Raw genomic sequence first — 142005 nt, 5'->3', positions numbered from 1 at the left:
TTACAATTACCAATGAAAGAAATTTACTCTTTATTTAAGAGAGCATATCTACAATCTTTTCCCTTTAGCCTAATTTCACCAATGTGAACTTACAATTTTCACTTACAATTTTCATTACCGTAAAGATTTGTACATATGTTAATTTAGTTTATAAATTAACTATGGGAGATTACACTCAAGTTAAATAAAATTGAAACCATAATAGTTTATGCAAGGAATGTTCTCTTTTTCCCTTACAGGAAGCTAAAAACTTCTTTTCTTTAAGTTATGAAAATTATTAATTTAAAAGCATAACTGACTACCAGGTTTTAAAACACATGCATACTGACTTCCAGGTTTCAAAACACATTACACAATTACTTAATTTTTTAAAATCATAACCCAGGAAAGATCTCTCCATAGTTTTTATGGACTTTCCTTTTCTTACTGAAATTTGTTAATAGAGCCACTAATTACCTTATTTTGTTGGAAAGAAATCTTCTGGAAGAAAATAAGGCTCACCAGATTGTGGAGAAGAAAATACTTTATTCTCAATCTTGCAAGAAGGGGCGCAGAGCCAGATATGGCTGGTGCCCCGAACAAAGAAAAATGACACAATTTATACCCCTAAGCCTAGCATGCAAGCTCTTCCTGTTTTTCCATAGATTGGATACTTCAGAAGTTACAGCTTATCTGAGATTTAACTTTCCCACGCAAAAGTTTGATTTAACTGCTTCTTCTATCACATTCCAACCATTTTAGTTTTTACCTGCTCCCCCCTTTTTCAAATAAGGAATAGAATTTAGTGCTGAAATGGCACCGACTTAGTTAGCTCCTTCTTGGGCATCCTTCCACTGCCCATAGGACTGGCCTAAACTGGTCTCCTCCACTGCTGTCCAACCCGGGAGTGGGAGACTGAGGCAGCAGGCCGCCGGGTTACATCAACATTTTTCTTCTGTGAAAATTAACCTAATCTTTGTTTTGTTTTTTTTTTTTCAATTTATGGCTGACAAAGGTTTAAACTGGGAAATTACCAGGCAAACTGATTCTTAATTCCCTAGCCTAGTAGATAGGTTTAATCTGCCACACCTAGTCTTGCCTTAAAAGCTCTTGCAAAGAGGAGGCCCTTTCCCAATTGTTTCCATAATCAGATTTCTATGACTTTTTCATCCTGCTTAGTTCAATTTGGGCTTTAAGAATATTTATAAATATAACTGCATATTTAATTTTTAACAATTTGAGCAAATAGGCAGACATGAATAGTTTGACACAACAACATGACTTTAGTTACTTTAAACTTTTCAAAGACTTTTGAAACTCTTCTTAATTTGCACTATGACCATGCAGTTTACCACAAGAATTTTCTTTCTTACTTAATGGATTGTAATAACCAAAATGTTCTCAATGCCTTAGCACCATTTTGTTTTAGAACTTTATATTTTACCTTGAAATTAGCAGAATTTTGGATAAGCAACAAGATTAGTTTTATATATATTTACTGAGGCTATTTGAAGCCTCAGGGAGACAGACTGCTTTCTCTCATGAATTGCCACTCTTAGGAACACTGACCGTCAAGGCAGGAGACTTCTCCCCCTCCACCCCCCTTTTTGGTTTTGGAGATAATAAAACTCCAGTGGTCATTTAACCTTATTCTATCAGGCAGCAATTTATTTAGTTTACACTTGAATATCATGAGAGAAAGGGTTACTAATACCAGAAGAGGAGACAGTGATGTCCCAGCTCTTCTCAATTATGAAATAACCACAGGCAAAGGCAAAGGGCGAGGTTAGGCCTGAAGCAACCATAAACAAAGGAAAGGTTAGTGTAGAATTTACACTTAAATAATAGTTTCAGGCTAAATTCACCCAGCTATAATCTCAGTTATTGTCTTTCCACTGTTTTACAATATAAATGCATTTATAAATGATTTTAACTCTTAGTTACAGTTTTTATTAATTTTTTAAAACCTATTAATTTTATAACACCTTTAAATACCTTTCATTCAACTTATAACATATTAAATGAACTTAACCATTACTTTAATTTTTCCTTTAAAGTGAAAGAATAAATCTCTTGCAGTTAGTTTGAAATAAAAGGCTACTTTTCAGGATTTGATTTCTAGAACATAAAATGTTCTTTTAAAAGAACTCTTCTTCAAACATTGAGGATATGATGAGGTTAAAGCACAAGAAGCTATTGATAAAAGATTTTCTTTGTATATTGATCTTATTCAATTTTAATCATAAAAATTTCCCTTCCACAAACCTTCTACACTTTCAGTATTCATTCAGGTTCTGTCCCACACTCTACTCTTTCCAATAATCAATCATTTTATCTTAGGACAAAATCATCTTCTGTTTCCTTAACAATAAAAACCCACTCCATATATCCCACATACTAAGTTACCAGGCAAACTTCTTACAACATATAATTGCCATTAATACTAAACAAGTTTGTTAAAATAATGAACTTTTCTTCACTTTAAATACTTAGTAGCATGTAATACCAGAAACAGTTTTTTTGGAAGCAAGTTGGCAGGGGAGATTGGCTGCCGAATAAGTTTGTTATAAAATTGCCTTTTATTATTATTATTATCAATTCAGTTTTGTTAAATAATGACTTTCTGCAATTAGCCACTTAAATACCTTAAACAATGCTTTGTAAAACTTTTATAATTATTTATACCCTTAATACAAAGTTTACCTTCACAGAACACATTCTCTTACTTAAGGTTACTACAATACCTTCTAAGAACCTGAGCAGAATGCAAACGTATTTTGGCTTTGACACCCTAAGGAGGGAACTTTACTGCATTTATTCTGATTCTGCTTTTCACCTCCTTCACTTCCCCCCCTTCCAGGCAGTCGGGTGCACAACAAACAGGAATGCGGCTTATGAATAGAAGGGTGGACTCACTGGAAAGGGGCAAGCCGCTCCCCCCTTTCCAGCTTTCAGCCAAAATGGGCACACAGAACCTACTCAAATTTGGCAACTCTCCCAGGAACCCAGCCGCCCTGACTGGGACATTCCCAACAGACTTGGGTGCTTGGCGCGGACACAGATGGCCTCCAAGCCCCGGCAAAGGGCCAGACCAGAGACAAGACACCAGAACATGCACAAACATCTAGACTCCTCAGCTTTTGCCCCAGAATCATTTCACCCCCTTGCCAATGGCAAGGGAGGGCTCCAGCTCAGCTGTAATTCTACTTCATGTAAGGACACAACTCCAACACTAACATTGAGCTGACACAGACAGAAGCACAAAGGTCACTAATCTGACTCACAAGTTTATATATTTATTTTCACCACGGCTGCCCCCACAGCCATCACAAACCTCAGAACACTTAACATTTGGTATAAAGCAAATTCATTCACAAATTAGCACCATAACAAAAGATTTCAGCTAGACTTTTCCACTGTTTAAACTTTACACCCAGACCAAGCTCCACCAGAAAAGCCGATCCATTTTCCTGTAACCAAGTTTTGTTTTCCTTAATCTAGACCAATTTCCAGGATATTAGGACTCGAACCTATAAATACCCTTCCTATTAAAATCGAGACTCCACTCCTTTAGTGGATATAAGACCAGTACCAGATTCTAACATGCAGTTAGACAAACCCAAAACACCAGGGCTTTTCCCCGGTTTTCCTCCTTTTCCCAAGCCTAGAGAGAACGGCTTCCCCCCAGCCTTCTGGGGCTACTAGGGTTCTCTCGGGAGGTGATCAGCCTCCCCTTCCTAGCAATTAAAGCTAGGGCCTTCCAGACTCTGCTCACCCGGGGAGTCTTACCTTCTTCCCTGTTCGGAGCTCTTTTTCGTTCCCAGAATCTTTCTCTTCAGACCTTCCATTGCCCCTTGATTTTGTCGGGAAGATTCTGGTGGAGCCCACATCTTTTCTGGATTAAATTTAATCCAGGGGCGCCCAGATTTGGGGTTCACCCGAGTCCTCCCGGCTTCCTCGGGGATTTGGAAGGGGCAGCAAAATGCTACCGTCTCTGGCCTTCATTTTTGTCCCTTCGTGGTCGCCATTAATGTTGTGGAATTTAAGAGAAGTTCAATTAATTGAGTATAGAGAGGCCAGGACTCAGGAATGATTTTGAGAAGGAAAAAAATGGTTTATTGACGGCCGGCCGGACTCGGGAGCTTTCTGTTTGAATCCCGAGCCCGGAACAAGATTTTCAAACGTCTTTTATACAGAGAGGAAAGGCCAAATCGTCCCTTTGTTTCAGTTCTCAATAGGCTTCAATTAGCATATATCTCTTCCACATCTTAGGTAAGCTTTTAGCAAGGACTCCAGACATTTTAGATAAGCCTTGGTTTTTGCATTTCCCCTAAATACTTAAAGTTTATAGCCCTTGCTTTGTTAAACATTTCCTGGGACTGGAGCCTGCTGGTCCCTAAGAGCAGGACTGCAGCCTCTTACCGTTTCACACCCACAAGTCAAACAACTTCGTTATCTCTGAAGAGACAAAGAGCCTTCCACCCATAGCCCACATCATTCAGAATACTCTCCTTGTCCTTTGCATTCAAAAGTGTGATCAATATATGACCGGGTGCATTTTTTTATTCATGTTTGTCCAGTTTTGTCTTCCCTGGGTTTCTTAGATGTGCATGTTCATGTATTTTGTTAGGTTTGGGAAGTTTTCTGAAATTATTTCTCTGACTCTTCCTTCTGCAGCTCCCATAAGGCATACATTGGTGTGCTAGATGGTGTCCAAGAAGTATCTTTGGCTATTTTTTGCTTTTAATATTTCTTTTTTCTTTCTTTTCCTCAGCCTGACTCATTAAAGTGTTTTGTCTTCAAGTTTACTGATTCTTTCTTCTGCCAGCTCCAAACTGCTCTTGAAACCCTCCTACGCAATTTTGATTTCAGTTATTGTGGTCTTCCACTCCAGTAGTTCTGTTTGGTTCCTTTAAAAAATGTCTTTCTCTTTACAAAAGTTCTCATATTGCTCATTCATTGTTTTCCTGATATCGTTTAATTCTTTCTCTGTAAATCCTTGGGCATTTTTAAGATGTGTTTTTTTTAAAAGGCTTTTTTGGTATGACCTCATTCTGGTCCTCCTCATTGGTATTTTCTGTATTTCTATCTTCTTCCTTTGGATGAACCATCATTTCTTATTTCTTTGTTTGTCTTGTACTCTTTTGTTGTACACTGTACATTTAAAAATACTAAGGCTGGGATTTATTCCCTGAGTTGTCTGTTTCTTGATTTTGTAACCTGCTGGTGATAAGACAGGTTTTCTTGAGCTTCAGCGCTACTATTAATAAGGAAGTTCTGCCCAAGGCGAATGCACTGTGCCAGGTTTTTCCTGTCTTTCTGGGCCTCTGCTTAGTTGTTTTGGAATCCCCTTGTTTACTGGAGTTTGGTTGTCCCCTGTTTCTCAGAAGACAGAACTCCCTCTCCAGGGTGTTGGATGCTAGCAGGACTTTGTCCCAGACTGTCTGTCTCTATAGTTTTTTACACTCCTTTCATTGTCTCAAGCTGCGTTTATCTGGAGGGCAAATTCTGGGAGGACAATCACCCTGAATAGGTCTTTCCGGAGTCTGTCTTTCCCAGCCAAAAACAGGGCCAGAGATCCCTTAAGGGTTTGCAGATTGTCTCCAAAGTACCCTGGGGAGGGGATCGGGAAGGGCACAAAGAGCTTCTCCAACGGCTCCCCAAAGCTCAGCTTTCCTGCCCTGCCCAGCAAATGCAGCCCTTCCGCTAACTGTGCCCTGCAGCCCTGAGGAAGCACTGCATCTTTAAATCTCCTCTTCCTCCACCCGTGTCCAGGAAGGACTGAAAGAGTGGCTGCCACTGCCTTTGCCCTGGTGGGTTGAGACAATGGCTGCCACCACCTATTTCCAGGTTGGATTGAAATAATAGCTGCCCCCTACCTGGAGCCCCCAGTGATCTGAATTTACGAATCAAAAGCCGTGATCAGTGATTTAAAGTCCCTTTCTGTTACCAGCAAGCTAGCCAGGGACTGGACTCCACAGTGGCCTGCCATGAGAGTGGGGGATGGACCCCAGTAGCTATTGTACAGACAGAGCAATTTACTGTTCTTTACTGTAACTTATCAGCCTCTTCTTTCTGCTCTTCCTGGATGCTGTACAGTATTTTTCTGGCCTCCAGAGTTTCAAATTAGTTGTTTCAGATAATTTCTTTCTGTTTAATAGTTGTTTTGGTAGAAGGACTGAGTCCTGGAGTTCCCTAATCTACCATCTTTCCCAGAAGTCTCCTTCCACCCATTATTTTTTTTAAATAGCTCTATTAAGGTATAATTTATATACAATACACATTTTAAGAGTACAATTTCATGAGTCTTGTTGTATAAATACCCATGTAACCCTCATCTTTATCAATATTTATAACATTTCCTTCACACCAAAACATTTCCTTATTCTTTCTTTTTTCAAAGATTTATTTATTTCTCTCCCCTTCCCACCCTCCCACCCCAGTTGTCTGTTCTCTGTGTCTATTAGCTGTGTGTTCTTCTTTGTCCGCTTCTGTTGTCAGCGGCACAGGAATCTGTGTTTCTTCTTTTTGCGTCATGTTGTTGTGTCAGCTCTCCGTGTGTACAGCGCCATTCTTGGGCAGGCTGCACTTTCTTTTGCGCTGGGTGGCTCTCCTTAGGGGCACATTCCTTGTGCATGGGGCTCCCCTACATGGCAGGGCATGGGCCAGCTCCACATGGGTCAGGGAGGCCCAGGGTTTGAACTGCGGACCTCCCATGTGGTAGATGGATGCCCTCACCACTGGGCCAAGTCCGCTTCCCACGTTTCCTTATTCTACTTTGCAGTCAACCCTTATCCCCACTCCTTGTCCCAGACAACCACTCATCCGATTTCTGTTGCTATACATTTGTTTTGCCTGTTTTTAAACTCCATGTAAATGGAATCATATAGCATGTACTCTTTTCTTTCTGGCTTCTTCCTCTCATCACAATGCTTTTCACTTTTTTAGATTCATCCATGTTGTTCTAACAGTATCAGTGGTCCACTCCCTATTATTACTGAATATTATTCAATTCCTATTAGTGGACTTTTGGGTTGTTTCCAGGTTTGGCCTAGTATGAACATTTGGTTTCAATTCTTTCATGAGCCCATTCTTATTAGGCTTTTTGCCTCTGCCACTCCCTCAAAACTGTTCTTATCAAGCTCATCAATGAACTACATATTTCTAATTCCAGTCATCAATTCTCAGCCCTCATTTTACTTGACCTACCAGCAGTATTTGATGCTGATGATCACTCCCTTGGAATACTTTCTTCACTCGACTTTCCTGACTTTCCTCCTCATCTCAACTTTTAAATGCCTTTTGTTCTGGGATCTCTTTTTTGCCCATCTTCCCTCCCTTACTGATTTAATCTGGTCTTATGAATTTAAATACCTAGATAATGATGACTCCTAAATATATATCACTAGCCATGTATCTTCTACTACAAGCTCCCATACCCAACTGTCTCTACTCTTTACTTGGAAACCTAATAGGCATTTCAAACTTAACACATTCAAACTTAATTTCATATCTGACCCCCCAAGCCCTCTTCCTGCTGTCTTCCTCCATCTCACTTGATGGAAATTCATCTTTCAGTCGCTCAGGCCAGAAACCTTGACGTTATCTTAACCCCATTCTTTCTTACCACACATCCAGGCTGGTCAGCAAATCTTATAGGATCTACCTTCAAAATATACCCAGAACCAAGACACTTCTCATTATCTCCTCTACTCCTCCCTGGTTCAAACCATCATCACCTTTTACCTAGATCATGGTTCTTAAAATGTGGTCCACAGACCTTGCTGATCCCCAAATCCCTCAGCAGATAGTTCACAAGATCAAAACTATTTTTGTAATAATACAAAGACAGTGTTTGCCTTTTCACTGTATTGATACTTTTCACTGATGGTGTGAAAGCAATGGCTGGTAAACCTGCTGGCCCTTTAGTGCAAATCAAGACAGTGGTACCAAATCATACGAGTGGTCATTGTATTCTTCAATACCACATTCTCTCTTAAAAACATATTTGATTAAAAGACTCACAGAGATAGAGTCTGGAAGATAGATTACCAGGAGACAGAAAAGGAGTAGAGAGTGGTGAGCCAATGCTCAATCTGGGTATAACCTATGAGAAGGTGGAAGGGAGTGGTTTGGCAGTGGATGGGGGTGATGGTGGTGCAGGAATGTGAGTGGAGTTGATAGTGCAGAACATGAGGGTGAGCAGGTTGGGGGGGATGGGTTGAACTATCCATGAAACTCAGGGAGGGTGGAGGAAGGAACAGGTGACCTCTGGGGAGGTGGAGGTCTGTGGTTGAATATACACTTGTGGGAATATTCTTTTGGCAAATATGGCAGGGAAGGGTTAGTGGTGCAGCATGTCAGTGGGGTGGGATGTGTGGGAAAGGGTGCAACTGGGGCATGCTTCTACGGTATATGAATTTGTTCATGTTATCTCAGTAGGTGGAAACCCACACAATAAATAACAAAATATTAAACTCCCATCCTGAGAAGTCCTGCTACATTCTCAAATAAAGGGACTAGAATCTCTCAAGTACACAGGCAGTGTCTAATAAAAGAAAGAGGCCGATATGTTAATCCCTCAATTTTAATGCATGTAACTGTGAACCTTATTCTTGAAAAATTGAAACTTACTTGTTACCATAGGTTCTGACAGGAGGGAGAGGAAAGAATAGGTATAACACAGGGTATTGAAATTGTTCTGTATGATTTTGCAATGATGGATACAGGCCATTACACATTTTGTCAAAACCTATAAAATTGTACGGTGCAAAGTGTAAAATCATAATGTAAACTATTAACCATGATTAATAGCAATGCTTCAATATTTGTTCATCAGTGTGACAAATGTACCATACTCAATTAACATGTTATTAATAGGGGAAAATGTGAGAGGGGGAGGAAGTGGGGAATATGGGAATTCCCTATATTTTCCATGTGACTTTTCTGTCATGTAAAGCTTCTTTGAAAAAAAAAAAAAAAAGACACTGGGGGAACACACAGGAGAAATTATAAACATACATAAAAGATAACTGATCTTATGGTGATGAAAGATAATACAACGCCAGAAAAAAATTTTGGCTTTGTTTTTGGGGAGGTTCTAGAATACAGAAAAGTTACAGCTATGGCAGGGGAGGACCACTGGTGCAGGGTGTCAATGACAGGAGGGTGTGTGGGGAAGGGTGCACCTGGGGCTTCCTCTATGGATTATGAATGTGTTCCTGGGGCTATAGGGTGTTATCTCAGTGGGTGGAGACTCGCACAATAACCAACAAAATATTAAATTCCCATCCAGGGGAGTCTTGCTACATTCTCTAGGAGCAGCAAGAACCTCTAGAATACATAGTGAAAGAGGACTGACCAATACACCAGGCCCTCAATAGTAACGCTTGTACTTATGAACCTTATTCTTGTAACATTGAAACTTAGCCTAGTAATATATATTGCCTAAGAGTTACCTCCAGAAAGCCTCCATGTTACTCAAATGTGGCCTCTCTCTAAGCCCAACTCAGCATATAAACTCACTGCTAGCCCCCGCCCCCTGCCGGCATGGTACTTGACCTCTGGCGTCAGGCCGCCCTGGCATTGAGGGATTATTTTACCAAGCGCCAACTAGCGATGTATTTTGAAAAAGACCTTGACCAAAAGGGGAAGTATTAAATACAAAAGAGTTTTTATGGCTAAGATATTTCAAAATGAGTTAGGACTCATCCCAGATATTAATCTTATCCACATCTCAGGAGGATCTCACTGACTGTCACAGTAAATAATACCTCAAGCGGGGGTGCTCCTGTGGGCTCTAGAGACATCTGGACAAAATAGGCAGGGCACACAACCCCAGGATTTGGCACCCCATCAGTGGGCCTTACCTGGGAATATGTATTAACCTATATCCCCAATGTAATAGAGTTAGACTCATTTATAATTTCCCTACACAAGGTTCTTCTGCCCCTTTTGTTTGAACCTATAATTAGCACTATTCCTGTTAAATATATGTCCCAGAGACTTAAATCTTTGGTCTGTTCATATGCTGATTGAGTCCTGAATCTCAGCAGATTTGCAACCATCACCTACTCTCCAGTTTATCAGACTCGCCCAGGACAACTAATAAAAGGATAATGATGGACAAGGCCCATCCCCAAAAAACAGAGTATCTACAAATGCAAGACAGGTTCATCCATATGCCCCATGGGGTCTAAGCCCCCTCTGAACTGGAAGCACAGAGGGCATCACCATCCCAAGAGCCTCAAGATTGAGAGATGAACAAACATAAGGGGGTATGTAACTATGGATCAAAGTAGACTTATTATTATTCTAGTAATGTAAGAATTTGTAACACTGATACAAAGGCAGTGATCACCAGAGGTTCTGAGGGGAGGGAGAGGGAAGAATAGGTGTAACAAGGGGCATTTTGGGGACACTGCAGTTGTTCTGCATGACATTGCAATGCGTGGTACAGGCCATTAAATATTTTGTCAAAACCTATAAAATTGTCCAGTGCAAAGTGTAAACCATAGTATAAACTACAGACCATGGTTAGTAGCAATGCTTCCGTATGTGTTCATCAGTTGTAACAAATGTACCATGTTAATGAAATATAGGGAAAGTGTGAGAAACTGAAGGGGTGGGGTATATGAGAATCCCCTATATTTTCTATGCAAGTTTTCTGTAAACTAAAACTTCTTTAAAAATAAAGTTTAAAATACCTTTGATGAAAAGAAATATTAATTTTATTAAATCGTAACCACTGAGGGATGTACATCCCTGATGAAATGGCTGCCCCCCCAGAATCCCTCGCAGCAGCCCTCAGGTAGCTGTGGTTTGGGCAGAGGGGCTCTCCAAGGTAGGCTTCCCCAAGATCAGTGCCTGAGCACTTGGACTTGCCTCTGCACCTGCTGGTTCCAATTTGTCGGAGTTATTACAGGAAAAGAAGGCACCATCATTCAGAACTTCACCAAAGAGACCACACCAAAACTCCACGAGCACTGTAAAGAGAATGCAGGCGCTGCTGAGAAGTCAGTTACTATCCTCTCTACCTATGATAGCACTTTTGCAGCTTGTAAATCTCTTCTAGAGATTGTACATAAGGAAGCTCAATATATAAAATTCACAGAAGAGATTCCCTTGCAGATTTTAGCCCATAATCACTTTGTAGGCTGACTTACTGGTAGGGAAGGAAGGAACATAAAAAAGATTGAGCAAGACACAGACACTAAAATTACCATATCTCCATTGCAGGAACTGACACTATAATCTGAAACACACTCTTACAGCTAAAGGCAATGTTGAAACATGTGCCAAAGCTGGGAAAGAGACAATGAAAAAATCATGGAGTCTTATTAAAATGATCTTCCTTCTATGAATGTTAGTTTTAATTTGAAGGACATGTCTTTATGTTGATAAACAATTAAAAGATGCTTTTAATTACATTAATTCTGATTTCTCTTTTGGCATTGTCATAAGAAGTTGTTTCTAATTGATTTTTAGCATGATACGAAATACCCTGAGATAGTGGGAGAAAAGGTTTTTGCATTAAGCTTGACTTCCTAGGATTTTAGTAAATTATTTAGTTTATCTAAACCTTTGTTTCCCTATCCATGAGGTAAGGCTGATACCTACCTACAAAAGGTTAATACCTCCCTTACAGTGTTAATTTGAGGGAGTTTAGTGTAGTAGGAAATGGGCTTTAGAAGTATGTGAACTGGCTTTGAATTCCAGCTCCTATTCTCTTGAACAAATGACTTGGTCTCTCCAACCCTCAGATTCCCAATCTCTAAAGTGGGGCTACTATCTATCTTGCATGCTTATTAGGATTATAGGAGTTATAATGCATACAGGAGCTATTGTTGTGTAAAAGATATCTTATGGTGATGAAAGACACAAATTTTTTTTGAATTTTTACGTTTTTAATTTTTTTTTACTTTTTATATTTTATTATTTGTATTCGTTTATTTTTTTGGCTTTGTTTTTGGGAAGGTTTTGGATTGCAGAAGGTGGCAACTGTGGCAGGGGAGGATCACTGGTATGGGGTGTTGGTGATAGGAGGATGTATGGGGAGGGGTGCACCTGGGTATACCTTTATAGAATATGAATATGTTCAAGTGGTCACAGGGTGTTGTCTCAGTGGGTGGAGACCCACATAATAACTAACCGAATATTGAATTACCATCCTGGGAAGTCCTGATACAGTCTCTAATAGAACAGTAAGAATCACTAGAGTACATGGGCAGTGCCTAGCAAAGGAGGACAGACAAATACACAGGCCCTTGACATGGATGGTTGTACTTATGAACCTTGCTCTTATGAAATTGAAACTTAGCTTAGTATTATATATTGCCTAAGAGTTACCTCCTGAAATCCTCACTATTGCTCAGATGTGGCCTCTCTCTAAGCCAAACTCAGTATATAAATGTACTTCCTTCCTCCCACACCATGGTACCTGATTTCTGGGGATTAGCCTCCTGGAACCAAGGGATTATTACCAAGTGCCTACCAGCAATGAATTTGGAAAAAGACCTTGAACGAAAGGGGGAAATACTAAACACGAATGAGTTTTTATGGGTAAGAGATTTCAAATTGAGTCGGGAGGTCATTCCAGAAGTTATGCTTGTGCACATCTCAGCAAGATCTCATCTATTGCTCAGTAAACAGTGCCTCAAGCAGGGGTGCTCCAGTGGGCTCTAGAGATGTCTAGACACTATAGGCAGGGCAGACATTCTCTGGAATTAGGCACCCTGACAGTGGGCCTTACCTTGGAATATATTTTCTCCAATGTAACACAGTTAAACTCATTTATAATTTTCCTATACATGGCTCTTCTGCCCATTTTATTTGAACCTATAATTAACATTCTAATCATTAAATATATGTACAAGAGACCTAAATCTTCAGTCTGTTCTTGTGCCCATTAAGGTCTGAATCTCAGCAGAGTTGCAGCACCCACTCTCCGGTTCATCAGACTTTCCCAGGACAACTAACAAAATGATGATGATGGACAACACCCATCCCAAAAAACAGAGTGTTTACAACTGCAAGCAAGACATCTGCCTCATGGGATCTAAGGCCTAATCAGAAACAGAGTGGGGCATCACCATCCCAAAATCCTCAATATTGAGGAATGAACAAACGTAAGGGGGGAATGCAACTATGGACTAGACTTATTATTCTAGCAATGGAAGAACTCATAACATTGATATAAAAACAATGATCACCAGAGTTTCTGAGGGAAGGAAGAGGGAAGAATAGGTATAACATGGGGCATTTGAATATTGTTCTGAATGACATTGCAATGATGGATACAGGCCATTATACATTTTATCAAACCTATAAAAATGTGTGATTAAAAGCATAAAATATAATGTAAACTATTGACTATGGTTAGTAGCAATACTTACATATGTGTCCATCAATTGTAACAAATATACCACACTAATCAAAGATGTTGTTAATGGGGAAAGGTGTGGGAGGGGGAGGGGATGGAGTATATGGGAATCCCCCTATAGTTTCAATGTATCATTAATGTAATTTAAATCTTCCTTATAAATAAAACAAAAAAATAAAGAATTTTAAAAAGCTACTGTTATGAATACAAGTTTAAAACTTATTTAGTTACTCACATAAACTTAAGAAATACAAGAACTTCAAATGGCAAAAAAAAAAAATCTTAACCATTGAATTCACTCACATTCCCTACCTCCCTCCTTCCTTTATTTCCTCATAGCACGTATTGCCATCTAATACACTATCCATTATACAGATTTATCTTTATTTCCTTTCTTCCTCCACTAGAAGGTAAGCTGTGAGAGGATAGGGATTTTCATCTGCTTCCATAAGTATATACAGGCACATAGTAAGAGCTCAATAAAAAATACCTGTTGAATGAATAAATGAATGCAGCATCTATTGCCCAATAATCTGAACTGGTGGTTTATTGTAATTAGTCAATGATACTAGCGCAGTTTCTCCTTTATAACTACTTTTTTTTCTTACCTATGAATTACTTTATTTTGCCTTGCTGAATTAGGAAGCTTCTTGCATATCACTAGTATATGTTTAAATGGTTCTGTTTTCTCAACCTCAGTGATGTTTTTAAATTTCAGATTCTAAGGTCAACAAATAGTTCTGTGCCCAGAAAAAAACCTTGGTTTTGCATGTGGATGGCTCACGTTTACTTAACATATACACACTTCGATACTTTTAAATTTGTGTGTTGATCCATTTCAAGAAGTAAATAATTTGCTGTTTTAAAGTCAACAGATACTAATTCTCCTGTATGATAATTATGTGAAAATTGCCTTCACAGATACAATTAAAACTTTCTTAAAAGGTCAAAAAATCATTTCTAAAACATTTTTGATATTTTATTTGATCATCAATTAATAGATAAGGAGGGAGCAGATTGAGAACCTGTTTCCCACATGGAGGATCTGTGTTTGGTTCTTGGTGCCTCCTAAAAAACAACAAGTAAAACAAATGAAAAAGAAAACACAACAATTCAGGGGAGCCAGTGCCTCATTGGTTGAGCTCTGGCTTCCCACATATGAGGTCCTGGGTTCAATCCCTAGCCCTTGGTACCTCACACACACACACACACAAAACAAAAAGATAAGGAAATGAGAAAATTATGAATGGCCCCAAAAATCTCTTCTACATTAAACTAATAATATTAATAACTAGAAATATTTTAGTTAATGAGAAATTTCAGCCAGATAAATTTTTAAAACCTTATAGAGTTTATAACAATCATGGCAGGGTTTTTTTTAAAGTGATGTTTACCCTATCTCATCTTAAAGGTTTGGGGAAAAACAAAACCTTTTGTGTAGTTTGTGGAATGTCTTTGGAATGTTTTGTGAGAACAAACAGCACATTTCTCCCCGGGGGAACAGGAGCAGAGACCACATTAACGGGAAGGAAGTTCCAGGCCTTTCTCTCATTAGTGTGTGTGTCTCCAATGAAGCTCCTGCTGGGAGCCCTAATAGAATTTCTCCCCTTGCACCTTCGTTGGCCCTGGCTCCTCGTGCTGTTCGACCGTGTTTGGTTTAATGAGAGAACTCCTGTGATCCAGGGGAAAAAAAGAGGGGGCTGTCTTTTTCTTAAAAAGACAAAGGTGTTGCTTAGGGAAATCAAAATTGTACACTCTGCTTCCCGCCATTTTGTGTGACCATCATTTGATGACAATCCTGAACAGGCTGGGCCAGGAAGATCACAGCAGCCACTTGGTCTCACTCAGCCACAGCTGGGCAGACGCGGCTCACAGAGGTCCATTTGGTCTTAACGTGTGGAAATATACAAGGCATTAGCTGGGAGGCGGCAGGAACGGTGAGGACAGGTGGAAGAGAGGGTAGGAGCGCGAAGGTTTTCTTATGAATTAAGAACTTGAAACAAACTAGTGTCAGCAGAAAAAGCATTAGAAGTGTTATATCTAGAATTTTTAAAGTAACTGATTATGGAAATAAGACTAGTCATAAACTGGGAAGGTTACAAAAGTAGATAATGTCTAAAGTAAATGCATCAAGAAATAGTGATGTAAACATATTATTGAGGGGGAGGCAGTTGTGGCTCAAGTGATAGGGCCTCCACCTACCATATGGGAGGACCCAGGTTCGATTCCTGGGGCCTCCTGGTGATAAAGAAAAGAAAGAGTGCCTGCGCAGCGAGCCGAGTGCTCACGCGGTGAGCTGAGTGCCCGTGTGGCGAGCTGAGTGCCCCTGTGAGTGCCTGCCTGGCAATCCGAGTGCCCATGTGGTGAGCCAAGGGCCCACATGAGTGCCTGTGTGGTGAGCCAGTGCCCACGCAGTGGACCAAATGCCGACGTGGTGAGCCAGTGCCTGCGTGGCGAGCCAGTATGCGCGCAAGTGACTCACGCAGAAAGATGATGATGCAACAAAAGAGAGACAAGGGGAGAGTCAAGGTGAAGTGCAGCAGAGACCAGGAACTGAGATGGCACAACTGACAGGGCACCTCTCTCCACATCAGAGGTCCCCAGGATTGAATTTGGGTGAATCCTAGAGGAGAAAGACAAGTAGACAAAAAGAGAAATAGATACAGAAGATCACACAGAAAATGGACACAGACAGCAAAAACAGCAGGGTGGGGAGGGGAGAGGGGAGGAGGTGGGGAGGTGGGGAGGGGGAGGGGAAAAAAAATCCATTGTCTGTCGGGGAGTGGGTATAGCTCAATGGTTGAATGCCTGCTTCCCATGTATGAGGTCCCAGGTTCAATCCCTGATACCTCTTTAAAAAACACACACACATTATTTAGGGATGGAAAGGTAACCATAAGAAGAATTTAAAACAGAAATTGTTTAACAAATTAAAAGTGGTTAGTTTGGGGGAGTAGGAGTAGGACTGAAGGGGGCTGGGGCAAGGGAGTCTTTTTTATTACTACAATTGCTTCTCTTACACTCTTTGATTTTATGACCAAGGATCTAAATTGCCTGGATAATAAGACATTTTAAATCGAGCCCAAACTAGTGCCGTTCTGACTTATTTGACAGCAAAGTGGGGGCTGAATACAGAGGTGGGGTCTGGGCTATCAGACTCCATGTCCTGATCCATACAGAAACCCCCTGTGATGGGTAGGCCAAGGTGTCAACTCGCCGGGTACTTGTGCCCAGTTGTTTGGTCAAGCAAGCACTGGGCTAATACAAGGACATTTATGGAATTTAGTCATCAGTGAGTTTACCACATAGATAGGTGATTACATCTACATCAACTAGGGAGATTGCTGTCAGCAATGAGTGACATTTTATCCAATCAGTTGATGCCTTAAAAGGGGAAGTGATTTCAGCATTCAGACAGAATTTCCCAGCTCATCTTTGGGCAGTCAACATCTCCCGGAAACTCCTCAGGGACCTTCATTGGACTTTCATCAGAGCCCCTGGTTTGCAGCCTGCCTGCGGAACCTGGACTTGTGCATCCCCACAGTCATGTGAGAGATTTATAAATTCTCTTACTATTTGCAGAGATCTCCTGTTGATTCTGTTTCCCTAGAGAACCTGACACCATCTTTGGCTGCTGGCTTTGTTCACGTATGAATTGTGAGCAAGAGGACTGGGTAGGCTGCAGTGGTCCTGGTGCCTGTTTTCACATGCTTAGCTTTGCTGTGAAGACTTGGACGCAAGGCAGGTAAAAGGTGAAAGACAGATGATTGTAAAGAGCATTTACAAAGTCAATTTCAGAACTGAGTGGTTTCCACATACCTTGCATGCCCCAGAGAAACATTCCTATTCTCCTTGAGTTACTTATAGAGGATTATATACAGTAGGTAGTCCTGAGGGTAGGGGAGCACTTTCTCTGTCTCAGCCCTGTAAAATGGCACACTTTGGGAGAAAAAAAAATCTTTGTTTTGTGCTTGCTGCATCGGCTGCAAGTGGAAGAGAAAGGTAGCTCTTCATAGTTCTTGAGTCTACTCCTTATTCTTTTGTACTGGTGGATTTAACCACTTGTTCCCAAATGCAGGTCTGAAGGCCATTTGCAATAGTATGTCCTGGGGAACTTTATTCAGGTGTAGATCTTTATGTAGGTTCTAAAACAGTTAGTCTTGAGGAGAGCGTTCAGTATCTGGAGTGATTCTGACATGCAGTGCAGGTGTGGGACCCACTGCTTTAGTTCCACCTAGCTCATGTAACCCTTACATCAACCTTTAGAAATAGAAGCCCAAAATTCAAAAACACTAAATTATTTCCCCCAACACACACTTAGAGTGAAATCTGTATTTTAAGTATATGTGTCTACGATGGTGGGCTGGTAAATGTTTAACATCTTCTTCTTCCAAACAGACCTCCCCCCAACTGGAGTGCTTGCCAATTTTTGTGGTAGATAGTTCACCATGGCTAGATTTTGAACTACCAATATGCCTTCGCTGGGAAGAAGTTCTCAGAAGCACACTAATATTTCCACCATAAGATACAAAGGCATAAGTACCTCAAGAGCACAGGTAAGAGTAACGTGTCATAAAATAATTAGGAAGTGGTAAGTTTTAAGTATTTACTATCTTTGTAATAAAATGTATTTAATTGTAAGTTTGTGAAAATTTAACAAATGGCTCTTACAAGTAGACATGAACCAACTCAGTGGGCCCCTGTAAGCTGGACCCAAAAGCTCTCTATGCTAGTGTTCAGCATATGTGGTCTGTGGAATACCAGTTCTCTAAAATCTTTTCTGAAACAGAAATTTTTAAAGGGCATCTATATTTGAGAAATGCTGCATGTTTAATTTCCTTCTTTAAAATCTTACATATAGATTTGTATATTACAGGCCCTAAGAAGCTCTGAGTTAAAGGGATCTGTTATTCCCAAACCATTGTTTCCTTCTTTCATGTAATAGTATTCAATCTCTTACCCATAAAAACTCATTCGTGTTTAATAGTATTCAATATATGCAAAATCAAAATTCCTTAGAATCCACTTTGGGAATTGTTGTGCATTTGGGGAAATGCTTGCAAAGTGATTAAAACTCTGGAACCAGACTACCTGAAAACCCGACTCTGCCATTTTCTAGCTGTGGGTCATTGGGAAATTTACTGAACCTTCCTGTTCCTCAGTTTCCTCAGCTATAAAATAGGAATAATAATACCTATTCCATATGGTTATTGTAAGAATTAAATGAGTTAACATATAGTAAAGTGCTTAGAACAATAGCTGGCACATAAAGAAGTTCTGTTAGAGTATAACTTACTGTTGTTATTGTTATTCTCACAGCATACTCACCCGTCACCCCTGCTGTCAGGTTTCCTACCAGGCTATATGGAAAAAGGCAGAGGGATGGAGAGAAAGAGGCTCTTACATTCCTCCCTGAATTCAAAGCATCTCTAGCCCCACTATAAAGACTTAGGATTTGCTGTTTCCTTCCCAGAACCTGCCAACTGGGACAGTGATCTCCAGCTGTGTATGCATTTAAATGAAAATCCCCTTACCTTTAGATGTCCCATGGCATTGGCTATGGAGGAATTTTCTCTTGCTATCAAGAAAATCGTAATGGTATTTTGCAGGAGGCCTCTTCCTTCTGAGTCAGTCTCCAAGCAGGAATCCTTACTTTTCCCAGACCAGCTACAGGGAATGACCTTCCCCAGTCATCTCCTTTCCATGGCTTTGTCTCACTCAAGTGAAGGGCATGAGTCCTTCCAATGCCTCCTTCTTGACAACTTAGCTAATTACCACCAAAGCACATGGAATTCCACACAAGTTGGATTAAGAAAAGCTAGCGGTGACAACATCCTATTTTGTGAGAATCTTATTTTATTTGAGAAAGAGTGAGTTTAGGTAAAGGACATGAAGAGGTCATTCACAAACAGAAATATAAAGAGCCAACACACATAAAATATTTTTACCTAATAATCAAAGAAAGATATTAAATCAAGATATTTATTCTATCTGGGTGGGGAAATTTTTTTTAAAAAAACTTGATAAGACCTAGTGAAAGAAAATGTAAGGAAAGTAGCATTTTGTGCTGTTATTGGGAATTCACAATCTTTTGGAGAACCTTTTGACAAAACACATTAATATTGAAATACATATGTCCTTTGCCCAGCTATTTGACTTTTGGAAATTTAATACAGGAAGACACATGGACAAGTAAATTGTGTGTTTCATAATAATGAAAAATTGGAAACAAACTAATTATCCATGTAGTAATGGAATTGTTGATCTCAGTTCTTCACCCCAATCTGCACCCACTCTGCCATGATTTCATCACAAGTGAAGTGTATTTCTCCAATCCCCTCAATTTCGGTCTTGGCCATGTGCCTTGCTTTGGCCAATATTATATGGACAGAAGTGACCTTTAGCCTAGACCTTAAGAGACCTCAAGAGCCTCAACGGAGTTGCAACACCTATATTCCAGTTCATTGGACTCACCCAGGACAACTAACAGTAGGTGATGGTGGACAACCCCCATACCAAGGAACCGAGAACGTGTACAACTGCAAAAAAGAGAGTCCTGTCCTTCGGCCACATGGGACTGAAGCCCCCTCTTGATTAGAGGTGGAGTGGGCATCACCATCCCAGAATCCTCAGGATTGTGGAATAAAATATGGACTAGAGTAGACTTCCTGGTATTTTACTATAGACTTATCGTGATTCTAGCAATGGAAGAAATTATATCATTGATGTGGAGACAGTGGCCACTGGAGGTTCTGAGGTCAGGAAGAGGGAAAACAGGTGTAAATGGGGGCTCTCGGGACTTGGGAATTGTCCTGAATGACATTGCAATGACAGATAGAGGCCATTATATATCCTGCCATAACCTACAGAACAGAGTGGGAGAGAGTGTGAACTATAATCCATGATTAGTAGCAGTGCTCCAAAATAGGTTCATCAGTTGCAATGAATGTACCACACTAACAAAAGAAGTTGTTAAGGTGGGGTTAAAGTGGGAAGTGTGGGGAGTGGGGCATATTGGAATCCCCTATATATTTTTTGTTACATTTATATACTCTAAGTATCTTTTTTTAAAAAAATTAAAAATAAAGAAACCGCAGGTGTTTCTACTTTCTCTCTTGTGCTTCTGCCTTCCCTGTGAGATGGACATGCCTCCACAGGCACCTTGGTCCCAAAAGGGAATGAGAGACACATGGAGTGAGCCACCCCCACCAGCCTATAAACAGGGCAGCCATAGCCTGAAGCAGAACTGCTAAGATGAGCCTATCCTAGGTTAGCCACATGCCAGCCAACCTGCAGACATGTGAGCAGGTTTTTAAATATTTTAATTTTTAATATTTTAAAATTTTTAATTAAAAATTTTGATTTGTTTCTTTGAGTTGCTATGTTTAGAGTGTTTTTTAAAAATACAACAGTAGTTAACCAATACAGTCCATCAAGAGCACTTATGTTCATTAATTTATTATACATTATATGCAATACCATACTAAGCATCTACTATAAATGATGATATAATCTATGCTGATAGGGAAAGATGTCTATTTAGTATAGTTAAGTGAAAAAATCAGGTTTTAGAATGCAACTTACCTATGTACAATTACAAACACACGAAGACAAATATAGGTGTATTTGTATGGATGTTTTACAACGGTTATTTCTGGGTGGTGGGAATCAGGAAAAATATTTTCTTTTCTCTGTAGTTTTGTGGATTGTTTGGTTTTACATTTCAAAGAGTATCCATCTTTTTCATAATGAGAAATACAGCAATGACAGTGATTATGATATATACTGAGAAAATAAAAAGGCTATCCTAGAGAGTGAAGGTAGCTCAAGCAATTGATCACCAGCTTACCATGTACAAGGTCCCAGGTTTGATCCCCGTTAACGCCTAAAAACAAACACATGAAAAAATCAACTCTCATTGGGGAGCAGATATAGCTCAGTGGTTAAGCACCTGCTTCCCATGTACAAGGTCCTGGGTTCAATCTCTGTTATCTCTTAAGGGAAGAAAAAAAAGAAAAGAAAAGATGATCCCTCTGGAATAAAAAGAAATACAATTTGAGAGGAAAAGAGGCCCAAATTATAGACAGCCTTGAAAGGTATGTAGAGTTCAGATTTTATAGATAAGAACTAAAAGTAGACATAATAATAGTAACACTGAGCACTCTGGTAAAGTGCAGTATCTCATTTAACTCTCATAGCCACCCAGTGAGGTCATAAGTATAACTGTCCCTATTTTGCAGAAACTGATGCCCAGAGAGGATAAATAATTTGCCATGGATCACACAGCCAGGAAAGGGGGAAACTCGGGTTTGAACCCAGGTCTGTCTGACTCCAGATCCCAGATTCTTCAACATACATACTTGTTTCCATTGTAGAGCTGACATGAGGAGTGATGTGAGGGAGTGACAAAGAGACACCAGACTTGAAATCCAAATACTTGAGCTCCTACAACTTGACCTTGGATGTCCTTGGTGAAGGGTATTATAGCACAGAGGATAGGTCAGGGAGTGGCCAGAATCAGAGGCCAAATCCTACCTCTGTACATAACAGTCCATCTAACTTTGGCTTTAAACTTCCATGGTAATATAGAATAAATACTAAATACATCCTTCATAATTGTGAGGACAAAATGAGAAAATGTACCAAAAGAATCCATTTTCATTCCTGGCACATAATAAGCCACCAAGACATGGTTACCAATATTTTAATATAAGTGAAAGCAGTTTGGAAACTGTAAAATGCTAATCAGATACAAATAGTTAACAATTTGTAATTTTAATGAACACAGTATTTAAGGGAAATTGATCAAGTGGACTCAGAAGAAATTGGAGTCATCTGAAAGTCTGCTCCCTTACCTGGGGTAACCTGATGCAAGAGCCTTGGCTAGTGGCTGGCAGTGGGGAGACATTCCAATGGAAGAATCCACAGAACTGGGTGACTGCCTGGTACGGAGAGATGAATAAATGTGTCAAGTTCAAGAGCTCACCAAGGTTTCAAATCTGGAAAAAGAAACCTTCATTCATGATTCATCAGAAATGTGTTGAAAGTCAGAGAAAAATTCTCTCTGAGGGATGTGTTCATTCATTCATTCCTAAATATTTATTGAATGCTTACTATGTCCCTGGCATTTGCTCAGATTATACTCTGGTTGAGTGGGAGTGGGGGATCACATTGCAATCAAATGATCATGCAAATGAATATAAAATACACCTGTGATAAATGCTGCAAAGGAGCGGTACACGGGGTTATGGAAACATAGAACAGGAAAATGTTTCCTGAGAAATGAATGATTCAGCAGAAATCTAAAGGATGAATAGAAATTTAAACAGAGTTTAGTACCAGGTTGGTACTTTGTAGATGTGTGGATCAGCTTTCTAAGAGGCAATTTATAGTTAGCCATCTAAATCAGCAGTTCTCAGTTGAGTGTGAGTTGAGTCGAATGGAGGGTTTGTTACAACATAGATTTCTTCTGATTCGGTCGGTCTGGGGTGGGCCCGAGAATTTGCATTTCTAACAAGTTCCCAGGAAATGCTGAAGCTGCTCCTCTGGGAACCTTGCTTTGAGAACCACTGCTCTAAATTAGCCCCCACAAAACCTCTTGCCGACTATTAGAACTAAACACAAGTAACTTCTAACAAATGTTTTCCAGGTTGTTCACCACACACACACACACACACAAATCAATTTTGAAAGTCTTTTGGTTGAAATGTTTTTACACCAGGTTTTAATGTTAACATGTTCAACCTCTCTCCTCACTGAAAAAAAATAAAAACAAATAAAAACAAAAAACATTCATCGTAATTGTAGACACGCGCTGCAGTTAGCTCTGAGTGAACAAATGTCAAAGCCCTGTGAACAACTCTAATGGAATCTTTGGAGGAAGCCGGTGTTTGGCCTGAGACTGCAGTGGAATGCAGAGAACTGTGTCAGCACTCAGAGCTGGACCAGGGGCGTGCCAGGGGAAGAGTGTGTTGGTTTGGGATAACCCTGTAATTTACGGCATAGGAATTCTACTCCTTAGAGGCTGACGGCAACAGAGGAAACTGCTAACCATCAACCGCAACTGTATTTTAATGCTTTAAAGAACAAGTTTTAATTATATTGTCCTTCTAAGTAAACCAAAATGGGATAGAGAAGACAAAAACCTCCCCAATGTCAAATCTTCTCTCTACCTTCCTGAGATAATTTATGCTATCAGTTTGGTGTTTGTTTCCAGACCTTCTTCTATGCAGTTTCTATGGGAACAATTGATTAGTGTTTCATGTGATGGTATCATACTCTCTATATTGTTCCACACTTTTTCCCCCCACCCACGGTATCTCTCATGGATTTTTCCATGTCAGTATATAACTTCACATTTTTTATAGATAGGTATTTAAGCTGTTTCCTCCCTACGGCCCCCCCCACCACACACACTTTTTTTTAAAGCAATGATACACAATGCTGGAACAAACATCCTTATCTGTGCTTTCCTGTAGACAGGTGTGAATGGTTCTCTAAGGGGCATACTGAGAAAGAGAATCACTGAGTCTTAGGTATTTTAGCATTTTACATTTCAACAGATATTGCCAAATTGTTCCCCTACCCTCAGCAATAGGATATGAGTGTCACTGCTTCCTGATACATTTGCCAATACTTGGTATTATCAAATATTTAAGTCTTACCAAACTACTGGGTGAAAAAGAAGTATTTCATTTGTGTTCTGTATTCATTTCCTTCATTACTTATAAATTTGAGCATATTTTCACATTCTTATTGTTCATGTATATTTTCTTGGCCGGTAATTGCCTTGTTATAAACTCCTCATTTTTCTTTTGGGTTAACTTCTTCCTGTTGATTTGAAGAGTTCTTTCTTCAAATCCTATGCTTTTATGCACAGTGCAAATATTTTCTCCCAGTTGTTTTTATTATTAGCTCAGCTTATGGTGTCTTTTGTCAGAGAGAAAATTTCAATTTGGAAATAGTCAAATTTATCAACCTTTTCGTCTTAAGGGTTTTGCTTTCTGTGCCTTAAGAGGGCCTTATCTCTACCTTCATATATTTTAGACCCACTAATATGGACTATCTTTAAGATCTAAAAATTATGTGGCCGGAAGTGATCTTCCAGATACTGTAGCCTAATCCTTTCATTTTACAGAGGGGAAACAGGGAGTGTGATGTGTAATGCTAGATACTGCACCCCTCACCCCCACAGCTGAGGGAAAATGCCAAGGAGGAGTACTCTAGATCCTTCCCTGATGCATCTAATGTGACTTTAAAAAGCTAATGCAGGGACCTTTGACTGGGAGAAAGGTCTGTTGAGGTCAGCACTGAGGGCCAGAAGGTCAAAGAGTTTGGGGGAGATGCATGACCTTCCGCTGAGTCAGGCTGTCAGTGCACTCCCTTATGGAATACTGCCCCACTTTCCTCATCTATATCCTAGGGACCAATAATAACGCATACTGCAAAGGGATGTTGTGGGGTTAAATGCAATGATTTATCCCTAAGGACAGAGCACATAGTTTGTGTCTAATAAATATTAACATCATTTATTAGTAGCAGTAATAACTTAATATCACTTTTCTAACTCGCGTTTCCCAGACCTCACCAGCTGGTGGGAGCCTGTTTTGGACATCCCTTGCCCACTCCTCCAAGTCCTTTCAACCCACCTTTTACTCCTGCCACTGTATGGCAACCAGTTCAGCACAAACTTCAGTCAGCTTTGAACAGGTGCACCTGCCAGTGCCTCACTCATGCCACACTTCACACCTCTTGCCTCCTGACACCCTGGGGCAGGGGGAGGGGTCTTGCTGGAAGTACAAGGCAAGTAATATCCTGAGAGTCACCATTGATGAGTGGGGCACCAAAGCCAGGGGAGCAATGCTTCCCACTTCCATTCCTGGGCAGACAGGTCTGAGACACCCTGCATTAGGCTCCTCAGAAGCTCCCACCAATCGAGTGGTGGCCAATCTAACAACACCTCCTTGTATTATTCCCTCCTTCTAAGTTTCATTTCCCTTTGTCCCTCCCTCCTGCTTCTTGGGATCTTATTCCCAAATAAACTACTGCCATGCAGTGCTTTATCTCCAGCTCTGATTCCAGGGTCCTCAGGCTAAGACCTAATGGGTTAGTAGTAGCTCAGTTGTCATCTGTCCTTGTACCCAACACAGGGCCTCAGCCTCAGTCCCCTAAGGGGCTCCTCTTCCCCCAGTATTTCTGGGAACCCTTAGGTCCCATTCACTTGTTTGCATAAGCTTTCCTCACATGCTTTTCTGCTCTGGCACCCTCCCTGAGAGTCACTGCCTGAGAAGCCAGCGTGATGCTGTCTTATTCCCTCCAGTCCTCATGAGCACGCACTCCTCCCCCAGGTACTGTCTTCTCACATTCCCAAACCCGCAGCCCTTGTGGAATTAAGACGGCACTGCCTGTGGAGAACTCCTCGAAAGAGGCCACACTGCAATACCAGAGCATGTGGGAGGAAGCCGTTTCCCCCAATGCCCTGCCTTGTCACCTGGTCCCCTAAACAGACTGCTGATCCCACCTCCTCTCAGTCTCTCAGGGAAACAGCTCCTCCAGCTCTGCCTGTCCTCAACAGGGCTCAGACACGAGACTGTGGAAGCGGGGTGGGAACCAATAGCTAAGCAGACACCTCAGGCTCCTCCCCACCTCTGTCTTTCCCTCTCAACTCCAGCCAAATAACATTCTTCACCCAGATCATCTGTTTATCACACCTATCTTTTACTGCTGTTGCTATCCGCACTACTGAGGGAATCGTTTCCACTGTGGCTGAGACATAACCTGGCAATTGTCATTCACCCTTCAGGACTTGGCTCAGCTGTTACGGCCCCAGTACCTTCCCTGACATTCCTCCTCCAGGCAAGGTGGGGTGTTCCTTTTGATAGTTTGTTAGTACCCTGTGTGGGATTATATTTCCTGTCTTATCATGTTGCAACCTTTTACAGTTCTTATGCTCCCACTAGACTGACAGAATCTTGAGAAGAAACTCCTTGTTTGTCTTTAAATTCTCAGTTTATAGCCTGGCATGTCAGATGCCCTCAGAAGAGGTTTGTCAAATGAGTGAATGAAACAGAAAAACATTGAACCCCTCTGGGATGTGGTGGTATCAAAAATAGATGGATTCAAGCTAGATTGGGTCAAAAGAGGAGGTTTACCCAGAGGCATCTAAATGTGCATTTGTTGAGTGTCTCCACTAAAATATATGCTTCATGAGAACAAAGACTCTCTTCTTCTTGTTTACTTTCATATCCCCACACAAGAACAGAAGTTGGAACGTATAGACCCTCAATCAATATTTATTGAATAAATAAATGAAACACAGGTGTATTTCCATCTGTCTTCTCCTTGGAGACTCTAACTGGCTTAATTTTCTGGATTTCTTCCCCTCCTGGGAAAGAGAAGAACATGGAGCTAGTCTTCCTTCGCCTACACAACTGAACAGTGCACTTTGGATGCATTGTTGGATGCAGAAGTGAGCTTATGACTCAATGTCAAAAAAGCCAGAAGTGTACCCCAGAAAACCAGGAGGAGCAATCATCCAGAGTCTCAATGCTATGGATGGGCCAAGGGGAGGTGAGAGTTAGACCACTGAACAGAAACTGTAGGGCAGAAGGTGGAGGTATTATGACAGATATTTCTTTTGATTTATTGTTTTTGTAAGAAGTGACCCATGTATCCAGAAAAGAATGAAAATAAAAATTACTACAAATCCTGCAACCTTGAGGCAACCACTGTTAAATTGCAGTGAACACTCTCTCAGGCATTTCTCTGTGCCTGTGCACACACTGGGTAGGTTAGGTTCGGGTCAGCTACAAGGGACAGCCAACATAACAATAACATAAGCAGGAGAGAAGCTCGTTTCACTCTCACATGGTTCAGGGCTGATAAGGTCATTTAGCCAGCCTCATTCTATTTTGTTGCTATATTCTATATGGCCTCTGCTTCATGGTCCAAAGAACAGCATATGCCTTCTAGAAAACAGAGAGGAAGGAACACCAACAAAAGAGCTAAAAGAACGCATATAGCCTCTTAAGGAAGCTTCCACATATTATTTTTGCTGATATCCCATTGGCCTGAACTAAATTACATGGCCATAACCAGCTGCAAGGGACACTGGGAAACGTAGTCCTTGTTCTGGCAGCCATGTGCCCAGCTAAAAATATTACTATCAAGAAGGGAGAAAAGGATATGCAGGGGTATTTGTGTCTCTTCCTTAATAGGATCATAGACAGTAGAATAAAGTGATAAAGATTGCAAGTTCTACAGATAATTATGGGTTGTAATCTATCTTAACCACTCACTCCTCAGTTTACTCACTTAAAAATCGGGGATTGTAGCAGCACAAACATTTCATACAATAGTTCTGAGAACTGGATTAACTAATATATGTAAAAAGGTCTAGTAGGGTACTTAACACGTAATAAGCTCTCAATAGAGTTAGCTATTAATCTACTTCTAGTGGGTTTTTTTGGCATTCACCAGTATAGGACTTGTTTCTATGTCACCACCTGTAGATACTTATATTATACTTATAAGTGGCTGCATAGGATTCTATGATGTGGAGAGAACATAAATTATTGATAGCACCATAGGGATTCCTAATTTTTGCCATTATCAACAATCGTTGCATAAACATAATTTTGTACTTGTATGACTATTTCCCTAGGGTAAATTCCTAGATGTGGGATAGCTGGGTCAAATTTAGGGATATTGTATATATAGAGACATATTACCAAACTTGGGCATTAATCACAGCTAGCTTCTAAGGATACTAGAACATTCAGTTTTAACCAACAGTTTTTAAGCACCTACTTTTTGCTGAGCCTATGCTAGTTGCCACAGGGGATCTAGAGATAAATAAGGCATATTCTATAATCAGGGGAGGAACTAATCGATCAGGATTTATGAATATAAAGTTCAGGTTACTATAAGTGCTGATGACCAGAGGCTGATCAAGGTGGGAGACTGGGAAACTTTCCCTGGGGAAATGCTATTTCCAGTGGAACCTAAGGCTCCAAACATGTGGGTGGGGTGGGAAGGGGAGGATTGAAGAAGAAAAGCATGTTCTAGGGGAGGGGATGCATAGGAGAAGTAGGGGGTCACAGCTAAGAGCATACATTTGGTGCCTAAATATCCAAGTCATAGTTTGCCACTGAGAATAGTTTCTATGTGCCTCACCTTCCTCATCTTTATAATGGGAATGGCAGTGGTAATATGTCTTTGGGTTACTGTAAAGATTAACTGAGTAATGCATAGAAATGCTTAGAACAGCTCCTGGCGGACAGAGAGCAGCTGTGTCAGCCAATATTACTATTGTCATCTTCCTTCCTTTGCTCAAAAGTCTTAATCTAAGATTAGAGAGTTCAACAGTCAGCATCAGGGAAGCAGATTTAGCCCAATGGATAGGGCGTCTGCCTACTACATGGGAGGTCCGTGGTTCAAACCGCGGTTCTCCTTGACCCGCGTGGAACTGGCCCATATGCAGTGTTGATGCGTGCAAGGAGTGCCACTGTGCCACACAGGGTGTACCCCATGTAGGGGAGCCCCACGTGCAAGGAGTGTGCCCTATAAGGAGAGCCGCCCAGCGCGAAAGAAAGTGCAGCCTGCCCAAGAATGGTGCCGCACACACGGAGAGCTGACACAACAAAAAGAAACACAGATTCCCCGTGCCGCTGATAAGGATAGAAGTGGTCACAGAAGAACAGACAGTGAATGGACACAGAGAGCAGAAAAATGGGGGGGGGGGGGGGGAGGTGGCAGAGAAGGGGAGAGAAATAAATAAAAACAACAACAACACAAAAACAGCATCAAGTCCCCGTGTTATTTTTCCCAAGGGCCTTTAATTTCTTCCTTCCTTCCTTCCTTCCTTTCCTTCTTTCCTTCCTCCCTCCCTCCCTTTCCTTCCTTCCTCCCTCCTTTCCTTCTTTCTTTCCTTCTTCCTCTCTTTCTTCCTTTCTTTCATTAATTCAAGAGTTATTGAACACCTCCTAGAGAAATGTACAGAAACAAAACAGTCCTAGCCTTCAAGCAGTTAGCTGTCTGGTGGTGGAAGAGACTTTACATTAAAAAATCCTACTCAAAACAAGTCCAGCTACAAACCAATCTGTTCTGTGCAGAGAAGCATAGGGAGATCTGAGACAATGTATTGGGGGACATCCTAACGGGCTCCTCTGAGGATGCAACAAAGAAGCCGAGACTGGAGGATTAGGAGGCTTTAGCCAAGTTAAGGCGGCTGTAGAGAATGGACCAGGCAGACGGAGTCATCTGTGGAAAGCTGAGGTGGGAAATGTTTAGCACCCCAGAGGTAACAAAAAAAGGCCACTGTGGATTGTGTGTAGTGGGAAAAGCTAGGGAGGGGAGAGAGGCACAGGTGAAGTGCAGCTGTGGGCAAGGGGGGTCATACCAGTCTCTAGCCCTCAAAGATGATTGCATGAGTCTCAAGGGCATGGAGACAAGGTTCTATCACTCACACCTTTGTAGCCCCTTCAGGGTCTTCATTCTTGCTAACCAAAAAGTATCTCCCCTTCCAATTCCTCAAAACTTGACTTGGACTTGTCTTCCAAATAATCCTGAGACTCAGAGGAAAAGTCCTCCACACCAGCACTGCTGTCAGGAAGGAATTAGCATTTATGGAACACCTATTATGGGCCAAGGGAAGCTCTGAGCCTGTTACCCATATTAACATCCAACAATCTATGAGGTAGGTAGTATTACCTTCTTTTGAGGGGAGGGGAGGGGAGGGGAAGGGAAGGGAGGGGAGGGGAAGGGAAGGAAAGGAGGGGAAAGGAGGGGAAAGGAGGGGAAAGGAGGGGAAAGGAGGGGAAAGGAGGGGAAAGGAGGGGAAAGGAAAGAAATAGAGACTCAGGGAATAAATAACTTGCCGAAAGATACACAGCTGTCAAATAATGGAGCCAGTCTCAGGGGTAAAATCCTGACCATTTACCCCACGTTGTTCAGCCCACAGAACAGGCATGGCCTGCTTTACTTGGGCATGTTAGAACCTCAGGACTTCACTGTGCAGTGTGATACAGTTTCAGGCAGCAGCAAGTTGAAAATTGCAGAAACCTCTCTTCAAGTGTGGAGTTCATTAAGCTGCAGGGAGCTTTTAATATCTTCACCATTTCAAGCCAGCTCTATGCTCCCTGAATAAAGGAAAGAACTAAACCCTATCTCTAAAAATGTGAATGAAAGTCTTTGCTAACTAAATACTGCAGATAAGCGTCTTTCCCATTCGGCTGCAATTATCTTGGTCCCAAGTCACAATATTGCTAGTGAAATGATTAACAAAATAATGGTAATGATACCGATGGTGAATTAAATGGAAATAAAAGGAGCTCAGTGACTGTTCAATTTCCCACTTGGGGACCACTCTTAAGTTGTGTTCTTCAGCATTCCACTGGGAATTTCCACATGTAAATAAATATGCCCAGTTGAAACAGAAACATAGACTTCTATATGTGGCTAACATTGGGGTCTAAGCTTGGGATTGCTTCCCTGCTGTCCCAGGTAGAGTTCCCAAGGCCAATGTCAGTGAAGTTGGATTCTCCCCACCCAGTGAAAAGTTCCAATGAGTTACGTAAATAGAGACAGACACCTTATGGGACTGACCTCTGCCACAGAATTTGATATTCTACTGCCCTAGCCAAACCAAGTGGAAAATTGGATTTAAAAAAAAAAAAAAAAAAAGAATCAGGACTTCATTGCAACCCAGATGCTTTATGGTGTCTGAGTTCTCACCACCACAAATCAACATAACCCCTCCAAGAGAAATTACCAACAGATGTGACAAGGGATGGACATGACAGCTGGGCTCCTGATCATATCATTGGCAGGTTCCCGTCCTGTCAGAGGCCTTTATTAGGGTCTCAGCCACAGTCATTAAATTTTCTAATAGGACATCTTACAAGGAGAGGGAGAGCCCTGGGTTTAAAACACAGCTCTGCCACTTATTACATTCCTTAAAAAGCTCTCTGAACACCAAATTCCTCCTCTTTAAAATAAGGATATTAATAGTACTTACTTGCAAGGTGGTTTGGAGAATTAGAAAGAGAATGCATGAAAATGCAGCAGAGTGCCTGGCACACAGTAATTGCTCAAGAAACAGGAACTTATTATTAGCTTCAGATGAAAGGCTGATTCCATTCCAGGGTGAACAGACTGACCATACATTGGACTTTTAGACTTTCTGAGTTTTATTTACTTATTCTTTTTTTGAGATACTGGGGACTGGGGACCTGGGAAAGCTGTGGAAAGCCGGTGCTCAACCACTGAGCTACATTGGCTTCCCCGAGTTGGTTTTTTCATTTGCTTGTTGTTGGTTGCTTTTTTTTCAGGAGGCACTGGGAACCAAAGCCCAGACCTCCCATGTGGGAGGTGGGAACTCAACTGCTTGAGCCACATCCATTCCCCTCTGATTTTTAATGACTTGAGACCCTCTTTGATCTTAAAATTTTAAGATTGTACAAAACAAAAGATTGTACAATTTCAGATTTTACAAAACCAAGTTGATTTTTTAAAAAATTACCTATCTGCCACTAACTGGCAGTGTAACTTAGAGTGAATCCCACCTTCACTAGGCCTTAGTTTCTTTGTTGGTTAAAATGAAATGGCCTGAGCTAAAACTATAAGACTCTTAGAAGAAAACTTAACAGTAAACCTTCATGACCTTGGGTTAGGGAATGACTACTGATATACAATACCCAATGCACAAGTGGTAGAGAAGATTGACAAGGTGGACATTATCAAAACGCAAAATGTTTGTGTTTCAGAGGGCACCATCAAGAAAGTGAAAAGATAATTTACAGAATGGGAGAAAATATTTGCAGATCATAGATCTGATAAGTGACTTGAAACCAAATAAATAAAGAATATTTACAACTTTGTAATCAAATGACAAATAATCCAATTTAAAAATGGGGAAAGGATTTGAATAGACATTTCCCCAGAGAATATATACAAATTATCATTAGGCACATGAAAAGATGTTCAGCATCATTAGCCAATAGGGAAATGAAAATCTAAACTATAATAAGATACCACTTCACATCCACCAGAATGACTATAATAAAAAGGACAGACAATAACATGTTGGCAAGATGCAGAGAAACTGTAACTCTCAAACATTGCTGGTGGGAATGTAAAATGATGCAGCTGCTGGGAAAGCAGTCTGGCAGTTCCTCAAAAGGTTAAACACAGAGTTACTATATGACCCAGTAATTCTACTCCTAGGTATTCCCAAGAGAAATGAAAACATATGCCAACACAAACACTTATATATGAATGTTCATAGCAGTATTATTCATAGTAGTGAAAAAGTGGAAACAATCCAAATATCCATCAATTGTAGTATATCCATACAATGGAATATCATGACAATTTAAAAAGGTATGAATTACTGATACATGCTACAACATGGATGGACCTCAAAAACATTATGCTAAATGAAAGAAGCTAGTCACAAAAGACACACTGAATGATTCTTTTCTTTTTACTTAAATGAACTATCTGGAATACATAAATCTATATAGGAAGAATATATATTAGTGTTTGTCTATAGCTGTGGTTGGTGAGGGAGACGCGGGGGATAGGAAAGGACACAAATGGGGAAAAAGTTTCTTTTGGGGTGATTATGGTGATGGTAAATATACTAAAAAGCATTTAACTTTACACTTAAAAAATGAAATGGTCTAGATAATATGATTTTCTTGGATCTGGCCAAATATGACATTTTATGGAATAGAAGTACATGTTGAAACAGGTCTGGGCTATATAGGAAAAGAATGAACCTATTCATGTTAGTACACAAGAAAGGGTGACTTAAGCCTTATGTGCAGTGATAAAATCTCACCACTCTATTACAAAAGTTAGCTAATTCACAAAGTAGATGCTTCATTTGCAAACTGACAGTGAAGATCTTAACAACTGCTTAACTTAACATGAGCCTGATCTTGACTGTCAATAATCCTCACAATTTATGAGGCTTCAGATGGGAAACTGTGGTTTGGAGGGTTATAAAGTTAGGAAATCCAGGGGCCATATGCAAACTCAGACAGCTTGAATCCAAAGGCTGTGTTCACCACCCTCTCTCTGTACTGCATTGCATACTCTATCTACCTGAGCACAAGGGAACGTGTGCACTTTATCAACAATGAGCAAATAGCTGAGTTAAAAATAATTTCATCATTTTTTACTCTATTTCTTAGAAGCAGGGGGTATGATCATTTCATTTTTCAAAGCTTTTCTTGATGTGCAGACAGACACTGCCATTTGCTTGCAAGGCACATACTCCCGGCTTCCCGGGGCTAGATGTGTTCCTCTTATCAAAACCAGACTGACTTTTTTCCTTTTTCTCTTTGTAAATGTCTGTATTTTCCCCGCAGGTTCCTGGAGCTCGGCATTGCTCTCTACCTGGGACGTATGCTACAGAAGCCCTAAAGAAGCCAGATTTCAAAGTACCTGCTAATGTTTTTCATCTTACCTCCAGCCATAATGTTTTGTTTGCAACACAGTAATTGTTCCACAGCCAGTGATTCCTCCACCATAAACACACGAATATGACTCTGGGAATGTAGTGAACAGTAGGAGATGACAAATTGTTCAGGCACAGGCAGGCTGGTTCTGCTGTCAGACACTGCGCTGCTTTGGTGCTGGTCTTTCCACAGCCCTCTTCTTCTTGCCCCATCCTGGAAGCCAAGCCCTTACGCTGCTGGCGAATGGGGGTCAGTCTGGACCCCAACACCACCACCCCCCCAAAAAAATAAAGACTCCACAGAAAGACCCAGATTTCTGCTTAAGGTCTGCTTATAACTGAGGATTGTCTGTCCAGCCTTGATGCTTGCCCTGGGGAGAGGGAGGGTCTGTGCCCAGCCCTGGGCAAGAACTGCCAGTTCCCTGCCTGCACCTGGGCCCCCACCCCTAGGAAAGGGCCCCGTGTGGGGATGCCTGTGGGCTCTTGGGTTTCTCTGTGACTATCGGGCCTCCAGGCAGGCCTCTAGAGTTCTGTGCAGGCCTCTGCAGGGCTTTGGGGCTCCCTGTGGGCACGTTGGCCCCTTGGGGCACTGCATCTGCATGCCTCTCCAGCTAAGCCTTGCTGACACGCTGACCTGCAAGAGGACACTGGGGCCCAGGCCTCTAACCTCCCATGGTGCTAGGAAAGAATCTGGAAGTGCTGCTGAGCCCCCAGTTTGCCCAGAGTCTTGGAAAGGAGGTTGGCTTTGATCTGGGACGGCAGGCAGATGACCTTGGGGGATTTGCACAGGGTAAAGTCAGATTTCCTTTCAAGAGGTCTTCCCCCAGCCTCAGGAGAAGTGCCCCGGGCCTTTCCTCTGCCCCCTTTCTCTTCCTTTCCTCTTCTCTCCCACTTCATATGTACCTGCCCCCACAACCTTCTCTTGCTTTCCCCTCCTGTCTTGTCTTTCTGCCCCTCTCCCCGCTCTTCCTTCCCTCTTTGCTTTTTTCTTTTCTTTCTCTTTCCCTCTCCATCTGCCTCCTTTCTTCCTCAACGCAGCCCCTATATCTCTCGCTGTTTTTTTATCTCCTGGGGTCTGGCTTTCCCCCTTCCCTCTTTTCTCCTTCCTTTGGCCACCTCTCTTCTCTGAGCGGCTCTCTGCCTCCCTTCCCCTTCCACCTCCTTCCACGCCGCGGCTCTTCGGGCCCAGGGGCTCGGGACACCCACCATAACCCACTGAGCCTCGGGGCGTCGGCGGCGAAGCGGCCGGACCTGCCCGGGCTCCGCAGCGCGCGCGGCGCGTGGCGAGGCGGGCGCGGGAGAGCGCGGCCCCGCAGGAGCCCTCGCCCGCCGCCGCCGCTCGGTGCGCCCGCCGCGAGCACCAGCGGTCCGTTCGGAACGACGATTCCTTGGCAGATAACTTGCGCCTGTAAGACCGAATTGCCAGGGTCTGTGTTTAAAAACAAACAAACAAACAACCCCCCCTCCCCCCCCACACACACACAAACAAAAAAGCCCCAAATTTACAGACCAGAGCTGTGTGATAACCTCACCTGGGGTGGCAAAACAGCCCGGAATAGTGCTTCCTGCCGTGCTGTGGGGCGCCATGGCGGCTGCTGAGCCCAAACTTGGGGTTCTCAGCCCACAAACCATTTACAGGCAGTTAGGAGAGGTTCCAGGGCCACTCGTGCCTCCACTGCACAGGAAAGTCCTCTCGTCCTTAATCTGCCAGGCAACCCTGGAAGGGGGACTAGCCTCACGTGCTGTGCAGAGCCAGCTTAAAGAGCAGATCACCTGCTTCCAATTCCTACCATGGAACCAGGTGAAATATAACTGGGAGATCGATTTATTTTCCAGAAAGTAACAAAGGAATACTTTTAAAGCCATTTGAAGTGGGCTGAGTTGCGCGATCTCCCAAACACGCTTCCTTTGAGTAACACCTGGTACGAGATGCCTTCTAAGGAAGGTGACTGGGTGTGTTGGAAGGGAGACGCGTCTGGGGCCAGAGCTGACTGCTCGGCCAAGGCAAGAGAAAAGCTGAGCCTTGCCCATGCGCTCTCCCGTTCTGCCCTTTCCCACAAAGGGCTCCGTTTCTACTCTGAATGATTTTTCAAAGAATCCCGGAAAGGAGAGCCTCTGACTGGTCTGGCAGGATGGCTGTGGCTGTGAGCTGTCAGGCACCCCTTCTCCAGGCCCTCTTTTCTGCTTCTGTAGAAAGTGGGGCTGGGCTACACGCGTCTCTGAAGGGGACGTGCAGGGTCAGTCCGGGAGACTGGGCTGGGATTCCCTCTAAAGCCACGGCTAAGTAATCAAGCGGGAAGGTCCTCCTGCTCATTTCCATGACGGGTTCTCTTGGGTTTGTTTATCCTGCACAGTCTCTCTCGTTCTGGCCTAAGAGAACTGGGGCACAAGCTGATGATCAAAGCAACTGGTGCAAGACAATTGCTTTGATTTGCTGTTTGCTTCAAATCTGGATTACCAGTTGCCTTTCTAATTGAACCTTCTCTGAGCACAGGATTTAAGCACTCATAGGGCACCTTAAAATCGCCAGTCCTTCTCCTGTTTTATTTCTTAACACCCTCTTTACTCTCTGACATGAGCTTCATAAATAACATAAACCATCTGTACACATGATTTTTAAAAATCATTATACTGTCATTGTATTATGTAGAAAAAAAGATAGTAATTTGTTATAAAAGAATATATGTTTCAATATGTAGTTGGCACAACCCAAGTAGAGTCATAATGAGGTAGTCAGAAGCCTGCTCCTATACCTGGAGTTGTGGCCTTGAGCATTCCAAATGCACTTGGACACAAAACTATCACACTGCTGACTCGGATACCATGAGCAAGGAGGATTCTTCACAAATGGTGAACAGCTCCTGATGATAAAAAAATAAAGCAACCCAGCATTTTCACTCCCAGCATATCCCCAAGAGAAATGAAAATGCGTCCACACAAAACCTTGTATAGAAATGCTCACAGTTGGGAAACGGACTTTGGCCCAGTGGTTAGGGCGTCCGTCTACCATATGGGAGGTCCGCGGTTCAAACCCCGGGCCTCCTTGACCCGTGTGGAGCTGGCCATGCGCAGCGCTGATGCACGCAAGGAGTGCCGTGCCACGCAAGGGTGTCCCCCGCGTGGGAGAGCCCCACGCGCAAGGAGTGCGCCCGTGAGGAAAGCCGCCCAGCGTGAAAAGAAAGTGCAGCCTGCCCAGGAATGGCGCCGCCCACACTTCCCGTGCCGCTGACGACAACAGAAGAGGACAAAGAAACAAGATGCAACAAATAGACACCAAGAACAGACAACCAGGGGAGGGGGGGAAATTAAATAAATAAATCTTTAAAAAAAAAAAATGCTCACAGTTAGCATGACTCATAACTGCTGCAATCCAAATGCCCATCACCTAGTGAATGGCTGAACAAAAAGTGGTATACTGCAATGGAATACCACTCAGTAGTAAAAAGAAACTACCGATTCATAGTATAACATGGATCAACCTCAAAAATGCTAAGTGCAAGAAGACAAACTTAAAAGCCTATATATTGCATGGTTCCGTTTAAGTGAGACTTCTAGAAAAGATGGATCTGCAGAGACAGTAAGCAGATCAGTGGTTGCTTGGGGCTGGGGGTTGAGTGGGTATTAACCACAAACAGACACAAAGGAATTTTTTGTGATGGGAATGTCCAGAAAGTGGATTGTGGTGATGGTTGGCCAACTCTGTAAAATTTACTGAAAATCATTGTATACTTAAAAATCAGTGAATTTTGTGGTATGTAAATCATACCTCAATAAGGCTGTTTTTAAAAAATGTACTTTTCCCTTGATTTACATGATAATTCCATTTCTCAAAAATTCTTTGTACCCTGGAACTGTGTGAAAATAAGACTTGTGCATTCGTATTTAAAGCAGAGCTAAGTTCTGGAGTCAGATAATAAACATTTTTTTACCTGCATAGGAGTCCAATAGGACAAGTGATAGTTGTGATGGTTAGGTTATTGCGGCAACTCAACCAGGTAATTGTGCCCAGTTGTTTGGTCAAGCAAGCACTGGGCTAATTATAATACAAGAGCATTTATGGACTTTAGTCACCATTGACTTTCCTGCAGTGGTAAATCATAGATAACTGGTTATAATTACATCAATCAGGGAGATTGCCATCAGCAATGAGTGACGTTTAACCCAATCAGTTGAATCCCTTAAAAGAGGAAGTGATTCCAGCATTGAGAGGGAATTTCCCAGCTTGTCTTTGGACAGCCAGCATCTCCCAGAACTCGTCAAGAATCTTCACTGGACTTTCATTGGAGCTCCTGTTTGCAGCCTGCCTGTGGAACCTGGACTTGTGCATCCCCATGGATGCACAGTACTCATGTGCATGACTAATACCATAGTTGTACAGGGTATGGGGCAATTCTTCACAGAGGGACTGTCCTGTGAATTGTAGGATCACTAATATCCCTGCTCCCTGCCCATTAAATGCCAAAGGCAGCCTCTAATCATTATACCACTGAAAAATACTCCACAGGTTTCTAAGTCACTCTCTAGGACATGATTTCACCTCTTTGAGAATCCCTGATCAAGTCCAACACCTAAATTGATCACATGGGGAAACTGAGGCCAAGTGAGGGGCAGAGACTTGCCCAAGGTCACAGAGTAAGCTAGTGCTTGGTTGGACTTGAACCCAGATGACCTAACTCACTGTTTAGGGTCCGTTGGCATATAGCAAGCCTTTTCTCTTTTGCTTCTCTTTTCTCCCCAACTTCATCATTCTGGTACCTACCATGTAAACAGCTCAATCTCATTCAAACCAGACAAGGACATTGGAAACAGTGTTTCAAGCTTTGGTTCAGACAGATGGATCCTCAGAGAGCAGATGCTCAGTAACTGCTTGATGAATGACCACCAACAGAAGAACAGGGACTGTCTGTCCTGGTTTTATAACCTCTTGGTCAAACCCCAAGCTGGCGAGGGCTATTCTCCTTAATGAGGCTGGAATCTGCAGGTTTTTAAAAGTGGATCTTACAGCCTGAGCTCTCTGGGAGTCCTCACCTCTTATAAAACTAGAATGATCTGGGGCCTGGGCTTCCCCACCATAGCTGGAGGTGATCACAAGGCAAGGTTCCTCTCAGAGGCAACTTGGAAGGTGCCTAAGATGTGGGGCAGTAGAGCGCAATGTCTAAGTACATGGGCTTCGGGATCACAAATCTGAGTTTGAATATCAGTGTTGCCATTAACTAGCTTTATGATCTTCAGCAAGTTGCTTAACTTTCCTATGCCTGATTTTCTCATCTCTACCTGGGATTTAATTCACACAGTGTTGTGAGGAATAAATGTATGGATATCTGTTCATTTCTTCCCCCATTTTAAAGTAGTCATGCCATTTAGCTAGAGCAGATTCTATCCCAGCTCCAGGGATAGGCCATGATTGATCTAACCTATCAAGATAAACCCAGGCCTGTTGCTATGTTGATTGGTCCAAGGATGAGTAGTCACTTAGGCTAAGTCAATCAATACATAGCTTTGTCCTGGTTAGTTCAGGTTGGTACTCTAAGAGTAAAGCTCAGAAATGTTGTTGGATGATAGGGAGAGGAGACATGCTCGCTCTCCCCCCCTCCTTCCCCCACTCCTGGATATGAGTGAGGGATTGTTTGGCTCCACCTGCTGCAAGAAACCATTTTGCATCCATGAATAAATCTAACCTGAGGACAAGTCAACACGTGGAATAAATCATGAAGAAACGAACCCAGAGCCCAGTCAAATGTTACCTGACCCTGGACCTTATCTATCCTTGGACATTTTAAGCAAATTTTTAGTTGGGCTTTATTTTCACTTGGAAAATAAAGAGTACATGTATAGACTCAATAAATGCTCAATAGATGCTAGTAACCTAAACTATTAGGATTATAATCAAGAGGATTATTAATTGAGGTCCAAAAAGGGTTTGACATTTTTAGTTCATGATATGGGAACAAATTTCCCAATGGTATGCATTCATTCAGCAAGTTCATCAAACAAACTAATTCAATAAATAATTATTGAGTTTCTACTTACGTGATAAGCCTGGTGCTTGCACGGTCAGAGTGGTGAGCAAGACAGATATGGTATTGCCCCCTCAGTATTTATCATCTAGAAATTAGCTAAATATTTAAAATTAAGTGGAATAAGTATTAACATGGGGAAATCTGTCAGATATGGCTAAATGTACAGACCTACTGACCTAAAAAGCCTCAATCCCCACCCCTCTGAAAAGTCTCATCCTCATTAAGCTGAAAAGGAGTCCTATATGTTCACAAACATCCACATATTTAAAAGGAAAATCTTGCAAAAGGAGATGCACATGGAAATTGTACATCAGAGTCATATGGTTTTCATCTCCTCCCTCATCTTTATCTACCTTCTCACCTTTATCTACCTTGAAGGCTCCAGCAGAATCTATATAAGAAGCTTCCTGGCTGAGGACCTCACATCACTCTACCCATTTAGTTACTCTGGATCGCCTAGTTCCCAACTTCCCACTTGTCTCTCTTTGCCTTGTTCTTGAGCTATCTTACTTTGCATTTCCCTGGATGATTCCCAATGCCTTTCTCTACCCTACCAATTCACTTTATACCTGCTCATGTTCTCTTTTGCCCACAGGTGAATTATAGGGATTCTGAGAATGTTTGTAAGTACTTGTGCCTAGATTCTTCATGTGTGCCCTAGTTCCTGGTCCCCAGCCTAGACTTCCCTGGTGCTTAAATAAATTCTCACCATTAGCATAATGGGAATAGTGCCTTGTCCTGACTCAAAAAACGACATTGCAAAAAAAGAGAAAAATTCCTGTACTGCTATTCCAGCTTTCCCCAGTCTTGCTTCTCCTTCTATTTTATATATATATACACATATATATATATTTAAAACAAATACATTAATACACGTTTAAGGGGGAAATTCAACAATATAGCATTTCATAAAGTAGAAAATGGAAACCTTCCATCCATCGGTCCCTCTCCTTAGATGCAGCCATGATACCAATTTGATGTGTATTGTCCAACCTAGAGTAGTCATGTGGACTCTAAAGTAAGGACTCCAGTACTCCAACCTCAGTTCTACCAAAGCTGTAGACCTTGAGCAAGCTACCTAACCTCTTTGTGCCTCAATTTACTTGTCTGTAAAGTTAGGATTGTAATAGTGTGTCATCACAGAGCTAATGGGAAGAAGAAACCAGAAACTAGAAAATGCATGTAAAGAACTTAGAATAGTATATGGTTAATTATTAATTATCAACCTCATTTTTATTAACAGCTGTATAGGGTTCCATTGTGTGAGTGACCTTTACTTATAATCCACATGGTAGAAGTTACTGCACAAGACCAGTTTCTACCAAGGGCTATTTTTTTGTTCTTCTAGACATAATGTTCTCAATCCAGGTGCCCTTCCTTTCTCCCAAGTTCTTTCTCCTAGATAGACAGCACCTTGGATAATGAACTCAGGATTCTGTTGTTGTTGTTTGTTTGTTTTTAGGAGGTAACAGGGATTAAACCCAGGACCTCGTATTTGGGAAGCAAATGCGCAACCGCTTGAGCTACATCTGCTCCCCTGAACTCAGTTTTGAGCTGAAGATACCACCTATTAGAATTGGAGCAGGTTTTCTTTCTCTTCTTCAACATACTCAGCTGGCAATACCCTTGCTTCCTACCAGGTTAAAGTAATCACAAAGTACCTTTGTTTGAATGGTCCTCTTTTCTGGAGAAAAAGAAGGAAAAGAAACAACACAGACCAGATGGATCTATATTGAACACACTTTTCTCAGCACTTAATTTCCCTTAGGCAGAGCACTAAAGGCATTTGGAAGCTTTCTGGGAACACTTCCCAGGCAGTGCCTGAAGTTTTAACCATTTAAGAGCCGTTAACTGTAATGAGCCTCACAGGGCACTGCTCTCTACCCACCACTGAGGAGCACAGTCAGAAACTACCTCTTAAAATGCCCTGTAAGTAGCACACCAATCTTCTCTAATCAAAAGCAGATTTCAAGCAATGCTGACAGTGTTTGGCAGAGCCTTGACCTGTAGATGAAGAGGAGAAAAAGGAGAATGCTCCAAAATAGCCCCTTAGAAGCAAATTTCCATCTTCCTCAATTAAGACATCCATGCCTCTGCAGTCCCATTTTGTTAGTGGTGCTATTCAATAGTAATCATGGGTCAAAAGGCAGATCAATAGAAGGTGGAACTCTTAGGCATTGCCTCTTTTTCACCTCTCATATCCAATCAGCCTTCAGGCCAATTCTCCTTCTCTGATGGGTCTTAACATCCATCCCATTCTCTGCAGCTCTACTATCTATGTTCTAGTTCAATTAAACATAGTGGAAATTTTGGAGGCTTTCTTGACACTCAGCCTGGAGTGCAAATTCTGTCAATACTACTTTCTAGTTATGTGACCTCAAGCAATTCACTTAACCTCACCGAGTCTTTGTTGTCTCATTTGTTAAAGGGGAAACTAAAGGCTGATGCAAAGTGTAGCTGTGAAGATTAAACAGGAGCTGTATTACGACTTCCCAGTGCTGCTGACACCTACCAGGTGCTTGATATGTGTCTGTGGGAAGATGAAGAAGTGAATGCGCTTCCAGTTAAATGTGACAGAACATAAACCCCAATAAAATAATAAAGGGATAAAAATAAGTCTAAGCCAACAAGAGCAATATAGCCTTGATCTGTGTGATGTGTAAATGCAAAGCAAATGAAAGAGAAAGCTTCAATACAATACCTCTGTACCAGTTATAACTTGTTGCATGATTAACTATCCCGAAACAGTGGCTTAAAACAAAACACTTTATTATCTCACAATTCTGTGAGTCAGCAGTTTGGACAGGGCTCAGACAAGTGGATCTTCTGTGCTTTCTCACTGGTAGTCAGCAGGTATCTGGGATGACTGGGGGCTGAACAGCCAGAATGTGAGGGAAGTCACTGTGAGCCAGTTCCAATCCTAGCACAACAAAAACAGGTCACAAACAAACGTTCAGATATCAGCATGACATCTAACTGAGTGGCCACACTGTACTCTAGAAGATAGTGGAGCAATGCCTTCAAGATATGAGGGAAAATGATTTCCATACTAGAATAACATACTCAGCTAAACTATAATTGTGAAGATAGGCAAAAGATATATTGAGACATTGAGGATCTGGGGAAAAAAATGTACCTTAGATACATCCTTCCTTAGGAAGCTACCAAATGGCCAAGAAATGGGAAAACATAGAAACCAGAAAAGAGTGTACCAGCTCTTGTCTCATAGCTGAAAACTCTTGCTTCTATACTGCGATGCTGGGGCCAAAACTCTGCAAACCGTATTTCACCTTGGCCAACTGGCTCCCCATTAAGCTCTGCTAATGGGGGGTTCGAGGATGTTAAAGGGAGAATGGAAGAATGGAGAGGGAAGAAGGGGCTTTTTCCTTCCAGTTTGGTTACTGTGGGATTGAGTTTCCTTCATTCTGGCCACAGCAACAGTTAAATCCAGTTTGCATGGGTTCCGTAACACTTGCAGAATCAGCTTCATTGTGTGACTTCTTCAGAGATACCAGCACCAGCTAAGCCCTCCCCTCCTCCCCACAGTCCTCTCATTTGGCATTTCAGCTCTGGTGGTTCCCTTCTTCAAGCTTTTAAATTTTAATTATTCCAACCTCTTTTTCTTTGTCCCCCAGTCCCAGGGTGGTAGCTGCTTCCTGCAGTGGCTACCTTCATTTTACCTTATGGTTCTATTTTTGCCTTTTAGTTACCTAGTTTGTTTTGTTATATATATATAAAGATACTTAGATTACACAAAATGTTACACAAAAAAAATAAGGATTCACATACGCCCCACTCTCTACCTCTCCCACCCTTCCCCACACAAACTTTCATTAGTGTGGTATATTCATTGCAATTGATGAACACATCTGGAGCACTGCCACTAAGCATGGATTATAGTTTACAATGTAGTTTACACTCTCTCCCACTCAATTCTGTAGATTATGGCAAAATATAATGGCCTGTATCTGTCATTGCAATGACATTCAGGACAATTCCAAGTTCTGAAAATGCCCCCATATTACACCTCTTTTTCCCTCTCCCTGCCTTCAGCATCTCCAGTGGCCACTGTCTCCACATCAATGATATAATTTTTTCCATTGCTAGAATCACAATAAGTCTGTGGTAGAACACCAGTAAGTCCACTCTAGTCCATATTTTATTCCCCGATCCTGAGGATTCTGGGATGGTGATGCCCACTCCCCTTCTAATTGATAGGATGCCTCAGTTCCATACAGCTGATGGATGCAACTCTCTTGCTTGCAGTTGTAGACTCTCTTAGTTCCTTTGTATGGTAGTTGTCCATCTCACCTCCTTGTTAGTTGTCCTAGGTGAGTCCCATGAACTAGAGAATAGGTGTTGCAACTCTGCTGAGGCTCAGGGTCCAGCTGGCACATGGGCAGCCCAGAGATTTAAGTCTCTTGCATGTATACCTACTAACTCTAACACCAACTATAGGTTCAAATTGAAGGGACAGAAGAGGCATGTGCATAGAAGTCACAACTGAGTCCAACTCTGTCACACTGGGGAGCACAAACTCCAAAGTAGGGCCCACTGGCAAGGCAGTAGACTCCAGAGCTGTTTGCCATGACCACAGGGTCTGGGTGTCTCCAGAGCCCTCAGGAACTCCACTATTTGGGGTACTATTTACTTTGGCAGTCTATGAGATTCTGCTGAGATGTGCATAAGGTCATACCTCTGGGATGACCTCCCGACTCATTTTGAATTCTCTTAGCCATATGAACTCATTTGTCTGTACCTTTCCCCCTTTTATTCAAGGTCTTTTTCCAGTTGCATTGCTAAATGGTGCTTGGTATTAATCCCTTGGTGCCAGGAAGGCTCATCCCCAAGAGTCATGTCCCACTCTGGGGGGAAGGTAATACATTTGTATGCTGAATTTGGCTTAGAGAGAGGCCACATTTGAGCAACATGGGGGCTCTCAAGTGGTAACTCTTAGGCACCTACAGCACTAGGCTAAGTTGCAATTTCAAGAGCAAAGGCTCATAAGTATAGTCATCAATATCAAGGGCCCATCAATGAACCATACTTCTTCACTAGTCATTGCCCTTGCACTTGGGGGATTGTTGCTGTTTCATTAGAGAATGTGGCAGAGTTCCCCAGTATGGGAATTCAGTATTTCAGTTATTGTGTGAATCTCCACCCACTGTGACAATACCCTATGAACATTTGAATACATTTATATTCCTTATATGTATGCCCAGGTGAACTTCCTCCCATGTATCCCCCATCACTGACACCCCATACCAATGATCCTCCTTTGCCTCAGTTGTAACCCTTCTGTGGCCCAAAACATCTTAAAAAATGAAGCCAAGAATATCGCCAATTAGAATTAATAGGAAAATGAAATCATAACCATAGATTTAAGCATAAGAAATAAAGTTTATAATAATTTAGAAAAACTAAAACTGAAATAAAATTTAAAAATTGGGATATTAAAAAATAATGGAAAATACTTTAAAAATTTTTTGACATTTTGTCTTTCATCACTCTAAGATCTGTTGTCCTGTATGTACAGTGGTACTTTATTCCATTCATTCCCCCAGTGTCCTACTTTTTTTCATTTTGTCTTCAAAGAAGTTTTAGGTCACAGTAAAGTCACATACAGAACACAGGGGACTCCCATTTAGTTACCTAGCTAATACTTCTTTTTTCTGAGTTAACAATTCTTTACATTGAATCCTCTTTGTTAAAATAATGGCATGATCTCTGAAACCTGGTTGATATACAGGGAATCAAATACAGGAAAAAGGGAAAGTGAACTCTAAGGATAATGGTAAAGGGAGATCTCAGGACAACAGCTATGATGCAGACAATGGCAGAATGTTTGATCTGACAGCACCAGTTGATGACTTTCCTGTATCCATGTTCATTGCAAAGTGACTTTGCAGATTCTTCTCTCAAGAAATGGAGTCTGTTTTTGCACCCTTTGATTCTGGGTTGGCCCTGACACTTGTTTGGGCCAGTAGAACATGAAGGAAGTTATAGTGAGCCAGTTCCGATCCTAGCATCAAGAGGCCTTGTATATTTCCTTACTTGCTCTAGGATGGTTACACTGCCATGAAGTGTGGGCTAATCTGCTGGAGAATAAGAGTTCATGAAGCATGCCATCTGATGCTCACCTACTCCCCAGAAGCAGAGCTGCCTGAGCTGCAACTTACTGCAGATGCCTGAGGGAGTCCAGCCAAGATAGGAGGACCATCCGGCTGAGCTCACCCTAAATTGCCAACCTGTGGAATTGTGAGCTAAATAAATGATGATTGTTTTTAACCACTAAAATTTGGGAGATTTGTTATGCAGCAATAGCTAACTGATACTCGACCTAGAGAGCAACCAGCCCAGACTGGAGCAGGAGGATTGAAGGCTCACCAATGTATGTATTCAAGGAAAAAGTGATATTATTAGAAAAGCTAATGTGTTTGAATGTATTGAAAACTTAGAGTCATACCTTGGTACTTGACTGCTTTCAAACTCATCATATTTGGTACTCAATGCACTTTGGCATGAAAATTTTGTCCCAGTACTCATCATTTGTTAGGTTCTTGACACACAAGTTTGAACTTGTTAGGGTTGGTTGCCTCGTGACTCGCTATCCTTTCCAGCTGAAACAAAGGGTCACTCATTATTCACATGGTAGCTCTTGCCCTGTGCACATCCCATTGTAGTCTTATCTTAGCTTCTGTGGTCATTTTGTGTATTTTTGTGTGCTTTTTTTTCTCATCATGGGTCCTAAGAAAATGAGCAGTGATAGCACTGAGCAGAAAAGAAAATTACTTCACACCACTATTGAGAAAAAAAAAAAAGAAATAATAGATAAATATTAGAGTGGTTTTTGCATCACTGATCTTGCTAGGGAATATGGTATGCCAAGAACAAGTTTCCACCATCATTAAGAATAAAAAAGGGATATAAAAAAAGGCTGATGTTGCAAAAGGAGTTAAAACAGTAACAAAGTAGCATTCCCAAACACTGGAGGAAGTTGAAAAGCTGTTGTTACTTTGAGTAAACCAGAAGACTTTAGCTTCACCATCACCATGACTCAGCAAGAGTCTAGGACACCATCATCTCCCACCTGGACCCTGCAACAGCTTCCAACTAATTTTCCTGCCTCTCATCTTTCTGATTCCACTCAAATATCCTACACAAATCTGCCAGAATGATCTTTCTAAAAAAGTTGTCTCAGGTCTCTGCTTTGTCTGAAATCCTTCATAGACGCCACTGGGTCTTTCGGGCAAAGTGTAAATGCCTATGTATGACACAGCATGACCCTTCATGGCCTGGGTTCTCCTCTCTTTCTGACCTCATCTCTCGCCACCTGTGCCAGCTTCGCCTCCAGCCATACTGACCCTCTTTCCACCCCGATGTTTGGTGTGCTCTGGTTTTCTGCCAAGGTTTTGCACATATAATTCCCTTTCCCTCTGCCTAGAACACTATTCTCTGCTCTGGCGACACTGCTGATGGCCTCTCAAACAGAATCCTAGAAATACCTTGGTCACAGAGAAGGTGGGCCCAACCCCTGCTCTAGAGGTAGGCATATGACCCAATTCTGCAACTTCTAGAAATATTTTGCCTTCCTGATAAGAGGAAAGTATGCAAGGAAAACCTCTCAGCCCCAGGCTCCCCAGCTTCCTGCACCAGAAAATGGTTGGAAGAACTGCACCATGCTTTAGACCAGTAGGGGAAAGGCAAGGGATGCCGACTAGAACCCTGATATCCCAGAGCCTCTAGACCAATGCCAGAAACCACTTATCACCACATTTTGTTATGTAGAAAAATAGTCTCCTCTTTGTTTATGCCGCTGTCAGCTAGATTTCCACTTTTTGCAGCTGAAAGCATTTATGCTGGTTATATCTACCCTTCCCAAACGAATTCCTGCTCGTACTTGGGGACTCTACAAAGTCTCCTCCTTAACCACCTGGACCAGGTTAGAGAACTCTGCCCCAGCTCCGTGCCCTACACACCTGGAGCTTCTTTCATTATAGCACAATGGCTAAAAGCACCAGTCCTATAGCCAGACTGCCCAGATTTATAGCTGAGTTCTACCACCCTGGGCAAGTTACTTATCTTCTCTGTGCCTCTGTTTCTTCATCTAGTAAATGGGAATAAGAATATCACCAACTTTATCTAATTGTCACAGAGATTAGTTAATGCAGATAAGTATTTTGCACCTGGCTTCTGATAATCATTCAACTAATGCTCCTTTTATCATAAGCTTCATCATACTTTATTACAATAACTTGATAGTCCATCCTCTTCCTTGACAGATTATAAACCTGATGAAGGCAAAGGCTGTGTGTGCCTTGTTTATTGCTGAATAGTCAGGGATACCTGCCTTGAGATTATGCTCAGTAAATGTACCTATAACATATCTCACACAATGTGGACAGTATACAAAAAGTAAACCAAGTCACACATTAACACTACTGGAAAGGTTTTTTGTTTGCTTGGTTTCTTTTTTTTTCCATGAAGCCAGTGTAGAGAGTTAAAATCAGCAATTTTTTGAGCTCTATGAGGCTATTGCAGGAAAATTCCCATCATTGGCTCAAAGGACAATTACCCATGTTCTCATAAGGCTCCTGGCTGGTGAGCGTCACTCAATCAAGAAAAAAAAATCACCAGCTCAGCCAAAAAGATGTTCAACAGTCAGTATTGGGCCAATTGTCCATAAGCATTTTACCCTGGCCTTGTCCAAACCCGGCCTTCTAAAGATAGATTCTGTACCAAGACGGGATGTGGGAAATAACAATGAATCAAAGCTGAATGATTCCAGAGAAGGCTTTCTCTGGGATACTCCTGTCTCCTTTGATTCACCATGCACTGTCCCTGGGCAGGGTGTCCCACATTCTGGACTCTCAATTCATCCTTATTCCTCAACTCCTGACAAATTGAACGTGTGTGTATGTAAAAGTAGGGAAGGGAAAATCTAGCACATGAATGATGGCATACAAGTATTTTCTTGTGAGTGTGCAATTTTATTACCTCTTGTCTGAAACGAAAGACCAGGGAAAATGCTCCCTGGGTCTTCAGAAAGCTTCTACTATCGATCTGCATGTAATTTACTTTCTATTCTCTTTCTTTTCCCTTCACCTTGAGTAATTATAATATCTTTCTTAGCAGAATATGGTGACTTTTTCTTCCCTAAACATTTTTTCTCATCACACATGGAGCTGAGGGAAAGAAGAAGTGAAAGAAAAAATGAAAAAAGGTGCATTTTAGTGAGATGTAGAAGGATGAAAATTTGAATTTATTTAATATTCCCACCTATTACCTTTTAGATTTGAAGAAGGGCATAGGAATTTAATCCTTCAGATATAGCAGGACTGAAGCCACATCAGTGATTTTTCTTTGAAAATACTTTTTTTAACTGTTGGTAGCCTGTGAGTCAATCAGCACCAAAGGGGCCCAGGCACAAAACCAAATGGCTGTAATAGAATTTATTTATTTTTTATTTTTTTTTAAAGATTTATTTATTTATTTAATTTCCCCCCCTCCCCTGGTTGTCTGTTCTTGGTGTCTATTTGCTGCGTCTTGTTTCTTTGTCCGCTTCTGTTGTCATCAGCCGCACGGGAAGTGTGGGCGGCGCCATTCCTGGGCAGGCTGCTCTTTCTTTTCAAGCTGGGCGGCTTTCCTCACGGGTGCACTCCTTGCACGTGAGGCTCCCCCACGCGGGGGACACCCTTGCGTGGCACGGCACTCCTTGCGCGCATCAGCACTGCGCTTGGGCCAGCTCCACACGGGTGAAGGAGGCCCGGGGTTTGAACCACGGACCTCCCATATGGTAGACGGACGCCCTAACCACTGGGCCAAAGTCCGTTTCCCTGTAATAGAATTTAAACCACCTTTGTAAGAGGGTCTTAGCTCTCTTACAAAGCAGAGAGAAATAATAATAGTTACAATATCAGCAACAGCTCACGTTTATCAAGGATTCTACTAAATACATACATTGCTTTAACTTCATTCATTCCTAACAAATCCGTGAATTTTTCTATTATTCTTTTCTATTATTCTGTTATTACCGATTAAAAAAAAAAAAAAGGAAACTAAAGCTTAGAGAAGTTAAAGATAACTTACCTGAGGTCCTGGAGCTAGAAGTGGGGGTGCTGAGACTGCAAACCAGGTCTGACTCTAAAGCCCAGGTTCTCAACCGCCAGGGGCGCCCACAGAGCAGGTGCAGCCAGCACGGACGGCCCCTGGAGAGGTCATCAGGGGCCATCTCAAAACTGCCTGCAGTTTTCTCAGGGTTTCTCCCTTCCAAGAGCTCATGATTTGAGAAACCTGATTTTGATCAAAGAGACAACCTCAAACAATATATGCAGAGGCTGCAGACTACAGTTGGCACATGTGTTCTGCTTCCTCCAGCTGTCTTTATGAAGGCAATGGAACAAAGCGGGTCTTACGTTTCTCAGCACCTGTTTTGGTGATGGGGCACATGTTTATTTTACCCGTCTGCCCCTGTAGTCATTTCAGTGTGCAATTCCTGGTCAGAGCTAGAAGGAGATTCTAGAGATCATTTAGTATGACACTTTCATTTCATAGTTTTTCTTCATTGGTTTGTTGATGTTATATTATTATTTCCTTGTACATTTTGTGTCTGAGTGTCTATCAGTTGCTTTCCTGAAGTTATGCTTCAGTAACAATCGCCCAACCTTAGCAGCTTACCACAACAAAGTGTCGCTTCTTGACTAGATTTTGTGTCCTTTGTGGACTGGCTGTCACTGTACTATGCCCCCTTCCTCTTGCGAATGCAGGGCAAAGGGGTGGCCCCTGTCTGGCACAGGCTGGTCTCAAAGCAGAGGCATGAGAGATGGCAGAACCATTTGATGCCTTTAAAACACATCACTTCCACTTATATTTTATTGGACAAAGCAAGTCACATGGTAAAGCTTGATGTCAGTGGTGTGTGAAGCATATCCTCCATAGGAGGGGAAGCTCTAGGGAGGGGAATCTAATAGTTTGAACAATTAAAACAATCTTCTGAATCTATTTACTTTCTTTTTTTTTTTTTAGGAGGTACCGGGATTGAACCCGGGACCTCGTACATGAGAAGCAGACGCTCAACCACTTGAGCTATATCTGCTCCCCACCCTACCTGTTTTTTTTTTTAAACATAATTGTTTTTCCTGATAATCTAAGTAATACATAGTCCTTATAAAAACTTCAGAAGTCAGAAAAATCAAAGAAATTAAACAAAATTCAGCTTTCTCTTACCTTCATGGGCACCCATTGTTTATATTCAAATATTCTAGTCTATTTCAGTTTGTCAAAGAGCTGCTGGTGCAAAGTACCTGAAATCTGTTGCTTTTATAATGGGGATTTATTTGGGGTAAATGCTTACAATTCCAAGGCTGTGTAAAGTCCAGCTCAAGGCACCATAAGAGGTGCTTTCTCTTCCAAGTCAACTGCCAGGTGTTGAAGAAGATGGCGCGATCTCTGCCTGGTTTCCTTTGCCCTGTCAGGCTCAGCTGCTCCGCCCTCTTCCCTTTTGCAGCTGCAAGCTGGCCTAGGGCTTTCTCTTTCCCAGCTTCCTATACCAGTCTCGGCTGCTCTGCTCTGGTCCCAGGTCAGCTGTAAACTACCAGGCTTAAGCAATCCTCTCTAACATAGCAGGATCAAGCATGGCAGTTCCCTTTTTCCTCTGCCTGTCCCTGTGAGTCCATTTACAGTAGCCTCAGCAAGGAGGGGTGGGGAATCAACCTAAGTCACACTTCACTTGCCTCGTCCTATAAAAAGCCCTCCAGCAATCTTAACAGGTAATCTAATAAAAGGACCCTCAACTGAATTGAACACAATCAAAGGGTATCACACCCAGAAGAATAGATTAGTTTATAAACAAAATCATTCTCTTTTTGGAATTCATAAAATAATCTCAAACTGCTGCATAGTCCTTTCTTTAAGCATGTTTTTCTTTTCAAATAACTAAACAGTACATGTTCTTTGCTTAATACTGAATCTTAGGTATTTTCCCACTTTATAATACTTCATTCTATGGCTCTACTCCTTAAATTACTTGATTTCTCTTTAATTTTTTCTAGTTTTTATTATTTTTAAATGGTGTGTAGCAGTTTGATATAGTTATGAATTTCAAAAATAGATATTGGACCATGTTTGTAAACTGGTCTGTACCTGGGCAAGATTAAATTATGATTAGGGTTTTGATTGGGCCATGTCAGTATAGCATTGAGTTCCCTCCCCTTGGTGGGTGGGGACTCACAGAAAAAAGACATGACAAAGGACAGAGTTGAAGCTTTTTGATGCTGGAGTTTTGATGCTGGAGTCTTGGGGTGGAGCGCAGGAAGAGAACACACAGGAGAAGAACACAGAGGAATAGAGACAGCTCCTTAGACATGGCAGAAACCCTGGGGAGAGAGACAGAGCCATTTGCCTGATAGCCCTGAAGCTGGCCTTATGGAGAGAAGCAAAGCCTAGAGAGCCGCATAGTCTACAGCTGACCTTACGGAGAAAACAGGAGCTGAGCCCAAAGAGAAATGAACCCCAGGAAAAGAGGAACCCAGGAAGCCTGAACCCTGGCAGATATAGGCAGCCATCTTGCTGCAACACGTGGCAAAAAACTTTGGTGAAAGGAGTAACTTACACTTTATGGCCTAGTTACTGTAAGCTTCTATGACAAATAAATACCCTTTATAGCAATCAACCTGTTTCTGGTATTTTACATCAGCACCCCTTTGGCTGACTAATACATGGTGCATCTGCGAAGCAGATGTGGCTCAATCAATTGGACTCCCATCTACCATATGGGAGATCCAGAGTTCGATTCTCAGGGCCTCCTGGTGAAGGCAAGCTGGCCCATGTGGCAAGCTGGCCCACTCAGGAGTGCTAGCCCACGTGGTAAGCTGGTCTGAGTGGAGAGCTGGGGCAGCAAGATGATGCAACAAAAAGAGACACTGAGAAGAGACAATAAGAGATGCAGCAGATCAGGGAGCTGAGTTGGTGCAAGAGATTGGGCACCTCTCTCCCCCTCCAGAAGGTCTGGCATCAGTTCCTGGTACCACCTAAAGAGAAGACAAGCAGACACAGAAGAACACACAGTGAATGGAACAGAGAGCAGACAATGGGGGGGGGGGTGTAAAAAATAAATCTTTAAAAAAATAAATTTTGCATCCCAGAGGAAGCAGATGTACCTCAAGCAGCTGGGCTCCTGCCTACCACATGGGAGGTCCTAGGTTCAGTTCCTGAAGAAGACCAAAAGGACAGCGAGCTGATGCAGTGGGCTAACTCAGTGAGCTGACACAAAAAGATGATGCAGCCAAGAGACACAGTGAGGAAACACAATGAGAGATACAACAAAACAGGGAGCAGAAGTGGCTCAAGCGATTAGGTGCCTCCCTCCCACATGGGTGGCCCTGGGTTTGGTTCCCAGTGCCTCGTAAAAAGAAGACAAGAAGACAGTAGTGCAAACAACAAGGAGGGGGGGATAAATAAATAAATCTTTTAAGATGATGCATCCTTGTACGTAAAGTTGTATTCACATTTTGGAGTATCCTATTTGTTAGGAAAAAACACCAGATTAACCCTTTCACTTTTTAGATGAGAAACCTATTTTCCAAAAAGAAGTGTTCTGAAATATAATACTAATGATCAAAATGCAGACTAATACCAAAATAGAATTGGAAAGGAACTATTAGGATATTTAAATATGCCACCCTCTGCCTGGGATCTGCAAGACAGATTGACACCGAGTGTCAAACATCAAATTGGGAGATTCCCTTTGTTCCTATCCTTCCAAGCTCATGTGACCCTCCAGGTTCCTTAGACACTTGTCACTCCCTAACTCAAAAGAATTCCATGGAACCCCATTGCCCACCAGATCTAAGCCAGGCTTCTAAAGTGGTCAAAAAATACCCTTCCTGGTGTGGCACCACTCATGTTTCTAGTAAGTTAGAATGTAACAGCATAGGCTTGAGAAGGAGCTACTGACAATGCCAGAATTTTAAGGAGGACTAGAGTAATAAATGTCATGGAGGCTACTAATAGGACATTTGCTGGTCACTGGGCAGGGATGGTACTGCAAATTGGCCAGACAATGCTTTGGCTTCACTCTGAGAGGCCCTGATGAGCCACACCAAAGCTGAGGGTCTGTGGAAAGGCTCAGCCAATGGCTTGTATTCTCCAGGACCTGCTACTGTCCCCATGGGTCTCCATTTTTCTCAAAAACATGTTCTAAATTGTGGACCTATGAAACTATTCTATGACCTTCTAGGATTCAGGGCTCTCAACTGCCAGATAATGAGGCCATCATTCCCTACCTTTACTAGAGTCTTGGGAGCTGACTTAGTGCTTCTTATCCATCTTTTCTTCATTCGCTCCTCATCAAAATCATGTTAGCCACACAAGGATTATGAACCCCTTATTCCAGATGATGAAACTGACACAAAGAGGGGTTACAGAAATATTCTGAATAATAAAAACTGGATCTGGCCTAATTCTTTCTCTACCAGCATGAGAATGAAGCATCATTTCATCCCACCCAAAGGTTTAATAGTGTGTGAAAATGGTGCATTTTGCTTCCAAGGTTATTATATCTGAGAATTCATGTGGTACTGGGGCTGGAAGGGTAGGGATAGTAAAGGAACTGGTGGGGGATAGAATGGGATGCTATTAAGAGGGTGCTGTGTAAGAATACGCTATGTGCTCACATTATCTCATTTAACTTTTCTGAAACTAATACTATCAGCTCCATTTTGCAGATTAGTAAACAGAGGTACAAAGAAGTTAAGTAACTTGAATGAGGTTCCTGAGTTACTAGGTGGAAAAACTGGTATACGCCTGATTTAAGATACTAAGTACTTAATCCCTCTGCCATACTGCTTTGCCAGAGGACCCAGAAGTATTTGGACCATGCCTCGGTCTAGTTTCCTGGGAGCATTAAGTTATTATTAATTGGGATTCTGGGAAGCAGATGTGGCTCAAGAAATAGGGCCTCTGCCTACCATATGGGAGGACCTGGGTTCGACCCCTGAGGCCTCCTGGTGAAAAAGAAGAGAAATCATGCCTGCACAGTGAGCCAGTGCCCACATGGAGAGCTGAGTGCCTGCACAGCAAGCCGAGAGCCCGTGTAGTGAGCCAGTGCCCACGCTCGTGAGTCATGCAGCAAGATGGTGAAGTAACAACAGAGAGACGAGGGGGAGAGTCAAGGTGAAGCGCAGCAGAGACCAGGAACTGAGGTGGTGCAATTGACAGGGAACCTCTCTCCACATCAGAGGTCCCCAGGATTGAATCCCAGTGAATCCTAGAGGAGAAAGATGAGAAGACAAAAAGAGAAACAGAAACAGAAGATCACACAGTGAATGGACACAGACAGCAAAAACAGCAGGGTGGGGGGAGGGGAGGGGGTGGGAAAAAAAAGAATTAATTGGCATTCTGACACCAAATTTTCATGTCGAACTCTAGTAAGCCAGGCTGTGCCTGGAAGGACTCCTTTTTCCTCAGCTGCAGAGGCCTTGGCCTGCTGTGTTATTTCCCAGTGCCCAAACATTAATCTTCAGTCTCTTCAGTGGAATTTCTTGGCTCTAGCTCCCCAGACCGGAGAAGAGAACATGCATTTAGTGGTTTTATTAAGCCACCAAACTCTACTCCTAGTGAAAGTGGCCCTGTGAGCAATCTGGAATCTGAATCATCTAGATCTACATCCTTCTTCTGTGGGTTGTAGTAAAACAAAATGGAGTGGACAAGTTTTCCATTTAATAGACCTCAGTGCTTAGAAAACAGGCTGTTAAAGAATCACAGGACCCCTGTGTGGTTGCTTGGAGTTAAGTATCCCAGAAAAACTTGTTCTTAATCTTAATCCATTCCTGTGGGTCTGAGCCCATTGTAAATAAGACCTTTTGATAAGGATATTTCAGGTGTGGCCCGACTGAATAGGGATGGGTCTTAATCTTATTCCTGGAGTCCTGATAGGGAAAACTTCAAAGAGAGAAGCAACAGGGAGCAGCCAGAAGCTGGAAATCAGTGGAACCTGGAGCCTGGAAAAGAAAGAAGACACTGCCATGTGACAGAGAAGCCAAGGACCAAGGATCCCGTGCAGCCAGCCCCAAAATGCGCAGTCTTCAGGGAGAAATTATACCTTGATGATGCCTCAGTTCTGGGCTTCTCCTACCTCAAAACCATGAGCCAACAAATTCCTTTTGTTTACGCCAACACACTGTGGTATATGTTTCAGCAGCTAGGAAACTCAAACATCCTGTCTCGGTCTTCCTTATCTGCCTTTTCCACTGTAACCATAGTTGCTCCATTGGCATCTGTGGTTGCTGGCTACTGAGCCACCATTTCCCTTCTACAGGTTAAAAAACAAACAAACAAAAGAACAACAAAAAAAATACCACCCAAATTTTCCCTTGGGAGACCACTGCTCTACCTTCTCTGCCTGATAGTTTGGTTGGGATTGGCCCCATCTCTTTTCCCTATGCCAGACCTGGACAATCAATGTATCCCATCCATGACCACAGTGATTGGTTCAGATATGGACCTAGATCCAATGTTGGTAAAGTGAGACCTAGTTCAGGAGTATTTTCTAGATTTACCAAGAGGAACAAGATCTCTCTCTGCTCACATTAGTCAGTTTCTGTTTTACAACAAAAGGAATCTTTTCTATATAATAGCCCCTGTCCCCAACACAATTCCTGCCTGTTTCCCCACTGGACTTTAAATGACTTGGAGTAGTGATGGTATCAAATTCACCTCTACTTGCCCAGGCCCTGCATGACTTCAGCATACAAGTATTTCAACATTTTTTGAAGGAATGAGCTGGAGGCCTCACAAAAGACCTTGCCTTTCTTTCACTGTAAGCCTTCTCTGCTCTGGAAAAGAGCTGAAGAGAAAAAGGTGTCCTATGGACCACATTCTTGTCATCTTTGATGCAGTTCAACCTCACCCTGCTCTTTTTTACAGATGAAGAAATTGACAAATAATTGATAACATGTACGGGTGCTTCCTGGGTGCCAGGCCGTGTGCTAAGCACTTCACATTTACCTTATTTAATTCTAATGGCAGCTCTTTGAGGCATTAATGGTGTTTTCTCCATTTTACAGATGAGTAAAATTCAAAGTGAAAAATAAAACACAAAGACTTGACCATGATCCACAAGACCCTACATGAGCCGCCCCATGCCTCTCTGATCATAATTCCTATTCCTTGCTCCTTCCTTCCAACGGCTCCCAAGACTCTGGCCCCACGTTGATCCTGGAGCACACCCGGCACGATCCCACCTTAGGTCCTTTGCCTTGCTGTCCTTCCTGCTTGGACTAGTCTTTTAAGAGACAAGACTTTAATAAAAAGTTACCTTCTCAGAAAGGCCCTCCCTTAGACGTCCCATCTAAAATGTTCAACACCTGACATCATTTTATATGCTCCATTCCTGCTTTGCTTTTTTTCCTTGTTAATATTTTTCATTATCTAACATGTTACTCTGCTTATTTATCTTCTTTATTGCTGTTTCCTGCTCTAGAATGTAAGATCCATGATGGGAGGACTTTTTGTCTGTTTGGTTACTGCTCTATTACCAGTGCCTAGATCCATGTATGAATGAATGAGGAAACTGAAGCTTCGGGAAACGAAGTAACTTGTCCTCAAGGTCAGTGAGATAGTACTGGGTAAATGTGAGGTGGAAGCCCAGGGGTGTCTGATTCCAGGGACTTGCTCGTACCACCTGTCTTGGTCAGCCAAAGGGGTGCTGATGCAAAATACCAAAAATCTGCTGGCTTTTATAATGGGTATTTATTCGGGGTAGGAGCTTAGAGATACCAGGCCATAAAGCATAAGTTACTTCCCTCACCAAAGTCTATTTGGAGCAAGATGGCTGCTGACGTCTGTGAGGGTTCAGGCTTCCTGGGTTCCTACATTCCTGGGGCTTGCTTTTCTCTGGGTTCCAGGTTCCTTCCTTCCTGGTGCTGGCTTCTCTTTCCTCTGGGTGCTGACTTCCTGGGTCTTCAGCATGAAACTCTAACATCAGAAATCCCCAACTCTGTTCTTTGCCATGCCTTTTATCTGTGAGTCCTCGCCCACCAAGGGGTGGAGACTCAACGCCCTAATCATAACTCAATCATGTCCAGGTACAGATCAGATTACAAGCATAATCCAATATTTCTTTTTGGAATTCATCAATTATATCAAACTGCTATACCACCCTCAATACTTGCTCACCTATTCTCATGTCTGGAGTGTGGGGTCTTTTAACAGAACATTTACTCTGTTCCTCGTGATATTCTTCACACCCAGGTTTACCCTGAACCTTAATCTGTGCCTGGTCTCTCAGCATCTCCTGCTGCCTCAAACCCTCACCTGAACTGAATCTCCAAGCTCTGACCCCAGACCTTTTCTTTTTTTTTTTTTTTTTTTCAAATTCTACTCAATTTATTCATTTTTTAAAAAATATTACATTAAAAAATTATGAGGTCCCCATTCACCCGCCCCCACCCCACCAATCCCCCCACAGTAACACTCTCCCCCATCATCATGACACATCCATTGCATCTGGTGAGTACTTCTCTGGGCATCGCTGCATCCCATGGACTGTGGTCCACACCATAGCCCACACTCTCCCACGTTCCATCCAGTGGGCCATGGGAGGACATAGAATGTCCGGCAATTATCTCTGGAGCACCACCCAGGACAACTCCAAGTCCTGAAAATGCCTCCACATCTCATCTCTTCCTCCCATTCCCCGCACCCAGCAGCCACCGTGGCCATTTTTCCACATCAATGCCACATTTTCTCGATTATTAACCATAATAGTTCATGAATAGAATATCATTAAGTCCATTCTGATCCTTACTGTATTCCTCCTTCCTGTGGACCTTGGCTTGGTTGTGTCCATTCCACATCTATGTCAAGAGGGGGCTTAGATTCCACATGGATACTGGATGCAATCCTCCTGCTTTCAGTTGTAGGCACTCTAGGCTCCATGGTGTGGTGGTTGACATTCTTCAACTCCATGTTACCTGAATGGGGTAAGTCCAATAAATCAGAGTGTAGGAGCTGAAGCCCAGACCTTTTCTTGACTCTGATCATTATGGAGGCTGAAAGCACACACCCTTGATCCCATCTCCGGAATCCTGGGAACTGATTTCAGTTCGTTATTCCTCACATGATTCCAATGGGCTACAGCAAAGTTTTGGAGGGAATGTATCTCAAGCCTTTGCATTTTTCTCAGACCCACACCAAAACTTCCTGTATCAGAACTGGGAGAGTACTGACGCTCAGGTAGGGGAAAGGACATGTCCAAGGTCACTAGCCCATCAGGCAGAAGATGGGCTCAGAAGCAGGTCTCGGATGAGTAGGTCAGGGTTCCATTGTTTGTTCTACTACTCATTTCTGTCTCTTGCTTACAGGGGTAAAGGGAACACAGGGTGCAGTGGAGGAGAGGGCAGGAGAAAGGCTAGACTTGAATGGAGGAATCCCAAGACAAACAGGTGTAAGGACACAAAGAAAAGTGTCTCTGTCTGCGAAGCTTTCCCAGACCAAAGGACAAGAAAAGAGGCCAGCGTAGAGAGACAGACGTGGCTGAGCCAGGGCTTTTAGACTGACACAGAAAAAAATAAAAAAAACATCAGGAAGCCAAGGGGATGATGAGGAAAGGATTTTTAATCAATAAGAACAAAAGTCCCTGTACCTTTTTGGCGCACTCTGTAAACCCAGGGAACCTCGGGGGTGGCAGTCTCGTGGTCTAGAGGGAAGGCTCTGTAGCCAGACCACCTGGAACGCCACCCTGGTCCGTCTCTCACCAGCTCTGTGATCTTGTGCAGGTTGCTTCACCCCTGTGCCCCTTTTTTCTACCCGTAAAGTGAGCATAACAGCACCTGTGAGCTGGGGGCCCAGAGGGTCCCAGACGTTTAAACCTAAGGAAATTTGCCCTGCTGGATTTTGAAATTGCTTAGGACCAGCAACTCCTTTCTCCTTTCCATTTTTTTCTGTTTGGAAAGGAAATGTCTACCACTGTTATCTCTGCCTGTCCCACCGCTGTATTTTGGAAACAGACAACTTGTTTTCTTATTTTACAGGTCCATAGATGGAGAAGAATTTTGCCCCAGGGTGGATCATACCTATGCCTGAGTTAAATGATGAGATTTGGGACTTTTGAGATAATTATATTTCGATAATATTTTAGACTTGAATTGATGCTATAATGGGTTGAAACTTTTGGAAATGTTGGGATGAGGTGAATGTACTTTGTATATGGGATGGACAAGAATCTTTGAGGGCCAGAGAGTGGACAGTCAGACTGAAATCATAGCTGCAATCCCCCCACCACTACTAAAAGATATCCCTATGATAATCCATGGAATCTGTGAATGTTATCTTATATGGCAAAAAAAGGGGGGGGGGGATTGTAGATATGATTAAATTAAGGATTTTGAGATGGGATATTATTTTGGATTTTCCAGGTGGGCTTAAATGCAGTCACATGTATCCTTACAAGAGAATGGCAGAGAAAGGTTTGTCACACACAGAGGAGATGGCAATGTGAAGATGGAATGAAGCAGCCACAAATCAAGGAATGTTGCAGCCACCCAAAACTGAAGAAACAGGGAACAGATTCTCCCCAAGAGCCTCAGAAAGTAGCACAGCTCTGCTGACACCTTGATTTTATGAGTGATACTGACTTGGGACTTACAGCCTCCAGGACTATGAAAAAAATAAATTTCTATGGTCTCAAGCTACCAAGTTTGAAGTAATTTTTTACAACAGCATCCTACCTGCTGGTACCAAAATCTGTATTGGTGTGTATGTGCTCATGTGTAGTGGGGTGGGAGCAAATGTTTCCATATCTTTTATCTGAGCTCAAAACTATCCAGTACAAGCATAGGTGAAGATTAAACCTCCTTCAAGATGAAAGTCCAGAAGGTAGGCCTGTAGACAGCAGTGGGTGAATTGTTTGGGGAGGGGTTTCCAGGCCCTTGGATTCTCTTTTTAAAAGGCAGGTGCCAGCTTTGCTTAAGCAGCGTTCAATCACGCTTTGAAGTAGATGGTGTGCTTGAAGGCAGTGCATGTGGTAGAAGAGGTACACGCTGTGGAATGATAGAAATCTGCCTGGGCCTCTGGTTCTGCCACTAGTTAGCTGTGGTAAGAGATTGACTCAGGTTCTCCACAAAGACATGTGCAAGTCCTAACCCTAGGTCCTGTGAACCCATTTGTAAACTGGAGCTTTAAAGATGTTAGTAGTTAAGTTGTGGCCAAACTGAATGAGGGTGGGCCTTAATTCTTCATGGCTGAAGACGTAATAAACAGAGGAAATTCAGATGCAGAAGTTAGTAGAGTACGAGACAGAGAGCGCCATGTGATGGAGGCGGAGAACAAGCCACTACCAGAATGCTACAGATTGTGAGAGAAAGCGTAGCCTGGTGATACCTTGATTTTGGACTTCTAGCCTTCAAAACTGTGAGACAAATTCCTGTTTATTGTTAAGCCAACTAGTGTGAGGTATTTGTCACAGCAGCCCTGGCAAACTAAGATAGTTGTGTTGCTTCAGGTAACTCTCTCTCTCTCTGTGACTATTTCTGGGTCTGAAAAATCTCAACTGCCTTGGGGCTATCGATATAAAGTGCCAAACTCAGCATCTGTGTCCTAGCAGACATGCAAATACCCATTCTCATTACGGGTGTGGTATGACTAATGGACACATACTCAGCTCTGCCTCTGGAAGCCTCACTTGACAGCAGCACAGCACAGCGTAATACTGGCGGTGACTCCGGCTCAGCCTTCAATCTGAGAGAGATACTGCTTGCCTCATGTAAATGACCTTGGCAGGCCAGGCTGACAAGAAATGGCTCTCCAGAAAAATGGCTCATTGGTCTTCCAGTTGATCAGAGTAGCAAGGAGTCCTTTGGTCAACTGTATGGGCAATGCCTCAATTTGACAAATAATTCTTGTTCTCGCCTGGGGCAGTTCAGTCTGATGTTGTATGGAAGAACTTCTGTGTTAGGATAGAGAGACCCCAAATGGCAACAGCTTAAACTAGATGAGTTTCTTTTTCTTTCATCTCATTAGTGAAGAGATAACATGTGCTGGGTTTGTAGACAGTCCTGTCATTCTTAACATGGGGCTCTTACTTGCAGGTGCAAAGTGGTGCCTGCAGCTCCCACCATCTCCCAGCAGATAGGAATGGGAAGAGATAAATGCTTAACAGGAAGGGGGAACATGCACTCAGGCTTTTTAAGGGCACAATCCTAAAGAGTATAAATCATTTTTGCTCATATCCCATTGGCCAGAACTTAGTTACAAGGGTTCACCTGGCTGCAAGGAAGGCTTGAATATATCATCTTTTACTGGATTGCAATGTGCCCTGCTAAATTCACTTATTATGAAAGAAGAAGATAAACAGTGCAGAACACAATTAGCAGACTGCCACATCCAGCTCATGGGATCTTTTCTCATTCTGGGTCTATCAATAGCCCTATACTTAGGTAAATTACCTTTCTTGATTATGGCCTTCTTGAAGAAGCTTCTTCCTCCTACCCCCATAAAACATGAACACCCATAAGATCCAAAACAGACCTGTAGGCCTCGAGTTCATGAGCTGTGTAATGTAGAGATTCAAGTTCCTATGATGGCATGGTATTTTACAAGTTACCTCTTCTCTCCCTTCCATTATCTTATTTGATCTTCATCTCAGCTTGAAGAGTTAGACACAGTAGGAGTTATAATCTCCATTTTACAAATGCAGAAACTGAGTCACAGAGAAACTAGTAATTTACCCAAAATCACACAGCTAGTAAGTGCTACACTCAGAACTTCAGATACCCGATGTTGGGCTATTTCTATTTAGAGCCAGGGAAAATGACCTGAAATTGCAACTCAATTCAATTGGAACAAATACATTCATTCTTACTAGCAATTCTAGGGAAGTGGTGATTGAAAGTAGTTTTAAGAAAAGGAAAATTTATCTTTCTCAGGCATCATCTCATATCTGTCTTCTGACCCTCCAGGGCCCAGGAAACTAAAGTTGTCTTCCGACAATGCAAAGGTCTCCACTGTTGGGGCCTCCACCAAGGTCACATAATTAGTATTGAGAGTTAAAACCCAACCCCTGAACTCTGTGACTCTAAACTCGTGTTCTTTTTACTAAATGACACAGATTTGTCTGTTGCCTGAAATTCTACCCTAAAACTTTTATCTCTGGGTATAGGTATTATTGGGAACTTCAGATACACACATTTCTAACTACTTTTTGTCAAAGTCACTTAGTATTTGAAAAAGTGGTACAAAATATATTGACTGATGCATTTCATATATTTTTAGAGTAAAGTATTCACTATATATTGAAATGTTCACTAAATATTAAGTTTTTAAAAGTGCAGGTATAAAGTGTTTGGATAGTATGATCCCAGTTTTGAAGGAAAAAAGTCTAAGTAGATATAATCTAAAAGTACATTTACCAAAATATTCAGTGATAATTATCCTATAATAGGATTAAAGTTTAGCAGTGACTATCTTTATTGTTGTTGTTGTTGTTGTCTGGTCATCATTGCTCTTGCACTTACACTGATAACTATAATTTACCACCTCATCCTTTCTTTGGGAAATTGCTTCCTCTCCTCCATGTGATTTTGATGGGGCTTCCATTCACAGAATGCTGCCCTATCATGCCTAAGATATGGACTTGAGGTCAAGCTTGGGCCAATCAAGATTTTGTGTGGTTGGTCTAAGGAGTGAGCAAAGAACTAGAGTAAAGGGGAGTGGATGTAGCTCAAGTGGTTGAGTGCCTGCTTCCCATATACAACATGGTCCCGAATTCAATCCTTGGTACCCCTTACAAAACAAAAACAATAAAGTTGAGTATAGAAGCTGCTCTTGATGCCACAACCTCCATCACTGTAGCCCACTTCTGAGTTTATCTGCAGTTGTGTTGGATAATTTCTGGCATGTACATAGCTTCCCACCTCAAGCACCCACGTCTATTTCTCTGAGAGCTTTTTCCAATGTTATGGAAACTTGTTCAGCCCAAGTAATGAACACCCATAAATGCTGGGGATTTAACAGCTTCAGGGACCTTCCTCAGCCAATAAGGGGTGGAAGCCTGTGAACAAAGACCTAGTTTCCCTGTTCCCTGGTGGGAGAATTCTGACGTGTGTTGCACATAGTAACTCAGAGGGATCCCAGTGGGTCTGAGCTCCTATTGCCCACAGTGGTAACTCCTCATTAATGTACTCTTTATTGTCTCTCCTCCCTTCCTTGCTGCACTTTCCTTGCTCCCTGATTGGTGCTTCCTGGGAGCATGTCTCAAATAATCTGCCTGCACTGAAGGCCATGTCTTTGGATCTAGTCTATTGGAGTCCTTTCCCAGAACTTCCCAAACTGGAGATAGAAATGCAGCTTCTCTTTCCTCTTGGACTATAACCTACAGGCTTGATTATAGATTGAGAGACTGAAAACATGTGACAGACCAACAGAGGCAGGACTTAGAGAGGACCCTGATGCTGTGGGCAGCCCTGGATCAGGTCCACATTGAGGTCAGCTCCATCTTGACCTACCCCTTACTTGTTACTCTGAGCATCAGCTAGTTTTGAGTTGGGTTTCTGTTGCTTGCAATCAAAAGAATCCTGATAGGGAAGCAGATTTGACTCAACTGATACAGCATCCACCTACCACATGGGAGGTTCAGGGTTCAAACCCAGGGCCTCCTGACCCATAGGGTGAGCTGGCCCACGTGCAGTGCTGACATGCGCAAGGAGTGCCCAGTCATGCAGGGGTGTCCCCTGTGTAGGGAAGCCCCACATGCAAGGAGTGTGCCCTACAAGGGAGCCGCCCCGTGTAGAAAAAAAAAAAAGCACGGCCTGCCCAAGAGTGGCACTGCACACATGGAGAGCTGATGCAGCAAGATGATGCAACAAAAAGAGCCACAGATTCCTGGTGCCACTGACAAGAATGCAAGTGGACACAGAAGAACATACAGCAAATGGACACAGAGAACAGATAATGGGAGGGGAAGGGAGAGAAATAAACAAAAAATAAATAAAATCTAAAAAAAAAAAAGAATCCTGATGGGGGAATAGATGTGGCTCAATCAATTGGGCATCTGCCTATCACATGGGAGGTACTAGGTTCTATCCCAGTGCCTCTTAAAGAAGAGCAGACGCTGCACCTGCCACAACCCGCCGCAATGAGCTAGACACCGCACTCGCCCAAACAAGCTAGATGCTACAAGCCAGCAGACACCACAGCCCGCGGGGAGAAGATGTGGCTCAGGCTGTTGGGCACTTGACTCCCATGAGGGAGATCCCAGGTTCCCGGTGCCACTTGGAGAAGACAAGCAGACACAGCGAGCCAAACAACCAGGAGAGGGATGAGGGAACCATGGGGGGCAGAGCAGGGAGAGAGAAGGATATATAAAAATAAATAAATCTTTTTTAAAAAGCCCTGATTGGATGATGTATATTTTTGTCTTTTTGCTTCATTTTTCTATAATGTAATACAAAAATATTTTAAAGGCAAAAATGACAGAATGAAGCACTAAGGGGGAAGAAAATCATCGGAAACGCCTTTGACAGTGTCACCTTGAATAGTCTGTGTTGGGACACAGTCCACCTTTTTTTGTTAGAATCAGTGAAACCAGGCCTTCAAGAAACAATGGAATCATTGAGCCATGCGTACTGAGAGGCAAACGACATTCTGCAAATGCTCCCACAGTGGTGAGTAACAGAGGATCTTTTCTTTGTTGGTTCCACAAATCATGTAGACTCTTCAAATGGTTTGGATGTAGCTTCTCATTTGGCCCCAAAGCTGTGCCCAAGTTAATGACTTGGAAAAACATGTCATCATCCGTATAATCTGCCAAAGCCAGAGAGAGCTTGGAATCAGACGTTTCAACTGCAGAGGAAGCGTTCGCAAATCCTGCACATCTCCACAATGTTTGCATTATTTCTCACAACTGTTTAATTAAATCCTCTGTAAACAGATGGGCTTATTTGCTTGGTCCTAATAGTTGTAAAATTTGGATATTATGCATACTGACAATTACAAATATTTGTATTCATCAAGTAATATTTGTTCCATAAAAAATTCCTTTCTGCTAAAGAGAAAGCTGATTTAGTCTTTATGGAAACATACTATGGCCTTTTGTTCCCATGGTTTTGTTTTGTTTTTTTTTAATAGCCAGAGGTATTCACAGATTGCTGGGCAGGATTGGGAGGAGGAATGGGAACAAACTACAGAGTACTGTCACCCTCTGCTCAGAGCTTTGAGGCATCTTCTACTGCTTCAGTTCTGTTTGGAGCCAGACGTCTAAAAAAATGGTCCAGAAAAGAGAGATCCAATTCTCAAAAATGTGTTTTTCCTTTACGAGAAGGTGACTCCATGTTTAGGAACCTATACGAAGATCCAAATTAGAGAAGTGAGTGAAGATATGGATAAGTAGATAGATGATAGATAGATAGAATGCAGTACTATTTATTAAAAGTGTTGGTAACAATCCAAATGTACAATAACTGGCTATTAGTTAAATTGTAATGCATCCATACTGTGAAAATCTGTGCAGCAATTAAAAATGATGTAGATTTCATGGCAACAGGACAGGGCCATATCAACAATATATTATAAATGTGAAAAGGCAGATTACACAAGTCTGTGAACAGCATGATTTCGATTTTATAAAAAGAAAAACTGTCTCTCTATACATAGGAAAGTCTAGAAAGCCAAACACCAAAATGTTAATAGAATAAATTTGGGGTGGTGGAATATGTATTTTTAAGTTTTTCTTCGGGCTTTTCCAAATTCTGCAATAAACATGTATTATTTTTATGATCAGGAAAAAAAAAAGCAAAAAACAAAAACTAATAATTCAAAAATGGTTTACAGAAGACAGTAAAGTAACTTAAATAAAAGGTCGAGTGGCTATTTTATGATTTTAAGTAGCTCGTTCAAAAACACGAAGTGCCTACTGCATGTCAGGTACAAGTTGGAAATAGAGGCTTTAAAAAAGTCATGCTTTTCTACCTTTGAAATTTTCACATGTAAAACAGCACTTTTCAGTAGAGTTGTCTGCACTGATGCACAAGTACTCTACAATAAAAGAGGCTACCAAGCACTAAAAATGTAGTTGGTATGATTGAGAAATGAAATTTTACATTTTTTTGTTTTCTTTTTCATTTTGTTTTTCTTTTAAAGTTACATTCAAAAAATATAAGAGGTTCCCATATACCCCCCCACCCCAGCTCACCCCACTGCTTCCACATCAACAATCCCCACCACCACCGTGGCACACTCGTTGCACTTGGTGAACACACCCCAGAGCACCACCACACCACATGGATAACAGTGCACATTTAATTTAACTTAATTTAAATTTAAGCAGTCACATGTAGCTAGTGCTAGTGGCTACTGTATTGAAGAGTGCAGAGCTCTAGAAGAGAAGACACATGGAAATAAATAATTACCATGCACTAGAGAAGCCCAGGGAATAAAGATATTAACGGTGGTTTATATCACCACAGCTAGAACAATTTAACAAGTTCAAACAATTTAACATTGATATAAAACTATATTCTGATTTTTTCATATGTCCCAATAATGTCCTGTTGAGTCTTTTCTCTTCCCTTGTTAGATCCCATCCAGGATGACCTATTACATTTAATTGTCATTGTCTCTTCAGTTGCCAAAGTATAGGGGTCTCCCTGATCCTTTCAACTCTGAAGTCTAGTCTGGGAGCAAGGAAATCCCTTGTTTATGAGCATAGAATGTCCCTTCTTTCCTAGGAAACTGTCTCTTCACAATCTCAGGCACTGCACTGCATGTCCTACAGCCCGTTACCCCTTACCCCAGGCAGCATGATGTGATGACCTTCCCAAACACTCTACAGGTCAGCTCGGTGAGCTGTCTTCTACAAGCAAGGTAAGTTCTGGGAGGGCGAGCCCTCCAGGTCACCCCAGACAGACTGGTTCAGATATGCATGCTCCCAGCATGTGTACGAGGGCCAGTCTGTTCCCTCTTGACCCAGGACCCAGAGTCTGCATCGGTTGATTCCATGTTGAGCTGCTGAGGGGTAGGGCAGGAAGGAGCCAGCCAGGGTACTGCAAGATCTTATAACTTTTAGGAAGCCTTTTTCTTGATTCGGAGCTGCCCTGTTATTCCACTCCTCTGTTTTCTGGAGGCCAGAGCAAAGATATTTCTGGGAGTTCTTGCTGGTTATTCAAAGCTTTGTTTCTCCAAGATGTGAGATGGTAGACTGAGCAGGACAATTCCAGTCTGTGGTTTGATATGGTCTTATCCTATATTGGATACTGATTACTAGAACGAATAGTCCCAAAGCGTCAATGGCCTCTTAGATTCAATTTACAAGGGAATCATCCAGTGACAAAAATCACAAGATCCTAAAATTTATCTATGCTGCCCAGTCAAAGGGTCTTTTTTAAAAGATTTATTTAGGGAAATGGACTTGGCCCAGTGGTTAGGGCATCCGTCTACCACATGGGAGGTCAGCGGTTCAAACCCTGGGCCTCCTTGACCCGTGTGGAGCTGGCCCATGTTCAGTGCTGATGCGCGAAAGGAGTGCTGCCCCACGCAGGGGTGTCCCCCACATAGGGGAGCCCCACACTCAAGGAGTGCGCCCCATAAGGAGAGCTGCCCAGTGTGAAAGAAAGTGCAGCCTGCCCAGGAATGGTGCCGCCCACACTTGTTTGTTTGTTTGTTTATTTCTCTCCCCTCCCCCCCCCCCCCCAGTTTTCTGCTCTCTGTGTCCATTCGTTGTGTGGTCTTCCGTGACCGCTTCTATCCTTATCAGCAGTACCAGGAAACTGTGTTTCTTTTTGTTGCCTCATCTTGCTGTGTCAGCTCTCCATGTGTGCAGAGCCATTCTTGGGCAGGCTGCACTTTAGCACTGTGCATGGGCCAGCTCCACACAGGTCAAGGAGGCCCAGGGTTTGAACCACGGACCTCCCATGTCATAGGCGGACACCCTATCCATTGGGCCAAGTCCGCTTCCCTCAAAGGGTCTTTTTTTTTTTTAAAGATTTATTTATTTATTTATTTAATTCCCCTCTTCCCCGGTTGTCTGTTCTCTGTGTCTATTTGCTGCATCGTTTCTTTGTCCGCTTCTGTTGTCGTCAGTGGCACGGGAAGTGTGGGTGGCGCCATTCTTGGGCAGGCTGCACTTTCTTTCGCGCTGGGCGGCTCTCCTTACGGGGCGCACTCCTTGCGCGTGGGGCTCCCCTACGCAGGGGACACCCCTGCGTGGCAGGGTGCTCCTTGCGCTCATCAGCACTGTGCATGGGCCAGCTCCACACGGGTCAAGGAGGCCCGGGGTTTGAACCGCAGACCTCCCATGTGGTAGACAGACGCCCTATCCACTGGGCCAAGTCCGTTTCCCTCAAAGGGTCTTAAATTGTCAAATTCCCACTTCCTAGACCTTTGTCCTCACCATTGCACATTTCTGGACTGTCTTCACATTTGGCTCAATAACCTTAGTTATCTCCATCAGCCTTCTGTGCAAAGAGGTTTCCAAACATCTGTTCTGCTCTACTTGTGGAGATTCCTGCTAGGTTTGCATGATGTTGAACTAAAAAATATCTCCCCACTAACTAGGACAAGTAAGAGAAGGCCAGAAGAAAAGGGAACATTTAAGAAAGAGAACCTTCTTTACCAATGCTGCAAAATATAAATTCTTATGTACCCAGGTGTTAGAAATCTCCTACTTGCAATAATAAATATATGTGAAATCTGACCCTCTCTTACAAGGCTAGTATGTCCCATTTTTGTTTTGGGGACTTTGACTGGGTAGATAAACAGAGACAATTTACCCCTTTAATATTTCCCAGAAATGCATCAATGTCATTATGAAAAAATTAGAAATCAGAAACTTTCAGTTTAGGTAAATCTAGCTTAAATTATTTTATAGTTTACTGTATATTACACATATGGGGTGGGGGCCTAGGATCACATTTCTCATGACTATGTCCTCTGAAGGTCTTAATTAGGCCGTGGTTCTACCCCAACAGAGCTAGGAGATAGACATGCCCAGACGGAAAATTACCAAATATTAGTTAACTCAGGTCTTTAATTAACTGATTTCATTTTTATGAGCTCTACTCCTCAAGGAAAGATAGAAACATAGATGTAGATTTAGCACTTACTAATGAAAGTAGTCTGTTTCATGAATATTCTTATTAATTAAGGTGTTAGATATTAGTGCAAAATTTTTTCTTTAGATTTTTTTCTTTATACACATATTTTTACATAAATTTATAAGTATGAGTATCTCAACCATTTTTAAAAGGAACAATTATTTCCCCTACCCCTTTTCCTTTTTATGGGAGTGGGACTGGCTCATTCTCCCTCTTTATTCTAAACTCCATTCACATCAATGCCAACACTGCTCACTGGTAATCCTAGTTACTAAATAATTTGTATCCGTCTAGATTTTTTTTTCAAAAACACACACACGCACAAACAAGGTTTTAGTCATTGTTTATTTTGCAAAAATGAGATCACATTATATACACTTTAATGAGTATGGCATTTCTCACGTAATACCTCGTAACAATCTCTCAAAACCAACTGAATGGCCCTAATGCATTCTTTTTAATAGCTGGAAAGGATTCCATGCTGTAGATAACTGTTGGCTTATTATGAATTTCCCTTTTTCCTGGACTTTCAATTCATCAACAATTGTAATATTCTTACACTGTGGCTTTATTTCTTTGATTAAATTCCTAAGAGCAAGATCACAGGATAGCGTTGTATTTTTAATGAGATGTTGCGAGACATATCTTCAATTTGCCAAGTGATTGTGAGCACTGCTTTTCCTTGCTGGGCCTGTTTTTTTCACTGGTGAAGTGGGGATGTGGAACTGCAAATGACCTTGAACAACGCTTTTAGCTTGTTCTAAAATTTTCTGCTTCTGTGCTGGTGTCTACTGCCCTGCATTTTGCTGCAGTGAAGTGAGAATCATCACCCCGGCTGACTCAGAAACATGAGTCCTGAGTGTCGGAGTCGAGATTTTGGACCTACATTTTGAACACTGACTAGTTACTTAGCTGAAACGCTATGGCGAGAAAAGCTAACCTCGATTAATTTGTATCTCCCTGACACCCAGCTGAACTGCAGAGTGAGGCCGATTAGAAAGCTTCCAACCTTTTGCTGGTGATGGTGAAATGTACCTTAATCTAAACTAAAGGTGCCTCAGGACACATTCATAGCAGCTTCTGTGTTTGAGCACTTTTGCAGGACACTAATAATTTCCTTTTAATGAAGGTATATTCTTTATCATTGGGTAACCAAACTACTGACCTGAGAAGGGAACATGTTGCACAATGATTATCTACATTGTAAAGCTTTTCTATTCAATGTATGTCTATCCACATTAAGCTTTTTGGACCAGGGAGAGAGAACTGTTTTATTGGCTAACTCTGAAGGGCTTTAAACAAATGATTCATCCAGACTAAACAATAACAGCAATCGTTTATTGAAAGCATGGCATGTAGCACTTCGCGTAGGTGATCTTGTTTAATCCTCTAACAGCTCTGAGATAAGTTAATATTCTTATAATCCTTATTTGACAGATTGGGGATTTCTTCCAAGGTCACAGAGCTAAGAGGTGGTGCAGTATGTCTGCAGAACCCACACAAAAAAACACCGCAATGGAACTGGTCAGCAGTGGGCAAGTGGGACAAAACTACTGGGTTTCTTGACAGTAGGCAGTGTCACCTGAACCCACAGAGTTCTTGCACAACATTTACATACGTTTTAGGTTTTTATGCTCCCATGGCAAATTCTCCTGAACGCAGACACAAGCTCCCACACTTTATCTCATGTGGTGGGGTGGACAGGAGTCAGCACGGATCTGGGCTCAAATCCTCACTCCGTCTGCGGACTTTGGGTAAATTTCTATGCCTTTCTGTCAAATGGGGCCCTCAGCTCGTTTCCTCAGGTTGCCTGTGAGGACCAGAGGAAGCTGGTACCCGAAGGGCCCAACTAAAAACACCAGGGCAGGCGTCTGAGAATTCCCATTTCCTTTCCCTCCCTGCTCCTTCTCCGATGCGACTGAGGGCATCCAGAGCCTCTCCTGCTTGGGTTCCAGCTTGCCCTCCCCTCCGCCCGTGTCTTGGCACAAGCACGGGCGTCAGGGCCGCCACAGGCCGGCTTCTTTTTCAATAGGCTACCCCTGCCTATTGGGGGCGGGGGCACACGGGTTTTCAAAAATAGCCATTTATTTGCTTATCTGCGAGAAGGTAGCCACGGGGCGGGGGCAGAGTGACCGGGGACAAAATCAATTACTGTTTTTCATCTTTGACAAAGTAATTAAGGCCGTAGTCACCGGCTAATTCCGACCCAATGGCTGCTGCGGTGATGGATGCGGATTTACTGCCTGCTTGGCGGTGGCGCGCGGGCCCGGTTATCACTCCAACCAGACGGCCGAGAAGGGCGGTGGCAGGGGCCCGAGTCCGCAGGAGATACGCCTGGTTTTCTTTCTTTCTGTCTCGTTTTTCTTTTTCCCTCTTTCGATGTTGTTTTATTTTGAAAGCCGCGGCTCCAAGCTCAGCGCTTCACTGGCTCTGACAACACGCGAACGAACCGCGAACCGCCTCGGGGCCTGGCGCGGTCTGCTGCCCCCTCCCCACTCCTTCCCGCGCTCGCCCCTCATCTCTCCCCCATTCCCCCCGCACCGGCCTGAGGGAGACCCAGCTAGCCCTCTTGCTGCAGCTCCTCCTCCTCCTCTCCACTCAGACCCACTTTCTAGAGTCTTGCGAGGAGAGGCGGGGGGAGAAGGGGAGCCGGAGCAGGGCCTCTCTCCCCCTCCCTCCGCAGCCCTGCCTGCGCGTCACTCGCCCCTGCCGGCCTGACGCGCAGCGGGCCCGACGCGGGAACCCGAGTGCGCACTTGGTTGGGGAGGGCCGCGGGACAAAAGGTCAGGCCCGGCGGCCCAGGGAGACACCGAGCGTCACTCAGGCCCGGGACCGCAGCGGGGGCGGCGAGAAGGCCCACAGAACCCCGCCTCCGCTGCCCAGCTCTTCCCCCTCCCGCCCGGGCTAGGGATGTCGGTGCGTCCGGGACGGTCTCTGCGCCCAGCGGACGCTCGGGACGCGCGCTGCCCTCGGCGGGGGCGGCTCGAATGCAAATTTGTGAAACTGGCGGGAGTCTTTTGAAGTCGTGAGTCGTGACTGGAGGAAGTACGCCCAGGGCCCGCTGGAGAAGGCCCGCAGACGGAGGCTGCCAGCGCTGCCTTCCATGGCCCTCGTACCCCGGACTGACTCCTTCTTGGGAAGTGGGGTTTGTTTCGGAAGGAGCGCCGGGCAGGCTCCCTCCCTCCCGCCCCCGGCCCGCGAGTCCGGGGCGCCTTTCCCCCATCTCCCTGCGAGATTCTCGCCCAGCCAGAACCACTGGAAACCCCTCCGGCCCTGACTTTCCGCCCTCACAGGTTCCCCTCTGCCGACCTCAGGAAGAGCGCGACGAGTCGGGGCGAGGTTCCCGTGGAAGGTTAAGAGCGCAAACTCTTCAGAGCTCCAAAGCGGCTTTTGAGTCTTAGTTTCCCCAGTTTTTAAAATTGGGTATTTTCTCAAAGGCAGTTGTCAAGAGTAAATGAGATCATTCATGGGAAACGCTTGCACAATGGTTCAATATTGAGAGCTCAGTAATTGTTAGCTCAAAATTACAATAAAAAGCGGTCTGAAACCCGCAAGGCTCTCAAGAAAGGCCTCCGCAGGGAACCTATCCTGCCCCCAGGACAGCGCAGACTGCGGGCCCCAGCCGGCTGCTCTCGGAGGGGCCCGGGGCTAGTACGCCAGTGAGCAGAGGCATCAGAGCGCGCTCGGGCAGATCGGGAGGAGACGCGAGGGGCCTCCGCAGTGCCCCGGGAGCCTGCCACAATCTGCCGCCGCAGCCTCTGCCTGCGGCCTTCGCTGCATTGTCCTCCCGCCGCCGGAGAACGGCCCAGCGGAGTGCGACCGCGCCGACCCCAAGGCAGTGGGCCAGGCTGCAGGCAGCAGGGAAGGGACAAAGTGCTTATCGTAGCTCTCCATGCCCGCGGTCAGAGGTTCCCGGAGCCGGGGCAGCCAAGGAAGGAGAGAGGGAGAGTGTTCTGCTGCGAATCCCCCTGTTGTCTAAACACTACGCCTTCTCTATAAAGGTGTTTCCCCTTTCTTACGGTTATAGCCTAGACATTGCTTTATACTAACAGGAAAGTCTATCTTTTCATTCCTGCGGCCACCTATCCCAACCCCCAGAGTACAGCAGAATGTCTGAGTGGCTTCCCAGGTCGTCAGTCCAGCCCCTGGTTGCTGGCAGTCGTGATTTGGAAGGTCTCTAAGATTCTGCGCTTCCAAATTATGCCTGATTCGGGTGGATTTTTATTGAATGGGCAATGAAGAAAAAAATGGGTTTCCTTTGACATTGAAAGTGACCTGAGAACCAGGTCAGTGTTGGAAATAAGTCCCTTTTATTTTTCGAAAGCATTTTCAGAGGTGCCTAAAAATATGAAAAGGCATAATTTCACTCGGAAATTTTTCCTGATTGTGTTAACAAAGATAAAACAGGAATGCAAATACGATGTTTAAATTTTTAAGCAAAACCTTACGATCTTCCCAAGACCGATTTTTCTGGGAAAAGGAGTGTGGATAAGTCTGCACATAAACGTATGTGGGGCTGCTCTCTTGTAAAGGCAGGACGACCATGCCTGCACCGGCCATCGCAGAGTCACGACTCTATGTGCAGACTTTAGATTGCTTTCGGGGTTATATTGCAAAATCCCCTGCCCGCAGATTTGGGAATGCAGCAACGGGACCTAGTGGAAGAGAAAAACAGAGAAAAGACAGTGATTTAAGTCCCCCGCGTCCACTTCAACAACCCAATCCGCTCTGTTGACGGCTGCGCTTCGCCTTGGGTGCAGTGGGACGTGTCCCTCCAATGTTCCCCGTAATTAGGAGGAGACAAACTTCTGTCATCCCCTCCTGCCTGCATCGGTTTAGTAATCAGACCCACATGAGTCACGCTAAACACGCATCCCCCTCCTTCCCGAGTGACAACGGGCCAGCGCATTCTCGGCTGTTGTCCCTTTAAAACTGGAATCCAAGGGGGTAATGATTTATCAAACTTGTATTATCAAGAAAATGTCAAACGAAGGGCACCTTGCTTTGCACTGACGCAAACCCAGCCTTTTCCAAGGAGATATAGAAAGCGTCTCTCCTGCCGGAGCCAAACCCAGTCTTGTCAAACAGCTGTTTTCACTCCTTACCGGTTCAATCCGTTGCCTAAGTCAGACATGGTGAGTGTTTGCTTTTGTTGGTTTAGGAGAGTGGGTTAAGGGGGTGGAAAGGGTAGATTCGTTTTGGATACTTCTTTTCTAAATGCTCTGTATATTTTGGAAAAGGGAGGAGGAGGATAATTCTCGAAGCTGTAGGTATTTGTACTTGTGAGCATCACCTGAGCTCAGAAAGAGATTGGCGAGGTTGTTGGAGCTGCGATTTCGGGCACTGTCCTCGGTACTGAAAATCCAGATGCCAATACAGAGGCGAGTCGCTCTGGGTCTTAGAGGCTGTTGAAACAGGAAGGCTGGCAGGAGCCAGGTCCTTAGATTTGATACAAACTACGGAGGTCTGATGAGTGCATTGTGAAGGGGGGGGGGGGCGGTTAGACGAGAGGCAAGAGGCTGAGTTAACGGTAATATGGTTATTCTTATTGTATAATAATTATTGGTGCTAAGGTTTAGTAAGCCCTGAAAGATAATACAAGGGGAGAAGGACAAGGAAAAACTACCACTAGAAATTCATTTGAAACTCAGTTGGAAGAAAGCAAATGAAAATTAGTCATGAGTTTTGTTCCCCAAGCAAGTGTAGAGGTGTGAAGTGTATTAGACTCTTGTGAATAGTCATGCCTGCAAAAAACTTTATGTGTTCTTTTACATTTCTGGGAATTTGGTCGTGAATGTAGATTCTGTAAGATAGCAAACGCGGCTTTTCAGTCTGGTTATTATCATTGAAGTTATTGCTGTTATTACTGTTATTTTGGTCGTGATCCTTATCCCTGTCTTTGCTACCTGGCAGGCAGGGGTAGATTTGGGAGCACTCCTATTTGCACAAACGATTTGGCCTCAAGCACTTGCAGGTGCCAGGGCATCAGCTTTGTGGCCGCAGCTTGTCTATTGCTTATAAAAGAAAAAAAAAAAGGCAATGTGCATTGTTGAATGACAAAGGAAATGGGGCGGAAAATTAAAGAATCTTTCTACAATGGTGATGGGGACGCAGGCACTCTTCAGCCGTGATGTGAAATCCAAAGAGGGAGGGAAGCTCATGGCTGTAGGGCTATTTCCACCCTCCTCTTTTCCCCCTCCAAAAAACATTTCTGCCTCACAGTTCACCCACCATCAAGGAAGGGAATATTAGCTTCTTTATGTCATCTGGTTATTGACGAGAAAAGCAAATTGAGAAATACCGGTTGCAGTCTTTCGTTGGCGAAGGTCAAATAAATCCAGATTTCAATTTGCTTCCCTCAGTGTTTGGACCTGAGATGGGAACGTCTCCATGTATAGGTAAAGGTTTTTAAAAGCTACTGAGACTTTATTTTTTGCACGAACTTGACGTTGTGTTTGCAGGACTGCGGTGCTCCTAAGGAAATGAATAAACAACCAGCCAACAACCTGGAGGTGGTATCGGCGCCGGGTCACCTCAATGGCCAGTGTGAGCCCAGGACGAGCCCGGAGCTGGAGCATCCAGCGGCTACCGACGTGCCACCGCCGCGTGTACCCAGGTCTGCTTCCACCGGCGCCCAAACTTTCCTGTCCCCCGACGCGCGAGCCTGCGAGACCGAGCGGCCAGGAGTGGGGGCTTGCAAACTCAGTAGTCCGCGAGTGCCGGCAGCTTCGGTGGCTCTCCGGGACTTGAGCGAGGCGCACGGCGCTCAGGCAGCAACTGAGGCTGGGGACGCCGGGACCCGCAACGCACTGCACTGTAAGATTTCGGCCCTACGTGGCCCAGAGGGGGATGCTAACGTGAGTGTGGGCAAGGGCACCCTGGAGCGGAACAATACTCCAGCCGTGGGCTGGGCGAACATGAGCCAGAGCACCGTGGTGCTGGGCACGGATGGAATCGCATCCGTGCTCCCGGGCAGCGTGGCCACCGCTGCCGCCGAGGTAAGCAGGGTGCGTGCGAGGCGAGCCGGGCCGCGGCGGGTGCACGTGTGCTGATGGGGAGGTGGGTTGGCAGCGCCAGGCGGTGGATGCTTGGGGCTTCGGAAGCTCGCAGTACGCTGGGGTGGCCAGTTCAGGGTGCGCTGATGGTGCGAAGGCAGCTGTGACCCTGCCAGAGGGGGTCAGGAGCTCATGAACTGCCGGCTACTTTGCCCTTTCCGAGCCTGGGTGTAGACCCATGAGGTCGCTGAGACACAAACTCCTACACCTTTTTGCAGGCACAACTTCCTTCCTGCCAATGATTGGGTCTTTTATTTATTTATTTTTAATTAATTGATTTTTTAAAAGAAGACGGGGAAAATCCCTGGAGGATTAAGTTTACAGTCCTTTAGTACTTTGCATTGCAAGTTACCATTTATCACAGGAGAACTCATTTGATGTGAGGTGGGTTAACCCTGAGGCTAGTGACGCTGAAGCTTCAGGATCCATCATTTGCCCAGGACCTTCCAAAGCCCCAAGACCTAATCTTGTCATCATAGTTTTTATTTTATTTTATTTTTAACGAGGACCTCCCTCAATTGTATAAGGCTCAGACCCCACAAACCTGGATCCATCCTTTGCTGCTCAACTAGAGGCATGAAAAACCGGTAGAGCAAATCTCTATCCTGGGACCAGCAACTATGGCTGGGAGCCTCCTTTCCCATAGAGGCCTTTGTCTTCTTTCATTTCCCTTCAGTCTTCCTGCCCCTAAACCCCCTTCTTGAATCTCCTCTTTCTTGTCCTTGTTTTATCACTCCAGTTCCACCACCACCACCCATTGCCTGCTTCTCTGCTGTTTCCTCTCCTGTCCTGTCCTGTCCTGGGCTCAGGGGATAGATATGTGTCCAGAACATCCACCTGTGTAGGATCCAGAGTTCATATGACCCTTTTGTCCTGGTCACTCTACTGTTTGCAAACACACACACACTTGTGCACCTTCACACTTATCCTCAGGCCCCAATGGCAGGAGCTCAGCTGTTAGAACTGAACACAAACCTAAGCTTTTTCACTTGCTCTTGCTTTTGGGGTACACTTCTGGAGCGTTTGTCTGTGTTAACTGCCTCTGACAGCATATACCCAACACTGTGGTCCCAAGTAGAGGCAGAAAATTTGTTTCATGTGCCTTGCTTAACCTGCGCACTGCGGCAAAAGGAACTGGAACACTCACCCTTCCCAGCCCTGGAAAGATTGGAAGTCAGGTGGTAGAAGGTGTGTGTGGGGGGAGGGGGGCCGGGGACAGTGTAGGGAGGATGTTAAAAATAAGAGAGGCTTTCTCTGACCTCTGGGTCCCTGAAGGTAGTGATCAAGCCCTGCACTTACCTATTTTCAACCCTGCCCATCTTTCTGATTCCTGCCTGTCTGACCCCACCTCTGCCCTCCTTTTCCCTTCCCAAGGCATCTTCCTCTCCTGACCCCTACTTTATTCTCCATGGCCTGTAAAACAGTGTGGAACATACCGGGTTGCTGGCAAAGGTGGTTGAGGGTGGTGAGGAGGTGGAGGCTGTGTGGTGGTCCAAGTCCCTGGAAGCTTTGTGCAGTGTCCAGTGTCCTGAAAAGTTTGAAAGTTCATTGAGGTGGCCTCACCCAGAGGCATTCCAGAACCCAGTACTTCTCCCAAGAAAACATGCTAGAGTGAGCTTGGAGAAGAGAGCCCCAAAGATTCATTGACTGCTAGAGCTGGAAGGTGCCCCAGTGGGCAGTTATTCTAAGCCTCTCATTTTAAAGATAGGGACATAGAGACTTAGAAAGAGCAAGTGGTTTGTCTGAGATTACCCAGCTAATTAGTAGCAGATTTTAGACCAGAAACTGAGGATTTAGATGTCCTATTCCTTACCATATCTACCCTTCGCATCCCCCTTCTTTTCTTCACCCAAAAAATCTCCCTTCTGCTCTTCTCCCTTCCCCCAATGCTAAATGGTACCCCTCCTCCCAAATTAGCTGACCAGGCAAGTTCTTCCTGTAAGGCTTTGTATGAGGAATTGAGGAAGTAGCTCTGACTGGCTTCAGACATTGCAGCTTTCTTTCTGGCCTTGGCACAGACTCTGTAGTAAAAAAGGGTTGAGGGAGGGGTGTGGTGCGGGTTGTTGCGGGAGAGGGGTTGTTTAGGGACCTGCTTGCTGGGGACTCTAGGCATGATATTGGGGGCCTGCTTGCCAAATGAACTCATGGTGAGGGGTTGGGGATGGAGGGGCCTGCTTGCAATCAAACTACAGGTTCAAGGTTTGGGGAGAGCTGCTTGCTGGTATACCTTGACTGCAGGATTTGGGAAAGAGGGACTCAGGGGTCTTTTTAAGATGAATGGTCAGATCAGAATTGGGGGCCTGCTTGCTAAAAGACCCTCAGTGCAGGGTTAAGGGGTAAGGGCCCTGCTTGTAGATGCATCCTCTGTTCAGAATTGGGGTTCTGCTTGCCAATGCATCCTCGGTTGAAAAGTGGGGGCCTGCTTGCTGGAAGGACCCTCAGCAGGGGGGAGGGGCAGAATGGGGCCTGCTTGCTGTCGCCCCGGGCTGTTATCCGACCATGTGCTTTTCCGCCCCCAGGAGGACGAGCAAGGGGATGAGAATAAGGCCCGAGGGAACTGGTCCAGCAAACTGGACTTCATCCTGTCCATGGTGGGGTACGCAGTGGGGCTGGGCAATGTCTGGAGGTTTCCCTACCTGGCCTTCCAGAACGGGGGAGGTATGGCTTTTCCGCTCTTTCCGCCTGCGGCGCGGCGGGGCGGGCACTTGAGGGTTGGGTGGGACCCGGAACCCTGGGGCGGGGCCGGGAGGGGAGGCTCAGGGCAGCCTCCTCACACTCCAGCCCCCATCCCGGGCAGGCGTCAGCGCCCAGCCAGGGAGCACAAATCCCGGAGGCTTCTCCCTGGACATGGGGCACGGGGAAGGACGGGGTTCCGTGTTCCCCCACTGGCCCAGTTTGGGGGGTTGGGTCCTGATCGAAGCGCTCAAGAAGTTGCGACACGTAGTCTGTAAACGGCGGTATTCCGCGCACCTAAACGACCTTCGCGCCAGTAGTGGTGCAGTCCTAGAGCCCTGGATTGAGGACGTTTTAAAATTACAACCTGGAAATCCGAGCCTCCTAGGAGACTTTGGGATTGGCGCTTCGGTAGAGCTGAACCTCGACGTAGCAAGCCCGGAGGCGCGAGAGAGAAGGGCTGGGGCGTGTCCTCGGAGGTCTCCGGCCTGAATAGAAACCTTTTAGAAGCACTCCAAGCATACTTTCTTGGGCGCAAGCAGGGCATATTTTGCTTTTCGCCAAGTCATTTAGCAAAAACAGTTTTCGTTTCATGTGTCCCGAGTGGAAGTAGCTGCTTTTGAAGGAAAACCGTTCCAGAGATGGGAACGACACCAACTAGGAATGCACCAGCCGCCTGGCCGCTAGGATCCATTGTACGTCTTCTGTACCCACCAGGAAGGACCAGGCACATTCAGAGCCCCCGACGCTGGCCTCCCGACCTTGGTGCGCCGGGGGCTGCAGCTCACACGCTCCCTGGCTGACTAGCGCCTTCTAGAAACAGGAATGTGCACCCAGGGCTCCGGCCACAACTTGTCCACTGGACCTTAGCCCCATGAGGTCATGTGGCTTAGGGTGGTTGTTGTTTGTTTGTTGTTTTGTTTTGGTGTGTCTGCTTTGTTCCTCTTGTTCTGCTTCAGGAGGGATTTGGTATACAGCGACTAGCAGGCGCTGCACAGGCAGACCTCCCCTTCACCACAGACGATTTAAAGGGGGAAGTGTGACTGGTTTTTCCAAACCCAAGTTAGGATGCATTGACAGGTGCCCGGAGCAGAGTGTTTGCAGTCAGGGGAGTCCTGTAAACAGAAGAACACGTTCTGGCCACACGAATATAGGCTCCTCAGCTGGGGTTTCCGCAGGAAGCCCCCAGGGCAGGGCGGGTGCGGGAAGCGGCGGCACGCGCTTTGATAAGGCCTTGCGCAGGGAGAGCGCCTCTGCACCCACCCGGGATCCCCGGAGTGGGGGATTCCTGGGGTGGGGATGGGGAGGGAGTTCCAGCCAAGGGCACTTGGCCCCAGAAAATGCCCGCTATTGACTCGACAGGGATCTGCAAAGTGTGGAGCCGAGGGCGCCTCCCAGGCGGCTCTGGGCCGGCGCGGAGCCAGGCTGGGTGTGAGGGAGAGGCAGGCTTTTCCGCACTGCGGCTAAGACACCCGCAGCCTTGAGCGCGGGCTGCGGAGCTCGCCTTCCCTGAACGAGAAGGGTTACACAATCCACGTCTTTCTCAAAAACCCATAGGGAAAGGATAATGTGGGCTCTGAGATTTTATCCCCCTTCCGGTGCTGGGGCTGCTGCTAGGCCTTGCCATTTGGAGAACCCCGAGCAGGAAAGGCCCCCATCCGTCCGTGTCCCACCCCCCCACCCCCCCGCCCCCAGCTAGGCTGGAAGGTGTGAGAAGGGTGAGCAGAAAGGGCGCGCTAGAATTAGGCAGGATTTTTTCCACGAGCACGGAGCTCTGGGCTCTGGCACGGAGCTCTGGGCTCTGGCATCTCTAGTTCCCGAATAAGCTCTCGTCAATTAACAGTGCTTCCTGGTCAGTATCTTTTCAAAGTTCATTGCTATTCCCACAAACCCCTTCCGAGCAACCCCAAGGAACACTCGAAGGGAAAGACCCCCAGAGAATCTTTGGCAGGGCTGCGGAGGCCTACCACACAGCACTTTGCAGGCTGGCCTCTGGGGAACACAGAAATGAAAGCTAAACAGACGTTGACTTTGGGTTCACAAACTAGACAAGACACCCAAAGAAATATCATTAAGCAATCAGTGCCTGCAGAAAGATGCCAGTAAGTACTGTGGGGAAGACAGAGGATGGGGACTTGTTGGAAGAAGCAGAATTGACCTTGAAGGGTGGGAGGGATTTCTCATACGGGGTAGGAAGTGTGGAGTGTGTGTTGAGAGGACATCTGTCTGGCAGCGCAGACCCAACCCTGTTTGGCAGGAGGCCTCAGGTAACTCAGGTTACTGTGGAGGAGGTTTTAGCAGATTTGAAGTCACTGGTAGGTCTGGTAGTGCATCAAAGGCATGAGTTTCTTGACCCCTGAAAGGGGATAATTCTGGGGATTTGAAGTACTATAATAAGAAAAAGAAAAGACTTAAAACAACCCTCTGCCGTATAACTAACTCCTAGGCAGCTGTGGGGACCTGAGACAGGGAGTGGGTTTTAGAGGAGGGCTCTTAGGGGTCTGGGGGTGCCAGAATAGCAAGAGTTTCCTCAGGAAAGGAGCCAACTGTCTCCCTTAGTTTACTGAAAAGAAACCCAGCCCCTCCCCCGGAGCCTTGTGCCCCAGGGTTCAGTGGCCAGAACCCTGCCTGCCCCCTGCCAGGGCTCTCACTTCCCACTTTCTCTTCCCAAGGTGCTTTCCTCATCCCCTACCTGATGATGCTGGCTCTGGCTGGGCTGCCCATCTTCTTCCTGGAGGTGTCCCTGGGCCAGTTTGCCAGCCAGGGCCCGGTGTCTGTGTGGAAGGCCATCCCAGCTCTACAAGGTGAGCCCACCTCGCTTCCCAGCCTTCCCAAGCCCTCACCCTGCCCTCTCTGGCACCACGGGGGTCAGCCCCAGGCAGGGAGACCTGATGATTTCTTTCTTGTTTTGACCAACTCCACCTCCCGGGCCCAGGAACTGCCCAGGATCACCCCTTGACTGTTAGGTTCTTGATGGAATGCTCCAGTGGCCCCAGTAGAGATAGTTCACTCTACTGTTAGCACATCCATTGGTAAAAGAAGTCAAGGCCTAGGTCCCCACCCTGTGCTCACCTGTAAGAATTCTGTAGGATTCAGGCTGGAATGAACCCCTGGAATTTTTGCTTCCACAGGCTGTGGCATCGCAATGCTGATCATCTCTGTCCTAATAGCCATATACTACAATGTGATTATTTGCTACACACTTTTCTACCTGTTTGCCTCCTTTGTGTCTGTGCTGCCCTGGGGCTCCTGCAACAACCCTTGGAACACGCCAGAATGCAAAGATAAAACCAAACTTTTATTAGGTAAGTTTGGATATACTTGCTTTAGGTGTGCGGGTTCTGAAGTATTCACTCATACATTTGGCAAAGATTAATTGCTCTCATATTATGCATGCCAGACCCTGTGCTAGTGCTGGGGGCCCAGAGGCTAAAACAACCAAGTGTACTTAGTTTAAGGAACTCATGGCCTAGAGCAGAAGTTATCAAACTTTAGTTTACTCAGGAATATATTGTCAAAAATTCAGATTCACAGGCCCACCAGATAGTCTAATTTATCAGATCTGAGCAGGGCCTGGGAATTTGCATTTTAACAAGGCCATCTGGAATCTTAGTCCTGCTGGTGTGTTTCTCAGACCAGCAGCATCACTTTGCTGAGAAATGTGGAGGCCACACCCAGCCTTTCTGAATGGGAATTTGCATTTTAACATGATGTTTTGGTGATCTTTTTTTTCATAATTAATTTTTTTATTTTTAAAGAAGCTTTAGATTTCATAAATGTTACATAAAAATTATAAGGAATTCTCATATGCCCTATTCCTCGCCCCTCCACACTCTCCCATATTAACAACATCCTGTGAGCCAGTGTGGCTCAGTGGTTGAGCATTGGCTTCCCACATACGAGATCTGGGGTTCAATCCCTGGCCCTAGTACCTTAAAAAAAAAAAGTAATAACATCCTTCATTAGTGAGGTACATTTGTTACAATTGATGAACACATATTGAAGCATTGCTACTAACCATGGGCTACATTTTACATTATACTTTATACTTTGTCCCTCACAATTCTGTAAGTTATGACAAAATATACGATGGCCTGTATCTGTCACTGCAATGTGAGGCAGGACAACTCCAATGTCCAAAATATGCCCGCATATTACACCTGTTCTTCCTGCTCTCATCCCTCAGAACTTCTGGTGGCCACTGCCTTTACGTCAATGATAAAGTGTTCTTCCATTGCTAGAATAATAATAGTCTATAATAGAATAATAATAAGTCTACTTTAGTCCTTTGTTCATTCCCCAATCTTGAGGATTTGGAGATGGTGATGCCCACTCTGTTTCTAATTGAGAGGTGGCTTAGGCCCTATGGGACAGATGGATGGAGTTGTCTTGTTTGCAGTTGCAGACACTCTCTGTTCCTTGGGATGGGCATTGTCCACCATCATGTCCTTGTTCATTGTCCTGGGTGAGTCCAATGAACAGGAGAATAGGTGTTGCAACTCTGCTGAAGTTCAGGGCTCAAGGGGCACATGCACGAACAAAAGATTTAAGTCTCTGAGACATATATTTATTAAGTATAGTGGTAATTATGGGTTCAAATAAAAGGGACAGAAGGGCCAGGTGTAGAGAATCTATAAATGAGCCTAACTCTGTTACATCGGGGAGCATAAATTCCAAAGTAAGGCCCCTGACAAGGTGCTGAATTCCTGAGCTGTCTGCCCTGCTTATAGTTTCTGGATGTCTCTAGAGTCCCTCAGGAATCCTCCTCTTTGAGGCACTGTTTACTGTGGCAGACAATGAGAATCCTACTGAGACTTGCATTAGTGTAACCTCTGGAATGACCTCCCAACTCACTTTGAAATCTCTTAGCCATAAAAACTCATTTGTATCTACCATTTCCCCCTTTTGGTCAAGGTCTTTTTCCAGATGCGTAGTGATTCTTCTATGCACGGTCCAATTTGTAAAGCAGTTCTCTGGGTCCTAGAGTCTAGGAGATGCCTGCATGTGATCTGGGACCACACTTCACCAAACACTGCTCAGTGCAGGAGGTAAATATGGAAGCTGACAACCTCTGGTAGAAATATACATAATGTGCTACCTAGAAAAGGGCAAGTCAGCTCTGCCTGAGAAGACAGAGAGCATTCCTGGAAGAATGTCTCAGAACTTACATTGATTGGGACTGGAGCACTTAAGGGAAACTGTCCGCTTCTTGGGTCAGGGGATTGAGCGTGAACGTGAGAGGGAGTAGGGCAGGTGTGTTACTTTTCTGGTCTGTAAGACATCTCTGCCACTGCCTGTGTGTCTGGATCAAGTAACTTCTCTCCTGATCTTGGTTTTCCTCATCCGGAAAATGGAAATATAATCATACTTTTTTATCCTACCTGCCTCATGGTATTGTTATATGGAGGAAATGAAATGAAGGATATGATGGCAGATGAAAATGTATAAAACCCAACAAACAGAAGGTTCTTGTATTCATCACCTTTGAAGGTCATTTTTTCCCCCACTTTTTTTCATTTTTAAAAAGACATTTCACTTACATAAATGTCACAGAGAATATATAGGGGATTTCCATATGCCCTGCTCCCCACACATCCCACATTTTCCTATATTAGCAACATCTTTCATCTGTGTGGGACATTCATTGCAATTGATAAATCCATTTTGGAGCATTACCACTAATCATGGGTTATAGTTTACATTGTAGTTACATAATCTACTCTGTAGATTATGGCTGGATATATAGTGGCCTGTATGTGGTCATTTGTGTAGGGACCTATAAGCAAGCAGTTTCTTCTCCCATGTAGCTCTTTTACTCCCCTTACACTGGGTTGGTGCTGAGGTTAGCATCCTGTGATCTCTGTATGGTTGGTCCTTAGTGTTGGCCCCTAAAGCCAGCTCTTTCCCTTGCAGTCTGCAAGTTGCAGAGCTATGGTATTATTTAACCTTATGCATGTGTTCGGAGGAAAAATGAATTCTTCTTCCTACACTCCCAGAGAGATGCACATACCTAGAGTCAGCAATTCCTAGGGGAGTACTTTTTCGTACACATGCACGTACCTACACACCATGCCTCTTCTCCACCTAGAAAGGCTTTGAATTAGACTGAAGGAGAGCTAAAACTTGAGACACTTGCCCATTAAATTTAAACTCCTGGAGAGTTCAGGAATGGGGAGACAGCGATCTGTGTTTGTTCCCAGGTATTTGGCTAACTAGAGGTATGGCCAAGAAGTGCCTCTCTGGACCTCAGTTTCCTCATCTTTAGAATCTCCATGTTGATGATTTCTTAAGAGCAGTGTCCTCAGCCCTGACTGCTGCACGTTAGAATCACCTGGGAAATTAACAAATCGAAACTTTGCCAAGTGCCCTCTCCAGACCAATTAAATCAATCTCTGGGGATAGAGCCTAAGGCATCTATAATTTTTAAAGTTACCTAGATGCAAACAAGGGTGAGAACAACTGGGCTGGAATTTGCCCACACGCTAATTTTAGTTTCCATTAACCTTAAGTTCTTGGGATAGAGTGCCCATCTTTTTCTTACAATCCGTCCTGGGTTCAACAGCCAGCTTTTGCAGAGCTGATGGCAGGAAGAATCCCAGTCAGTAGCTGTTTGTAGATTCACAACCAATAATAAACTGCTGGAATGTCTTCCTAAAAGGAGTTTCCATGTTAGGTAAAGTACATTTTCCAGGGTGTGGGTCTGGAATGGAGAAATATCTCAAGGCTGCAGGTAATCCTGGACCTCTAATTGTTCTTGCCAGATTGTGCCTGGGGGGAAGGCCACTTTTCAAGGGGTGCTGGCTGGAGGGAGCTGTTGCCTTGATTTAGGCTCCACTGGACACTTGGTTAGGGACTACTTGGACCATGGTGATCTGTGCCCCTGCAGCACATCCTCCAGGAGGGATGGTGATTCAGAAATGCCCTCTTCACTTGCTAACGATACCCACTAATATTTGTGCAGCACCTTGATACTTACTAATAACTAGCATAACTTGTGGCATGCCAAACACCATGCTAAACTATTTTATATGTATTACCAATGTTAAGATGCACAACATGCCTACATATAGTTCTGTTATTATTTGCATTTTACAGGTGAGAAAACTAAGGCTTAAGATCAGAGAGTTAGCTGTGTGGGATTTGAACCCAAGTTTGTCTTTCTCCCAAGGTCATGGTATTCACCGCCGTGGTGATTGCATCCTAATGTACAAAGCAGCTTTATAAACAACACCTCCTTGATTTCTAATACCAGCCCTGTCAGTTTCAAGGGGAAGGTGACTTGATCACTATTTTGCAGGGGAAAAAATGGATTTTAGGCCTCAGAAGCATGCCTTATCCCTTGTAAGGTAGAACCAGCCCAGGAATTGTGTTTCATGACCCGCATCCCCACTCCCCACCTCCACCCGTCCTCATCCTCTGCTCTGTCCAAGGTTCCTAAAGTGCGCTTGGTCCAGCCAGAGCTATTCCATCACTCCCGGCAGAGTGTTGGCAGCCCGGGTGCTCCCTAAATGATGTTTTTCGTTGAGGTTCTATAGGCAAAAAAGGAAGCTGATCTGAACAACAGTTTGATTTATTAATTCCACTTTTGGGAATCTATTTTGAGGGGAAATGAGATGTGGGTAAGGATTATACAATATTGTTCATTGCAGTCATCTTTACAATATTGGAAAAACACTGGAAATGTGTGGCAAAAACCCAAATAATGATTGAATAATTCTATGGTTCAAATAAATTATGGTGCATGCGTAGGTTGAAGTATTTTATATCCACTACAATGAATATTCATAAAACATGGGAAAGTCTTCATCTTATATTAAATATAAAAGCAGGATACCAATTTATAATATAATGTTATCTTTATGAACAACATGTTATGATTAGAAAATATATAGGAAGATAATACACAAAATATTAACAGTGGTGAATTTGGGGCCATTCTTTTCTATGTTTTCTATCATGGACATGTATTTATTTTACAGTCAGGGAAAAAGCAGGAACCTTTATACACACATACATGTATATATATTGTTTATGTTTTGTTTTGTTTTTTAAAGCAAGTTGAGCATGTTGACTCGGCCAGGCATGTGGCATGTAGGTGGGGACACAAGAGACAGAAAGACCCAGTCTCTGGCCTCGTGGAGTTTCCAGTTTGACTCACAATAACCCAGCAAACTTGAAAGGTAGAGCAAAGACATTGCACTCTTAAGCTCCTAGTGAAACAGTACCAACCATAAAAATTATGTGAGCACCTAGCAGAGAGAGACAATGGGCATTTTCCACTCCAATTATCTTTTGAAATTGTATGAGCAGGCTGGGCAAGTCTTATCTCATTCTTAGCTAGAGCTAAAAAATTTTTTTTCTTTTTTGTTTGAGAATGAGGTGTCAATCTCCATTTTTTCTTTGTGCTGTCCCTCCATCTGTCTTTATGTTATCTGCACATGAGCCTGCTCCGTTACTGAGGCCTGGCTCACTTAGGGGCCTTCGGGATCTTGGGGTAACAGGAAAGATCACGGTGGCCTGATTTGCAGATATTCAGGGGGCTTTATAGGTCCATTGTTGTGCTGGACATGTTGGGACTCCAGACCATGGATGTTTCCAGGCTCTCTCCCAAATGAGCATTGTGAGCAAGGCTTGTTGAGGAAAGGGAAAAACTCCTTCCCCTAATGCAGTGTTTCAGAAACGACCTTCCAGGTTCAGCCCACCCCTTACAACTGCCTAAACCACCCATATCTTATGACAGCCAGGCAAAAGACTATTGCCAGGAAAGAAGGGACATATCGCCTGCCATTGTGCTCTTCAGTCACAGCAGGGAGATGTTTGCCCGGTGACCTTCTCAGTGTTCTAGTAACATCGACCTGAAAGTTCTGTGCTAATGGAGATACCCACGCACCGTAGCGGCTGCAGCCCCTAGAGAAAAGCCCGTGGGAGGGGTTGAGTTTGCCACGGATTTCTAAGGTGCAGGCTGTAAGAGAGACTGTCTTTAGGGTAACTGAGCCCTCCAGGTGTCCGTGATGGAGAGCGGCTAATCTGTGCTGCCAAGTGAGACCAGCGACTGTTTTATGAGGAGCTAGCTGGGGCCACTTAAAATGGAAACAACATAAATACCATTTCTATTTCTGGGCTGGCTTAATTTTCATTAGAACTTTAATTAAATGATCCTTTTTCTCCCTGGTCTTTCATGTGCTTTCACTTATTAATAATTGCCTGAAAAGAGAATCCCATTCCGGCGGCTTCCAATTTAGCACGATCATTATCGCTGTTCTTTGTTCAGGGTTGCTCGCCCGCAGAGCTCTCTGACGAGAGAAGGCCCCTCATTCCTTCCTTTGCAGACCTGCGGCGTTGCGCGCTGGGAAGCATGCGTCTGCCACCCAGTGGTGGGAAGGGATATTGCAGGAGGCTCCAGGCTGCAAGGAGCCAGCGGGCGAGCCCTACTGCAGAGCTGCAAGAACGTGATCTTGTACTGCGGCGAGCAGTGATCCAGAGACATCCAGAGACGCTCTCTAGGGAAGCAGCCCGCGTGGTTCACAGTGACAGCTTTGGAAGCAAGCGCTTTGGCATTTGCCCACGTGGTTGTGATCTCTTCAGTCTTCAGGGATGGATGTGCTTTTTAAGCAGGAGGGCAAGGAATAACTCCTGCGCTTATTTACAGAAAAGGGATATGGATGGGGCTTTAATTGTTTTCACTCAAGTCCCTGCTGGGGAGAAACAAATGCTGCCTTAGTAAATATTTGATAGTTATTAGATCGGAATCTCCCTGAAACTCTCTCTCTGCTTAGACTAAAGAAGATAATACTGGGTAGGAAGACTAATGCAGTGGTTTTCAACAGAGTGATTTTTCAAGGAGCATTTGGCAATGTGTAGAGACATCTTTGGTCGCCACAGCTGGGGGTCTGTAGGTGGATGCTTCTGGCATCTGGTGGGTAGAGACAATAGATGCTGCTAAATATTCTACAATGCATCGGACAGATCTCCAGAACAAAGAATTAGTTGTCCCAAAATGCCAAGTAGGACAGCTGTTGAAAAATCCTGGTCTAAAGAACTAATCAGAGGGAAGGGAGTCTTTAGATTGTTGTTTTAATCTTTACCCAATATTTTGGGATATTCTAGGAGATGTGTGGAAGGCAGTAAGTACTTTATGGCTGGCAAGGGGAGATGATGTTGAGAACTGGAGATGCTCTCCCCATAAGAAGTGTAACAATGATGATTGAATTATAGCTAAAATTTATTAAGTATCAACGGTGTGCCAGGCATTGAGTGAAATTTTTTCATTCATGACTTCACTTAATTTGGTCCTAAAAATCACCCTTTGAACTAGAAACGACTATTATTAGAAAACAGAGTGTTGGGTAGATAAAGGAAGTCATCCAAGCTCTCAGGGCTAGTTGAACTCCTGAACCCATAGTCTTACCCACTGTGCTATTCCACAAGGACATAAATTGGGAGATCACATGCTGGATCTGGGCTGCCGATGTTTTTTGTTTGGTCTGCAGTGTTTAAGAGAAATTTGAACTCATTGCCAATATTTAAGAATAGAGAGGAGGCGGTGGACTTGGCCCAGTGGTTAGGGCATCCATCTACCACATGGGAGGTGTGCGGTTCAAACCTGGGGCCTCCTTGACCCGGGTCCACGCGCAGTGCTGATGCGCGCAAGGAGTGCCCGGCCGTGTAGGGGAGCCCCATGCGCAAGGAGTGCGCCCTGTAAGGAGAGCCACCCAGCGCGAAAGAAAGTGCAGCCTGCCCAGGAATGGCACTGCATACACGGAGAGCTGACGCAACAAAAAGAAACACAGATTCCTGAGCCACTGACAACAACAGAAGCGGACAAAGAAGACACAGCAAATAGACACAGAGAACAGACAACTGGGGTGGGGGGTGGGAGGGGAGAGAAATAAATAAATAAATAAGTCTTAAAAAAAAAAAGAATAGAGAGATTTCATGTAACTATTCAGATCTTTCTGTATCTTTTGACCATTTGGAAAGGCATGGCATTGTTGGCAGGAGTAGCCTCTTGTTTGCCACAGTATCCACCACTCCTTATTACCTCCATTTTATGCTTTTCTCTTTGTGTCACCAGGCTGAACTCTGTAGGTATTTGAGTTTGTGATCCTTTCTCTTCTGTGAAGTTGTTAAGGGCATGAGCTCATGAAAGTGCAACTGCTTTTTGCATCCCAGACCTGATATGTGACTGTGGCAAGCAGTTTCTTTGTCTGTAATATAGAGATAATAACAGTACTTATCCAATAGGGTGGTTGTGAGGCTTAAATTAATTAATTCATATAAAGCACTTAAAATAGTGCTGGGGGACATGCCAAGCACCATGTAAGTGTTATTTATTATTATGAGTATTATTCTCTCCTTTATAAAATAGTGTCCTTTGGGATTAGTACTGGTGGACTCTATTTAAAATATTTATCAGTTGTTCAATTGGTATTTAAAAGCTGTCAAAGGAGCTTTGTAAAATGATCAGAAAACCTTCAACATCTTCCTGTTTAAAATCAGGATAATAATATGTACCTTGTAGTGTTTTATGAGGATTTCACGAGATAATTGTTAAGCGTCCGCTACAGTGCCTGCCAACTAAGACTCACATGGTGAAGTCCCTCTCCCCATCCCCGCATAGCTGAGGCTTTCTCAGCCTTGGCACTATTGACATTTTGGGCTGGATATTCTTTGTTGTCAGGGACTGCACTTGCAGTCCAGGATGTTGAGCAGCATCTCTGGCCCCTAGATACAGCAACCAGATCCCTTTCTCTGGACGTGACAATCAAAAATGTCTCCAGGCACTGTCAAATGTGCCTTTGAGGTGGAGGGGGGGCGGTGCAAAATCGTCCTCGGTTGAGAACCACTGTGTTCGTCCATGGTTGCTTCCTCTACTAAGCCAAGTGAACATAGAAAGCATGTGGAGCACGTATCTCTGCAGAACTTACTGCGTGTTGGCCGTGGTGCCAGGCAGCGGCTCTGGGCAATCTTATCAGTAAGCCTTCTGTGGCTTCAAGAGGTTTGCTGATCTCTGATTTAATTCATTTCTGCAAGTCATTTGCTGTCTGTAATGATAAAGAGTACAACTCCGGAGTCATAGGATCTGGGCTTGAATCCAGATTCTCTTTCCCATTAGGTATATGGCTTCAGTAGAATTCCTTAACCCCTCCAGCCCCCAGTGGTTCTAACCGGGGCAGTTTTGCTCCCCAGGGGACATTTGGCAATGTGTTGTGGGCAGTGTGGGTACTAGGGGGTGCCGTGATGAATCAAACATAAATTCTGTGGGCCATCTACATGTACATCTCAAATAATACTTTCCCAAAGTTACTCTCCAATATTTGCCAACCATTTTGCCGTTTTAGAAAACTCCTGGAGAGTGTGTATTTTCTATGCAGATTTCACAGTATTTACATTCCATTCTCTCCTAAACAGATTCCTGTGTCATCAGTGACCATCCCAAAATACAGATCAAGAACTCGACTTTCTGCATGACTGCCTACCCCAACCTGACCTTGGTTAACTTCACCAGCCAGGCCAACAAGACGTTTGTTAGTGGGAGTGAAGAGTATTTCAAGTAAGACGGATAATATATATGCAAACCTTTCTGAGATACCAGTGAATTAATGGACATTCAATTTGCAGTCCAGAGATGTGTTTGGCTTGAGGGATGTGTTGCCTCCACCTCTACCCTCCCTACTAAAGAGAGCAGTCAGGAAGATTTCATTCTTTTCCCTGGTTTGGCTTCTGATCGCATGTCATTGTGCCTCAGGGGCCTGGAGAGCAGAGCTGGCTGAGTGGTGGTTGATGGGAACAGAATTGAGGCTGCTGTAAATCATGATGTTGATGACAAAAATGTTGCAAAACCTTGATCCAGTGGGATCTAATCAGAACTCTCAGGGCAGAGAGGCTAAAAGTAAGAAAACAAGTCCATATCAAAGATTTAGTTTAAAGAAAAAGTACTCTTTTTTTCACTGCAGCTTACCATAGTTTTGTATTTTTTGTGTCTGTTTTGCTGGATGTTGAGAATTGAAGTTCAGAGATGTTAGAAAATCTTTAGTCATCGTAGAAAGATTTAGTGAAGTTCAAGAAATTATTTTGTAATGGAGGTAAATGTAGACAGAGTTCAACCGAGGTAAATAAAGGAAGTTCTCTAGTTAAGCATTAGGTCAGGGATGGCAACCTGAAATATGCTGGGGCTCTGGCAGGGAAGGTAAATGAGCAAAGCACAGAGGAGTAAGACAGTGGAGTGATGGATCCTGCGGCAAACGGGTGAGGACGCCTGTCCTGTGTAAGGAAGGCTGCTGGCGCTCAGCTCCCGCTCATCACTACCTGGTGAAAATGTGGGCCCAGGGCTGCCAGAGTTTCCGTTTTATGAGAGAAGTTGGAAATTACATCGGGACTTTTATGTCATATCTCCCATTTTAAATGTTAGCAAACTAATTTGATCTAACACTGGGGGCCAAATAAAATGCATATATGAGTTGGTTACCAGTTTGTGGCCTTGACTTAGAGTGCAAGAAACTGTCTCTAATACCCCCAGCCCCATGTTTCACCCAATTGCAATTAATTCCTATTTCAATTTTTCTCTCCTGCAGGGACTCAAAGGAAACATGGTTGTCCCTTGCAGAACAGAAGGAGGGAGGGCTAGGATAATGAATAAATGACCCATTTTTCAGGGTAATGACTGTAGAGTTGGGAGGGGGGAGGCCTTGAATGCAAGTTAAGCACAGAGAAACAGCCTGATCCTCTCATCAAAGGCAATGCGGTTATGTGCCGTAGGGTGAGCATATTGTGAAATGACTTAGGAGTCTGCTTTTGGTGGTCTTCACTAATCCTCTGGGACTGGTCTTAGCTCTAAGAGAACATGTCCTCAAGGAGCTTCTTGGGACTCATCCAAGGGCCCTTATGACAGCATGGAGCAGTGAGAAGGTCAGTGCCCTGAGGGGCTGCTCACTGTGTGGTTTACTAAATTGGGGGGTGAGGGCAGGAAAGTCCTTTTCACTGCGTGGGAAAGATGGTCCCCAAGGTCATTCCTACCCAACTCTGGAGTCCAGGTTGCTCTAGGGTTTGAGAGTGAGAGGCTCTGACGCCACAGGGCTGAGCTCTCCCCAGTCCGAAAAGCTACTTGTGTGCTGCAAAGCAGCTGCTCCAGGGGGCTTGCCAGCTGGCTACGGACGAGCAGTCCCAGCTCTACCAGGAGTGATGCTGGGCCTTCAGACCCCTCCGCAGGACAGAAATTTCTCAGCGGTTGTTTCTACGGTCCTGGAGTGTCTGGGTTCTAGTTGGCCTTTTGTTCAGGTTCACAGGGTGATTAGAGTCACAGGAAAATTCCAGACGTACAGACACAGCTGTTGTGTTCGGGATGGGTGTGTGCCTAGACTGCTGGGCAGCTGAAGGGGTCGTCTGACTCTGTAAGCAGCACTCCCTGCCCTGAGGCTGCCTCTGGTCCTCAGGTGTGAGGCCAGCCCCTCGCCCTCCAGCGGGCTCCAGCCTGCCTGCTGGGGCAGTGGCCAGGGAGGTCCTCACTTCAGCACTTAGACAAGTTGCCCGCGGCTACTGCGGATGACCAGGCGCCACCTTGTGTTTGCAGCTGGTTATCTTATCTTCGAACCCGTTCTCGAATCAGCCCTGATTTTACATTTTTGCCAATCTGGATCTCAGACCATGCCCAATGCAACTTGAATTAAAATGCAGAGCAGCGTTTTTGGTCATTTAGCATAAGCACTGTCCACTACGTGATAACTTTTTAAACTTAAAATTATACAAATAATATCTGAACACAGTCTCATAAAAGAGCAGAATAATACAGAAAAAAATATGGAACCCCCCTTTAAGAACACAACCATGTCAGGCTGAGAGGCTGCACAGGGACCTCCAGCGCTGTTGGATTTGTTGTCCTTGTGGGGTGCTTCCAGATGGCGGTGGAGCTGACATAAGTTTGGAATTGAGGCCCTGCTATAGGCAAAAACCTTGGCGTGTGTAATTAAGGGCAGGGTAAATCCAGGTGGCCTCTCTGCAGACAGCTGTAGGTGACGACAGCTCAGATCAGCTAATTCCTCACCCCGTGAGCTGATGGGTCCCTGAGGTTGGGTGGAGGGTTTGCTGGGGTTTTGCTCAAGGCTCCTGGCTGTGTTGGGAGATTAAAACCAGCAGGCTGTCACCTCCCTCTCTCCTTTCCGCCCTCTTCTTTCCAACTCCTAGGTACTTTGTGCTGAAGATTTCTGCAGGGATTGAATATCCTGGCGAGATCAGGTGGCCACTAGCCTTCTGTCTCTTCCTGGCTTGGGTAATCGTGTATGCATCCCTGGCCAAAGGAATCAAGACCTCAGGGAAAGTAAGAACTTTTTTCTCTCTAAGAGAAAGTGGGAGCAGGCACAAGAGCCCTGGGAAGGGAGGCAGGGGACGTGGGCGCTAATTCTTACTCTGCCTCTGAGAGGCTGTGGGGCCTTGGGCAAGTTACTTCACTCCTGTCTGGAGAAAGAGGATTATTTTCCCATTCTTGCAGGGCTGTTTTAAGGATTAAATGAGACTAATGAATCCAGGGTTCCTGACGTCAGGGGTTCCTGTGTTAGTTTCCTCCCTTGCCTAAAGGAGCGGTCCTCTTTTATGGCAGCTGGGCCTCTCTGATAGGGTCCAGCAACTCTCCCTGAACTCTAGAATTAGTATGGCTGGCTCTTTGCCTCTTGGTCTGGCTGCCAGGTCAGTTATTGCCTCTGCCAAGAAGCTAAAAAAAGGATTGTGTAAAAAATGAAGCGGATTCCTTCTCCTGGCTCCCAGCTGCCGTGGGTTCTCGGCCTGTTATGTCCTGCTTCCCGCCCCCTGCACAGCACCGGCCACTCCAGGTGTCCCTGACCAGCCCCACTGCTACTTAATCACCCCAAGAGCTCTTTGCAGTTCTCAGGATGAAAACTAAGTGTCTTTATGGCAGAAGGAGGATGGAATGATGGACTCCGGCGCTGTAGGTGGTAGAGTTGCGATTTTGGTCCAGTTGTTCCAACCAGAGCTTACTGTTGTTACATTATGCCCAAACAATTGCAGAGGCTTCAGGCCCGGTGAGGTCTCTGGTCTCATGGTCCCTGCCACCTTTCACCTTCCAGGCATGTTTTGCATCTCCCACCAGGCACCCACCCCTGGCACCCATTAACCACGTAGACCAATTTGTCTTCTGCTGGGGTACCTGGACAGCCTTTTGGTAATGACTCTTTTCTGTGCCCTCCTATGTAAGATTCAAACAGTGGATTCTGTCAGGTTTGTCAGTGTCGCCTGAGGCAAATGGTGCACCTTAAATCACATAATGTGGGGAGAATGCAGCCAGCTGGAGAGACCAGACAGGAATGTGGAGGCTGGGGCTCTAGTCTTGGTGACTTCTGATGGCATTTGCTGTGTAGGGAGCTATCCACTTGGGCCATGGAACTTGGCAGAGTTTCTAATTTGTTCTCAGCTCTGATCTGTTTTTTTTTTTTGCCAATAAAGGAAAAGAAAGTGCCCTTTATCTTAGCACTTATCTTTATCTTACCAGAAGTCCACAGTTTCCTCCTTGCTAAAGATAAGGCAATTGGGACTTCTAAGGCCCTGTAACTCTAACAATCTTTCTGAATGTTTGCCAGGTAAATTGTGTGGCCACTTTTGCTCTCTGACTTCACTTTCCTGTTCTGCAAAATGAGAGCTGGGATTGGGTGACCTCCTGACTCTGACTACTACCAGACTGGATAGATTATTTTTCTAGGGCAGCAGGAAGATGGGGAAAAGTTAATGTGACCCATACAATGTGCCAGGAATGTCCTGAGGTTTTCTGGACTCCATGCCCGCTGGGGCTTGAAGCTGAGCTTGGCATGGGAATTCTGTGGTCTCCAAAGGGCCCAGCCAAGCAATTGCTCAGCAAGAGTAGCCAAGCATTTGCTCAACCAAAACCTCATTGACTGGAATACCATTTATGGCCAGAGATAGAGACAGTGACCTCAAACATGATCTAAGTGGGTGAGAACCTAGGCTGGTTGGTGACATGAGGAAGGAAGGCTGATGGCTCTAGCTTCAGATCTGAGTTCAAATGTTGACTTCCTCACTTTTCAGTTGTGTAACTTTACTTGGGCTTTTAAACCTCAGTTTCCTCATCTGTAAATTGGGGATAATAGTACATACCACAGAGGATTGTTTTAAAGATTAAATGAGATAATTCATGCAAAATACCTGGTATGTGGTCAATTCTTAATTAACATTAGCTCTTTTTGTTTTTATTATTATAAAGACTGATGTCTTGAGTGGAATGGGATTTTGTCACTCTTACATTTCACAAGCAGTGGCTTTGGTGAGGAAATGGAAAGAGGAGGAAGTTTTGAACGCTCTCGGTGAGCCAGACACTCTGCTACCTGCTTTGCATGAATTAGTTCATTCATTGTTCACTATAGCCCTGCAAGGGTGCCATCTAAGAAATAAGGAAGTTGAATCCCTTCAAAGTAGAATAAATTACCTGAGGTCACACAGCTTTTAATTGGCAGTGGTGGAATTCCAACCTAGGTCTGCCTGGCTTAGAAGCCTAGAGACTCTTTCCACTACCCCACATTCTCTCCCAAGGAAGGGATGCTAGGAGTAGATGGGAAATGCAGAATCATGGGGTCATCATGTGCTGATTTGGAATTTAGTCCCTTATATTAGATTTTATGGCCCTTCCAGAATAGGAATTTTTAAGCAGTTCTGGTCAGGAAAGTTTTTCTTTCAGATCTGCCAGCTTATTTCTCTGCTTCATTGAGAAAGATTTCCAACCAGGGATCATTGATCAATTCTTGAAAAATAAGGAATAATGCCAGAAATAATGAGTCACAATTTATTATCCTGCCCTGGGCCCTGCAGACATTAATCATGGAGCATTATTTGGGAGCCAAGGTGAATGCACAGCTGAAGCTGCTTATTAGGACAGAGTCCTTTGTGATTGAAGTTCCATGAACACTGTCGTTGTCCTCCTTTTGCAGCAAGATAAGCTGGCTTCCTCCAGTTTAGGCTACAAGGAGACAAGAATGGCCGATTGCTTTCTCTGGGGCTGAGCCCTTTGGGCAGCTAGAATTCCAGAGGCAGAGGCGTCCAGCAGGCAGCCTCAAGGGCAAACGCAGCCCAACTGACCTCAGGGAATGCTCTGCCTGAGAGTTAAGGCGAAAAAAGCTAAAGCTAGCCTAATTAGCTAGCATAGGCTGGTGGAGCCTACCACCTGTTCAGGGCTCCTGTTGTGAGGAGGATGCCAGGAGGTGTCAGGTCAGCAGGCTCAGATCAACTAGTCATTGTCACTCCTGCCAAGTGTAATTCATTACTGCTCAAGTTTAAATCCTCCGACAGTACATCTGAAAACAGGTGCATTCTGAAACCCCCCTGACATGAGGGGGAACTAGCTGTGCATAAAGCCTCCACATACACCTGACTTACATTTGAGGCATTGGCAGGACTTATAAAGCCAGACTGGCACCATCTACAAAGTGAATACAGCACCCCACCTGCACAGCAGGGCTAGGACCCAGGTAAGGCCAGCAAGGTGCCCAAGGAGCAACATTTAAGGTGGCACTTACTTTCAGGCCATGCAAGGGTAAGGTTGGCACCTGAAGAGTGAGTGCCTCCTTAAATTTTGTGCTTGAGTTCTCTCTCTTGCCTGCCCTAGTCCTGGCCTTGCTGACACCTTTCTGAGCATGTGACCTGTAGCACTACCTAAGTGGAAAGAGCTTAGGTTCAGGGGTTAGAAAGTGGCTCAGTGGAGCTTAACCACTTACGAGTTACTTAACCTGAGCCTCAGTATCCTTCTCTGCACAATGGGACTAATAATACTTAATCCATGGTGGCAGCTCCAGAAATGGGCATGGCTCAGCTCCTTAGACTGGTTCCTCCTTGCCTCCTCTTTTTTCTTCTCTTCCTATCAAGCCAGGTGGTCTGGGCAGTGGAAAGGATACTCCTTAGTTGTCCCTCCCTCTACTGTCCCCCACTGTCTTGGTGGGACGGGGAAGTTGGCCTGGTCAGGCAGCACCCTGCACTTGCATTATCTCCTCTCCCCACCCATCCAATGACTGGGATGCCAGCCTGGGCTGGGGTGCTTCCCCCTGGGATGTCCAGTACCGCCGGGCTCTATAACATCATGTGTGGAGGGGAAAGAGAGAAGCAGATCTGGCAGGAGAATAGGAGGGAGCTGGCGGCTGCCCCTCCGTACCCCTCAGTCCCGAGCAATGCAGATTCTTCAGGGCAAGGAGGGGAGGAGAGACCTTGGCCGGGTCTCCTGCGGGGCAGGAAAGACGCAAACCCTGTATGTTGGCGGTGGCCACGGAGAGGGGAGGAGGCCAGCCCATCCTTCTGCCTGGGTCTGCAGCCAGAAAAAGAGCCTTAGCCGGGTAATGGGGTTGAGGAAGAAGTAATCCCTGATCTCTCCGTGACCCGCAGCCTTCTCCATTTCAGCGGACAGCAACTCCACCCTTTCCGTTGTTGAGGCCAAAACTTTTGGAGTTATCCTTCCCTCCTCTCTTTCTCTCAAACTCCACATTAAAGCTGTCAGGAAATTTTGTTGGCTTTCCTCCAAAATATACCTGGCTTGACCGTTTTTCACCACCTCTACTGAGCCATCACCCTCCTCTGCCTGGATGGCTCCCATAGTTGCCTAACACCGTCCCTGCTTCAGCCTTGCTAAAGAGCAACCAGGGATCCTGTTAAAATGTTAGATCATCCTCTGACCAGGCCCCCACAACAGCTCCCCATTTCCCGCAAAGTAAAGACCCAAAGTCCTTATAATGGCCCACAAGGCCCCACGTGATCTACCCTAGCACTGCTACCCCCACCTCTTGACTTCCTCTCCTGCCCGTGCCCTGCTCTTTGGCTGCACCACACACTCCCTTCATAGGGCCTTTCTTCCAGTTGTCCCTGCTGTGGCGCGCTCTTCTCCAAGATATCCAATGGGCTGACTCTCATTTCCTTCAAAGTTTTGCTCAAATACCAAGTTCTCAATGAGGTGTTCCCTGGGTACCATCTTTTTTTTTTTTTTCCTTCAGTTTATTAATGTGATTTTTTTTTATTGACTTTGTAATAATATTACATTAAAAATATATATGTGAGGTCCCATTCAACCCCACCCCCCCATCCCCCCTCTCCCCCCCCCCAACAACACTCGTTCCCATCATCATGACACATCCATTGGATTTGGTAAGTACATCTTTGGGCACCTCTGCACCTCATAGACAATGGTCCACATCATGGCCCATACTCTCCTCCATTCCATCCTGGGTACCATCTTAATATGCCCCACTTCCCAGCCATCTTTCCCAGGACTCCCTACCCCCTTACTCTACTCTACTTTTCTTTTCCCAGTGTACTTATCCTTGCAATATGTTCTATTTTTCTAATATGCACTAAATAATACTGGTTATGTTATTGTTGACTATCTGTCTTCCCAGCTAGAATGTAAGCTATTCAAAAGTATGGGGTCTTTGTTTTGTTCACTGATGTCTTTCAAATGCCTAAAACCATGCCTGGCATGAATTAGGCACTATAAATATATGTGTGCCTATGACATATAGGTGCATATTCATGAGAATACATGAAGTGACTATAAGAGTTATACGAGCCCTCTCCTAATCGCTGGCCTAGCCATAACCTTGCCCCAACTCCAACTTCCCAAGTCTTCATCTCTAAAATCTCTCCTCTCACTGCCAGGCTGGAGGCCCCTTGCCAGGCCCTGGAGGCTGTGCAGCTCCAGCCTCCAGGTTGCAGGGTCGCCAGCTCCCTCCCACAGGGACAGATGTCCCAGGTGCCCCAGGATGGGAGACTGCAGGTGGAAATGAGGCAGCCCTGAGCCAACAGTGTTCACTCTGCTGTGTGTGTCTGCTGCATGGTGGGCTGGGATGGGACTTCACCTTCTCTTTCCAAGTGTCTTTGGGATGCAATACACTTGTGAGCTGAGGGTTCAGTGTTATTAAATTTAGGACTGGTGAGTCCCAGACAGGACTGTGAAGTGGACGTGTCTGTTCCCAGTGCCCCCTAGCCTGTACCACTTTGTATGGATTGTCCCCCTGTACCTTTCCTGCAGCCCCATGAGGAATATACTGTTGTTACTCTCGCTTTGTAGATATGGACACTGAGATTCAGAGGGTGTCACTTCCTAAGGTGACACTGCTGGTAAGTGATGGAGTCAAGATTCAAACTCAGGCCTGTGTGAGAGTAGAGCCTGAACTCCCACAGTCTGCTCTTCTTCCCATCTGTCAAATCCTGATCCCAAACCCTTCCTGCACCCTTAGGCATGATTGTCAGCAAAGTACCTTCCACTCATCCCTATCCAGCGAGTCCCCAAGTTCTGCCAATGTTACTTCCCAAATGCTTCGTGACTCGGGGCCCTTCCTCTCGTCCAGAATCCAGGAGGATCCTTTGGCTGGCATTCAAGGCCTTCTGTGATGTGGTCTCCACCTGTCTTCCACCAGTCACCTCCAGCCTCTCTTAGCCTTGACTTTCTGCTATCCTAACAGTGAGGGATGTGTGCCTTGCCCCCCTCACACACCTCACACAGGAATCATTGTCTTGAATCTTTTAGTAAACTCCCAGCTTGGGCACAATGCCAGTGTCCTGTGTGTAATGTTATCTTAGCACTAGCCCGTTATTCAAACATTGTGTCTGGGTCTTTTAGATCATGAGTCCCTTTGTCTCTACCCACCTAATGCCTAGCACCACAGCCAGGTCATAGCAGAGCCTCAACAGGTGCTCGTTGGACTTATCTACATCTGGTGATTATCTGCTTCAAACCGGGCACTATGCTAGGTGCTATACATACATTAGCTCATTCGATCCTCATGGTTGTTTGTAAAAAAAGGTGCTTTTATCATCAGTTTACAGATGCAGAAACTGAGGTTCAGGGGGCTTAGTAGCTTGTCCAAGGTCACACAGTACTAAGTGTCAGAGATGTGATTTCATTTGAACCTAAATGTGTGTAATTCTAAGATCACAGTCTTTTTACCTTACCAGGTTGCCTCACTTACAGTGTCTGTATAAACAGGAATGGAAGGGTTAAGCTAAAAAGGTTAATCTCTAACGGTGGAATTTTGGACCTCGACCAGGAAGTAGGGGTAAGAGATAGGCAGGGGAGGAAATGGTGGCCTCCATTCCCCAGTGCTTCAGACAGTTGCCCGCTCAGTGGCTGAAATCTCCCCTTAGCCTTCTCCGCTGCACGCTGATTCATCCCTCAATCTTGGGATCCCCCAGACTCTCTCTGACTCATTTTTGGTTCCAGTGCCCTCCCTGTCCACAGCCCTTGCAGACTTTGGGGGAAATCATCCTGATGCCCTCAGAGTCAAGAACTGGGCTCAGGTAACAGATGATGCTTGTGCTCTACTTCTGCTTGGACACAGTCTCTGCTCGTTCTCATTCCAGTCCATCTGTTGGATACTTTTTCTAGGTGGTGTACTTCACAGCCACATTCCCGTATGTCGTGCTCGTGATCCTCCTCATCCGAGGAGTTACCCTGCCTGGAGCTGGAGCTGGGATTTGGTACTTCATCACACCTAAGTGGGAGAAACTCACGGATGCCACGGTGGGCTGATTATTTCACTTACAGGTGGCGGGGGGGCCCTGGGGCAACGGCACCAGGTGGGTCATGCTCTGCGGTGCCTTTGGGCAAAGGGGTCAGACTGCCTCCTTCAGGGACTCTCATGGGAGTGGATGGTGGCTTTTCGGTTTTACAATGTCCTGACCATCTTGGTGTGTTACCCGCTCAGGAAATCTTTAATGAGAATTGGTCAGCTGGGGTTTTTCAGATTCCCAGAATAGCTGTCCTAGATCCATGGCTGAGGTGGAGGCTGAGATGAAGAATGAAATCCCCTTAATAGATTTGGGCCACCTCACACCACTTATCTGTTACTAAGTATATGCATCAGAAGTAGAGTTTTGCAGACTGGAAAATAACAGCACCTCAGCAAACCACAAGCAATTAAAGGGCTCAGGTACATTTGAATACTGATAGTCTTTCTTCCTCTCCATCCTCAGTGAATAGCTTCTATATAGTTGCTAGAGCTCCAGCCATCTTATCAGAATTCCAGGTAGCAGGATGGCATGGGAGTGGGGATAGAAAAAGGTACCTTTCCTCTCTTTTAAAGACGAGATGCCCAGAAGTCCCACATAACACTTTATTTTCACTTCCTTGGCCAGAAACTTAATCATAATGATCCTCTCTTAGCTGCCCTTCCTCTAAAGGTTGGGACATGAGCATTTAGTTTGACGTATGGTTTAAATAAACCCACAGCTTTGTTACTAAGGAGATATGGGAGATGTTGGGGTAGGCCCAGACTTTGCCAGCACACACTTGAACTTTCTCTTTGCATAGTTTAAGCACAATTTTAAAACAGGATTTAATTTATAAAAACAATGGGAGGTCTATCATATAAATCTATAGCTCAAACTCTTGGGAGGCCTTCTGGAGTTTTATGAGGATAATCAAGTTTTTGTGAGGAATCACCTAACAGAACCAAGCAGTATTGCCAACCAAGTTCAAGAGGGATGTGAAACTATAAAGTCTACTTGGTTGTGGCACAGAAGTTGCTTTACTAATATCAGGGATAAAGACTTTCAGATTTTCAGGAGCGGTTCTTTGCATCTATAGAATTTCAATTTAAAAGGGTTTTAATTTTGTACCCATGAATACTGTTTACTATTGTAAATGGGTTTTTGAGAGTATATTGAGGTAACCTTCTGTTTAGTGTTACATGGTAAGAAATTGAAGTGTGAAATGTGAGTGCAGTTTATTGATTCCTCTTCTTTGATCAGAATGGAATTAAAATCTCCCAGGTAATTTACTGCCTTTTTGACTTCTGGTGCAAATGATGTATGTTTCTCATTTACACTGGTGCCCAAAGTCATCTCATCCCCAAACGCCTTTCCTCTGGGGAGACGATGTGGCATTGGGCATTGGCTGTGAGGCCCCTCCTCCCCTCCCGCAGGGCCAGGCGCCTTCAGTAACCTGGAATCTTCTCCTCTTCTGCCTCCTAGGTGTGGAAAGATGCTGCCACTCAGATTTTCTTCTCTTTATCTGCTGCATGGGGTGGCCTGATCACTCTCTCTTCTTATAACAAATTCCACAACAACTGCTACAGGTATGTGGAGCCATGTCCAAGTCTGTGACGTAGCTGGGGATGGAAGAGGGTCCTGGGACAGAGCAACGGACTAAGCACTGGACACCCGAGGCCACGTCCCTACACTTCACCTGAGGTCTCACCAAGGAGAACCTCCTGCTGAGCCCTAGCTGCTGGCTTCTGGGGTTCCAGACCGCAGTTTAAACTGCTGACTGTGACATGTGGTAGGGCTGAGCGACTCTTTATAATATGGACTCGAGCCACTCTGGAGGTTTCTCTGTAGCCATTTGTGTCCTGCGATAGTCATTTGTGAAGTGCCTAGTCCAAAGATCCAGTTTCATGGTAGTCATTTATGAAGTGTGGTCATTTAGTCTCTCAATAAATATTTTTCTAGAGACCCTTATAGGCAGCCTGGTACAGTGGAAGGAGCACTTCGGAGTCAGACAGTCTTGCATTTGAATTATGATGTTGCCATTTACAAAAACCCCAAGACATGGGCAAGATCCTATCTTTCCATTTCTTCTCTATGAAATGTGTCTTATAATATATTGTTGAGGATGATGTATACAAACTGACAATGCACACAAAGTTCTCAGAGTAATACTCGGCACATAGTAGGTGCTCAATAAATGATAGATGCCATTATTGTTATGAGGTGTTTTGTGAACCAAGAGAGAGACAGACAGATTCAAAATATGCCTCTGCCCTCAGATAGCTTTCAGTCTAGAGGTTCAAGGTCGCTGGTGTGGATTTCAGATTCCGAGTATCAGTCAAACCAATAGAACACAATGGGCTTATCAAATACATGTTTACTTGATTTTAAGAAAGGACAGGGAACAGGGAGGACAGCCTCATGCATAGCAACATGGCGTCATGGAGGCATCAGGCCTCCATCCGGTAAAGGATGATGAGAGCTGACGTGAGTGCTTGTCACAACGGAACTGGGAATGTCCTTTGGCTTAAACACCTCTGACCACCTGCCACCTGGCGGGAGGTGGTGCAGCTCCCATTCTTTAGGTCAGCTGCAGCGCATAGGTTACAGGCAAGCGTAATAACCAGGAATGGCGCGCCCCAGGACATGCCTGGAACAATGATCAGTTCATGGCAATCACCGAAAGACCCTCACTTGTCTCCAGTGAATATATCCATTCTCTTGATATTATACGAAAGAACTTTGCTGAAGAGTCAATCTTTCCTCGAGTATCTCTGACACTGGAGAAGAAGATTGCAGTAAAGCTGTGTGCTGGGATGGCTGGGACAGTCGCACCGATGGTTTACAGCAGGTGCAGAGGTGGAGGGAGTGTATCCCAGGTTGGCAGAAACAGCCGGAGGTGGGAATAAGTGGGGAGGAGCGTGCTGGGGTGTGCGGAGGGAGCAGGATGTGGGAGTGGAGTGGAAGCGGAAGCACCTGTGACTAGGAGATGGGCGCCCGAGTTGGCTGAGCACGCTGGAGAGAACCTCGGGTACCAGAATGAGGCGCTGGACTCCTTAGGTCTCAGCTGCTCATTAGCCGGTGACCCGAGTGAGAATCGGCTGAACACCCTCCACGGAGAAGCAGGGCTCTGGGCTTTATTAGGAAATGAGGTCGTGAGGCAAGGTGGAAAGAACCCAGGGCTGAGGGGCGGGAATCCTGATTCCAATTCGAAATCACCTTTCACTAGCCATTACCTTCCCCTCTTCTGGGTCTGTTTCCTTATCTGTAAGCTCAGGGGTGGGGCCCAGGAGATAGTTTACTGAACACTTACTTGGGCCGGGCTCTGCACTGTGCAGGCCTCATCTCCTTCTGCCCTCGTTACAACCTCTGAGGGCGGTGGGGTCATTGTCACCATTTACTCTGATGAAAGGAAGTGACTTGCTTAACACACCACGCGTTAACTGGTAGGAGAACCCGGATTTGCAGGCAGCCCCTGTGCAGCTCTGTGCAGCTGTGACCTCTCCTTTGAGTCTGCGGATGGCTGGACCAGGCAGGCTGGGAACCCCTGGCCCTCTTGCCTGCAAAGGGCTCTGAGAAGGCAGAGCTGTTCGCCTTCTGTGCGCCCCAGCGTCAGGCTGCCTTCCTACCTTGGCGGCACAGTCCCACCACCTTCTCTTCCTTCACACACTGTTTCTGTCCTGGGATCCCCTCCCTGCCTTTCCAAAGGCCCCATCCCCTCAGTACTGCTCTGCTGGACAGGCTTGTTTCTGTCACTGAAATGACAGGAGACCCAGTTCTACAGCTTGTGGAGCCAAAGCTCCGACTCAGAGGCTCTGGAACAGAGCCCTAGGGGAGAGATTTGTGAGTTTCTTGGCACTTTTTAAATCCATGCAAGGGAGTCTGTGGTCAGGTCTGGTTGTTCCTTTCCTTGTGAGGAAGGGAAACTAAGGCCCAGTCTACAGTGGATACTTCTTTAGAACTGGCTGGCTGACGCCTCCCGGATATGCTTACCTGCACATGTGCATACATGTGTGCACACGAGCACACAGGCGCACTCTTCTTGTTCTTCCCCTTGTCCCTTCCCACTCACAAAGCAAACCTAATAGTAAACTCTGGTCTTTTCCCTCCAGGGACACCCTAATTGTAACTTGCACCAACAGTGCCACGAGCATCTTTGCTGGCTTCGTCATCTTCTCGGTGATCGGCTTCATGGCCAACGAACGCAAAGTCAACATTGAGAATGTGGCTGACCAAGGTAAGAGCAAGTGTCACCCTGCCACAGCCAGGTAGGTTCCAGCTCACCCCATGAGCTTCTGACTTGTGCTGTGCTGGGTGGTTGGCCTTCTGGAACAGTGTGGAGGGCAGGGGAGCCCAGCTTCCCCTTTGCAGAGGGACCATGGCAGCCTCGAGTAGAAAGCTTGCTGCTGGGCTACAGCTGGTCCACCCCTCACCAGGGATTGCTTTAAAAGTCTCCTTTCCTTGGCCTTCCCATTCTCCTTTTAATTCTTCTCTAGCCTGAGTAAATGTGGTCTATACCTGTTAGGCAGAGGATTCTTTAGGCAAGCCAATGGCCCTCGGGCTGATATAGGCACAGCCTGCTCAGATGGCATCTGTGTTAGTTTCCACAAACTGGGCAGCTTCAGGCAATAGAAATGTGCTCTCTCTCAGCTCGGGAGGCTGCAAGTCCATGATCAGGTGTTTCTTCTGAGTGCTGCAGAGGGAACTGCCAGCCTCTCTCCTAGCTTCTGGCACTGCTCCTCGTTCCATGGTTCCAATGGCTCGAAACTCTGCCCATCTCTTCATAGCGGCCGTCACCCTGTGTCTGTGTCTGTGTGTCCAAATGTTCCTCTTTTTCTGTGGACACCAGTCATATTGGATGAGCACTGTATTAGTCAGTCAAAGGGGTGCTGATGCAAAATATCAGAAACTGGTTGGTTATTATAAAAGGTATTTATTTGGGGTAGGAGCTTACAGATACCAGGCCATAAAGCACAAGTTACTTCCCTCACCAAGGTCTATTTGGAGCAAGATGGCTGCTGACGTCTGTGAGGGTTCAGGCTTCCTGGGTTCCTACATTCCTTGGCTTGCTTTTCTCTGGGTTCAAGGTTCCTTCCTTCCTGGTGCTGGCTTCTCTTTCCTCTGGGTACTGACTTCCCGGGTCTTCAGCATGAAACTCTAACATCAGAAATCCCCAACTCTGTTCTTCGCCATGCCTTTTATCTGTGAGTCCTCACCCACCAAGGGGTGGAGACTCAACGCCCTAATCATAACTCAGTCATGCCTAGGTACAGATCAGATTACAAGCATAATCCAATATTTCTTTTTGGAATTCATCAGTTATATCAAACTGTTACAAGCACCCACCCTAATCCAGGGTGGCCTCATCTTAATTTACACCTGCAAAGACCCTGTTTCCAAATCAGGTCACATTCTGAGGTTTTGGGTGCACATGAATTTTAGGGGACACTCTTCACCCCCCATACAGCATCCCTTGCCGAGGGCTCTGTAGAAACTTAATACTTGAGCGTAACAAGAGCATCGACTTCAGAGCCCCCTTTGCCTTACAAAACACTTCCTGACTGTTAGGGCAGTGTGTTTTCAGGGCCTTCTGTTTAGTTAGGAAAGCAGACCCGCAATTTTTCCCCCAGTGGGTGGAAAGGTTGAATGATGACGGGGAGGGGGAGGGACATGGGATACATGTTTACTCTCTTCCCAAAGTGATCCCGTTATTAATGGCTAACATTTGTATAGTACTTTTGGGTTTACAGAGAGCTTTTGTTTTTAGCTCATTTAATCCATTTTTTTTCCAGCACAGTATTTTGCATAGAGAATTGTTGAATGTTTTTATTTAACTCTTTATATTTCTACCCAGCCTTATGTTATAAAGGATTTGGGTGTTTAATAGGTTTCAGTGATTGAGGGACTTAATTGTGGCTATTGCCTATCATTATGATCTTGTTCTCCAGTCAAACATTTACGGGCTGCCTCTGTGTGTCGGGACCATGCCAGGTGCTGCGGGCGCCTCAGTGTGGAGCCCTAGCTGATCCTGTGAGAGGCCTCTCTATGCAGATCTCTTTCTTCAAGGAGCTCACTGCGATTTTTAGGTAGTGGCTCAGATCCCAGCATGTGAGAGAAGTAAGCCCTAGAAATGTCATCCCTTTGGTGGGCTGCCTGATCTCTGCTGGCTCCCCAAGGATAATTAATTACTGCCTCAGTGCACTGATGATGTGGTTGGGGTGGGTGCCTCAAAGAGTTAAGGAGCCGGCTTGTTCCAGGGACGCCATCAAGCCTCCCTGGAGAAAGCGTTCCATCCCCAGGGGGCGTTTGGTTCTGCGTAGTGCACGCACAAGGTCCTGGGCGGTGTTGGTGCCCCTCTCGGTTGAGAATTCTCAAGCTTCCTGGGAAGGGGGCGAGGAAGGAAGGGACACCCGGGAAGAGTTTGTCTTCCAGGGTATGTGTGCCACCCCTGGCTGTCCTGTAGCCTCATTTCCTCTCAGCAGAGTAGCTGTAGCTGGTAGGTTCTGCCCCACTTTCTGGCAGATTTTTGTGACATTGCTGAGCTCATTGTGAACCAGTGGCTGAGCTGCCAGACAGCGATCCCTGAGATTTGGGTCATGTTAATTGACTGTCCTGGGCTTCTTCCTGTCCCAGGAAAGGGATTAGGAAGAACATGTTGCTAAAACTCAAATAGGATTTTGTTTTTTTTATTCATAAAATAGCAGCCTATGTTTTCCTCTAAAATGTCCCCCTTCCAGTATTTTTTCACTATCTCTTGTAACAGGTTCTAACATGTTTTCTTCACTTCTTTATTTTTATTATTATTTTTAGGAAGTACCAGGGATTGGACCTGGGACCTTGTATATGGGAAGCAGGTGCTTAACCAATGAACTACTTCCTCTCCCCTAATGTGTTTGTTTGTTTTTTGGTTTTGGGATACTGGGGGTCAGGGACTGATCTTGGACCTTGTATGTGGGAAGCCAGCATTCAACCACTGAACCACATTGGCTTCCCTGGAGTTGGTTTTATCTTCTGTTTTGCTCGTTGTTTGTGTTTTTTTAGGAGACACTGGGAACCAAATGCAGGACCTCCCATGTGGGAGGCGGGCACTTAACCCTTTGAGCCACATCCACTCACCACGTGTTGTTTTGATACTTGATGGTTTCTAGTTGTCTCCAGTACAGGTCTCCAGTACAGTCATGGGGACAGTGGCCCATAAGGCCCTCTCTCAATATCTTGGGGAAGCAATCCCTCCTCACCTGTATCTGCATACATTCTTCTGTGTGATTTACAAAGAGGCTCTACGGAGTAGAGGACAGAGATTCGGGGTCAGACCTGGGCTCAGATCCCAGCCCCACTCCTTCCTAGCTGGACAACCTTGACATGGAGACATTTAGCAGATTTTTGCTGACCCAACATTAGGAACTAAGTTACTAAGACCTATGTCTTGAGCCAGAAACAGGTTATCTTTAATGACCGAATACTGTTCCATTTAGTTGGCTACTGCCTCCCAAGGGAGGCATTTCTGTCAAAATTACCACCCCGAATCTCTGCCATAGCAGGAGTTTTGGGGACCATGGGTGGGACTGGTGGTGGGACCCAGCTGTCCTCTGCTTTTGTGATGGGGAAGGAGGCACATTCTTCTCAGGGACCCAACCCAGAAAAGCAACTTCTAGGGAAGTCAGCCTTTCAGAGCCACCTCCCAACCATTTGTGTCGCTGACCTGTGGGGCAGTGACATGCTCAGAATCCAACCTGGAGGCCTACAAAGGTGCTCACCCAGCAGCAGGAGGAGCAGAGCAGACGAACACAATGTGTACATTGAGAGTTCCCTGGTGGAGGTGTGCCTCTCAGTTAACCAGACCACACAGGAAGTGCTGCCTCGATTCCTTTGCCCTCTCATAGTCCTGAGACCCTGCTCATCAACACGAACTGTCCCACAGAACCATCTGTCTGTCATTCCCCTAGATCCAGCCCGCACCTGAAGATGCAGGAGCTCAGGCGGTATCCCCTCGGAGAACGCATGTCTTGGTTATGGGTATCATAGCAGTCAGCCTCTCTTTGACCGGAGCCCCTTGTATCCTTTGTGGCTCTTTATGGATGAGGGAGGCTCTTACTGCAGTATCTCTAGAGGTGCTGCCCACGTTGCTGACATGCTGAGTCCCCTTGGCTGCCCTCTCACAGGAAGAATAGTCATGGCCTGTGTTTCCTGAGTTCTTACTATGCCCAGGCATTGTTCTGAGCCCTTTGCTCTTCTGGACACATTTAATCCCCACAGCAGCCCTACGGGGGTAGGAAGTCTTGTCAGCTCTACTTTATGGATGAGGAAACTGCAGTCAGAGAGAAGAGGTGACTGACCTAAGGCCACACAGCGAGGAAGAGGCACGGCCTGTTGTTCCAGAGTGGAGCAGAGCCTGCTCGCCAACCACTGGGCGGCACTGCCTCCCAGGGGAGGGAAGAGACAGGTTCAGGCCTTGATCAGGCAGCTCTAGAGACCCCCTGGGAAAAACTCGGCTTTGGCTCAGGCAAGCCATGTTTTGGGGGAAAAGAAATCTGAACTCTTCAAAGCAATATAAAAACGTATTTCTAGAATCCAACAATATTATTCACAAAAAGACAAACCTCAGCAAACGGAGCTTGCCACAGTGGGGCTTGAGGATTATGCCTTCGCCTGGGTCCTTTAGGGAAGCAGCTGAAATGGAACCAGGTCTAATTGTTTGAAATCATTTCTCCCCCAAAAAAGGCAGTAAGACCCAAAGCGCAGAATCCTAGAAACGCAGGCAGCCGAGGGCCTGGCGGTGGCCGTTAGAGGCCTTCTTGTGTGCTGTATGGGCTGACTACTGTTGCCAGAGCGCTGAACTGGCTGCCTCATGTTCAGCACCCAAGACCGACTGCGAACCGTGATTTGATACAGACTTTTCTTTTATGGTTCACATAGGGAGCCTTCAGAGGCTGGCTCTATAGTCAATTCAATAAATGCGTAAAGCCAGGGTATCTTAGGCATTCTAGGCTTTACTTTTTAAGTACCCCAAGGCCCTTGGCAACAATAGGAACTAACGACCTGGTAAATTCATGGTTTTCAACAGTGCTGTTGTGTTTGAGTTCTAAAACCTCCAGGTGCCGTGATTTCTGGTTTCCAGACGTGCTCCAGCTGTGAATTGCTCCTGTGCACACGTTCTCTCATCTCTGCCCATTATCACCCCGTTTTCTTTAGCACTCACGAGGAAATTGACGAGCGCAGCATCTTTAGCCGTCTTTGGTTATGGTTTTCTTCCCAGTAGGTCAGAACTGCTGGCGGGCCTCTGTCGGAGCAGAGAAAACTGCAGCTCAGGCACTCCCGCCAAAGACCACATGTGCTGCTCAGAGGTCTCCGTCCACTCTGAGGGCCGAGGGGGTGGGAAGCGCTGGGCACAGTGTTTGACTCGTGCATTCTCATTTGTTTCTCATAACCACTTGGGGAGGTACTGGTGTCACCTCCGTTTTACAGATAGCAAACTTGAGGCTTACAGAAATGAAATACCTTGTCTAGTCTTGCACAGCCAGCAAGTCATGGGTTTGGACCCAGATCTGACCCTTGGAGCTCCTCCAGCACGCTTCACCACCACTCACCCTGGCTAATTACCAGGACGGAAGCAGCCTGACCTTACCAGGCGCAGCATTCAGGGCTGGGTCTGCCTTGTAGGGCAAGATCCTAGAAGTGTCAGGTAGACTCGGGTTTGACCTGAGTGGCTTCTCCTGGGGCAGTGGAGGGGAGGAAGGGTAGCTCCCGAGGGAACGGATGTCACTCTGGGCATATTCCATCCTCTAGAGCAGAGTTCCTTGACCTCAGCACTGCTGACGTTTGGGCCTGATAATTCCTTGTTGTGGGGGCCCCTGTGCGTTGTAGGGTATTTAACAGCATCCCTGGCCTGTACCTACTAGATGCCAGTAACTCTCCTCACCCCAGTTGTGACAACCAAAGGTGTCCCCAGATACTGGCAAATATTCCCCAAATCACCACTGGTGGAGGAGCTCTACCCTAGAGGGTTAACTACTGGGTAACTCCTCTAAGTCATCCGATACGAAGATGGGGCTTCTTGTGTTATTAGCCTGGCCTTGGAGCTAGGTAGAGTTGGCTGTGAGTCTCTGCTTTGTCACTATTTTTGAGCCTTTCCTCTGAGTTCGCCTAGGTGTGCATTCTAGTTGTGTATTCCCTTCAAGAATATGAAAATCTACTTTGGGACACAGATGAAGATGAGTGAAAAAAAAAGACCAACAGTGGGAAGCAGCATACAATAAGAATGACTCAGGAGCTCAGTGGAGAGAGGTCTAGCAGGCTTCCGGGAAGAGGGGGCCCAGAGCCGGGCTGCCTGCTACCATCTCTGTTTCCTTATTTCCAGGGCCAGGCATTGCCTTTGTGGTTTACCCGGAAGCCTTAACCAGGCTGCCCCTCTCTCCATTCTGGGCCATCATCTTTTTCCTGATGCTCCTCACTCTTGGACTTGACACGATGGTGAGCCCCTTCACAGATCCACCCCCACCCCAGGCCCCTTCTGAAGACCACTTCTCCTGGTCCTGGGTCCTGGGTCCAGCCTGGGGCGGAGGGATGGGGTTAGGGGCACCTCGCCGTTTCCCCGAGTGACGTGGGGATGGTGAGTTAGCTGCCCAGGGCTCAGATGACCGGGGAGCCCCCTCCTCTCTGTACTTGTGGACATACGGGTGACTCATGGGATGGCGCCAGGGAGCTGTCCTCTCTCCCTCTTTCAGGTCTCCATGCCAAGTTTTCACCTGTGAACTTCCTGCCTTGGTGCTATTTTGCCCAGCAAATTCCATGGGGCAGGATAAGGGAGAATATGAAGTCAATTACAGGGAAATAGCTGCGGGGCTGAGACTACTACAAATCTTGCTGACAAGCTCTCAGATTTCAGTAGATGGGTGCAAACAGGGTTTTTCCACAAGTAGAAGACCAAATGAGAGGCAAACTGGAGGAGATGAATTTCCATCTCATGAATACAAAGTGAAGCTTAAAATGCCCCGATGGATGACTGGAAAGCACAGTTTCTAAAACTCGCATCCTTTGGGATCTATCAAGGGAATGGAGCCCTTTAAGCCAAATCTGATACAAACACAGCTGTCCCTGGGCAGGAGGGTACAGGGTCTTCTGGAGCCTTCTGGGCTGGGTGGTTAGTCTCAGAGGCCCCTCTCCCGGCATCATTCCAGTTTGCCACCATCGAGACCATAGTGACCTCCATCTCCGACGAGTTCCCCAAGTATCTGCGTACACACAAGCCGGTCTTTACTCTGGGCTGCTGCATTTGTTTCTTCATCATGGGCTTTCCGATGATCACTCAGGTAAGCTGCCTGCTGGGCACAGGCTCGGGGTGGGGGTGGGTGGATGAGCCCTGTGTCTATCTATCCTTGTATCCTTAGCTCTCAGACTCAAAACCGTAGCCAAACCACCACCATTTCCATGTTGAAGGCACCAGGTTGTCAGGGCCTCTGAGCTCAGAGGGAAATATGTCACCTTGGCACCTATCTAATTGAGATGTAGCTTCCTGAGCCAACAAGGCAGGTGTGTCCTACTGTAGTCGTCAGTCAAAGGGGTGCTGATGTAAGGTACTGGAAATCTGCTGGCTTTTATGAAGGGTAGTTATTTGGGGTAGACGCTTACAGTCACAAGGCCATAAAGCATAAATTACTCCGCTCACCAAAGTCTCCTGCCTCATGTTGGAGCAAGACGGCTGCCGGTCTCTGTGAGGGTTCAGGCCTCCTCCTCCTCCTACTCCGTGGTCCCAGCTCCTTTCCATCTCACTTGTAGGCTGGCATAAGGCTTGTTTCTTTCCACGGGGCTTGATTCTTTCTGGGCTCAGCTGCTCTGTTCTCTCCACAAGGTCAGCTGCAGACGATCAGATTCTCCTCCCGGGGCCTCTGCTGTGTCTATGGAGCCATCTCTATTCCTCTGTGTTCTTCTCCTGTGTGTTTATTAATACTTCCCGGGGCTCCAGCTCAAAACTCAAAACTCTCTCCTCTGCTGTGTTGTTTTCTCTTTGAGTCTCCTCCTCCCATAGTGGGCCACATTTTACTGACGTGGCCAAATCAAAGCCCTAATTTTAATTTAGTCAAGTAAATGTGAAACCGCTGAACTTAATACAATCAAAGGGGAACACAACCAGAAGAACAGACCAGTTTACAAACATAATCCAATATTTACTTTTGGAATTCATGAACAATGCCAAACTGCTACACCTACTTTTAAAAAGTGGAATATATGAAAATCCAAGTTTACTGACCAGATAAATTTCCATTTGACTGCTTTTCATATGCAAGGGTCTACAGCCAACCTGTAGTTCCAGTTCTGAGGGTCTTGGTAATAGAAGTCTTGCTCACTCGATATGTATATTGCTCTTGCTGTCTCTGTGACCTTGAACAAGTCACCACTCTGGGTCTTAATTTCTTTGTCTGTAAAATGATGGATTGGAATTCGATAGTTTCTAAGCCTCATCCACTATTTAAGATTTAGAGAGTGGGGTAGAGATGCATGGGGAAGAATGAGGACTGCCCAGAGATACTTAAAGGTCAGATGAAGGTCACACAAATGCAAATGTGTGAACGGAAGTGACCATCTATTGTTTAGAGCCGAAATGAAGCAGTCTGGTTGCTTTCAGGTGTTGACCGTTGCCTTCTAAGAATGAAATTTTAGAGCACTTTTCTGTGCTTGTTCTGTTGATTAACTTGGAGTCTTTCTAGAGACTTCCCCGTTAACTCCACAAGGTCTCTGCTTCGTAGACTGGAGCCAGTTTCCGTAACTGCTGCTGAAGCGGGGGTGGAGGTGGGGTGTCCTTGGACTCCTGTTTGCCCCTTATTCTCCTCTGGACTGAAAGGGTGGGTAGTTATAAGTGGAGAGAGAGAGAGCCCAGTTCCAGTGCCTGTTTGAATGTTGGTTGTTTCTCTTTCCTTCCAGGGTGGAATTTACATGTTTCAGCTTGTGGATACATATGCTGCCTCTTATGCCCTTGTCATCATTGCCATTTTTGAGCTCGTGGGGATCTCCTATGTGTATGGTAAGGGAATCATCATGCCTGCTGCTGAGGTAGAATTTTAGCCCAAAATGTGTTCATGGCAGATTGCTTTTCCATAGTTAGTAAGAAAATGAAAGGATTTAATTGCAGTTATTTTGGAAACTTAGAGAGAGCTGCATCTTTATTTCCAAGCTTGCCCCAGGACCTTTGTAATCCCAGTTGAACAGGGAGGTATAAGGTGACTAATGGTGAAATGCAGAAACCCTTGCATCCTGAAACCCAGGACCAGTACCTGCCTTTGTGATTTGGTCTGGCATGTGAACAGTTAATACCTGTGGCCACTGGCCAGAGAAGGAGGAGGAAGCGGGCTACCTGCAGATGAGAAATTATTTTTTGGTCTCGACAGCTGCAGTCCCATGTCACTTGAAGTGAGTGGTAGCTTCACGGCTGGCCTCTGGATACTACAGTGAGAACAGAGACCACTCGGGTCACAGATTCTTAGGAATCTTTCTTAGCATCATCGGAACCTCGATGCAACATCTCAGTCCCAGCTTTTCACAGGAGTGACTTCTACTTCCCTTACACTTTAGCCTTTCCTACCTCCACCATAGCAACCTGCATCCCTTAATCAGTGAGCCTGCAGGTGTCACCTTTCCCCTTCAGGCAGAGGTGCCTGTGCTTGGGGATGCCATGGGCCATCTTCCCGGCCCCCTGTCTGCACCGCCAGCCAGCACAAGGAAGCACTGTCTGATTCAAGGCATCGATGGCTTCTTTGTGCGGGAGCCTGCTCAGAACCCTTTCTAACATAGATAAAGCCTCCCTAGAAAATATCAGGAAGGTAAAAATTCCACTTCAGACCACCAGTTCTTCAAAACCAAAAGAGAGAGCAACACACCGTAAGCTGAGAAGGAAATGCAAGGTATCACTTGGAGTGCAGGATGCAGTGATGCTCAAATGCACTCCCTAGAGCCCAGAGGAAGAGGATTCCAGGCCAGAGGGGTCTGCAGAGCCCTGCCCTTTAGGATGGGCGTCCAGGAAAGCTCACTCTAGCGTCTTGCTTTCCTGAAAAACTCCTTAAAATTGGGGTGGGGGAGGGCAATTAAGATGTAAAAACAAAACTGCCTGTGTAAAACTTGGGTTCCCCAGGAACAGGAAGATATTGTAGGTGTTTTTCAGTACTGGTGGAAGGGGAATTTGTCTCGGGCTAGAAATCACATCTCTGCTGCAGGAACAGTTTGGTTTCTGCTAAGGAAGTGGACAGGTCTGCCAGCCGTCTTGGTGGGATCAGAGACCAAACTGCCAGCCCTTTTGGCTGAGAAGGCAGCCCACACCCCGCAGTGATGCTGTGATTGAAAGCCTGCTGTCAGAGTTAGGGGGAGACTCCAAAGCACCTCCTCCTTGAGCAGAGAGTGGTGGAAACCCAGTGAAATCTGCCACTGTGAGTCTTAACTTTCTGCCCAGATGCCAGAGCCCTTGCCGTGGAGAAGCAAGGAAAGGCCTCAGGTGTCTTCTTTTGGAAACTCTACCCCTCATGGGTCCCATGTAAGCCAAGGTTGCCAGATGTTCTGTTGGCTAAGTGGAGAAAGCACTTCATTTGCAGCACTGCCCCAAGAGGATTGCAGGTAGAAATCCCATTTACCTCTACTGTAATCTGTATCCGAACTGATAATTGTCACAAAAGGCACATTTGCACAATTATTTCCTGTAAAACAGGGCTGTTCAGTGTGGTTTCTAAAAGCATCATTAAAATAGAATCTTTATAACATTTCTATTTTTAGAAGCAAAATACCCTTTCCCCTTGCCCCCGCCATATAAATCTGGCAGCAGATTTCTTGGTTCTGAAGTAAAAATAAATGTTGAGTGCTTCAGTCCCTGAGCTATGTTAATTTTCCTGGGATCACCTGGAAAATCCCCTGGTCTCTAAGTGCTGGCCCAGCCTCCAGAATCAGGCTGACTATGCTGAGCTCGCTCGGGTTAACTTGACTTCGGCAATGCCGTGTTATTCTCATATTACAATGTGGGAGTAAACTGATTTGGACTTTTTAAGAAATATATCTCAGGAAGAATTATTTGAAGTAAGCTAACATAATTGTTAGAGATGAAAGGAAAAGGCTGCAAAAACATATAAATTACACCCCAGAGGACAGTGTGTTCTTCACTGAGGTGATAAAGACCAAAACGAGTGCAATGCTAGTTTAAGGAAGTGAAAAATGAACCTGTTGAGAAAGAAAACGAACCTGCCTGTTTTGGTGCATTTCTTTCCTGAGTACAGGGTTGAAAAAAAACAAAGCAAAATATAGAGGTTTGTGTCTCCTTCTTGCTTTGAATAATCTCTAGACTCTAGATTCTAGAGAACGTCATTGAAAGGTTTGAAATACGATGGGTGAAGTTGTGAAGTTGTATCATAATAGCTCGTAATAGCCGATTCAAGTTCTGAAGTCAACGTTTCTGGAAGGTCTACAATAGGGTTTGAGGTATTCAGTTTTACAAGTGGAATTCTGGATTTGGTGTAGGAGCTATCCCTTTAACAAACTTTTATCTAAGTGGAGTCACTTTGCATTTTACTGGGAGCCAATGACTCCTTAGACTCCACAAAGACTTTCTACCTGCAGACTGCTGGGCCCCACACAGTGCATTTCCCCCAGATCCCCACGTGGTCAACTGTCAGTCAGTTGTTTTACTCGCCCCTAGCCCAGGCTGTCCCCCTCCGTACCTTGTGACAGATGTTAGATCCATATTGGACAGTAGCTTTTATGAGATGTAATATATCTGGTTTTAGTTCTGGCCTACTCTGTTGGCTGAACTCACCAAGGTTTTCAGTACAAAATAAACTAACCAATTTTTTAAAAATCCACCAAAGATCCCCCCAAACTCTACAAAGTCCAATTTTTCCTCCATGGTTCTCTTTCCTACACTCTGTTTTCCCTTTTGCCCATGGCTGAGTTGTCCTCTGCACCTCCCCTTTCCGGGTGCAGGGACCCTCCGGCCACCCATGTCCACTGGCTGGGACTCAGTAAACAGAAGGAATACGAGGACTTCAGTCCACTAGTAACTCACATAGTGGAGACGTTTTTATTAAGTGCTTGGTGTGTGCCCTGAGTACTCCTAGGAAAGGGGAGAAGAGACGGGTAGTTTCCTCATTAGCTACTCAGAAAGAGCAAAGTCACTCAAAACACTGAGAAGAAAGCCAGTGCGGCCCTGACGGGTGAGCACTTTTGGTGCTCAGAGATAAAAGAGGACCAGAGAAGTTGGGGACACCTGAGAAGGTGGTATCTGAGAGATAAAATAATGTAAAAGAAAAAAAGAAGACTCCGACTTAGTGAGTGTTCAGCTGAGTTTACTGCCAACCCAGGTGGGGGGAACCTGAGCCAATGGCTCTGAGGGATGGGGCCTGCAGATCCCCTGTGGAAGAATAGCTCAGGGACTTAAAGTTTATAGCAGTGGGGACTTGCTTGTACATAGGTACACACAGGACTGGCTACATAATTCGTGGGACCTGGGGAAAAGTGAAAATGTGGGATCCCGTATGAAAAGATTATTAATAATTTCTAGAGCATTAAAACCTTCTAAGGGGAAGTGGACTTGGCCCAACAGATAGGGCATCTGCCTACCACATGGGAGGTCCGCAGTTCAAACCCCGGGCCTCCATGACCTGTATGGAGCTGGCCCATGTGCAGTGCTGATGTGTGCAAGGAGTGCCATGCCACGCAGGGGTGTTCCCCATGTAGGGGAGCCCCATGCGCAAGGAGTGTGCCCCGTAAGGAGAGCTGCCCAGGGAGAAAGAAAGTGCAGCCTGCCCAAGAATGGCACCGTACACACGGAGAGCTGACACAGCAAGATGACGCAACAAAAAGAAACACAGATTCCCGGTGCCGCTGATAAGGATCGAAGTGGTCACAGAAGAACACACAGTGAATGGATACAGAGAGTAGATAATGGGGCGGGGAGTGGGGTGGGGGTGGGGTGGTGGTGTGTGTGTGTGTATGTGGGGAATAAATAAATCTTAAAAAAAAAAAACCAAAAAACAAAAAACCTTCTAAGACTGGAGCCCTGGGCAGTTACCAAGATTACAGGCCCTGAACCAGATCAAGGCCAAGGTTACAGTTTATAAAGAAAAAAGCCGTGAAGTTGCCCAGGAGAAAGCCATTGATCAATTGAAGCAAAGTCCTTGGCTTTGCAGTTCTGGATTGATTTGCTGTATGGAGCTCATTGCCGGCTGATTTCTGAGCCCCAAATCCATTTGTTGAGTCTAGAATACGTGTCACAAGTTTGCCACCAGGCTGGTCTCTAAGTGCTGGCTGAAAACTCTGACTAGTTTTTGAGAAGCAGTCGCTTGGGTCCTTCTGGGGCCTGTCTGCTTGCTGCCAGCCTCAAGGTCATGCAGGAGACAAGTCTCCAGGCATATGCTGATGGCTCCATGAACAATTTCTTTATCATGAGTTAGACCTTGAAGGCCAGGGGGCCAGTGAAAAGGACAGAGCAGGAAGAGGAAGCCATAGAGACAAAGGTCTAAGATGACAATAACTCAGTTAGGGACTCAGGTTGGAAGTTCAGGTGTGAGCCAGGGCACAGTAGGGGCTGAGGCTGGATGGGAGCTGGAGCAGGGCAAGTGGTGTAGGGACTGGGGAGCCTGACTTAAGAGCATGCACAGGGCAGGAGCGAGCTGGTTGCCCCTCCCAGCTGCTGCCCCTGACCTGCATCTGCAGGGCCATTCTGCAAGTTAGCAGAACAGGTAGAGCAATTCCAGGACCCACAGCTGTGTGAACCAGAAGCCCTCCAGTTGTGAAGCTCAGGGAGGGCGATGATCTGCCAGGGTTAGAGCTGCCCCTAGCACCCATGCCTTCTCACTCTTAGTCCTGGGACTGCCCCCTTTAGCATCAAGCTGCCTCTTCCTGAAGACTACACATCCAACATCCATCCCTTCCTACAGCCCTGGGTCCAGCTCTTTGTGCCCTCCAGGGAAGCTTGAGTACTTTTATGCCCCACTTCCCACTTAATAGGAGAGTATCTATATGTCTTCCTCAGGTCTACTCAGGTCTAACCTTGAATCCTATTGACTCCATCGGTTCAATTTCCCCAGTTTCCCCATAAAGCCACATACTGCCATCTCTTGGGCTTGGTTTTATGGACAGGAATATTCTGGCATAAGGGGATTGAGTAAGATAACAAATTTCTTGAATCATCACTTCCTTTCTATTTTTATTTTGAGTACGGCTTTCACTGTGTATTTTTGCAGGCCTCAGCTTTCCTTGTTTTTCTTTGGTTCTCTGGCCTCACTGAAGCAGAGAGGACCTCATTTGAGCTCACTCATTTGACAGTGTTTGGTAATACTAAGGGAAACAAACAAACAAACAAAAACCCCAAAGATCATCAAATCAACGGCTGGAAGCATGCACTTTCTGCCTACAGATACAAGGAAGCAACCCGGAACCTCTGTATCATAGGCTGACCTGCAAGTCATCTGGTCCAATTCTCCCAATGAACAGCAAAGGCTCAGAGATGATGAGTGCCTTGCCTAAGGTCACACAGCAAGTGAGAGGCAGAACTGGGCTACAATTCTTGGATCCCAACTCCTGGTCCAGTGTTCTTTCCTGTACCACATTTGTTGTTGACCACCATCAGATTTACCTTAAAGTTGAGCAGGAAGCTCACCTGTAATCTTGGGAACGTTTGGAGTGAGCTGAGAGAAGTTGTCCCCGACGCTGTCCCCCACACAGGCTGCACCATGGCAAACCTGAGGCTTGGCTGTCATACGCGATGGCTGTTGTCAGGGGGACGTGGAGATGAACAGTCATGAGGGCTGGTTGAAGTTCTGGGTCTGGGCTTCGCATGGAGCAGAAACTGAGGGTCCTGGGACGTCTCAGAGTCCATTATTTTGGGGGTGGTAGCTGGAGTGGGTTTTCGGGGGGCAAATTTTAAAGTTGAAGCACAGCCTATGTACAAGAAAGACCACGTATCCTGAGTCAAAAGCTTGATGATGCTCACCTCCGTGTCACCAGCCTTCAGGTGAAGACAGAGAACGTGGTCAGCACCTTTCCTTTGCTCTCTGGAAAGAAGATCGCAATGTCCCCCTTCTTCCTCAGCAGGAGCTTGCCTCCTCGTCAAACATCTTTCCTTTCTCACTTCCGTGTAGCAGATATCTGGCCTTTAGGAGACAGGGCCCAGGAAGGATAAGCCTGGACTGAGGCAGCAGGGGTGGGGCACGGCTCAGCGAGAGGGGATGGAACTTACGGAGGTGACGGCAGGGGTAGGAGGTGGCAAGGTGAGGGCTGGAAGAGGAACTAAAGTCACCCGTTCCTCGTAAGGCTAAGGGCAAATGGCCCCCAAACCCAAGGAGGCCAAGAGGGTCAGAGAACGAAGCGGCAAGCGACCAAAGTCTGTAAAGTCGGCCCAGGGGTGTGCAGGCTCCTGTTCCTGGTGGGAGGAGGCGGGTGGGCCTTTCTCTGAAGACCTATAGTGTACCCACTTTTCACATAAATGACCCAGAGGATGGAGAAACAGTGAACATTCAAGCGGAGACTGCTCGGCCACCGGTCAGAGCCCTGCCTTCTGCGATCCCACGGTTCTGAGGAAGCCCTGCTTCTGGCAAACTTGGGAAAGAAGGCAACAAAACCGCCCATTTCTAAAAATTCCCTTAATAGCTTTTCTTTTCAAGGAGAGGGTTAAAAACCTTCCTCAGTCAAGAGTGCGGGGGGATGATGGTTTATGTATGGCCATTAGAATAAGTATTTCCTCTGCTTTTTACTTTAGTTAAGTTGATTGGTGATCAAGAAGACAGCAATCCTTTGAGTTCCAATGAAGTAGACAATGGCCACTGGGATTTATGTGGAGTATCATCCTACGTAGAATGAAGATAAATTGACTCACTTGAACAGTGTTCTTGGGAGAGTGGAGGGCAGAAACCAATGTACATGACTCTTGCGCTAAATCCCAAGACTTTCATAATATGCTCTGCTTATTGCCACAGTCTTACTTCATTTTGCCAGAGTTGGATCTAAGCATGTGGGGCCACCCAGGAAACGGCAGTACATGTGACTATGCCAGACTGTGGCAGTGCTAAGATGCCCGGGCTGGGCTGGAACTGAACTTTTTAGATGTCATTGTGGAATGACATTTTGGAACCTCACTGCAGAGAGTATTTAATTAATCGATTTAATGTGTTCAATTTGCCCTAATCTTCCCAGCAGTGAGTCATTTGTTTGATGGTTCCCTGCATAATAGGGGTCATGTTGATTCCAGGCTGGGACCATCCCTAGACACTGGTGCCTGAGTGAGGGCACTCACCCCTCATCCCTAGCTCACCTCCTGCCACTGCACCTCACGTTCTGTCTCTATTTGTCTATTTGCAGGCTTGCAAAGATTCTGTGAAGATATAGAGATGATGATTGGATTCCAGCCAAACATTTTCTGGAAAGTCTGCTGGGCATTTGTAACCCCAACCATTTTAACTGTAAGAATTACTTGCTTTATCATGCAGATAATCCCTTGCGTGTGTATGGGGTGCTTTATGTTTGAGCAAAGTGTGTGCTTTTGTATGAGCCTGGGAAGTTGATTGAGATGGGTTTTATACTTGTTTTTCAGAAAAGGAAACCTAGACACAGAAAGGTGAAGCAATTTGCCTAAAGGTGCTTAATGTCTCAGGGGCAGGTTGGGATTCATGCCCAGGGGTCTGGAGCGCCCCCACAGGCATAGCCCGTTAGGTCAGGGTTGCCTCAGGTCCCGATACCTGAGACAATCACAGCTAACCCTTACCATGTGCTAACCATGTTCCAGGCTCTGTTCAGAGCGATTTATATGTATTGCCTTAATTCTCCCTCACAGCAGCTCTGTGAGGTTGGCATTGTAATTATTTCCATTTTACAGATGAGGAAACTGAAGCCCAGAGGTTATGAAACTTGCCCAGCATTGCACACCTATTGATTAGCACAGCCTGAATTCAAACCCAAGCATTCTGGCTCCAGAGCTTGAGCTCTTAGCCATTGCTCAACTCAGCCGCTTTACGACTAACATGGCACTAATTACTTTTTATTGTTAATTTTATTACTTTTGAAGACTGTTTTGTCATTCTCAGGTGTGATGATGATATTTTGAGACCATCAGACATTCATTTAGGAAAGGTCAGAGCCCTGCATGCGTCAGTAAATCGGCACTTAGATTCATATCCTGTCACCTGTGTGGTAGGTTGCTAGCTTTGCCCCATTCCACTCTCCAACCAGAGTAGTTGCTGAAAATCTCATCTCTCCCCCTCCTCACTGGCTTGTGATGCCATTTCAGCAAAGCTGCAGAATGTTGACTGTAGTACCTGATAGGCCCAGTAGGTGGCACTAGAAACCAGCTTACGACCCTCATTTTACTACAAGGCACGCTCTACTTTCTCTAAAGGGACAGGGCAGGCTGAAAGTAACGTAAAGAAAAATATTTTTTCCTTTCTTTCACTGTCACAGAAGTGAACGTTAATCAAAACACTTCAATTTCTGAAAAGCTAGAAGCTTAGATGGAAAAATCATTCCGTGTTTATCTGCTTCTACACTGACATGGGCAACATTGGTATGACGCCTGCATTTTAGAGACCATAATTTGTATGAAAAGTCCTACCCACTTTGGGGCACGCGAGCTGAAAAACACTAAAATAGGTTTTCAGTCTCTTGGATTCAGAACTGAATGTGCATATGAGTAACTCGGATTTACCTAATCGATGGGAAGAAAACATGGGCCAAGCACCTTCTGGCGACAGACCTCCCGCTCTGGTCCCCCGTCTCTGCTGAGCTTCGCCATTTTCCCAAATTGCTACTACACATATTCTTGGCTGAAATAAAAACTAGCATCTGTTCTAGATTCTACCTTCCTTTTCCTCCAATCCTAAAAAAGTTTAAGCTTCAGAGAATTTTATTACATTCTGCAGAAACATATCAAATAATAGTCAGCAGCACTGTATTTGCTGATGTCTATTATGCATCAGACGCTTGATGAACATTGTCTCTGGAGCTTATGACCACCGTGCCTGGTAGGTTAGATAGGTTCTTACCCCATTTTACAGATGAGAGCACTGAGGCTCAGAGTGGTTAAGGAACTGACCCAAGGCCACAAAGCTTGCAGGTAACAGAGCCGAGAATCAAATCCAGGCTGTCAAGGCTTTGAACCCATGCTCTGATACATTTTTAGAAACCATGTGCTTTCATCCCCAAGTGGCTCTTGGATAGTTTTGGATTCAAATTGTCCTAATCTTTTTTAAGAGTACAGTATCAGGGGAGAGGAATTCTAAGGGCTTACTGTGTTTTTTGAAAATTTACCCGATTATGCTGTGCTTTACCTAGTTTAGATTATGAAATTCATACCAGAAACCTGTGAAGGGTCACAGGAAATATCCTGAACCAGATTCCCCTTCTGTGTTGTTTGGGACCTAGGGCCCATTAGCAATGGTCAATTCCATTGTGATCATCAACCACCAAGTCTCTCTCCAGGCCCTTCTTGACTGCTATCAGTAAAAGGCCAAGGTGGATATGACTCAGTGGCTAAATTAATGCCTCTCATGGCCAGGTCCATCCAAGGAGCAGAGTTTTATCAAAGCTGCTTGGTTGAGGGAAATTTATGGCGAAGAACACATTTATAAAGATTATTTTGATGTGATATTTGTACAACTGGAAACGAGAGCCGAAAGACCAAGCCTAACACTTTTCTTTTGCCATTTGCCCTCTGTAAAATGGATATTTGTGGTATGCTGGAATAGGCTAACATTATGACTTAAACTACTTTGATGCCCCTGAAATAAAATTGATCATTTTTATATGTGACTGTGTGGATTTATGAAGCTATAAATATTCTCCATGCAATTACCATATACATAGTCAGATCACGTTGCTGAGTTATGCACAAACATAAGCAGATGCATTGCTATTTATATACTAAATGAAATGGAGCAACTTACTATAATTACATTAGGCCATACTGCCAATAGACTGGTTAATAAAGCTTATAACTCTAGGGGCAAACGTTTAAAAAGGGGCCTAGAGTCGATATCTCTTTCCAGAGGAGCATTTGTTTTCCAGCGTGGTCTTCAGACTCATGTTGCTTACAGTCGATATATTGAATTATTGGTGCATTGAAATAACCACTTAGCCCAGCAGCCTGGGCTTTGCAGTAATAATTAGATGACTTACATTGGTACAGTGCTTCATGCTTTGCCAAAATACTTCCTTATATTATCTTTCCTGACATAATTCCCTCCAATCATTTTTAAACAGTTATTTTACTGCTTCGGCTAGGACGAGAGAGGTGGGTGGTGGGAAGGGATTTAATAGGCAAATTGTTCTAGGCCAATGCTGCCCTAGGCAGGATGAATGCCAGGAGCCACACACGTTGTTCAGGGAAGTAGCCCCAGAGGCATGCCTCGAGCAGTTAGAACCCCTCTTCTGTCTTTTTAGATGCTGTTTTCAGCATACCTTGTCCCTTGGTCTCCTCGGTTGCTCTAACCAGGTCTTTGGAGGGCTTCTCTCTGCTGCGGCCAGCTGAAGTGTGCAGTGAGAGGAGATAATGGGCAGGAAATAAATCGTGACTTGCCTTAAAATCGAGGGGCTACTCTTGAGTAAATACCAGCCTGTTTGTTCCCAGAAAACTCCTGTGCTGCATATACCACGTGACGTACATCCATTTTTACAGTAGAGAAGCTGAGACATAAAAGTCCTCAGCTAATTAGTGGCAGAACTGAGATGAGCCTGCTGGGCCCTGATGATGCCCGTTCACCTTGAGTCAGTTCAGAAGGGACTGTACATCCGCTATCTCTGCACCGTGGCTTATTTTAAGACCAAGCTTCCGCCTTAGTCACTGCTTGGGGAGCACTCTGAGTCTTACTCAGCCAGCTTCAGAGGCAGCTCCCGGATGTGGGCCGTTCTCCATTCAAGGAGGAAGAAAGTTGATTGCATTTATTATTAAAAATGAAAAACGTATATGCTTAATGGGTTTCCTTCTTATAACAAAATCTTGATTACCCATTGTGGAACGTACAGACAAACCTGCCACCATCCTTCCTTCCTGCCTCTTCCCGTCAGTCACCTCGGTGTATATCCTTTAAATGTGTCTGCTCAGCCCATGACTCTCTCTATGTGACCGCATTGTTCACTTCCTAGGAGAGGCAAATACAGGGTCAGCATCTGACCAAGCACGTGTGATCTTCACCTCCCTGCGTTTAAGTTTCATCATTTGGAACACGAACTAATAATCCCTCCCTTTCAGGTTTGTTAGGAGTATAAAATGAGATAATGGATACGAAAGCAGCTGGGGGCTCAGTTCATGCCTGTTGGATAAATGACTAATTTACAACACTGCCCTAACCCACGTGTTTCTCTTTTCTTCTCAGTTTATCCTTTGCTTCAGCTTTTACCAGTGGGAACCAATGACCTACGGCTCTTACCGCTACCCCAACTGGTCCATGGTGCTCGGGTGGCTAATGCTCGCCTGTTCTGTTATCTGGATCCCAATTATGTTTGTGATAAAAATGCATCTGGCCCCTGGCAGATTTATTGAGGTAATTCTATCAGCTTCTTTCCCCTGCCATCTCCTCCTAAGGGAGAGCCCCCCAAAGCTCCGTGCATTGAAAAACAAGAGATTCAGTAACCCTGCTCAAGGGGGAGACTCAGTGATTAACTGGTTACAGTTGCCACCGTTTCTATTAAACCCATTTTTATTATATATTATTCCTCTAATGGAAGGATCCACCAATCCTCAGGCCGGGCTGTTATTATGCTATTCCTCAGTGTAGTGACAGCTCTGGGGAATAAATGATCTGAGTGTCTCCTCTTTCCCTGGAGCTTCCTCCTCCTCTCCCCTCATCCGCAATTTAAATCCTGTATTTGATTTTTAACTACACATCAGATTTCCTCTTTTCTGGTGGTCCTCTTTGTCTGAGCCTCCTCTTTCCCAAGCAGCTATTTCTTTCTGGGGTCACAGCTAAATTTAAAATAATTACCTCTTCCTGTTGTGATAGCTGAGGGGTCTAAGCTGATTAGAATGTCACCATCCCTGTAGAATGCAGTGAGAGAGCCAGGGAATGGCTGGTACGGGGCGACATCTTTCTTTGTCAACAAATCCCTTGCTGGACCCATTTCCAATTTCTAATGCCAAAAGTCCCCACCCATATTAGACAATGGATGGGAAGGGTATTCCTGCTTGTTGAGCCACCGGTAAAGGAGGGTCAGGCTTTTGAAACTCAGGAGAAATAACTTGCTTCCATGTGTTAGGAATCCATCAGCCCAGGCTCAGTCTTGGAGATCCAGGAGTCTGGCATTTTTTGACTAGACCAGTGCTGCTTAGAATTTGGTCCAGGGACCAGTAACATCAGCATCACCTGGGAGCGTGTTGAAAATGCATATTTTTGGTTCCTTTCCTGGATCCACTGAACCAGAACTCTGGGAAGAGGGTCTCTGACAGTTGTGGTTTAACAACCCCCCCCACCCCCTCCCTGGTGATTCTGATGCACATCAAGCTTGAATGTACTGGACTAGATCAATATAAAGAACACTTGCCTGCAGAGGGCAGAGAAGAACACCTCTACATGTCCTGCTCTTGGCCAGGCAGATGAAGAAAAGAAAGAGACTTCTAGAGAATCTTACTGAGGCTCAGGAGAGGAAAAGAAACTTGGGAATAAGGTACTCGAGTAATACTTAATACAGAGGTCCACATGAAGGGGTGGTGGCCTTTTTTCATGGGGACTAAAGATGGAGGACAGAGGTGGAGAAAGAGAAGTAGAGGAATCTTCTTACTAAGACAGTGAGGTGAATTACTGGGGCCCCCTTGATCCTGGGGGTGATACAGTCACCCCCAGATGAACCTCCTACCAACTGACCCAGAAATCTCTTTCCCTTTGAACAGAAGCTGGATTAGCCTCTGCTACTTTATCTTAGGCTGAAATTCTCTAAACTGTTGAGTCTGTTATATAAATTTATTATGGTTGATTTGGGACACAAAGGTTGCAAACTGATGATTAACGGGAGATTAAACTAACAGCTATAAGAACCAGCTTTGCTTTAATAGGTAATAAACAGATAATTATTCCCTCTTATGTAGTCAGAAATACATTTTCTTTCCTTTTTCAAGAAAATGTTCCCATCAAATTATGTTTTCTATAAAAAGTTCAGTTGACAGATTAGAGACATTCCTATTATTTTTAGCTTGCCTGCAAGAATCCACACTGTTGAACCAAGTCAGAACCATATATTTTTGTCAACAGATAATTAAAATCTTTGCTCACTTTTAGCAATGTATCTTTGGGTATTTTTTTTGGGGGGGGCATTTATGAACTTCTGGGAAATATGCTAAACAAAATCCAATTATTTTGATGTAGCAACCCACTGCTGAGACTACAGAACAGAAGCAATTGAGCATATGTCCTTTGTAGACTGTGTTTGGCAGTGGAGGGGGAAGCTCCCTGATTCTTTTCTTTTGGAGGCAAAAAAAACCAAACAGTAAAATTAAAATCTGGGCTCTTTATCCTCTACTAATCTTGTGCAAGGCAAACACTGAGCAATAGTATATTGTAATATTGCTTGCAGGGTGATGTAAATAATTTCAAGTGAACCAAACTAAGTCTCCTCCTTAATGTCCCTGGCCTAGTTAGTTAATGGGGCTGATCTCCTAACTGCCTCTCTCGGGGGAGAGCTCTTGGCTCAACCAGGGGCTCTGGCAGATATAGCTATCAGCAGTTTGGGGATGGGTGGGTGGCGCCTGGGGGAGGAAGATGCATTACTTCTGTGACTCTGTGTCTTTGGCTTCTTTGCAGAGACTGAAGTTGGTGTGCTCACCGCAACCTGATTGGGGCCCATTCTTAGCTCAACACCGTGGGGAGCGTTACAAGAACATGATTGACCCCTTGGGAACCTCTTCCCTGGGACTCAAACTGCCAGTGAAGGATTTGGAACTGGGTACCCAGTGCTAGTCTGATGGCATAGGATGATCCAGACATGACCCTGTTTTTCCTTTTGCCTCCCTGGAACCTTTTCCTCAGCTTTCTTCCCATTTTTCTTTTTCTCTCTTCTTACATCTGGGTTCACATCCATGCATGAGAGAGGTTACATAGAAAAATAGGACGTAGTACCGCATGTTGTAGTGAGGAGCTAGACAGACCACTTGACGCGCTCTTTGGCCGCATCCATGGCATCTGTTTCTGGTAGGGTTGGTTCCCAGAGCTTGCACTATACCTGGCTTTGGGCATATCACCTGGGTGAGATCTTCCCAGGGAGGTCACAAATACGTATGCGTAGTGTGGTTCTCTGTGTTTGTCCTTGGGTGGTGCCAGTAGGGCATGTAGAGAATGGCAGAATTATGGGTCACAAGACTGTGAATTTGGACTCGTCAGCATTGTAGAGCTAAGCTGAACAGTGCAGTGATTTTGTTCAGAAACAGAGCGTTCAGGACAGGGCAGTGGTCAGCAGTGGTCAGAAAATGTTTTGGATAAGACGAGGCTGATAGATTCAGATACTACTGAGGTGGCTAAGTCCACATTTCCATTCACACTTGGAGACCTGTTTCCTTCATTTGGACCAATTGTCTCAAGTGTTTGAGACAAATACCAAGGATGCAGGCGCTTCACCTTGCACACTGCAGGTCTAAGTGAAAAGTCGCTTCTCTTCGCTCAGTTGTCATTGTGTCTGTGTGAGAATGACCGTGCTTATGAGTTCTTTTGGTCATTTTCCTGCCTCTGCACGGAAGCCATCATATAATTTGTGCCTAATTTTGTACATTCCTGGTAGAGCTCCATTCTGGTTTCTGTATGACATTTAGCATCATGGTTCAATGTCATGCTCCTGAGTTTCTTCTCTTATAAATGTCTTTCTATAAGCTATAGATACCTTGTCTTTCAATCTCTGGAAAACAAGACTTACCCTGGTTCTGCCTATATCTTATGTAGACAGGACACCAACTCTTAAAAGATAACTTTTCACTTTTTACTCTTAACTTTTTCATTCACAGTAAATGCCAACTGTGGTCATAGAGAAATCAAACAAATGGAGAGTTTAATAGAAAGCAACCATAATTTCACTGCACCGGTAGTATATTTTAGGTCACTGTATTTACAGAATTACTGATAAATGCAGCTTAGGTAAGTAGTGAGTGAACCAATTAAGACTCTAGCTTTTAAGAATACTTTTAGCCAATTCAATTTTAAGAGTCCCCTACTCACAGCACTCATTGTGACTGCATTCTAATGAGAGCAAATCACATATCTGCAGAGATTGATGAAGCTGTAACCTTTATTATCTTCCTGTATCCTGAACATGCATATATGAAATTTTAAAAATGTGATATGTGTTCAAGTAGTATGTGCTCATAGTGGTGTTTTCTGTCCTTATAAATAACTTATGAATCACTGTAGAGATGGTGAGTTTAGAATAGTGTAGTCTGGATTTTTTTTCCTTACAGTAATAATATTTAAACCTAAAATTATTTCCTTTAGAGGAGACCATATCAATAATTTTCTTGCTTGTTTGTCTTCCTATTACAGGGTCTCAGGCAAAGTTTTCAGTTTAAACCTGACATGACATTTTTATCCTGTTCAACAGCAATGAAACACAACAATAGACCTTATTATACCATTTTAAAAAATGACTTCATTGGTTAAAAAAAAGTCTCATCATCTCTTTACTGAGTTCTCCCTTTTCTATGGCAAATATTGTTGCCATTTGCCAACAGTGATGTGAACTTCCAGCTTTCAAGAATAGCCTGTGAAGTTTTAGAAAAGGAAGCAAATATGGGTTTTGAACTTTAGATTCTCATGTCTTTTGTGGACATATATGTTTTTTCTTCCTCTTCCTTGTTCTTATTTTCTCCTTGTCTCTCCCAAAGCTGGAATTTTCTGAGATTGAACCCTGAGCTTTCCCCAGAGAATTAGCTTTAGAAAACTGAGTTGTGGGCTCATCTGTCCCAGCATTTCCTGTAGTGACCTGACTGCCATCAACACTGGTTTCCCCAAGAAACCCGTATTATGAGAAGCCCCCGTTACTGTAGCAGGTGTCACATTGTGGTCCCAAAAATCAGCCTCTCCAATTGATACCTTGTAGGATGAGAAAGGCTGGGAGGATAACTTAGGCCTGGACATTATCTGCAGCCTTTCCAATTTGAAGGTTGAAGAAAAGAACTCGAATCAATGAGCATTCTCTTGTCAGATGGATATGTTTGTGTCAGGATGAATAATTTTTGGTGTTCATACCTTGCTTCATGGCTAAAATTTGAGTCGGGTGCTGGACACCAACCCAGTTTCTGCTAATTATTGTGGTTGTGATTAAAAGAAGGGAAAATAACCCATGGGTGCTGCCAGGTTTGTTTTGTACAAACTGAAAGCTAACTTAATTGTGGGAATGGAAACCTCCTCACTATCTAGTGTGTTTTACAGTTGGGGGCAGTTACAGTTGTGTTAATTAGAATTTGTCCAGTTAAGACCCAGTAACTGCTCACTGAGCAGCTGGCTTATTTTATTTGTACTTTTCCTTACAGTTTCTGTGTTTTATTTACAAGTTGTTTAAACGGTCATGCTCGGGTGAAAAGTTCTGAATTTTTGGGGAAACTATTAGTTACCTTGTTAATTTAGTTTCTCCATTTCTATAGCCATGTGCAACTTTCAGGTTTTTCCTGGCAGGGATGTGTTCAGTGTCTGAACTGTTTCTAGTCATTTCTACCCATGCTGCCCCTCCTGTGGACTTAGCTGAGGATGCTAATAGCTGAGATGCACAAGACTGGATGGATGGGTGTTTCCATGCTATTAAAATAAATGCACAGAGACAAGTGAAGAAAAATGAATGAATAAAAATAAAATGAACAGCATTGTCATAACTGCCACCTGAGAGTTTCCCTTCAAATGAAAGAGAAAACCAACTTGCTGAGGCTAGACTTTTACTGGTTCATTGTGCAGAATGGTGGGGAATTTCCCACTTGTGAGTTTATTTCAATAATATGAACAAATTCCAGAAACCTATTCAGAGAAAAGCCATATGTGAAAAGCAGTAACCCTGTAATATCCTTAAAGGAGAAAAAAAATGTATATTTCTTAACCATTGGTGTTGTGGCTTCTTATGCAAATGTTTGTCTTGCTAATTACTAACTTTTAATTTCTTTAGGGCTGTGTTTGTAGTGAACAAATGTTTCAAATTCTGGTCTTTTTGTTTGTTTCCTTTTTCTTTTTATTTGTTTATTGCATGAAATCTGTGGTCATTGTACAATCTTGCTGACCTCAACTTCCTTGAGATTTCCAATGTGTTTTTAAGATGTAAGAAATGTAATCTAGTTGTCATTCAGTGAGGAATAGTAGCACTTTAAAAATAAGACTTTAACGCCATGCCCTTTGAATGGATGAGACTTGGGCTGTCACTATGCTAAAGTTTCACTGGAGTTGAGCTTTCCTTGAATTTCTTGCTCTGTTATGTACCTGTGCCTCAGTGCTTCCTGTCTCACCTTCACTCGTCACCCTGGCATTCCCTTGGCCCAAATTAAGATTTTTCTTCCTTTGTGTTCCCTTGGCCATGGGCCATTTTTGTCTTCCCAGAGACTTGAGTAATAACTGTCGCTCAATGTATGTGTGATGGCAAGACCATACTGCTGCTTTTGCCCCTGGATTTGGGTTGGCAGCACGCTTCTTGGAGGCAGATGACCCGAGTAAGGGCACGCTGTGCAGACAAAAGGCCAAGACCAACGAAAGAACATTTCCTGTCTCACACTGGGCATCATCCAGGAAACTTCCCGGCTGGTGATTTAGTGTTGATACTAATTTCCCTGCAAAGTGACCCTAGGGCTTGTGCTGTGGAAGCCTCCTATCTTTCCCAGGTATATTTAAATTGTTCAGAAAGGTCAAGTATTTTTGAAATGTGTGGCCTCTTCTCCGGTCGCCTCTGAGCAGCAGCCTGCAGCCAAAGAGAAAGTGCTTTGCACGTTGGATAGTTATCATAAACCTCTTAAAAGCAAGCCGTGGTTTGATTTGCCTGCCATGGATTAAATATATTTTCAGGAAACCATTTGCCTTTATAGGTGTATTTTATTGTTAGGATGATATTTAGTGATTGTCTAGGAGCTGTTTGGTCTGCCTTTTTTTTTTTTTTTGTCTTTTTTTGCACTTTATTATGGACCTATCATGAGATAGGCTAATTCTTAAGTTGCATACTTGGCTAATGTCATATATGCAGGCATCTTATGTGGATACTGTTGCCTATGAATAAAGATATGTTTCCTAACCAGGTCCTTATATTTTTTCATTAATTGTATGTGAAGAAAATATATTATGTTACAAATGATGCATCATATATATATCTTATAGAGTACGTATTATATACAGTGCATTATTCATTTAAGAAGTCATTATCTTGAGGCCCTACCTCAAATTTTGTATTTATGTATACAAATGCAATTTATTGTATTATATATTTGCGTATTATATACACATATAAATTAGAATTTATCCTAATAATGTATGAGTTCACAAAAGCCTAAATAAATGTCCGTGTTTAAAACATGATGTTAAGGTATCGTTTCTGTTACAAACCCATTGCCCACCATTTTCTTTCTTAACAAGCAGCTTTCAGGTATCCACAGGATCGAGCCATTTTATTGTTAGAAACCCGGAACAGCAATAGAAAACTGCCCTCCTTGGAAACTGAGATACTGTACTGCTGCAGAAGCAAGTATCAATTACGTTGTTATATTCTTAACCATCAGAATGCACTATTGTTTCCTGAATTATTAATTACCCCTTGGAGAGGAGAGGGAGAGGAAGAGAGAGATTGGATCTGAACAGAGGAACTGGGCAAGTTAAATCCTTGGGTGTGTATAAATGATCATTTTGCCAATTAGGTATTTAACTTTATTTCAATTCAGCAAACATTTATGCAGCTAGAACCTAAGCAAAAAACGGAATCAAACAGCCCCAGATCTCGAGGAACTCAGAGCCTATTAGAAATACTACCCGTATACATACATACATACATGCCATTCCTCTCCTTTTAAATGGGTGGAGACCCCAAGTTCCTTGTCAAAAGATGGGGCCCTGAACTCCTGTGTTATGAGTAGACTAGTCTCTCCTGTCTTGTCATTTCATCCCGGAAACTTGACTCCATCCTGTTCAACTCACATAGCACACTCCATCTTCAGCTTCAGTGCTGGAAGGCTGTAAGGATGACCCCGACTACCTCAACTGGGAAAAGGAATCTTCGTACAAGCTGGTGCTGAAATCTATGTGTCAAAGGCACACATCCCTCCTGTGGTCAAGCTTCAGCCTGGGAAGGATCTATGGTAATGAGATTTGTGCCCACAATTGGCACTGGCCATAAAACTGCACTTCAGTAGGTGCACAGTGCAGCAATTACTAAACTAAGTCCAGTATCTTCCCAGCAATGATGCTCTGGGAGGGGGCAGATGACCCTCCCAGGGATCAGAGCTTGGTGCTAGTTCATCACCCTTGATCTCCTTTCTGAGATTCCTTTGCTCAGTTGTATTTTTTTTGGCTTTTTATGCTTGGAAAATTCTCAAGCATACATAAAAGTAGAGAGAATAGAACCCCCTACTCAGTGAACTGGACTGTAGACATCACTCAGCTTCCACAGTTATCAGCTCATGTCTGAGCTTGCTTCATTGATCCCTCTCCCTGCCCTGGAGATTTGATATTTTGGAATATTTTAAAGCAAATCCCAGGTTCCATGGAATTTCACTTGCTAATGCTCTGTTGTGTTTTTAGAACCCTTTTAAATAGTGTTTCTCCAAATGCGGACAAGGACAAAAACATGGGAAGCTTACAGTTCATACACCCGTAGCAGGACCAATCTGCACTGCCTTGTGAGAAAGAGGTGGTACAAGGATCTGTCTAGAAGGAGCTAATGTGGCATCTCCTCTGACAACTAGCCTCCTCCATCTGATCTTTATCTTCTTGCCATCACTTGTTCTGCAACTGTTCTTCCCCCTGCATGTTCCTGCTATTGTCTTTTCCAGCTTACTCCCGCTCCCTTTGATTATTTTCTGCCTATATCCACGCTTCCTTCCCCCTTTTCCTCCAGATATCACTCCTGGAACCAGAGATTCAGGACCTCATGGTGGCATGGGACCTCCAAAGTCATTTTTATTCCAATGTGTCTATCCATGGACCCCTCTACAACAATCTGTTTTGTGGGCCCTGGATTTACAGAGCAGATGCATGTAGGATGAGTAGGCGCTGACTAAAAGATTCGGCATGGGGGTCTTTACAATAGAAAACTCCTCTTGAGCCTTTAAAATGGTTCAAATTTACAAAAGTGGATTTAGTTCTCTGCAACGTACTACTGTGCAGAATAGGCGATGTGCAGTTTAAGCCACTCCTTTCTTGCCTTTTAGTTTAATACAGGGAACTTTTTCAGACACTTGTAGGATTTAGAGAAAATAATGACTGGAATACAGTGTAGGTCAACATTGAAACAGAATCACATTTTTCATCATTCATTGACTTATTTCCACACTAATCTCAGCGTCTTAATTATTTATATGTTCCTAGGACCTAATAGTTTGTGGCGCGTGGTAGATATTCAATAAATGAATTTTTGAATTAAACAATCAAATACTGAGTATTGACTCTATACAAGGAACATAACTCAGTGTTAGAATGGGCAGGAAAAACATGAGTAAGATAGATTTCTCCCTCCAGGCCACTCAGAAAGAGTGGGGATTTAAGACATGTACACACATTGCCATGAGGACAAGACCATTTTGCAAGCTGCAGAAGAAGAAATTCTTTCTGGTTCAGTGATGGGCAGGACTTTATGAGACAGGGTCCTTGGTACAAGGGGAGGGTTTTGGTTATGAGGAGGGTAGTGGGTTGGACTTTCCAGGTAGATAAAATCAAGTAAGTGATGGCCTGGGCCTAAGACAGACCATTTTCAGAGAGAATGATGGACTCACCTGGAAGGTATAGTATATCCTGGTGAGAAGTGAGAACTAAAGCTGAAAATGTAGTTTAAGACGTGACAGTTGAGGACGTACAGTACCAACATAAAGAGTTCAGACTTTTATTTGACAGACCACAAAGAACCACGGAAGTTTACCGAATCATGGAGCGGTATATCCTGGCAGAGACAATGATGCAGGAGAAAGAACACTGTTCTAGATTCAAGTGCCAGCTTTGTCCCTTATTAATGCAACCTTGGGGCTCTCATTTGCCAAAATTGAAATTAATTATGCCCATGTCACAGAGTTGCTATGAGGATTAAATTAAAATTTGTAGGTGAAACTGTTTTCTAAACGGTACCATCCCACACCAATGTTGGTATTTATTGTTAGAGTCAGATGTGTGTTTGGAAGTGTAATCCAGTCATAGCGTTAAGGATGAAATACAGTAGAGACAGAGAGATAAGGCAAGAATACTTGTCTAACTGTGTAAGAAACCAAACTTTTCAAACCATTTGGAGGGAACTCCAAGATGCTAGGTCACAAATTTAGAAATATAGCAATCCTTTGACAGGGAATTGTCTTTCTGCCCTAAGTGATGGGGACCAAGAGGGCTGATATTTGAGCACCAGCCGGAGATGACACCAAGCACTAGTAAGAGATATGGCAGTGAGGATGGAGCAAGGTCCTGGAGACTCTTGCCCTGCCAGGTGCTATCACATTAGTGTCATGAAAAAGTATGGGAATCCAGAGGAAGTATGGGGGCAGGTGGGGTGTTGGGTTGGAGTCTCAAGACCACCTGGATACTTAATTTCCCCCTATAACTTATTTCCTCCTGCTTTCTCTCATTCAGGAAATGAGGGCTAAGGGGTTCTGTGGATATCTGTGAGGGATAGTTATTTGCACTATCTGCCTCCAGGCTGCCTGCCATTTCCATCATGAGGCACACACTGATTGTGTTTGAGAGAGATAAAGGTAGAGAGGCTTGGGTTCCACTCCTAGGCTGCATAGACTTGAACATTCCTGGCTGAGGGCTTTGAAACAGTTCATATTAAAAAGAAATCACTCTGTCCCATCTACTCAGAAGTGAAGGGTTCTGCTAAGCCCAGGTCCATGACAATTTTGATGCACCCTCCCTTTCTTTTCTTGACTTCTTGTGAGTGCTTCATAATTCTATGCTCACTGTGTCTTGAGTTGAGGCTGAGGACCCCAGTGAATTGCAATAGGTCAGTTTTGGTGTTATGCAAAGTTGGTGCAAAGAGAGGTGAAGACTGATAACCACCTCTGAATTTCTGTTCTCCCCTTCATTACCAGCATCTCTGATTTTAGCCAGGCATATCACCACCCAGCCTAAAGGTGATATATCCCAGTTCCCTTGCAGCTGGGTATGGTAGATTGACTCCGGGCCATACTTCTTTATTTAATTTTATTTTTAAAAAGCTTTAGATTATGTAAATGTTACACTGAAAATATAGGGTATTCCCATATACCCCACCCTGCCCCATACTTTTCCCCATTAACAATATCTTTCATTATTGTGGTACATTTGTTACAATTGATGAACGTATATGGAAGCACTGCTACTAACCATGGTGTAGCAGTTTATATGGTTTATGAATTCCAAAAATAGATATTAGATTATGTTTGTAAACTGGTCTGTACCTGGGCATGATTAAATGATGATTAGGGCTTTGATTGGGTCTCATCAGTAGGGTGGGGACCCACAGATAAAAGACATGGAAAAGGACAGAGTTGGAGGGTTTTGATGTTGGAGTTTTGAAGCAGGAGTTTTTATTTTTTTTATTTTTTATTTTTTATTTTTTTCCATTGGCTGTTTCTAATTCAGTCTTTTTTTTTAAAAATTTTTAAATTGATTTTGTAAAAATATTACATTACAAAAAAAATATGAGGACCCCTTCAACCCCACCACCCCCACCCCACCACTCCCCCCCCCAGCAACACTCATTCCCATCATCATGACACATCCATTGCATTTGGTAAGTACGTCTCTGGGCACCTCTGCACCTCATGGTCAATGGTCCACATCATGGCCCATACTCTCCCCCATTCCATCCAGTGGGCCCTGTGAGGATTTATAATGTCCGGTGATTGCCCCTGAAACACCATCCAGGGCAGCTCCAAGTCCCTAAGACACCTCCACATATCATCTCTTCCTGCCATTCCCCATACCCATTAGCCACCATGTCTACTTTTCCCACTCCAATGCCACCTTTTCTCTGTGGACATTGGATTGGTTGTGTCCATTGCACCTCTATGTCAAGAGGAGGCTCAGATTCCTCATGGATACTGGATGCAATCCTCTCGCTTTCAGTTGTAGGCACTCTAGGCTCCGTGGTGTGGTGGTTGTCCTTCTTCAACTCCATCTTAGCTGAGTGAGGTGAGTCCAATAAATCAGATTGTAGGTGCTGGAGTCTGTTGAGGCTCAGGGCCTGGCTATCACATGAAGCAGGAGTTTTTAGCAGTAGCCCAGTAGCGAACACATAGGAGAAAAAAGAGGAACAGAGACAGCTCCTAAGACGCAGCAGAAGCTCTGGGGAGAGAGACAGAGCTGTTTGCCTGATAGTCTACAGCTGGCCTTGTGGAGAGAGGCAAAGCCTAGAGAACCTTACAGTCTATTGCTGACCTTGTGGAGAAAACAGAGGAGCTGAGCCGAGGAAGAGAAGAACTCAGAAGCCTGAACTGTGGCAGACTCTGGCAGCCATCTTGCTCCAACATGTAGCAAAAGACTTTGGTGAGGGAAGTAAATTATGCTTCATAGCCTGGTAACTGTAAGCTCCTACCACAAATAAATACCCTTTATAAAAGCCAACAGACTTCTGGTATTTTGCATCAGCATCCCTTTGGCTGACTAATACACATGGTCTATAGTTTGCATTATGGTTTACACTTTGCACAATTTTATAGATTTTGGCAAAATGCATAATACCCTGTATTCATCATTGCAATGTCATGTAGGACAATTCCAATGTTCCAAATGCCCCATGTTACAGCTAGTCTTCCCCCATCTCCCCTCAGAACCTCTGGTGATCACTGTCTTTATATCAATGTTACAAGTTCTTCCATTACTAGAATAAGCCTACTTTAGTCCCTGGTTGCATTCCCCCCTTATGTTTGTTCATTCCTCAATCTTGGATTTTGGAATGGTGATGCCCCACTCTGTTTCTGACTGAGAGGGGGCTTGGATCCCATGGGGCAGATGGATGGAACTGTCTTGCTTGCAATTGTAGATAACTCTCTTTTTTGAATGGGTGTTGTTCATCATCATCCTTCTGTTAGTTGTCCTGGGAGAGTCTGATGAACTGGAGAGTAGGTATTGGCTGCAACTCTGCTGAGATTCAGGGCTCAATCAACATATGAACAGCCAGAAGATTTAAGTCTCTGAGACACATATTTAATGGGTAGAGTGCTAACTATAGGTTCAAATAAAAGAAGCATAAGAGCCATGTGTAGAAAAATATAAATAAGTCTAACTCTGATACACTGGGGGGAGAGGTTATCATATATTCTAAGGTAAGGTCCTCTGACAGGGTGCTGAATTCCTGGGGTTGTCCGTCTTGCCTATAGTGTCTAGATGTCTCTAGAGCCCTCAGGAGCCCCCTGTTTGAAGCACTGTTTACTGGAGCATTCAGTGAGAGCCTCCTGAGATGTGATAAGCATACCCTCTGGAATGGACTCCTGACTCTCTTTGAACTCTCTTAGCCATAAGAACTCATTTGCATTTAATATTTTCCCCTTTTGGTCAGGGTCTTTTTCCAAATGCACCACTAATTAGTGTTTGTTAATAATCCCTTGGTGCCAGGGAGGTTCATCCCTGGGAGTCATGTCCCATGCTGGGAGGAAGTTAGTGAGTTTATATGCTGGTTTTGCTGGCCCAACTTCTTTACTGTTTCCTGAATCCACACTCTTGCCACATCCTCATCATGGACAGGCTGTACTTTTTGCCACTTGACTTTGGGGTCCTCCATGCATCTGTGCTTTGGCTAATAGCTTGTGAACAAAAGTGGCAGCATGCCAGTTCTGAGCCTAGGCCTTAAGGGTCCTTGCCTTTTTTCCACTTGCTCTCTTATATCCATGTAACTGCCATGAGAAGACCATGTTTTGGCAAGCCCACTGGCCCAAGGAAAATGAAAGTCACATGGAACAAAGCCACTCGACTGACATACAGGCCTACTGTGTGTGTCACTGTGCCTAGCCACTGCAGCCTGAAGAGGTCCAGCTGATGCCAGCGTGCATGAGCTTTAACCCCACCAAAATGAAGATATGTGAAAATAAATGCTTAGTTTTGCATGCCAATAAAATTTTTGGTTGTTTGTTATGTGCAATAGTTAACAGATACATAAGAAGTGGCCATGAGGCTAGGTTCAGCCCAAATGTAAATGGAAGTGATAGGTGGGTCTCCTGGAAATGCTCTTCTCTTTATTCCCTTCCACATTTTGCTGCCTTGAATGTAGATGTAATATTTAGAAAACCAGCAGAACCATAAGGATAAGGACTACATTCTTACATGAGGACAAAGAAGGGGCATGGGTTCCTGAGTATTTCATGGCACCATGAAATCCTGGTCTGTCCAACCCTAGAATTCTTTTCCTGAGAGAGCATTAAACATCTATCTTATGTAAGTTACTGTCATTTGGGAGTTTTCCTGTCTTATGAAGACAGAATCCATACTGATGCAGGTAGTAAAATGAACTTGGGTGATCAAAAGGAGACCCAGGAAACCACTGGGAAGTGTGGGTGAATTTAATGTTATTTGATGGCTCAGGGTAATTTTTGTGGCCTGTGATTGGAAAGCAATCTAAATGCATTGGAAATAACCATTTCTGTTTTATGTGATGGTCAGACCCAGTCTCATAAGTTGGCATGATAGGTTGCTGCCTAAAGTAACTACAGCAGGTTTTTACTGCTCAAAAAATATCTCTTCCACTGCACCATCCTCTGACCTGAAATTTCACCAGTAGATATTCATTGCTTTGGGTCAACAAGCCTGCTTATAGAAGCTACACTTTAAAGAAGAATGCACCATCCTTCCCAACTCAGTGTGAATGAGTTTAAAAGTACGCCATCCTCCTATTTTTCCTGCAGAACTATGGTAACAGTGTTGAGTACATGGGACTCCTACTGGTAATAAAGCATCATTTTAAGGTCCAAAAAAGAAGACCTGAGCAATATCATGGGTAGCCCATGACAAATGGAGGATAGAAGGGGCTTTGGTGAGAAAGGTTTAAAAGCTGATCAAAGATATGGTCTCATTCCTCGATGAGATCACTCTCTCTTTCTCTCTTCATCCAGATCAGCAGGAGCAGATGGCAGTCCATTCTGGCTAGCACATCAGGTTATACTCTTCCAACGCTGTCTTTATACTAAGAAGGGTGATATTTTAGCCTCTTGCTGACTCTTTTGTCTTATTTCATAATTGTTCCAGAATTCAGGCAGGGAAGAGGGCTGAAAATTCATTGGTCTCCCACAGGACCTCAACAAAGAGTCTGAATTCATGGGCTTCATCCCTGAGAGAAGAAATAAAGCTTAATGATTAACTGCACAGACTCTGTTGTCATCTGCCTGGGTTTGAATCTTGGCTGAGCCACTTATTTGCCAAATGGTTCAGTTCCCTTATCTGTAAAATAGGTGTAATAATGCCACCTACTTAATTGGGTTGTTTTAAGGAATAAGTGAGTTGATCAGTGCCAAACAGTGTAGTACTAGCCCCTTATTTACACTCTGTGAATGTAGCCATTATCATTCTGGTCATGGTTGGGGCCAGATCTGCTTCTAAAGCCAGGTTGAGCATAGTGTGCTGCCATTTTTTTTTAACCTCCCCCACCCCCCATGGCTCCCTCTTCTGCCTTCTCATCTTCTTTAGTAGGCTTTGGGAACTGAACCAGGAACCTCCCATGTAGGAGGTGAGTCCCAACTACTTGAGCAACTTCCTCTCCCTGCTGGCTGCAGTGTCTGCTGGTTGCGGCATCTGTTCATTGCAGTGTCTGCTCATCTTCT

At 44.6% G+C, this 142005-nt stretch overlaps 1 protein-coding gene across 1 annotated transcript; it reads left to right on the top strand.

Annotated features, from left to right (window-relative positions):
* The first annotated feature begins 76394 nt into the window (after positions 1-76394).
* SLC6A5 (solute carrier family 6 member 5) lies at positions 76395-133600 on the top strand. Its single transcript, XM_004459814.4, has 15 exons — positions 76395-76925; positions 79502-79640; positions 82328-82459; positions 82787-82960; positions 92067-92208; positions 94836-94968; positions 102034-102168; positions 103620-103723; positions 106247-106371; positions 112492-112604; positions 113312-113443; positions 115053-115152; positions 122460-122560; positions 126464-126631; positions 128882-133600. The coding sequence occupies exons 1-15, from the start codon at positions 76410-76412 to the stop codon at positions 129035-129037; spliced, it is 2370 nt and encodes a 789-aa protein (XP_004459871.3). The 5' UTR covers positions 76395-76409; the 3' UTR covers positions 129038-133600.
* The last annotated feature ends 8405 nt before the right edge of the window (positions 133601-142005 follow it).

This window comes from Dasypus novemcinctus, chromosome 10 (genome assembly GCF_030445035.2).
Source record: "Dasypus novemcinctus isolate mDasNov1 chromosome 10, mDasNov1.1.hap2, whole genome shotgun sequence".
Classification (NCBI taxonomy): domain Eukaryota; kingdom Metazoa; phylum Chordata; class Mammalia; order Cingulata; family Dasypodidae; genus Dasypus; species Dasypus novemcinctus.
This window is presented reverse-complemented; position numbering and strand designations above follow the sequence as displayed.

Excerpts from the sequence above, each read along its gene's own strand:
- SLC6A5 (XM_004459814.4), top strand. The coding sequence starts at position 76,410 with ATGAATAAACAACCAGCCAACAACCTGGAGGTGGTATCGGCGCCGGGT. Across the intron at positions 103,724-106,246 it reads TTCCACAACAACTGCTACAG|GGACACCCTAATTGTAACTT; the intron begins GTATGTGGAGCC and ends TTTTCCCTCCAG. Across the intron at positions 112,605-113,311 it reads CTCTTGGACTTGACACGATG|TTTGCCACCATCGAGACCAT; the intron begins GTGAGCCCCTTC and ends GCATCATTCCAG.